This window comes from Camellia sinensis, chromosome 3, assembly GCF_055761805.1.
Source record: "Camellia sinensis isolate YWXY chromosome 3, ASM5576180v1, whole genome shotgun sequence".
Lineage (NCBI taxonomy): Eukaryota > Viridiplantae > Streptophyta > Magnoliopsida > Ericales > Theaceae > Camellia > Camellia sinensis.
Genome location: NC_138963.1, coordinates 180899330 through 181043508, shown reverse-complemented (window position 1 = coordinate 181043508; position 144179 = coordinate 180899330). Strand labels below are relative to the sequence as shown.

General features: G+C 38.0%; 1 protein-coding gene, 2 long non-coding RNA genes and 2 pseudogenes across 5 annotated transcripts; 4 read left to right on the top strand and 1 right to left on the bottom strand.

The window, feature by feature from the left end:
• Positions 1-59442: 59442 nt before the first annotated feature.
• LOC145822071 (MDIS1-interacting receptor like kinase 2-like) lies at positions 59443-62721 on the top strand (annotated as a pseudogene).
• Positions 62722-64168: 1447 nt separating this feature from the next.
• On the top strand, positions 64169-73036 carry LOC145822955 (uncharacterized). 2 transcript variants are annotated; one of them, XR_014364842.1, is made up of 6 exons: positions 64170-64437; positions 69651-69722; positions 70895-70936; positions 71029-71212; positions 71295-72428; positions 72831-73036. It is a non-coding gene; the product is annotated as an uncharacterized LOC145822955 (long non-coding RNA). The 2 variants fall into 2 exon arrangements; XR_014364841.1 differs by having other exon boundaries at positions 64169-64437; positions 71295-73036.
• Positions 73037-73465: 429 nt separating this feature from the next.
• LOC145822956 (uncharacterized) lies at positions 73466-124847 on the bottom strand. Of its 2 annotated transcripts, XR_014364844.1 has the most exons (4): positions 124748-124847; positions 106299-106533; positions 101012-101135; positions 73466-73977 (listed from the first exon to the last, which is right to left on the bottom strand). It is a non-coding gene; the product is annotated as an uncharacterized LOC145822956 (long non-coding RNA). The 2 variants fall into 2 exon arrangements; XR_014364843.1 differs by lacking the exon at positions 73466-73977 and having other exon boundaries at positions 100823-101135.
• Positions 97869-99690, top strand: LOC114273188 (MDIS1-interacting receptor like kinase 2-like). Its single transcript, XM_082917368.1, has 4 exons — positions 97869-98032; positions 98126-98387; positions 98514-99304; positions 99393-99690. The coding sequence occupies exons 1-4, from the start codon at positions 97869-97871 to the stop codon at positions 99688-99690; spliced, it is 1515 nt and encodes a 504-aa protein (XP_082773494.1).
• LOC114273187 (MDIS1-interacting receptor like kinase 2 pseudogene) lies at positions 120175-121133 on the top strand (annotated as a pseudogene).
• Positions 124848-144179: the final 19332 nt, after the last annotated feature.

Genomic DNA, 144179 nt, shown 5'->3' with positions numbered 1-144179 from the left:
CTTGATTTTAGTGAGACGTGGGAAAGGCACTTGCCCTTGGTGGAGTTTGCCTACAACAACAGTTTGTAGTCTAGTATCGGTATGGCACCGTTTGAGGCCTTGTATGGCCGACCGTGTATGTCTCCAGTTTGTTGGGCCGAGGTAGGAGATGTACTTTGTTGGGTCCGAAGTTGGTTAGGGAGATGACGGAGAAAGTTGAGCTTATCCGTAGGAGGCTTGTTACAGCCCAGAGTCGCCAAAAGAGTTATGCCGACCGTAGGAGGAGGCCTTTGGCGTTTGAGATAGATGATCATGTTTTCTTGAAAATATCACCTAGGCGAGGTTTGATGAGGTTTGGGAAGAGTGGGAAGTTATCCCCTCGGTTTATCGGTCCCTTTGAGATCCTTGAGAGGATTGGGGAAGTTGCTTATCGTTTGGCTTTGCCACCGCAGTTGTCTAGGGTGCATGATGTGTTTCATGTGAGTATGCTTTGGAAGTATGAGCCGGATCCGTCCCATGTGTTAGATTGGACAGACTTAGAGGTAGATTAGGATGCCTCGTATGAGGAGAGACCGGTTCGGGTCTTGGATAGGCGGGATCAAGTCTTGCGAGGCAAGACCATTCCCTTGGTAGAAGTTTTGTGGAAGCATCACGGAGTGCAGGAAGCCACTTGGGAACGTGAGTTGGAAGTCCTTGAAAAGTATCCAGACATGTTTGTTGATGTGTAATCATGTAATGAAATTTTGTAATAATATTGAACTTTAAGAACATTATATATGTCTTAAGTTGTAAAACATTGTAAATGTTTTGGTAAATGGAAGTGGTGTTAACGTTGTGCAAGTTGAGTGTATTGTGAAAATGCAAGCATGATATTAATGTTGCATGTGTTAAGGAATTGTGGAAAATGAGTTGAAATGGGTGAATTTCAAAGGAATGCATGTTGATAATGCAGGTTGTTATGTATAATGTGAAATGCCTCTTGAAAAGAGATGGGATTGGCCGATAACGGGTCGGATTGTTTAACATTATATTGTAATATTGTTGGGAATGGAGAAAACTTGTTTTTCAAAAAACTTGTATTTAATTTCGGGGACGAAATTCTTTAAGGGGAGAAGGTTATAGCAATTCCAATATTCCCTTTACTGTTCAGTTGCATTCCGGACTCGGTTCCGTGGAGTTGGTAGTTGTGTCTACCTTGTTGTCGTCCTTTAATTCCATTTGATTGAGTTTTAGGATGTGTTGGGCATGTTTCGAGCAGGTGGGTTGAGCCTTGGTCAAATTTCTTGTTGCCAGGTTTTTGGTCGTTCCGCTCGAGCGGGTCGTCTAGCGCTCGAGCGAAGATTGCACACTCCCAATATTTTCGTGCTCTGTAAAACTTCTGCTGGTGTGATTTCTACGCTTGAGTGGATTTCCTACGCTCGAACGGGTCGCGCTCGAGCGGGCTTGTTGGCGCTCGAGCGGGTAGTACTTTTTTGTGTAAGCTCTGGGAGGGGAAAATCTACGCTCGAGCGGACTGGTTTTCACGCTCAAGCGGATGTACTTTATTCTTGTATCTTGGAGCTCGAGCGGGACTTTTTGCGCTCAAGCGAACTCAGTACTTTGTTCTTGACGCTCGAGCGTTGTGTTTTACGCTAAAGCGGACCTGTCGTATATCAGAAGGCTGTTGGGCATTTTCAAGTCACTTTTTACATCCTCACTCCCTCTCTTACTTTTCAAAAACGCAATTTGAGAGCTTATGTCTCTAAAACCTCCACTTCTCTCTAAGTATTGATCTAGTAGGAGTTGTTTCCTCACCTTTGGCCTTTACAAAAAGGTTGTTGATCGTCGAGGGCTATCTTTTGATCCGAGAAATTTGTGATTTGGAGCATCTTCATTTTCGTCATCTCCTTCGTTGGGTTTCATCTTTTGAGGTAGGGATTCCTACTCACTCTTATGGGTTTTGACCTAGATTTTTGGGCACTATGTTAAATGGTTTGGTTTTGAGATCTAGGGTTTCAAAATGTATAAAAGGGGGTTTTTTTATTTTGATTCTAAAATGTGTATTTTGGGTTTCAAAATAATGATATTGTTGTTGGTTGTTGATATTTGGACTCTTGGGTCTATATTGGGAAATGGAGTAGAAAACCCTAATCTGTTGTATAAATTAATTGGTATAATTAATTTGGAAAAATTGTTGTTATTTGGAATTGAGTTGGAAATAATGAAATTGGCTCATTATATTGTAGAATGGTAGAGTTGGATTTATTAATCACTCACTCTTGAAAACATTTATATTTTATGTATTGGAGCTTTTATTATCTGTTTAGAAATTATTGCTTTGGGCTACCGGTGAATGGTAGTTTTGATTGTTGTAGACAATGCATGATGATTAGGTAAACTAAAACTAATCAAGTGGATGTGTCATAGAGTATGACGGTTGATAGAATACATTAACGTTATGTATTGATTGATTGTGTATATGACCTTGGTGTATATACGTTGTGTGTATGGGAGGAGATAGGGGATGTACTCCATGGTTTAGGGGATGGACCTCTAAAGCGGATGTTGTTTGGGAGAAGATAGGGGATGGACTCCACTGATACAGCTCATATGCTTGTCGGTTAGTGTGTTGATATGGCTCATATGCTTATCTGTGGAGGTGTTGATACAGCTTGTATGCTTATCTATTGCGAACTTGGAAACATTTAATATGAATTATTATTTCGTTTAGAGTGTGTGGCCAGGTTCTGAGCCATGGGTATGAATTTGGGAATTGGATAAGAAATGGAAAATGAAATGAAACATAGACACAGTGGTCATGTAATGGAAATGGTTTTATGAATTGATTTATGGGAGTTAAGTATTTATCAATTGCTAATGTCTTAGTTACTGCTTATATTGTGTTTAGCGTATCTCTACTGGGCGTTGGCTCATCCTATGTGGGACATTATTTTTCAGGTACAGGTAGCATGCCACCTCCAACGACATAGCTTGGATAGTTATGGGAGTTGAAGACTCTTTTTGATTAATTTTGTTTGTGTTATATGTATATCAAGCCAAGGGCTTATTTTGTATAGAGTTAGTACTCTTCTTTTGTGTAACCAGGTGTTGACTTGGAAAGCTGTAAGCCCGTAGGGCACTTGCTTTTGTTGTTAACATGTAATACTGTTGTAAGAACTACTCTGATGAATGGAAAGGCGTTGATTTTCTTATATTAGTGCATGTCTGAATGATGGGTATTATGTATATTTTTTAGGGCGTTACACACATACTCCTCTCGTGTAAGACTCGTTTGGATCTCAATTTCACATACTCCTCTCGCGTAAGACACGTTTAGATCTCAAGTTCACTTTCCTCTTCTCGCGGACGAAGCGTTTGGATCTCATATTCACTACATCCAACATTTATGCTTTCATTCAGTGTCACATCATTGTCTTGATTGCATTTCATTGCATGATCATAAGTTATGTTTTGCATTTCATTGCATGATCATAAGTTATGTTTTGCATTTCATTGCATGATCATAAGTTATGTTTTACATATCATTCTGCATCTTGCGCCTAAACTACGCAGGTTTGATTCCTTGCAAACGAGATACATAGACAACCTTCTAGTTCAACCACTTGCATTTGCACATTTGTTTGTTTGCGCAAGTCTTACGGCCTTGTCAAAAGGGTCGTCTTCGGGCTTTGACATTCACTCATGTCATGAAATGACTTCGAGCTTTGTCAAAGAGAGGCAACTGTAGACACCCTAATTTTGACCGGCCCTAAGACTTGGACACTTTCTTTTAATTACCCAATGATGACAATTAGAATGTGTTTCTCACAGAATCCTCAGTAAGAGATTTGTAATTTGAACTTTAATTCCAACCTTCACCATTATGGCCAAATTATTTTAAAATACTAAATATTTCATTCGTTTAGTATTTTTGTAATTTTGCATAATTTTATGTGTTTGTTCATATTTTTGGTGTTTTTATATAAATTGGTATAAATTATATATTTTATATATATAAAATAAAAATAAAAATAAAAAAAATATGTTATTATATTATATGTTTAATATTATTATATTATATGTTTAGTATTTTATATAGTTATATTATTATATTTATATATGTTATATATTATATTATAAAAATCTTTTCATGTCGGTCAACCCTCGACTGCCGACATCCAGATCAAACAACATAAGTTATATATATACTAGTGTTAGGCACGGTGCAAATAATGATGAGATCAAAATGTAATTAAATATAAACTTATTCGGTTAAAAGGTAATTTATCCCATTTGTTGCTAAAAATTTGAAGTCAAAATATGAATGAGGGTCTGGTTAGTTTTGAAAATATTTTTTATTAAAAAAAGTTGAAAATATTTTTAGTAGTATATTTTGAAAATAAACAATTCCCAATCAATTATTTAAAGTACGGCAAGTAACGCAATCATAAACATTTCATTTTTATTAAAAAAATTTATGACTCTAAAGTATAAACTTCATATCAATGCAAACATTAAAAATAAAAGCACCCCTGCTAAGCAAGTTAATAAAAAATTGTAAACACAAACCAAAACATACAAACCAAGGTATTGTACATTTGTTAACACTCTATAATCCAAAAAAAATTACACCAAACAATGCACACCAGCCAATATTCTGCAATTCAAAAAAAAAAAACAAATTAAAATTAAATACCAACCAACGCACACCAGCTATTGCTCTGCAATCTAAGAAAATTAAAATTGAAATGTACATCAACCAGTGTTCTACAATCTAAAAAAATTAATTTAAATACCAAGCAATGTACACCTGCTGGTGCTACTGCTGCAAATCACATTGTAATATTTCTTTGCAAATTATAAACCTGAAACTACGTGAGAAAAATATAGGAAAAATAATAATAATTTAACTTGCCTACAAACAATGTGACATGAGAAAAATGTACTCCCAACACAATCTGACATCAACCAAAAACCTACAAATGTTATGCAAACTTTCAGATATAACTAATTAAGCTGAGAAACAACTAATATACATAGACAGTTCAATATAAAGCTAGACATTGGCTCATTGAGCAATCAACAATATTTTTTTATTAATACTAAATCACTTGTACATTTTTGAGCAATACTAAATCACTTGTACATCCATGAAATTACTAAATCACTTGTACATTCATGAAAAATACTAAATCACTTGTACGAAAAATAGCAACCTTACAAAAAGTAGCAACCATACATAGCAGTCAAATGTTTTTTTCCAAATCACTTGTACATCTTTTGAGAATTTAAAACGAATAGCAAAAAGTCAACTCGTCTCTCCACTTTTCGAAGTAAAACCATTGATAGCAAAATCGATAATAAAATCTAAAAATTAATAGGAAAATTGAAAATCAATAGTAAAGCTTATCAACTTTAATAATTTAAGTGATAAAGTTTCCCATGATTTTGCAAATTTTTTTGGTCTTACCACTGATTTGCAATTTTTTCAAAATTAATTCCAATAATTAAGTGTCACAGATAGAAAATACTTAATGGGTTACAATCAAGATGTGAAGAAATAAAAATATAAAAAAAATGACGTACCCTGCAATTTTCGTAAGCAATCTTGGTGAAAATTCTACAAAGATACTAAGATCTTTTTATCCCCAATCAAGCACGAGTCATTCGCTATTTCAATTCATTTTCATATGAGACAATTAGCGAATGCCTTGTGCCTAAAAACATTCCTAAAGGAAAGAAGAAAAAAATATATCTAAGCATGCTTTCTATCAATTCTTGCATATCGTATCTCATGAATTGTTTATATGATTTCAAATAAATATATCAAATGGGTTATGAGTTCGAAAATAGTTTTGATTAAAAATTAATACTGTAATTGCTAAAAAAAGGCAATCAATAGACTATGCTAAATCAAGCGATCCTAAACAAAAACAGTAATTTTCATTTGATCACTCAAACACAAAATCGATAAAAAAATCTTATCAACAAATAAAAGCCGATAAAAAATGAGATTAGAAGAAAATTAAAAAGTTAATTGGAAAGTAATTTGAAAATTCAATATTACTCATTTTTCCTTTCAAAATGACACCAAAATTAAAATTGGGCAATTCCATCAGCCAGACTCCTCTTGGTTAAAGTAGATAGCATAATAATAAGAAAACAAACAAAAAATCAATAACTACGAACCTCTAAAAAAATTAAATAAATAACTATGAATTAAAAAATATGAACAAAAAAAATTAAAGTCGCTCTTTCTGTTTAGGTCAAAAATCTGTCATAGTGTTAAGCTTTTCTCTCATTCTACCTTTAAAACCCACCAAAGAAAACATTGAAATCAATTATTTCACAAAACTGTCAACATATATGCACCAAAAGTCACAGATAATCACATACCCATAAATTGAGTCCTGAAACAATAAATGAGCTACACATACCTATAATAAAAAAAACTACAAATGAACCCTCAAGATCAAACCTAGATCATACCCACATGTCAAGAGAAAATGAATGGGATAAAATGCAGATGGTTAAAGAGATAAGAGATGGATAAAGGTTTGTGGAGTGAGCTTTGAAGTGAAGCAAGTTACAAAAAATTGAGAGATCTTTAAAGGTGGAATTTATCAACAAACATGACACATTTGAGAGGGAATTTAAAGATGAAAAAACAATCTCTCACCATTTAATCTTAGAAAGAAATAATCAGTCTTACCAAAATATTCAAGATACTTTAAAAAAGCTGCCTTCTTGATCTTAGTTGTATGAGATCTGACAAAATGTTTAAACTTGATCTTGACCATCTAAAATGATACATGAGACAACTGTCCAATCTCTCTACTTGGACAATGATACAAAGTACAGAACAATGTAATAACAATGATTCCTAAATTTTCGAAATTCACAAAGCTTCACAATTCAAGTGATGACAAAACAGAGTTATAATCTTCATCCAAGTACATCATCACTTATGGTTATCTATTCAAGGCTCTAAAGCTCTAAGCAACATGATCATGATTATCACCATCTTGCTCTTGCTTCCGCTGGCTTGTGAGAAATTAATGCAAATTGTGAAAGTTAGGTTTGTAACTTGGTAGACATAAAGTAGCATGCTACATAAAAGAGAATTGATATGATACATGATTCAATGTTGAGATATCCACAACGCAATACAATAACTTCAAACTCTCTTGTAAATGCCAACATCACTGTTTAAAGCAATGCAGCTATTATGGTCAATTGAAACCTGTCATTCCATGTTCAAGTGAATAGACATCCGTCTGCACTATTAAAGTAGATAAATGAATAGAAAGAAAACAATAGCATAGAGAGTGAAATTGAGAATGACAACAAATCATACAAACCTCCAAACTGTAGCTACCTAAAAACCTATTGTAGTGAAAACATCATGTTTGATACAATAAGAAAAAGAAAACAACCAAACAAAAAGCAAAATTCAATACTAAAACCATGATATAAAACAAAATTCAATTGATAGTGGAAGACAACCTTGTAAGAGAAAAATAATCCAAGTACCTATTAATCTGTGTATTTTTTCCCAATGCAAGAGTCTAGGCTATTCCTACACTCTTCTAACTCATTGGGAGTATTGTTCAATGGAAACCCAAAAAAGGAATGTGAGACATGTATTTCATAGAAAAGAAAAGTTACATGACTGATCAAATATTAAAAAAAAAGGTTATAATTTTACCTTATTTATTTTTATGCCTACACATCATGACTAAACAATGGATAAGAATTTTTGAAGATTGTAAACCGACAAATAATTAAATTCAAATTTATAAAATGAGTATGAAAAAAAATCAAAAAGCAATTAAAGTTTACCTTGTGTTTAATATTCATTTTTGGATGAATATGTTGCTTTGAGTTCCCATCAAGAAAACAAACCAGTTGGAAACAATGTTAATTATAAAGGTTAAAAAATACAAAATAAAAATAAAAGAGAGACGAAGGACAATATAATATTTTAATTGAGATCCAAAAATATACATGATCCTCTAGCCAGAAAATTCAAATCATATTAAATAAACCCTCCAACGAAGCTTAACAAATCATGAATTTACCTTTATAACTATAACTCATGCCTCAATTTGGAAGTGCTCACACTGGTAAATAAAATATTACAAACTTTAAACTATTGTGAATTTTTCCAAAGAAAATGAGCATCAAAACTAACATATTCCTATAGATTCATATCCAACCAACAGTGGTAGAGTATTTAGAATGAGTAAGGAAGAAGATTAAAAAAGAAAGATTACTTTAGGAACATGACATATTTCAAAAAATTATTTAGGGACATAAAGTCTAGATAGGAGTATTTAGGAACATGACATATTTTCATAGTACATATCGTGGAAAAAAGTAGAAAATTTAAAATTTACTTGGCAAAAGTGTCACCCTTCAAAAATATATAAAAACAACACCCAAATAGTACACATTAAAATCCATGTAGACTATTAAGATAACTATGGAACATAAAATTTTATAATATTCATGTGAGTTTACCACTTGGATGCTATTTAGGATAAAGATGAAAGAGAAATGTGCCTATTTTGGGAAATGGGCACTAAAGGTAAATGCACTTATTTCTCAACTTTCAATTTTTATGTTCAATTTTTTTAAACTTATTTAATTTATTTATGTTTTATAAATAGAAATTGCAACAAAATACTCTCAAGTCTAGCATAAATTTTCAAAATAAAAAAGGAAAAATTATAAGTAGCCTTTTAGAAAATACTACATTTTTATATTCAACTAAGACAGAAAAAAAAATGAAAGACTTTTTTATTTTTAATGAACCTTTTAGAAGATTTTTTTTCAATTTTTTGTTTTATTTTGTTTTTTAGATCTAGTAGATTGACTTGAAAAGTAAATTTTTTCTACACAATTTTTTTTTTAAACAAAAAATTCTAAAAGGAAAAACTCTATTTTTATTTTTATTTTTTGGCTAGTCCCAAACTCACCAAAAATGGATCTACATTTTGCCTCACACCTTTTGGATAACTACATTTAGAGAGTTCTAAAAGCTAGGCAAACTAATTTCATGAGTAGCAATTGTTGTTGGAGTACACATATTAGGTAAAGTTGTGAGATAAAATTAAAAAGTAAAATTATTTTATATATACTTTTGTTAATTGAAATGCAGTGTTAGAGTTACTCTAAAAAGTAAAAAACTTTGTTGACTTACATACCAAATCAGAACTAAACCACATCACATTCAAGCAATTTCTTCCAAAACGAGAAACAGAGATGTAATGTGAGATGTATATAAGGCAAGTAAAAGGGAGTGAGTGAGTGCTTACCATCACGATGTGGTTGAAGAGGAGGAAGAGCTGCGGAAGCATAGATGCTGTAGAGAGGGAAGATTAACAAAACAGAGCATAGAGAGAGAAACAGAGGCATTTGATGATGCTGTAGTGTAGCTGTGTATTGAAATGAGGAAAGAGAAGAGAGTGAGCTATATCTATATATATTAGTGTATGCCTGTGCCTAATGTTAGGATTAAAACATAATTGTAATTTATATGTATCATGTTAAAATGTGTAAAATTTATGTCATTTTTTGATAAAGATACTAAAAAAATATATATATTGAAATTTTGTATAGTTTGTGTCATTTTTTCCACTTTCTTAATTCTAGTGGTAATAGAAGGCTCCTCAAAAGGGCAAAAAAATTCTATCAGTTAATTCTGGAAATACATGATTGCGTGCTTCACTTGTTAACTACTCTTAATTTCTAAGCCAAGGTAATCCCCACAGAATTTCACTATTTCATTTAGAACAATATACATCATCATGAAGGGGACCAAACTAAAATCTAGTATCCGTTGATCACTTCTATGTACTAGTTTATTTTGGACAAATAGAATTTGTTTCCAAATTAGGGAGAGATCTTTTGTGCACCTTAGAAATTGTAAATCAGTGTTTATTTTATCACAATCATTTACTGGCTTCCAAATAAGCAGTTCATGTGTACACACACAAACATGTTTTGTCCACAGTTCTACTTCATTATATTATATGTTACAATGCTATGCTTGCTAGCATTCGTTTAAAGAACAAACGATCCTTATATTATTGAAAGCTTCTCTATTCCTACATCAAAGATAAAATTTCATTTCCATGTGGATCACCCAAATATATTACTAAATTAATCCTTCGTAGGAGCGAACTTATACTAACATGCCTTGAACCATTTTCAGTTCAGACAACATTGCTTTTTCCTTTGGATGTTGTGTTACCCTTCTTGTTCAATTGATGAATGTAGGAAATTGTGATGTAACTGAAACATTCTTCATCAAAGTCCTAACTTTCTCAAATCTTCATACCAACAATGTCAAAAACATTTAACATGAGCCATTTATCATATCTTTTCAAACAAATTGAACAAAGTATGCACAAATTGTTGCTCACACGAGATTGCCACTCTTTCAACACCCATCAATCAAAGAAGTGCACGTTTAGTTTACACATCTCTAGCAATATTTTAACTCCCACAACAATAAATACAAAATCCTTAGAGAGATAAGAAAAACTTAAGCTTAAAAAAGTGTAGACCTGTCAAGCTCCATTATCCCTTGTCCAAAATTTGCCTACTGTTTATTATTAAAAATAACATCCAATTCCCACTGTTTGTATCACCGATTTGAATATACCTCTATTTTTGCTAAACCTTACCACCATACACTACATTTACTTGGCCTGTTATAATAAATTCACTCACTATTTTAACAACCAAAAAAGTAGAATTATATAAGCAGCTAGCATTAAAAATTAAACTATTTTAATTGAGGCATTTTATCAAACATGGTATATGCATGAAGACACACAAAATATAGAGGGGTAAAAAGACAGATTTTAATTGAGGCAATATAAATGAGAAACAAATCACATAATATAAATGAGAAACACAATCAAACCCAAATGAGAAACAAATGACATAAAAATTTAGACACCCAACGAAAACCCAATTAAAAATTTTGAGGCATTTTGGAGACCCATTTTAGAACAATATTTCAGAGACCTATGTGCGGCATTTTACAAAACATAGTGAATGCATACAAAGAGACACACATAAAACAAAAACAAAACAAAAAAAGCCGAAAAAGAACAATCAACAAAAAAAAAATTTGAACCGAGAAACCCTAGATATGCCTAGAAAAAGGGAGGAAAAATTTGAAGAGGATACCGATCTCTTTCTCACTGGTTGCATCAACCGATCTACCTTGCATTTGATCAAACACTGCAGTCGAATCTCAACCAAGTTGCCATAGGTAAAGCCAAGAAGGAAGAGTGGGCAGAAGAGAGAGAGAGAGAGAGAGAGAGAAGGAGATTAAAATTTGAAATGAGGATAAAAGAGAGAGAGAGGAGGACGTCTGTGAGAGAGAGATAGGGAGGTGTGTTTGGTACTCATTAGCAGGAATCCAAAAGGCAGACAATGGTATGTATTTGGCCCTTAGATTTTGATTAGGATTGATCTAAACCGCTGGTTATAAATGTATCTCTAAAACAATTTCTTGCCACGTAGGACAAATTCAAAAACCTTATTTCCATATTACGTGCCTATTTAAAAAACCTTGGTCTGAATTGGGCCTAGGCTTTTGTAAGCTATTTAAGTGCCTATTTTTGAATAGCTGAAACAAAAATTAAGGGTTGATAGTGAAACCACCTTCTTCTTCACTTATGAGGTACCATTATGCATAATTATCCAATTAAAAGTATAAAGCAGGTTTAAACTGCTTCAAGCATAAAGTAAGTTTATGCCATCACTCATTACTCCAAGATGATTAACTAATAACATAGATAGTCTACTGAATTAATGTAGTTCCAAAACCAAATATTTGAAGAAAAATCAAAATGGCCAATTGGCTTAAAACTGACTTTTGTTACTCTAGACCTCTTTACTGTTTTTTTTTTTTTTTTACAAATTCTTTCTAGACCTCATTGAGCCAATCTCAGCATTGTTTAACTGGCAAAGCTGAAAGCATAATTTGTTTTATTTTTTATCAGAACTTACAATCCTCACTCTGAAAGTAAAATAAAAAATGAGAGGAAAAAAAGAAAGAAAGAAAGAAAGAAAGAAAGAAAGAAAGAAAGAAAGGAAATAATAGGCTTAGGTCCTGTAAAAAAATAATAGACGATTTTCACCCAATGAAACAAAAATATATTGAGTTAAGAGTCACAGGAGTAAAGGAAAGAAGAAGAAGAAAATTGACTCTAACCCCTCCAATCAAAAATTTAATTTATTATAACCACATTTTTTTGTCACATCTATTTTAAAATGAATATACAATTGTGCCTACAGTGTTTAAGTTTTAAAATGAAAATTTTAATTGATTATAAGCACTGGTAGAGTTATAGGGAGTGAAAAAAGTAATAGGCAAAGTTATTCTATTGAATAAATATAATCTAAATTTCTCTTTTACCCCCAAAATCACCTATCAAGAAGAAAAATTCCAATAAAAAGAAACTCAATAAATAAACTTCTAAAATTGTGAAGAAAAAAAAAGGCTCACTTGTTACATGGGCCGTTGTGCCATTACTCTCCATTTCTTGAAACATTCACTAATAGACCCACACAACACTTCCATTCATTGTCTGACTTGAATTTTTCAAGTCTAATCAAAACAAACTAAAACATCTTGTTTTTGAAAAACAATAAAATCAAACATAAAGGCATTCTAAACAATGCTAATTTTTAAAATTACAATAAAAATTATCACAATGATTATCATCAAAATAGTATGAAATTCAAAAATTAAAATAGAAGACCCAAATTATTAGCATAAAAAAATCAAGTACTCACTCTTCTTGGTTTTTGTTTCTCTACCATCTCTGAACAAAAAACATAAAGTGCATCTAGCTAAAAATCCAGAAGATAGCCTACATATAAAATGAAGCCTATCTAGTAAAAATTTAAGATTCTTAATTTTCACAACATGTAAAATGAAGCCAAGTTAAACAATAGAATAGCAACAAATTATTGACAAATCCATCAATGGAAGGCAAACCAATTACCTAATCAACCATTGTAGCAAACAAAGCCATAACAACTTTTTATGAGCTAATCAAACACACCTTCAAGCCAAGGCATATGTACCTGAAGCAAAAGGAAGAATAAAAAATATAAGCAAGCAAGCTCCATTCTCCATTATCTAAAATCAACTCCCTAAAAATTGCCCATTGTTTATTATTAAAAATAAGATCCAACTCCCATTGATTGATTCACCAATTTGAATATACATATATTTTTGTCAATCTTACCAAATATCCAAGGCATGTGTGATTCACTATTTGGGGGGAATGTAGGATAAACTATGATGGATTCACTCACTAACTTTTTAGTGTGTGTGTTGGGGGGGGGGGGAGGGAATGTAGAATAAACTATAAGATAACTTTCATCAATTACGACATTCACATTAGCAGCACTTAGTGCATTCAAGCATGGTTAATCAAACTCTCTGTAGGAAAGGTTGTTTAGTCATTTACTTGGCTTGATAGATTTACTCACTATTTGAACAACAAAAAGTATAATTACATAAGAAAGTAAAATATTTTAGTTAAGGCATTTTACAGAACATCCAAAATTTGACCATCAAAAACAACCGCCACAACTTTCTAGCAAAATTTGCAATTAGTTACCTGACCAAAGGTAATGTTGAAGAAGATAACCAATAATTCTATAGCAAAATTGAATGCTTATGTGTCATGAAAATTTTATAGGTGTTAGAAAAGTGAATCTGAGAGGTATAGAATTTAGAAAAGTGAATCTAAAAGGTTCAGCTAAATGCAAGTAAAGAAATCATGTCTATTCCTAACAAATAAAAAATATACACAACATCATTGTAATAACAGAACCCACATAGAAAAATCGCAAAAAAATAACAGAACACAGACCCAGAAGTAGAAATCAAGAGAAGAATAATATTGGTAGTTGGATGATTCCCATTATCCAAAAGCAAGTTAAAAAATTACTGGGATGATTCCCATTTCTCCACAAAATCAAACCGGAAGCAAAAATATGGGAAAGGATACCATCAACTGGATTTGTTGTGTGTAAATTCCATTGAAACATTTTATCAAACACTTAATAAGTAAGGAATATAGAATGGTTATCGAACATTTTGTAACAACCAAATGATAGTAATGGCACAACAACCATTCAATAGAGTAACTCAATACAATAGTTGATCAAATTCCTACTAAATCAAAGTAAATGGGTTTCGTGAAACCCAACCAACTCTTCATAAAAGTGTAAGAAAAATCAAATTCTTGTATATTATCTGTATAAGAAAAATCAACAACACTTAGTTTGATTTTGGGAATCGTTCTTTCTCTACTCCACTAATGATCAATTGATGATCTCTATGGCTTCAAAGAAAAAAAACAAAAAAAATCTGTAATCAATATATATACACACAAAGAAAACCTTACTAACCTGGCTGCTAAGAAAAACCTTACTAATCACCCATAAAGAGAGAGAAAAATTGACTTAAGGTCGGTTTCATTGAAAACAAAGGGCTGGTATGTGAAACGCCAAAAAATTTTGGAGAACCTCATGAGGAATGAACAAATATAGTCAAGATTTTGGAGAACCTCACCGATTTGTTGCCGCGATGTCACCGATTTGCTATGTATTAAGAGTGAGCTTTGAGAGCGAGAGATGAGGGAGACAACTCAATTTTAAATTTTGAATGAGAGAGAGAGAGAGAGAGAGAGAGAGAGAGAGAGATGGATAGAAGGGAAGAAGAAACCCCATTGTAAACCCATCGTAGGATTGAATGAGAAAATGTATTTGTCTCTTGGACACCGTAGGATTGAATCACCATTGTAAATCCACCATTGAAATATAATTTGTTTCTTGGACATTTTTTAGCTATTGGATTGAATCAATCAAACGGTTCACATTTTGACAAAGAGACAACAGTCCCATCAAAATTCAAAAACCACTCTCCCTAGTGTATGCATGTGCCTAAAGGCACGGTATAGATATTGTTAAGATCAAAATGCAGTTGTAATTTATATGTATTATGTTAAAATTTATGGAATCTGTAACATTTTTTGATAAAAATACTGAAAAATATAAAGAAATATTATTCTTCTTATGGATTAAAATATAATTTATTTAATTTGTTGAACAAAAAAAATTTGAGGTCAAATTATATTCAAATAAATTTTATAATTAGAGTGGGTGACGAACAATAAAATTCATGCACCCAAGAGCCCCACACATAAAATAAAATAAAATAAAAAAATAAGCCTAAAACTCTGCACCACTCACCCACAGTCCTTTCTCGCTCTCCCATTTTCTCAAATTGCAAATTTTAAAACACACACTCATTCTGTCTCTCTCCTCTCAAAACACACTTTGCTACTCCAAGAAGAGGAGGGAAAATCTATAAAGACCAAAAAAATTTAAGACTTTCAAGTCAAATTTCTTTTTTCTTGATTTTCAAAGCGACATTAGGTTTAGGTAGGGTTCTTATAGCTTTCTACTTGTCCATGCAGCCTTCATGTGGACTTGAATGCACCCTTGCGCTTTTGGTGAAATATTTTTCTTATCTGAAGAAGGCTCAAACACCTCTCATAATCACACATGCTTTCCAAGTTCAAAACATACCTAAGTTTTTGAAGAATTTATGGGGTGAATAAATGTCAATCTACAGAGGCAAACATAAAGGCTAGGCTGGGCGAACAGTATGCTCGCCTGAACTTAAGCAGTTTAATCCATGATTATTTAGATTGGTAAGGGACCATTTTGTAGGCTCAGGTGCATTGGCATAGCCTAAAGGGCCTATCAATGCACACCAAGCTATAGATACTTAAATAGATTCCTAACTCGTAATTGTGATCGACGGTAAAAATAAATAAATTGCATGATCACAGAGGTTATTCTCAAAACAAAGTTCTTGCCCTTGAAGCTTAAATTTTGAAATGCATTAAACTACACATGATATTTAATGACTGATAAACCTTGGCCAACCTACACTAACTAAAAGTTCATATATACAAAACTTTGAACCTGAATCCTGTACTACACACACCCTGACCATGATGTAGTTTAAGGGAGTGGGCACCAAAGAAAAATGAAAACGTTAAGTGCCGCCAAAGCTATGTATTCAAGAACAAATGTCCAACAAACATTCCACACTAACAATTATAGAGAATTTATTAAGGTTGTGTTGCGTTCGCTGGAATGATTTTAGGCAAGAATTGAATGGCTATTCTCCTAAATTGGTGAATGATGATTTCATTTCCCATGTAAATTCTTTTTTTTTTTTACTTAACCAAACATGAGAACGGATATTCCGATGGAATGAACCAAACTAAACAGGTACATAAAAGACCATATCCTTATTCAGGCCATAACCAAGAGTTGAATAGGTCAATAAAGCTCAAACCCATCTCCCATAACTCAAAAAATCACAAACTTTAATACACCAAAAAAATAATAATCATACAATTACATAAAATCATATTCATGCCCTTACCTTCTATTTGAGTCTTAGATTTCTCTTTGCAAGAACTGAATGCTCCAAAACAACTCATCTCTTTCACTCACAAACACTTCCAATAGGGGCTAAAAAAGCTTAGCTTGCAATCACATCTTCTCTTCAATCCAACACCTACCCAATTTTCCAACCACACAAACACTTATCTAATTAGTCACCAAAACACACATCATTGACAATAACACCAAAACCCACATCGGTCAAATCAAATCAAGACCAAACCTGTGTTTTTCAGAATAGAAGATTGAGGCAAGTAACAAAACCCAGATGGGTTTGGTTGATTAAGAATTTGAGAGCGATTGAACAAATAGAAGAATTGGAAAAGACCCATTGGGTGGCTCATCACCATCTTCGGAACATCCTCCCTCTTGATTGGGTTTCTAACCCACAACAGGGAGGATAGCTTTCTACCTTAGAGCTGCGTAGAGAGAGAGGAGGCAGAGATTGAGGCAGATGGTAGAAATCACCACCGGGGCTATATTCCGAAAATCACCATAGGAGATCAAACTTGTAGAGAGAGAAAGCATGGTGGAAAGAGGAAGATGTGTGGTGGGAAGAGGAAGGAGAAGAGGAAGAGGTATGAGAGAGAATGGAGTTTCAAATTTTGAAATCAAAATTAGAGAGCAAAACTATCACGACCCCATTCCACCCCTAGTAGAATGGTGCTGTGATGGCCAGTAATCCGAGATTACCAAAGGCCAACTTACAAAGATTCACACACAATCAGAGTATACATATGGGGCCTACATGTGCGGAAGCAATATATTTAAATCTAAGTAGTCCATAAGAGCAGTGCATAGATCAAATGAAATGTCATACATAATGTGGCTTTACAACTTGAGTACAATTAAAATAAATACATATTACATCTTGATCAAAAGGCTTCTCAAGCCGACATATACAAAACAGATAACTACAAGCCAGGAAGCATAATCTTCAAGATGCTACAAAACATGAATCCAAAAACATCTTGCAAGCAATCATCTAGGCGTCGCCGCCATCCTGCTCGTCACATGCATATATATAGAGAGGGTGAGCTTGGATACTCAGTGAATGATACCAGTAATAAAGGTTTTGCATGAATGATATCCGAGATCTTTTCCAAAACAATACATATCATAACTTTACAAATCAAGGGGATGAATCAAGTTTATCTATCAAATCTTTCAAAGCTTCTTGGATGTTAATATCATCTACATAATACCAAAGGATGACATTCCGGACAAACAAACCCACGCGAAAAACCATCAATGGCCAAACAAGGGTGTAGTTGCATTATAGTCCCCTGGCACTAAGGACTTCCAAAACAAAGGTGCAGTTGCATTATAGTCCCTTGGCACTAAGGACTTTCCCAGAATGTCATCAAAACGAATATAATGCTAGATACAAAACTAGGGACAATCATTAATGCTTGATCAAATACTTTTCCAAAACAAAGTAAAGCAAAGCTTTCATCAAAACATTATAACATAGCTTTATTAAAAATACCACTCACATAGTTCTTCAAACGTCGGGGTTAAAGCAAGGGTCCAAGTCCTACAAACACATAATAAGGTCAACTGAATGCACTTCAAGAAGACAAGAAGAGATGTCCAAAGATGTGTAGCAACCCTCACTTTATCCTAGTCATGCTTACGTACATTCTTGCATGATCCTTGTATTGATTAAGCTTGCATTTTTGCAGATTTTGATTAGTTTCGTTTAAGTGTTGCTTGCATGTTTTGTTCCTTGCTTGGTGTGAGTTTAGCCGAGGTCATCTTAAGCCTAGGTTACACCTTTGAACTTCTTACACCTAGGACCATCTTGGAACCACTTTGGTTGACCTCCACCCTTACCCTGACATGTTGGTTGAGATGTCATTATCTAGGCCGAGGTGTTCATCACCAAGGGCAAGATGTGTATTATCTAGGCCGAGATGTTATACCAAAGTGATCTTGTCCCTGGACTGGTACGACCTAGACCGAGGTGTGGCACATCTAGGCCAAGGTGTGGCATAGCTAGGCCAAGTGTTGTCCTTCCTAGCCGAGATCATTGAGACCTTACTTGCCGAAGCCTTTCCTAGCCAAGATCATTACTGCCGGAGTGCCCTTGTTACCTTGCTTGTCATACACACTTTGTCATAGCCTTGTCTTGTCTTTCTATCACCTTTTGAGGAAGTCCAATCCGGTAGTGCCATGTGTCCCAGCAGAGGGTTTAGTCAGTCGGCAGAGTTAGAAACATATCATTTTGTCATACCTTTTGCTTTGTAGAGAGAGAAGCTCTAGGAAGTGGAAGGAGGAGTTCTTAAGGGAAGAGTAGATTTCAAAGCTCGATCCTTAGAGTTTAAGCCGTTGGACCCGTGTCTTGAGGTTAGAATCTTAATCTACTCTGATTGTTCTTATTGTTCATCTAGCTGCATTGCATGATCTAGCATGATTCATGAGCCATGCATTGATTTGAAGTTTGTTTTAGATAGAGAAAATGGTGTTCATGTGTTCTTGAAGAAAAACCATGTTTTGATCCGAAAGTTTGTAACAAGATCCATGTTTTTGTGTTTGTTTTCATAAGATCTTCAAGTATGGGTACCCAGGTCCATGTTTTCGAACTCATCTCATGAAATCTCAAATTTTGAAATAAAAGTTATGAATTTAGCATTCATGATCTTCATGTTCTTCAAGAGGGAAACCTAGATTTTCCCAGACTTCATTTCCTTGAATGTGGTCGTCGGGAACACACCTCGGCCAAGAGGTGTGGGACCTCAGCCTAGACCTGGTTAGTACCCAGCATGTTTTCCCGAGGTAAAAAGGCAGTGTTGTAACGCCCTCAAAATAATAACATTAAACCCAACAATTAAGACATGCCTTGATATACAAAAGTTCCACATTCTTTCATTCATGAGAGTTCCATTACATAAGTATTACATGTTAACAACAAAAGCGAAATGCCCTACGGGCTTACAGCTTTCCAAGTTAACACTTGGTTACAACAAAAAGAGTACTAACTCATACACCTTAAGCCCTTGGCTTGAATTTACATGTAATACATCAAAAGAACAAAATAACAAAAGTCCGCCTGCCTCTAGCCTCCCAAGCTACGTCCTTGGAGGTGGCATGCTACCTGTACCTGAAAATGATATTCCCATATAGGGTGAGCCACAGCCCAGTAGAAATACACTAAACCAACCATGAACAATGACTACAAGATTAGCAATTGATAGATGGCCAACACTGATACATTCACATAAATCACATATTTATGTCATATGACTTACGAGTCCAAGTTACTTTTCATTTTCCCTTTTTCAACAGATAGACATATAAGCTCTATCTACATTCTCAACAGATATGTATAAAAACAATATCCCATATTCACAGATAAGCATATAAGCTATATCCACACTTCACAAAGATAAGCATATAAGCTCTATCTTCACTTCTCTAGACAAGCATATGAGTTGTATCTACGGAGTTCATCCCCTATCTTCTCCCAACACTATCCGGTTTAGAGGTACATCCCCTATCTTCCCATAAACCGCGGAGTACATCCCCCATCTCCTCCTCTACACATAACGTATATAAACACATCGGTTCTATATACAATCACTCAATACATACAGTTAATGTATTCTATCAACCGTCAAGTTCCATGACACATTCCATTGATTAGTTTTCGTTTGCCTAATCATCATGCATTGTCTACAACAATCACGACTATCCTCCACCGATAGCCCAAAGCAGTTATTTCTAAACAGAAAATAAATGCACAATGGATATTCAATCAACATTTCATTTACTCATTCCTCACAATTAATTATCTCAATTAATTAAACAATGTAATTAGGTCAATTCCCATAATTAATATTTCAACCCTTAGGTCCCATTTTCATCAATGATTTAACATATATTCCATTTCTCTATGCCAAACATGCATCTAGGTTTATTATGAATAAAATCCCAACTTTTGTAAAATTACACAAAAGCCCCAAACTTCCACAAAATTACCAAACCAACCCCAACATCTCAAAATGCCAAAATTTAAAGACAAAACCCATAGAGAGGAGTAGGATATCCCTACCTCGAAGTTTGAGCCAAAAAGGAGATGAAGACTCGAAGATCAACGTGCTCCAAATCCAAACCTTTTCAGATTAAAGCGAAGCTCTCAACGCCCTCTATCTTTTTAACAAAAGCCCTAGGTTAGATTCACACTCTAGGGAGATCAATTCTTAGAGAGAGAGTAAGTTTGGAGAGTGAGGGTCTCAGATCTAGGTTTTGAAAGAAAAAGGAAATGAAAAAGTGATGTTCAAAAACGCTACTGTCCGCTGATATAAAACACGCTCGCTCGAGCGAAGCCTTGGTCGCTCGAGCGACCAGACACAGAAAACTCTCGCTCGAGCCAAGAAGCCCTTGCTCGAGCCAAAAACTCAAAAGTGCGCTCGAGCGAAAGAATGCTCGCTCGAGCCAACAACTCAACCCTACAGGTCTGCAACCAGAAGCACGCTCGAGCGACCAACTCCTCGCTCGAGCGAAGAACAAACCAGACCGCTCGAGCCAAGAAAAGCTCGCTCGAGCCAAGCAACACAACTCTCAGGTCCAAAACCAGATGCAAGCTCTCGCTCGAGCGAAGCCACTCTGGCTCGACCCACCAGACACGAACTCGACTCTCGCTCGAGCGACCAACTCCTCGCTCGAGCGAAGGTCTAAAAATCTGGACAGTAACACTAGGCTCCCAAACACAACCAACCTGAAACAAACCTGCCCAACACATCCTATAACTCAATATACAAAGTGAAGAGGATGCAAACAAGATAATAAACAACTACCAACATCCACGGACACATGTCCGGATCACTATACAACAAGGGTAAACCCGGGATCGCTATATAACTCTCAGCATGTTTTGCTTTGTTTTGACTTGATTTTGAAAGAAATGCCGAGATCCTTTCTTGTCATGTAAAGCTTGTTTTAAGGATGCATTTCATATCCATCTTTGAGCATCTCTTCTTGTCTTCTTGAAATGCATTCAATGGAATTTATTATGTGCTTGTAGGCCTTGGATCCTTGCTTGTAATTCCTACACCTGAAGAACTATGTGAGTGGTATTTTAATAAAGCTATGTTATAATGTTTTGATGAAAGCTTTGCTTTGCTTTGTTTTGGAAAAGTATTTGATCAAGCATGAACGATTATTCCTAGTTTTTGGTATCAAGTATTATATTTATTTTGATGACATTCTGGGAAAGTCCTTAGTGTCAGGGGACTATAATGCAACTGCACCCTTGTTTTGAAAGTCCTTAGTATCGGGGGACTATAATGCAACTGCACCCTTGTTTTGAAAGTCCTTAGTGCCAGGGGACTATAATGCAACTGCACCCTTGTTTTGCCACTGACGGTTTTCCGCGTGGGCTTGTTTGTCCGGAATGTCATCCCTTGTATTATATTGATGCTAGTAAGCATCCCCTAAAGATTTAAAAGACTTGATAGATGGACTTAGTTCATCCCTTGATTTTATAAAAGTTATGCTATATATTGTTTAGAAAAGAGATCTTGAATATCATTCATGCAAAACCTTTATTACTGGTATTATTCACTGAGTATCCAAGCTCACCCTCTCTATACATATATAGGTGACGAGCAAGAAGGCGGTGACAAGCAGGAAGGCGGTGATGCCTAGATGATTGTTTGCAAGAGGTTTTTGGATTCATGTTTCGTAGCATCGTGAAGATTATGCTTCTTGGCTTGTAGTTATTTCTTTTGTATATGTCGGCTTGAGAAGCCTTTTGACCAAGATGTATTTTGTACTTTATTTTATTGTATCCAAGTTGTAAACTATATTAAGATGTATGTCATTTCATTTGATCTATGCACCGCTCTTATGGACTACTTAGATTTAAATATATTGCTTCCGCACATGTAAGCCCCATATGTGTACTCTGATTGTGTGTGAACCTTTGTAAGTTGGCCTTTGGTAATCTCGGATTACTGGCCATCACGGCACCATTCTACTAGGGGCGGAATGGGGTCGTGACAAGATGGGTATGAAATGCATCCTTAAAACAAGCTTTACATGACAGGAAAGGATCTCAACATTTCTTCAAAACTATGTCAAGTCGAAGCAAAACATGCCGGAGGTTAAAACACTATTTTTCATCTCGGGAAAAACATGTTGGGTATCAACCAGGTCTTGGCCGAGGTCCCACGCCCCTTGGCCGAGGTATGGTCCCAACGACCACATTCGAGGAAATGAAGTCGGGAAAAACCTGGGTTTCCCTTTGAAGAACATGAATGCTAAAATCATAACTCCTTTATTCAAAATCTGGGATTTCATGAAATGAGTTCGAAAACATGGACCTGGGTACCCATACTTGAAGATCTTATGAAAACAAACACAAAAACATGGATCTTGTTACAACCTTTCGGATCAAAGCATGGTTTTTGTTCACGAACACAAGAACACCATTTTTTCTTTCTAACACAACTTTAAACCAATGCATGGCTCATGAATCATGCTAGATCATGCAATGCGATCGAATAAACATAAATAATAACAAGGGTAAATCAAGATTCTAACCTCAAAACACGGATTCAACAGCTCAAACTCTAAAGATCAAGCTTGGGATCTAGCTCTCTCACTCCAACTTCTCTCCTCTTCCTAGAGCTTCTCTCTCTACTATGCAAGAGATATGACACAAAATGATATATTTCTAACCCTACCGGCTGACTTAACCCTCTGCCGGGACACGTGGCAACGGCTGATTGGATCTCCTCAAAATGGTGATAGATTGATAAGACAAGAGCATGACAAAGTGTAAGCAACAAGTAAGGTGACAGGGGCACTTCGGCGGGTAATGATCTCGGCTAGGACAAAGCTTCGGCAAGTAAGGTCTCAATGATCTCGGCTAGGAAGGACAACACTTGGCCTAGCTGTGCCACACCCTGGCCTAGATGTGCCACACCTCGGTCTAGGTCGTACCAGTCCAGGGACAAGATCACTTTGGTATAACATCTCGGCCTAGATAATACACATCTCGGCCAACATGTCAGGGTGAGGGTGGAGGTCAACCAAAGTGGTTCGAAGATGATCCTAGGTGTAAGAAGTTCAAAGGTGTAGCCTAGGCTTAAGATGACCTCGGCTTAACTCACACCAAACATGGAACAAGGCATGCAAGTAACACTTATGCGAAACAAATCAAGGTTTGCAAATGCAACTTAGTAAGACAAGATCATGTAAATACATGCAAGCATGACTAGAGTAAAGTGAGGGTTGTTACATCCTACCCTCCTTAAAGAAGTTTGGTCCCCAAACTTAAGTTACCTTACCCCAAAAACAACTCCGGATGTCAGATTTTCATTTCTTCTTCCATTTCCCATGTGGCACCCTTACCACAATGCTCTTTCCATTCGACGTGTACCATCGGTATCAACTTGTTCCTCAACTGTTTCACTTGCCTATCAAGAATCCGTATCGGCTTCTCCTCATACCCTAACTCTTCGTTAATCCCAATCCCGAAATGGTCAATCACATGCAGGGGATCCCGAATATACTTCCTCAACATCGAAATATGGAACACATTGTGAACTTGACTTAGTTCTGGTGGCAAAGCAAGTCTATAAGCAACTGGGTTAACCCTCTCAAGAATTTCAAATGGCTCAATGTAACGAGGTGCTAACTTACCTTTCTTCCCAAATCTTGAAACTCCTTTCATTGGCGAAACCTTCAGGAATACGTGATCCCCAACTTCAAATTCCAGCTCCCTTCTTCTCTGGTCGGCATAGCTCTTCTGTCAAGTCTGAGCAGTTTTGATCCTTTGTCAAATGAGCTTAATCTTCTCGGTTGCAACTTGAACTAGCTCGAGACCAATCAAAGCTTTATCTCCTTCTTCAGTTCAACATATTGGCGATCTGCACTTCCTCCCATACAAAGCTTCGTACGGCGCCATGCCAATGCTAGCTTGATAACTGTTGTTGTAAGCGAATTCTACTAATGGTAGATGCACTTCCCAACTTCCCTTGAAATCCAACACACATAGTCTGAGCATATCTTCGAGTGTCTGAATCGTTATTTCTGTTTGCCCATCGGTCTGGGGGTGAAAAGTTATGCTAAACTTCAACTCTGTTCCCAAGGCCCTTTGTAAACTCTGCCAAAATCTAGAAACAAACTTCGGATCTCGGTCTGATACAATGGACGTCGGCACTCCATGAAGTCTAACAATCTCATTCATATACAGTACAGCAAGTCAGTCAGTATTGAAAGTAGTCTGGACAAGCAAGAAGTGTGCTGACTTAGTTAATTTGTCAATGATAACCCAAATCAAGTCCATACCTTTCTGCGTCTTCGGCAAACTAACCACAAAATCCATGGAGATATGTTCCCATTTCCATTCAGGAGCTGACAAAGGTTGAAGAAGTCCTGCTGGTCTCTGATGTTCTGCTTTCACTTGCTGGCAATACACACACTGAGATACAAACTCTGCTACCTCTCTCTTTATGTTTGGCCACCAAAAGGTCTGCTTCATGTCTTGGTACATCTTGGTGCTCCCTGGATAAACAGAAAACTTGGAACCATGGGCTTCCTGCAAAATCTTCTTTTTCAACTCTGGACGTCGGCCACGCACAATCTTCCTTTAAACTTGAGTTCCTGATTTTCAACGGTATACCCTGACCTCGGCTTGGTAACAAACTCCTCGATCACTTTCCTGAAGAATCCGTCTTCCATCTGCCTGGTCTTCACTTCTTCAATGATAGTCGACTCTACTGAAATCATTGACAAATAAGCTGAACTCCCAACTAACTTCCTACTCAGCGCTTCAGCTACTGAGTTTGCTTTACCTGGATGATATTGAATCTGCATATCGTAATCTTTCAATAATTCAAGCCATCTTCTCTGCCTCATATTCAGTTCTTTCTGAGTGAACAAGTACTTCAAACTCTTGTGATCTGTAAAAACTTGGCAAGAAGCTCCATACAAGTAATGACGCCAAATCTTCAAAGCAAATACTACGGCTGCTAATTCTAGATCATGGGTGGGATAGTTCTTCTCATGAGGTTTCAATTGACGAGATGCATATGCTATAACTTTACCTCCTTGCATTAACACACATCCCAAACCCTTATAAGAAGCATCACTATAAATCTGGAATTCCTCATTACCTGTCGGCAGTGCAAGAACTGGTGCTGTGACTAACCTCGTCTTTAGCTCCTAGAAGGCTGATTCCGTATCCTCGGTCCATTCATACGCCACTCCTTTCCGAGTTAGTTGTGTCAAAGGTATTGCAATCTTCGTAAAGTCCCTCACAAACTTTCTGTAATAACCGGCCAAACCCAGAAAACTACGAACCTCGGACACATTGGTCAGTGTTGGCCAATTCACAACGGTTTCAATCTTACTTGGATCAACGAAGATACCCTCTTCATTAATCACATGCCCCAAAAATGAAATGATGGAAAGCCAAAACTCACACTTGCTAAGCTTGGCATATAATCTTTTATCTCTCAGAATCTGTAGGGCAAGTCTCAGGTGCTTCTCATGCTCAGCTTCACCCTTGGAATAGATCAATATATCGTCGATGAAAACAACCATGAACTCGTCTAGGTACGGCTTGAAGACCCTATTCATCAAATCCATGAATGCTGCAGGAGCATTAGTTACTCCGAAGGGCATAACCAAAAATTCGTAGTGGCCATACCTTGTTCGAAAAATAGTCTTCTCAACATCCTCGGCTTTAACCTTGAGCTGGTGGTAGCCCGACCTGAGATCGATCTTAAAAAAGACTCGTGCTCCCTGTAGTTGATCAAGTAAATCATCGATCCTTGGCAATGGGTACTTGTTCTTAATGGTTACCTTGTTCAGTTCTCGGTAGTCAATACAAAGGCGAAGTGTACCATCATTTTTCTTAACAAATAGAACTGGGGCTCCCCAGGGTGAAGTGCTCGGCCTAATAAAACCCTTGTCTAACAACTCTTGTAATTGCACCTTCAACTCCCTAAGTTCGGCTGGGGCCATTCTATAAGGTGTTTTAGAGATAGGCTGGGTTCCTAACATAACGTCAACAATAAATTCTATTTCCCTATCGACCAAGTGACCAGACAAATCATTTGGAAAGACGTCGGGGAACTCTCTAACAATTGGGATGTCGGCTAACTCAACGCTTCCATTCGAATCATTTAGTATACTACACAGATAACCTTGACACCCCTTTTTGATCAACTTATAAGCTCTCATGGATGAGATCAAGTAAGGTGGAGATACTATCCCTTTTCCCTGAAATGTAACCTCGGCTTGGTTCAGGGGTTTCAACGTGATACTTTTGGAAACACAATTTATAGATGCATGATTCGCTACTAACCAGTCCATCCCCAATATAACATCAAAATGAGTCAGGCTTAACGGCATCAAATCAACTAACAATTTTACGTCCTCAATCACAACATCACACGCCCTATAAATGGATGCAACAATCATAGTTCTCCCAGATGGAGCAGATACAGATAACACATAACCAAGGGGTTCTAGTTTCCTATTCAACTTCTCGGCAAACTTAGTAGATACAAATGAATGCGTAGATCCCGAATCAATCAATATGTATGCATCTTGAGAACAAATTGGGAGGGTACCTGACACTACTGTCTCAGCGCTCTGGGTGTCACCTGGCACTAGAGCAAAAACCCTACCCTGCCTCATCTGTGCCTTTTCGACATTGCTTCTCTGTGCAGAGCCCGAGGTACTCCTATTCTTCTTACCATTATCGACCTTTGCCTTCAGATAGTCTTTCACTCGGGGACCCATCTCGCCACATTCAAAGCAACCTTCAGACGCCCAACGACAAACTCCAAAATATGGCTTCCCGCAACTTGAACACATCGGCTTAGTATCACCCTCTTGATTCGAGTTGTTGGAGCTGCCCACATTCGTCTTCTTCTTGGCGTTAAACGGAACTCGGCGATTGTCATAATTCCTCCTCTTCCTCTGGCTCTCTCCTGAACTCTGGTATCGGTTCAAGTTAGCTTCTGCCAGGATGGCCTTGTCTAATACCCCGGCATAGATCGGCATGTTGAGCATATTCACTCGGTCCTGTATCGGTCCACGCAACCCACTTTCAAACTTCCTAGCCTTTCGATATTCGTCGTCAACAATGTGAGGCGCATATCTTGCCAACTCAGTGAAAGCACGGTCGTATTTCGCCACTGTCTTGTTGCCTTGTGTCAGAGTCTGGAACTTTGTGGTCTTGAGGTCTCGGACACTAAGGGAAAAATGCTTGTCGTAAAACAACTCCAAAAATCTGGCCCAAATCAAACCCGAATTACCTTCTCGGACCATCATCCACCATCTTCGTGCGTCATCATCTAACGTGAATGATGCCAATGACACCTTCTGAGCATCGGTAGTGGGAAAAATCTCAAACAACTTCTCCATTTCCAAGACCCACGCTTCGGCTTTCATCGGCTCTATACCCCCTTGGAATCACGGCGGGTTCATCTTCTTGAACTCTTTGATCAAGGTTATCGTGTCGTCCCCATATAAAGCTTGCTGTGGAGGCACTTGCGGCACTGGAGGAGGTGGAGGTGGAGGCGGAGCTGCATGTCGGCCGTTTGTCTGCTCGGCCTGAGTAGAGGTGGTGCTAGTGTCTTGTAGCCTAGGTTGTCGTAACTCATGGACCAAACCTTTGACCAACCTTTCTAATCTGTCCAATCTGTCCTCGGGATGATCTCGGCCAACTGGAGGTCTACCCCTTCTCATGATGCTAAGAGTATGCGAAATATGAATTTAAAACGAAATGAGCAAATAGACATGTATGCAAGTAGCAAATAATCATGTCGAGATGATGCACATCTTATCAAGTAGCAAGCAATATGATGCAGTCTTAATATCATTCTAAGGGAAATCCAATGCTCCTTAGGACTAAAAGTGTGTGAATAACGTACAATAAGGAACTCGTGCTCTGATACCAATCTGTCACGACCCCATTCCGCCCCTAGTAGAATGGTGCCGTGATGGCCAGTAATCCGAGATTACCAAAGGCCAACTTACAAAGATTCACACACAATCAGAGTATACATATGGGGCCTACATGTGCGGAAGCAATATATTTAAATCTAAGTAGTCCATAAGAGCAGTGCATAGATCAAATGAAATGTCATACATAACGTGGCTTTATAACTTAAGTACAATTAAAATAAATACATATTACATCTTGATCAAAAGGCTTCTCAAGCCGACATATACAAAAGAGATAACTACAAGCCAAGAAGCATAATCTTCAAGATGCTACAAAACATGAATCCAAAAACATCTTGCAAGCAATCATCTAGGGTCGCCGCCTTCCTGCTCGTCACCTACATATATATAGAGAGGGTGAGCTTGGATACTTAGTGAATGATACCAGTAATAAAGGTTTTTCATGAATGATATCCGAGATCTTTTCCAAAACAATACATATCATAACTTTACAAATCAAGGGGATGAACCAAGTTCATCTATCAAATCTTTTAAAGCTTCTTGGATGTTAATATCATCTACATAATACCAAAGGATGACATTCCGGACAAACAAACCCACGCGGAAAACCGTCAGTGGCAAAACAAGGGTGCAGTTGCATTATAGTCCCCCTGCACTAAGGACTTCCAAAACAAGGGTGCAGTTGCATTATAGTCTCCTGGCACTAAGGACTTTCCAAAACAAGGGTGCAGTTGCATTATAGTCCCTTGGCACTAAGGACTTTCCCAAAATGTCATCAAAACAAATATAATGCTAGATACAAAACTAGAGACAATCATTCATGCTTGATCAAATACTTTTCCAAAACAAAGTAAAGCAAAGCTTTCATCAAAACATTATAACATAGCTTTATTAAAAATACCACTCACATAGTTCTTCAAACGTCGGGGTTAAAGCAAGGGTCCAAGTCCTACAAACACATAATAAGGTATACTGAATACACTTCAAGAAGACAAGAAGAGATGTCCAAAGATGGGTATGAAATGCATCCTTAAAACAAGCTTTACATGACAGGAAAGGATCTTGGCATTTCTTCAAAACTATGTCAAGTCGAAACAAAACATGCTGGAGGTTAAAACACTATTTTGCATCTCGGGAAAAACATGCTGGGTACTAACCAGGTCTTGGCTGAGGTCCCACGCCCCTTGGCCGAGGTATGGTCGCAACGACCACATTCGAGGAAATGAAGTCGGGAAAAACCTGGGTTTCCCTTTGAAGAACATGAATGTTAAAATCATAACTCCTTTATTCAAAATCTGAGATTTCATGAGATGAGTTCGAAAACATGGACCTGGGTACCCATACTTGAAGATCTTATGAAAACAAACACAAAAACATGGATCTTGTTACAACCTTTCGGATCAAAACATGGTTTTTGTTCACCAACACAAGAACACCATTTTTTCTTTCTAACACAACTTTAAACCAATGCATGGCTCATGAATCATGCTAGATCATGCAATGCGATCGAATAAACATAAATAATAACAAAGGTAAATCAAGATTCTAACCTCAAAACATGGATTAAACAGCTCAAACTCTAAAGATCAAGCTTGGATCTAGCTCTCTCACTCCAACTTCTCTCCTCTTCCTAGAGCTTCTCTCTCTACTATGCAAGAGATATGACACAAAATAATATATTTCTAACCCTACCAGCTGACTTAACCCTCTGCCAGGACACATGGCAACAGCTGATTGGATCTCCTCAAAATGGTGATAGATTGATAAGACAAGCGCACGACAAAGTGTAAGCAACAAGTAAGGTGACAGGGGCACTTCGGCGGGTAATGATCTCGGCTAGGACAAAGCTTCGGCAAGTAAGGTCTCAATGATCTCGTCTAGGAAGGACAACACTTGGCCTAGCTGTGCCACACCCTGGCCTAGATGTGCCACACCTCGGTCTAGGTCATACCAATCCAGGGACAAGATCACTTTGGTATAACATCTCGGCCTAGATAATACACATCTCGGCCAACATGTCAGGGTGAGGGTGGAGGTCAACCAAAGTGGTTTGAAGATGGTCCTAGGTGTAAGAAGTTCAAAGTTGTAACCTAGGCTTAAGATGACCTCGGCTAAACTCACACCAAGCAAGGAACAAGGCATGCAAGTAACACTTATGCGAAACAAATCAAGGTTTGCAAATGCAACTTAGTAAGACAAGATCATGTAAATACATGCAAGCATGACTAGAGTAAAGTGAGGGTTGTTACAGAAACAATGAAGACGTCTGTGTGATTCAATTCTGAGGGTGAGAAAAAAGGAGAGAGATAGAGAGGGAGAGGGAGAGAGAGAGAGAGGGAGACATTTTCACCCAAATGATCTCAGAAATACCAAACTAATCTCAAGCATTGATATTTACCCAAAAAAATCTGAATCGTTGAAATGTCCAAAGGAGAGTGAGACATTTTCAACCATTGGATTGAATCAATCTAATGGTGTATATTTTGACAAATAGACAAAAGTCCTATCAAGATTGAAAAACCTTTCTCCCTTATTATATAGATTAAATTATATGTTTGTTTTGTTGCTTATATAAAGCAATGGAGGCTCAGCAAAGGGTGGAGGAGGCGAATCTGAAAAGTCTGAGAGAATTAGATTAGGGGATCAGAGAGAGAAAAATGAAGTGGTGCGAGAGAGTTTGAGAGAAAAAGAATCAAAAAGAAAGAAAATTAGTTTTTTTTTAGAGCGGGAGAGGGAAAATAAAATATTTTCTTTGATATTTTTATTTTCATTTCATCAAATACACGATTCAAAAACCAACCACTAAAGCTTTAACTCCAAATTTGGGACTCTAAATTGAGAACACATTCCACAGACTTGAGAGTAATCGGAAGAAAGTTTGTGACTTAGAAAATTCATCATTTCTCCAAAAAGTGAGTTTTCGCAAATTTTCATTTAATTTAAAAATATGATATAATTTGTTTAAATACTTTATTTACTTCTTTTCATAACTGTTTTTTTTTTATCGCTTTAATGGAAAGGCTACACCACCCACATATCTGCCGTAATTTAAATATTGTATATAAACTATTGTAATTTATTACTTTAAATAATTTATCCCACCGGATGAATAGTACCTCAGGCGGTGAATAGTACCTCCGGCGATGAATAGTAAAAGTGGTAGGTTTCTCTCGAATTCTTTTGGGGCTGTTTTTTAACATCTAAACTATGTGATTTGAAGTTGTAAAAGTAGAGGGGTTAGCCACCCTTCCTTCTACTTGTTTACTAATTTGGTCCTATTTAATTTTGCTCGCTTTCTATAGCTTAATTTCATCACTATTGTATGCTATTTAGGGGGCTGTTTAATTTATTTCAACGATTTATGTTTTAAATATCAAGTTTTTTTGTACTAACCAATTAATCAACTTCGCATAATCATTTCCGCAACCTCCCTCCATTCTTTGCTTATTTCGATTAAAAAGTTGTGAAAAATTAAGATTGCGGTTCAAGTATAAGAAAGGACTCTTCCATGCTTAATGGTTTAATCTCTTCGGAGGTTCATTACCAAAGGTGTAAAACGCTCTATGCTTAATGGTTTAATCTCTTTGGAGATTCACTACCAAAGGCAAAAAACGTTTTATGCTTAGGAGGTTCATTACCAAAGGTATAAAACGTTATATACTTAATGGTTTAATCTCTTTGGAGATTCACTACAAAAGGCATAAAACGTTTCATGCTTAGGAGATTCATTACCAAAAGTATACAACGCTCTATGCTTAATGGTTTAATCTCTTTGGAGATTCACTACCAAAGCCATAAAACATTTTATACTTAGGAGGTTCATTACCAAAGGTATAAAACGTTCTATACTTAATGGCTTAATCTCTTTGGAGATTCACTACCAAAGGCATAAAACGTTTCATGCTTAGGAAATTCATTACCAAAAGTATACAACGTTCTATGCTTACTGATTTAATCTCTTAGGAGATTTACTACCAAAAGCATAAAACGCTTTATACTTAACGGTTTAAATTCTTTGGAGGTTCACTACCCCAAATGTATACATGTTCTTATATTAAAGCACAATCTTTTATTTTTCATTTCTCTTTATTCATTAGTGTGTTTACTTTTAAGGGACTAATTGACCCTTGGAAATCACCAAGGAAAGTGTCATTATCACTTATTATCAAGTTTGGATTTCAAGTCATTATCACTCAAGTTTGGGTTTTTCTAAGTCATTATCACTCTTTTGAGTTTAACTAGTCCTTGTTGCACATCTTGAGTTTGACTTGGAATCCCTTATCGCTTGTAAATAAGTTTGACTCTTCCTTTGTAATTTCCCCTGAAGAAAATAAGATTTGTTTCTCGGGTTAAGTTGATGCTTGTTTCTCTTTATTGCGTTTTGGACTTAGTGGACGTAAATATCACTTTTGCACAAACAGGAGAAAAGATAAAGAAATGGAAAGGTAATAAAAAATGGTAATAAAATTGGTTAAAATTGGATTACAACCGACATAAAGAACCAATGTGATTAATTGAATTCGGTCGGACATTATACCGAGTTTATTGTGTCAAGGCTTATTGTAATAAATTAGACAGCCCCTTTCATTTATTATTCATTTGGCTTTGTAATAACTATTTATGCTAACATTTGGACATTTGGACCTTCCTTCGTGAGGACAAATATGTAATAAGTTGTATGTCTTCCAACCCCCATTCTTTCTCTCTTTTATTTCACTACTTACGATGGTTAGATTAGGGACATCATGTTTAAATAGCATTTTCCATGATTTGCATCCATTCGTTTACATGCATAAAAGTTCGGCTCATCATATTATTCAAATGTCAAATTCAAACTCCTTACTTGCATACATGCGCTATCACATGCCTTGAATTGACTCACATGTCATACTAGTAGCCGAACCTTAATTGCACGTTGCTTGTGTTGCATTAGTCATTAAATTAGGATCATACATTTTTTCTAACTATTTACTTTCTTTTTGGACTCGCCTTCAGACATTAAGGTAAGTTTTTTTTGCTTTAGAATATTGCATAAGTGTGAATGTTGTCATATCAAACTTGCTACCATGAGGCTAACTGCTTATTTGATATACCTGTTTGAATGCATGTGGATGAAGGCTAATCACTTGAATTGGGATACTTTGATTCATGTATAAATGATATCACCATTTTAAGTGATACATATTCAAAACACTTTGTTTTCAAAACAAACATGAAATCAAACATTCCAACTTTTCATGAAATTAGTCTATACTTGCATGTTACATATAGAACAAGAGCATATACTATACGTAAAAACCACATCATGATTAGTTGAGGCTAATCTTTGATCGGGTGAGTGGGGTGTTCAATTATTGACCTTCCCCTCTCATACCTAAGTTTCTGAACCAAGACACTTTGGTAACGACGGACTAATGGCCTTTGGCATGAGACATGGGTTTCCTAAATTTCCCAAAATAAATATTTAGGTGGCGACTCTGAAATCTGGCAAAGCAGTCCATTTTTGGCATTTGATTCAAACATCGATTTTTCAAAAGAAATTGCCGGATTTGGACTCTTTTTGTGTTTCCACTGTTTCACATTGCACTTGTGAAATCAGATTCAGAACCAACACACAAGTGGAGTCCGAACTGTAAAGGCTATTCATTCTTCCAAAAGGGAGCGCGAAAAGCCGAGCTACACATAGTTTAATATGTTAATTACCTAGTTAATTTGAATTGATTGTTGCAGTAATTAAGTAGCTTAACTTATCTATTTCTTTATCTTGTTTTGTAATAATTAGTCTAATTAGTTTAATTAGATTAGTTTGATTAGCTTAGCTTAGTTTAGATTAGCTTAGATTATCTTAGCGTATTCATTCGGACCTTCCTTCGCGAGGGCGCAATGTTGCAATAAGTGTGCGTGCGTGTGTGCATGTCTTCCAACCCCACGTCTTTCTCACCTTTATTTAACCGCTTTCTATGGTTAGATTAGGGACATTTTCAGTTAGCATACCTTATACTCACATGTTTGTATCCATTCATTTGTCTTGCATGTACTGAGGCTCGGCGCATCATTCAAACTGCATTGTCAATTTCAATACACTTCTTTGAATACGTGTTTCAAAGAATGTTATCAAATTGAATCATATACCATGATTAGGTAGCCGAGCCTATTAATTGCATTATTGCATGTATTGCATTAAGCATCTTAACATGGTTAGGATCATGCATTTTCCTAACTAGTTTTTGTCTTGGCTTGGAGTACTCGGTAAGCTTTTATGCTTTAGCATATTGCATGAGTGTGATCGCTATGTTGCCATGTTTTGCATGCTTACCATGAGGCTATGTGCTTATTTGCTAAATCGCATGAATGCCTGTGAATGAAGGCTTTGTTGCTTGAATTGGAACAATTTAACAAATGTGAGTTTTAAGCCCACTTTGCGAAGTGGCAAATCATGTTTTAAGCCCACTTGAGATGGTAAATCCACATTTTAGCCCACTTGAGGGTGGAAAATTCAAACCATTTTTGAAAGTAAACATGAGTTGAAATGTTCCAACTCTTGCGACTTAGTCTATACTTGCTTGTGTGCGTCACATAGTAAAGTTAGCTAATAATCAGAATAAGAACACATAAGGTTTATAAAGCAACATATCATGATAGTAGAGGCCAATCTTTGATCCGTCGAGTGAGGGTGCCCATTTCAAGACTTTTCCCTTTCGTACCCAAGTTCCCGAGCTTAGGCAACTTTGGTGATGATTGACACGTGGCCTTTGGCACGAGTCAGGGTTTCCTAAATTTCCCAAAAACAAAATATTTAGGTGGTGACTCTGTAATCTAGCAAAGCAGTCTAGTTTTGGCATTATTTGATCTAAAATCAATTTTCCAAAATGGTTTGCCGGATTGGACTCTTTTGTGTTTACCAGTTTTTACATTGCACTTTGTGAGACTAGATTCCGAATCGTGACAGGAGTCTGAACTGTAGGACTGTAGACGTGCCCGCGAGGGACCCCGCTACAGTTCGGACTCGATTTGTGTCGGTTCTTAATCTAAACCAAAGAGTCCAAATCTGGCAAATCGTTTGTGAGAAAGCGGATTTTTTTGAAAAAAAGTGCCAAACATGGACTGCTTTGCCAGATACAGAGTCGCCACCTAAATATTTTTTATGGGGGAATTTAGGAAACCCTGACTCGGTGCCGAAGGCCACATGTCCGTCATCACCAAAGTTGTCTCGGCTCGGGAGCTAGGGTACGATTGGGGAAGGTCAGCTATAAGCACCCCCTCTCGCCCGATCCGAAGATCGGCCTCTACTAACCGTGATATCCGATTTTGAAAACGTTATGTGTTCTTATTCCGGTTATTAGCCTAGAATTACTATGTTATGCGTACAACAAACAAGTATAGACTAGATTGCCTAATTTGGAAACAAGCATTGCATATCCGTTTGTTTTGAAAAAAATGTTTTGGAATTTGTTACTCGAAAGTAGGCTAAAATACGGATTTCAACGAGTTTTTCCAACTCAAACAATCCAACCTTCACCCACAGGCATTCAAACAGTTTATCTCATATAAGCATTTAGCCACATGGTAAGCATACTCTCATGGCCACATTCACACGCATGCAATGTGCTAAAGCGGAAAACACTCACATCGTACTCCGTGCCAAAACAATAAACTAGTTAGCAAACATGCGTGTCCTAGTTCATGTTAAGTTGACTAATGCAACACATGCAAGATGCAATTAGAGTAGGCTCGGCTAACCTAGACATGGCATGTGAAATGCAACCAATTGATGCACGTATTCGATTTGGAATTGAAATACAAATGCAGTTAGCGTGATGTACCGAGCCCGGTGCATGCAAGACAAATGTGTGAATGCACGCATGCATTGCATAAGGTATGCTAATTTTAAATATGCCCTAGTCTACCATCTTAAGCAGGTAAATAAAAGGGAAGAAAGACGTGGGGTTGGAAGACATACACCCACTCACGCACACTTATTACACAATTGCCCTCACTCGGAGGGTACAAATAAATATTACAGTCCGAATAACAAATACATTAATTATTACAAAATTTCTAATTAATTAATAGAAAGAATGCAAAAAAAAGGAGAAAGGTGGCCACAGCCTCCGCCTCGGGATACGCAAATGATGCATGCTCGAAATCTGGCTCGCCCGGAAAGCCCGTACCATACCACTGCCGCCTCTGTTTATACTGCCCTGTCTCTCTGAAAATTTCCAAAGTCCTGGGACAGGTTCCTTGCATACTGCAGAGTACCACCGGCTGGGGGAAATTCCCACCGATAGTGCATAATTTCCATCGACTGCTTCTGGATTTATCGGCCATTCACCAATGGCCGGTCAACACTGAATTCTGCCGGTCGGCAGAAACTTTCTGCAGGAGACAGTTTTGACAGCAACAGAGAACAGGCAGTATATGGCATGGGATTTCAGGCACATGTGAGCATGGTCATGTTTCCCATCATGTGTTGAACTCAGGGGAACATGGCCCTCGATACTCGAGCCATCAATGGTGCATGATAGCCCAAGAGATCGAGCTTTCCATTTGATAAAAAAAATGCATGCAACACACAAATGAGGACCAAGGCCTTATCATGTCGAAGTCAAAGGCCCCGGTGACCGAGAGTTAAGGCACGTTACGTCACTTATAGTATGAACGCCCCTTTACTCTCACACTTGGTTCGACACCCCAAACCAAGTAATGCAATGCATGTTATGCAAACATGGATCAAAATGCAACAGGATATCGAGATGCAAGGCATGTCAAATGCCATGCAAGTACTATGACAAGTATGCAATGCTAGGCATGCGAGATACAAATGCAACGCAAACATGGACAATTTAAGCAATAGGGTCATCATGCTACAACACCTAATGAAGTAACCATGCAACAAACATGAAACAAGCATGCAATGGTGGCTTAAAATGGTAAAGGGGCAGACCTTAATCCACCTCAAAACAGTGGCTAAAAGTGTCCAAAAAGGTAGACAAACACTCATGCCAACATGCAAGCCAATGGACCTAAGGCTAAGGCACCAAAAGAGGCATTTTACTTCCACCAATATGACCAATCATGGCATGAAATAGACAAGTAAAAAAGGGAATTTTTACATGCAAAAAAGGGACTCCAAAACCTCCTAATATGGCAGTTAAAGTGGCTCCAAAGAGATGTATGCACTAAAGCTCATATCTAGACAAAAAAGGGCACACCCTCAAGGCATGAAAGAGGTCACACATGCACACATATAAACATGATTCATGGACTGAAATATGGTCCTAAATGATGCCAAATCATGAGGATGGTCATAGCTATGCATGCTAGAGGTCAATATGCTCAAAGCTTACAAACCAAAACACAAAGAGATGACATCAAACAAGGCAAGCATGACTGAAATGGATGACTAACAGACCTTAAACATGGTAAAATAATGCCAACACCTTCATGGAACTAAGCCAACACATGCAAGAATCATGGCCTAAGCATGAGACACATTTCTAGGCCAAATAGAGGAATGTAAAGCAAGTATATTAAGCATGCAAAGGGGCACAAATCCGACCAAAAACAGAGATTACATATGACCTAAAAACACCCAAAAACCTCTGAAAAAGGGCAAAAACCAATCAAGCATGCATGTCACCCTTTAAGCCAAAATGCAAGGAAATAAGACAATGAAGGGAGAGGGGTGTCCCTCCCCTATGCAAGACTTCAAACCACCTTCCTCACCACTGAAAATCCACTGGTTTTCAGTGGTCAGAAGACCAGAACACTTAAGCAAACAAGGTCTTAACAAAGAGGCAACAAAAAGGCCAAATAAGGCCTAAGAGGGTGAGTTTGAACTCAAACCACAAAGGACCCTTAATGAAAGTTCTTAAGCATGAAAATATAAGCCTTTTTTATGTTATGCACAAAAACTAAATCAGCAAGCAAGATAGGTAAAAGACTAGTGCAAGTTTGGAGAAACTAAAGTAAAATGCTCACCCTTGAAGCACACCTCAAGAACAGCCAATGCAGCCCTCCTCTTTTGATCAAAAACAGCCCAAAAACTCAAGAATCAACCCTCAAAGTCCCTCAATCTCAGAGCAAGGTGTAATAGTGTGTGTATTAGTGCAAAAGTAAGGTAAAATCACACTTTTAGGCCAAGAAACACACACAAGGGAGGAGAGAGAGGGAAATATAGAGATAGGGTGTATCTATATGTGTAAGCTCTAGTTTTGCCTTTAAAGTCTCTAACCTAGAGCAAGGAGAAGGCCTCTCCTCTTATAGAAGTCTCTCTTGCAAAGCTTATACAACAAGCTTGCTTAGAGGGAAATCCCTCCATACACGTGTATGGAGGGAAGCAGAGTTGGTGCCAGCTATCACAGCTGGCACAAAATATCTACATAAAGTAGATGAACAGTGGTCGGCTGCCCAAAAATGTCATTTTGACAAAATTTAGTGCCGACCGGCAACAAATAGTGCCGATGGAAGCAAAAACCAGCCGGTGACCTCTAGCCACTGCCGGTGGTGTGTGGGGATGCCTCACAAGGCATTCCCTGCCCCTCCAAGGCAAAACACAAGTGTTTGGTGCAAAACCAGACACAAAACGGTCAAGTTCGGAGATCCTGAGGCAGGGCGCGTAGCCGAGACCTCCGGGAACTCCAAACGAACACAAACAAGGGTAATCACCAAGTGTTCCAATGGTGACGTCCAAGTCTTGAGGATGGTCAAAAATGGGGTGTCTACAAGGACCATTCGAGCTCTCTGAAAGGGAGCGCGGAAAAATTGAGTCTACAATAACATGCTAGCAAAATAAGCTAAAGCATGGCACCAACTAGGCTAGCAAACAAAACACAAGGAGAGAAGGGTAACCCCTCCAAATTTGGACTTCAAAACTTTATTTTTACCACTGAAAATACTCTGAAATTCAATGGTGAAAAAAGATAGTTTGAAAGTGAGAAACACTGTAACGCCCTCAAAATAATAACATTAAACCCATCAGATAAGACATGCATTTACATATAAACTAACCGCATTCCTTTCATTCATTAGAATTCCAAGACATAAGTATTACATGTTAACCTCATAACAAAATGCCCTACGGGCTTACAGCTTTCCAAGTTAACACTTGGTTACAACAAAGAGTTCTAACTCGTTTACACATTAAGCCCTTGGCTTGAAATTAAATGTAATACATCAAAAGTAAAACGACAAAACTATGCCCGCCACTAGCCTCCCAGCTATGTCCTTGGAGGTGGCATGCTTCCTGCACCTGAAAATGATATTCCCATATAGGGTGAGCCACAGCCCAGTAGAAATGCACTAAACCAACCATGGACAGTGACTAAAACATTAGCAATTGATAGTTGGTCAACACTGATACAATCACATAAATTATATATTTATGTCAACGACTTACAAGTCCCAATTACTTTTCATTTTCCCTTTTTCAACAGATAAGCATGCTAGCTCTATCATCATTTCCACAGATATGTATAAAAACTATATCTCACATTCAGATAAGCATAAAAGCTATATCCACATTCTCAACAGATATGTACATCAACAATATCCACAGATAAGCATACAAGCTGTATCCACACTCTACAACAGATATGTATATCAACAATATCCACAGATAAGCATACAAGCTGTATCCACACTTCACTTCACAAAGATAAGCATATGAGCTCTATCTTCACTTCTCTAGACAAGCATATGAGCTCTGTCTACGGAGTACATCCCCTATCTCCTCCAAATACCTATCCGGTTTAGAGGTACATCCCCTATCTTCCCCTAAACCGCGGAGTACATCCCCTATCTCCTCCTCTACACATAACGTATATAAACACATTGGTTCTATATACAATCACACAATACAAACAATTAATGTATTCTAGCAACTGTCAAGTTCCATAACACATTCCATTGATTAGTTTCAGTTTGCCTAATCAACATACATTGTCTACAACAATCACGACTATCCTCCACCGATAGCCCAAAGCAGTTATTTCTAAAACAGAAAATAAATGCACAAATGGATATTCAATCAACATTTCATTTCTCATCAATTAATTATCCCAATTAATTAAACAATGCAATTAGACCATTTTCCATAATTACCATTTCAACCCTTAGGTCCCATTTTCTTCAATGATTCAGCAATCATTCCATTTTTTCATGCTAAACATGCATCTAGGTTTATTATGAATAAAACCCCAACTTTTGTATAATTGCACAAAAGCCCCAAACTTTCACAAAATTACCAAACCAAGCCCAACATCTCAAAATACCAAAATTTAAAGACAAAACCCATAGAGAGGAGTAGGATATCCCTACCTCAAAGTTTAAGCCAAAAAGGAGATGAAGACTCCAAGATCAACTTGCTCCAAATCCAAACTTTTTCAGATTAAATCGAAGCTCTCAACGCCCTCTATCTTTTTAACAAAGGCCTTAGGCTAGATTCACAACCTAGGGAGATCAAATCTTAGAGAGAGTGCAAGTTTAGAGAGAGAGGGTGTCGGATTTAGGGTTTAATCAAAGAAAAGGACTGAAAAAGTGATGTTTTAGACGCTGCTGTCCGCTGATATAAAACACGCTCGCTCGAGCGAAGGATTGGTCGCTCGAGCGACCAGACACAGAAAGCTCTCGCTCGAGCCAAGAAGTTCTCGATCGAGCGAAGAAAAACCCAGACCGCTCGAGCCACGAAAAGCTCGCTCGAGCCAGAAACTACAACTCTCAGGTCCAGAACCGGGGCAACACTACTCTCGCTCGAGCAACAGACTCCTCGCTCGAGCGAAGGACCAAAAATCTGGGCAGCAACACTAGGCTCCCAAACACAACCAACCTGTAACAAACCTGCCCAACACATCCCATACTCAATATACAAAGTAAAAAGGATGCAAACAAGATAATAAACAACATCCAACATCCACGGACACATGTCCGGATCACTGTACAACAAGGGTAAACCCGGGATCGCTATAAACACAAGTGGGAAAGCCTTACAAACAAGGTACAACAAATGGTGAATCAGCCCTACCTTAAAATGGCTTCAAACCACAAATTTCAGCCCACTTTAACAGAGTTTTTATAGCCCAAAAACAACTCGAAAATAGTGGGAAAAAGATAGGAAAATAAATATACAAAGTAAGCTAACAAGGCAAATATTATATATCTTGAAGAGAAGAGTGATTCTAGGCAATAAGTCAAGCCAAAGCCAACTTTAAAAGCTCCAAGAAGACCTCAAGGAACCTCAGCTAAAAGGTGATCGAGTTTTGTTAAGGAAGTTTAGGCAAGAGTGTAGTTTAAGTAGGCAAAAGTGTAGAGAATTTGTAGAGAGAGAGAGAGAGAGAGAGAGAGAGAGAGAGAGAGAATTGTAGAGAGGAAAATTTTGAGTCTAAAATTTTTTAACCTCAAAACATGAGAGAGGGCTTATATATAGAAAACATGAAATCTATGCAAGGAGATCCAGCCCTTCACGTGTGGACAGATGCAAGCATCTGTGCCAACAGTTGGCACAGTTGGCATAAAATATCTGCAGAAAACACCGGTGGCTAGCCAGCCATCAATGATAGCCGGCAAGGCATCATTGATGGCCAGCAAGGCACATCAATGGCCGGCAGCCTCCAGAGATGGCTGGCAGGCCACTAGAGATTGCAGGATGGAAAGACCAAGGCATGGTCCAAAAATGAGACAAAATGGATGCAGGGTTTGAAAGGCTCAAAGTTGTGGTGTTCTGCTGAGGACTTCGAGCGCTTGGCAAGCAGACAGACTCATCATCGGGTGTACTTGCAAGAACATCCAAGTCTTGAAGAGTCGTCAAAAATAAGGTGTCTATAGTAGAATGAGGGGTTAATTTGTAAAAAAAGTCAAATTTTTTTGCCGTTGGAAATTGACGGTCATTTGACCGTTTGAATATTATTATTATTATTATTTTGAATTGATCGTTAGTGTGGTACAGAGACGTTGGGAGAGTGGGTCGCGGGTTGGACCGGGTCACCTACTAGGCGAATTTTTTTTTGTGCCGGGTTACGCCAACGGACCAAACCGGGTTTCAAAATGACAACCCAGGCCCAAGTCCAGGGCCCTAGATTGGGCTCGAGTCTAGGCCTAATTGGATTGGGCCCACTCGGGCCGCTGTTGGGCTTCGGGCCGCCAACGGGACACAGACCATTTTTACACCCCTAGCAGCACCTTCTAGCTCTGTTACAACCGTCGTTGGAAAGATTAAACATTTGCAGGGAATTTCAAACAATAACTTTCACAAATTATTTTTATTTAGGGAAAATTACACTTTTGGTTACTTTCATATTTCAGCATTTAAAGTTTTTCTTTTCTTTTTTTTTTTCATTTTGACCCTTCATGTTTGAAGTTTTTCTTAATTCACTCCTAAAGGTATCTTCTATTCAAAATTAGACAGAAAATGCCACAATAACTGTCACATGACATAAAAAATATATTATTATAATAGAATTTAGAGAAAATTAGTCTAAGGTCCTTATCTCATTTTTAGTAATGGATAAGGTCCACAATATTATTTTGTAATGTCTAAGGTCCCTTAACCTTGACACCCATTTATCATAGAGAAATTTAATTCTCTCAAATCAAACCAACCTCACCCTTTATTCCTCTCTCTTTGCTATTTTCTCCACCTCCACTAAACTAATCTCTCGTTTCGCAAACTCAATTCTCTCTCTCTCTCTCTTGTACGAGAGAGAGAGAGAGAGAGAGAGAGAGAGAGATAAACGAAACAAATGCTCCTGGGATGTGAATCCAGATAAGTACAAATTGGTACGTACTTTTTCTAGATGATTGTGATCTGGTTGTTTTGGGTCATTCAAAAATTGAATTATATGTGTTTTATTAGCATATACAAGGTATTTGACTTAAAAAACAACAGGATATTGTACTCCATATCAGACAAAAATGTGTAAGAGATTAAGATCAGGTAATCTTTCTAATATGTGCTTCCATAGATAGACACCTGAACAGTGTAGATGATACATGTTTGTAGTATTGTATCATGCATGTGTAGCTTACTGTAGACACCCCATTTTTTGACCGCCCGCAAGACTTGGGCGCTTTGTCCTATGCACTCGATAATGAAAATTACATTGTGTATGATTCGAATTCTCAACGGACGAATTTAAGCTCAAGCTCTGAAACAATCCCAAAGCCTTCATGTTTACATTATTCTTACCTCAGAGGTCTCTTTTTAAACATTGTGCCACCCTACACTAAGCCTGAAACAAAGGAACAAGGGAGCACATTGGGGCCTAGCCATGCCTTATTGGGAGCTAGTTGTGGCCATTTGGGGCTTGCCGTGCCTTTTTGGAGAGAAACACTCTACTGGGCGAGAATCAGCCAACTGTCTATTTTTGAAGATATTTGTGACCTATTTTGCTCAAATTCTATGAATACAAATTGATGCCTCAGTGTTGGGGGTTAAAAAAATTTCAAAATGAGCAAAATAGTGACACCCTAATTATTTAATTAATACCATAATCAATAATAATAATAATAATAATAATAATAATAATAATAATAATAATAATAATAATAATAAATAATGTAATAACCTTAACTTATGAGCCAAGGTTAAGTTTCGCTAGCACCTAGAACATAGGTTGGCCACATGGAGGTAAAAGGGAGATAATTAGTAGACCATAGGTTGTCCACGTGGAGGTTAGGGAGAGCTAATCAAAAGATGGCAATTTGATGAAGGCACCACGTGGAATGGGTGGGTGACGCACCTGTAGTTAGCTTAAGTATAAGTAGCGAAGTGAACATTAGCAATCGAAACAAGAACAAAGAAAATGAGAAAGTTAGTAAGCGAAGATAAGGGAAACAGAAATCGGGAAGGAAGAAAAAAAGGGGGGATTCGATATTAACGTGAGTTATATTATAGTTTGAGCTACCATAACATGTTTTAAATATGTCTTGAATTACCATAATATATTTTACGAATGTTTTGAGTTACCACAATTTATTTATATAATTTATATTTTATGGTTACATTAATGTTTCAATTACGTAAATTATTTTCTGAACTCTATTTACTTAAATTGAAACCTATGGATATGTCTGTTTAACTTTTAATAATTATTTGATGATGATTTTGTAAATAACTATTTTCTATAAGTACCACCACGGGAGTCCTATGCCTTGGAGGACTTAAATAGCCCTTAGCCCCTGTTTGGCCACTTTGTGGTCCTTTGTTTGCCATGGATCCATTGACCCCTGTCCTGATTGTCACTCCAGTGACCCATGTTCTGTTCTGTTCTATACCGTAGTTATAGTTGTTTACGTAATTTTTATTTTAGTTTCTGCAACTTAAATAATTTATTTATGCAGCTTAAATTATGTTAATGTTTTAGTTTAAATAACTATCCATGGTTATTTTGTAACCCTATACTCACAGTATAATATTTCTCACTCTGCCATGTGCTTATAGTTGTTACCCCTTTCAGGTGACGAGACTTAGTAGGATCAAGATGGGGGATAAACCACAGTGTTCTCTTTTTTCTTTTTCTTTTTTTCCTTTTTTGTACTATCTATATTTCTAATTGGGCACCTAGAATAAAATAAAAGCCCAAATGACTATGTTTGTTTCCTTTTAATAAACATTTGGTATCCAATTATTTTATTTTAATTTATTTAATTTATCCGCTTACGCTACGACTACAAAATTATTTGAATTATTTTATTTTTATCTTGTTGCGACGTCGAGCCTTTGGGTACTAGGTTTGGGTCATGACAAAAGTGGTATCAGAGCTTTTACAAAAAAAAAAAAAAAAAAAAAAAACTGAGTGTCTATTAACAAATATATATATATATATATATATTGTCATAAAATAAAAATAAATAAATGCTATATTTTGTCCAACATCATAATTGTTTAATTATACACACACACACACACACACACACATATATATATATATATATATATATATATATTGTCATAATTTAAAATAAATAAATGAAATATTGTGTCCAACATAATTCAAATAAATATTGGGTAGGCTAAGTTTTCCTGTGTTGTAGGACATGGCACGTCAAGAAGAATTGATTTGGTTTGAGCCCCAGGAAGCGCATCTGGCCCCTAACTTATTGGAGGGATGGGGGGATTTAGAAAGCACTATCGGACAGACCCACCCCGACCTTCACCAACTCATGGGGAGGCCAGTATATTTGCAGACTGACACTGACGAGAACTACCTGTTTTGGAGGCTTAGCCGGGCTAGCACCCCAGAGAGATACATTGGGCCGACGCACATCGTGGGATTGGTATATCCGCATTTCTTGGTTGCTCCTATATCCCCAAGCTTTGCTGAGAGGAGAGGGAATATATACCCTAGCAGCCACATTCGCACTACTACACCTTATCCACAGCACATTGTCCAGACCCTAGCTGTGGACTACACTGACAGTACCACATATTTAGAGATGCCTGTGCGGCTCACTAGGCAGCAGTTTTGGGGATATGACCACGATGTACCGGTTTATATAGTCCAGGTAGTTTGGTGCTGTTTTGGGATTGACCTCAGTGGATGGGAGTTTGAGTCTCTCATGCAACAGGAGTTCCCATGATTGTTCCACGGCCCAGTCTTCTAGAGCCAGTTTTCGTGGAGGTTCAGTGACCTATTCTAGAAGCATGACCGAGAGATGTCGTTGATCTTTTTTTTTTTTTTGGAGCTGACAATGACTAGTCTAATCCTTTTGCTTTTGTATTAATAGGATTAGACACTAATTCTTGACTATATTTTAAATACGTTGTACTAATATGTTTCTTTTGCATAAGTAAATAATTTTGTAGTCGTAGCGCAAACGGATAAATTAAATAAATTAAAATAAAATAATTGGGTACCAAATGTTTATTAAAAGGAAACAAACATAGTCATTTGGGCTTTTATTTTATTTCAGGTGTCCAATTAGAAATATATATAGCGCAAAAAAGGAAAAAAAGAAAAGAAAAGAAAACACTGAGTGTCTATTTATATATATATATATATATATATATTGTCATAAAATAAAAAATAAATAAATACTATATTTTGTCCAAAATCATAATTGTTTAATTATACATATATATATATATTGTCATAATATAAAATAAATAAATGAAGGGCAAATTACACTAATAATCCCTTTAGTTTGGGACTTGTGTTACTTTAGTCTCTGACTTTTCAATTGTGACACATTTGACCCTGAATTTTGAATCTTGTTTCAAATAAGGACAATTGAACATACCATTGCGTAATTTCAAGGGCAAAATCGTCAATTTTGATAAAATATAAACTAATTTGACAAAAATAAATATCAAAATAATATTTTAAAAGTATTTCTACCCAACAAAAATAAAATTATGTAAAATTGATAAAAATTAATAAAAATTACATGTTTAATTTTTGAAAATTAATTTTACATGATCATCATCCAAATACATAATAAAAATTAATTTGGTAAAAAAAAATAAATGTCTAAAAGATTTAACAATTTTATATAATTTTATCTTTAGTAGCTAGAAATAATTTTTAAAAATTCAAAGTAATTTTTGACATTTGTTTTTGTCAAATTAATTTATATTTTATCAAATTGACGATTTTGCCCTTGAAAAATCCAATAGTATTTACAATTGTCCTTATTTGGAACAACATTCAAAATTCAGGATCAAATGTGTCACAATTGAAAAGTCAAGAATCAAAATGACACAAGCCCCAAACTATAGGGACCATTAGTGCAATTTACCCATAAATGAAATATTGTGTCCAACATAATTCAAATAAATATTGGGTAGGCTAAGTTTTATTGTGTTGTAGGACATGGCACACTAGAAATAATTGATTTGGTTTGAGCCCCAGGGAGCACATTTGGCCCCTAACTTATTGGAGGGATGGGGGGACTCAGAAAGCACTATCAGACTGACTCACCCCAACCTTGATCGACTCATGGGAAGGCCAGTATATTTGCAGGCTGACCCTAACAAGGACTACCTATTTTGGAGGCTTAGCCGGGCTGGCACCCAAGAGAGATACATTGGGCCGACGCACGTCGTCGGATTGGTACATCTGCATTTCTTGGTTGCTCCCTTACCCCTAGGCTTTGCCGAGAGGAGAGGGAATATATACCCTAGCATCCATATTCGCACTCCACAGCACATTGTCCAGACGCCAGCCGTGGACTACACTGACAGTACCACATACTCAGAGATGCATGTGCGGCAATTTTGGGGATATGACCACAGTGTACCGGTCTACATGGTCCAAGTAGTTTGGCACTGTTTTGGGATTGAGCACAGTGGATGGGAGTTTGAGTCTCTCGTGCAGCAGGAGTTCCCATGGCTGTTCCACAACCCAGTCTTCCAGAGGTAATTTTCGTGGGGGCTCAGTGACCTATTCTAGGAGCATGATCGAGAGGTGTCGCTGATCTTTTTTTTTTTTTTTTTTTTGGAGCTGACAATGACTAGTCTAATCCTTCTGTTTTTGTATTAATAGGAGTAGACACTAATTCTTGACTCTATTTTAAGTACGCTGTACTAATATGTTTCTTTTGCATAAGTAAAAAATGATATATGTACTGTTATAGTAACTTGAACTGTTATAGTATCTTGTGAATCATAGATAATTAAACGTATACTAAGTAGTTCAAAAGAAAATAGGAGGAGTTCACTAACTGTTTTCACCTTGTAGTAATAGCTAATGATGGAAATGGAACCGGATCATCGGCCAGTGCTACTGATTCAATGGAGCAAATCATGGAAAGAGTAGCTACTAGTCTTCTGCGAGCCCTACAAACCAACACTAATAGTGGATTACCTGAACGACGAGAAGAACCAACTACAATAAAACAGTTCCAGGACTTGAAACCTACCATATTCACTAGCAGTACAAACCCACTGGTGGCAAAAGCTTGGGTTAGAGATATGGAGAAAATTTTTCGCACACTACCTTGCACAAAAAGGCAGAAGGTGACTTTCACCACATTCACCTTCAAAGACGATGCACAAGAATGGTGGCTGCTTACCCTGGAGAAAGAAGATATTGTGACTTGGGCCAGATTCTTGAATGTATTCTATGAAAAATACTTTCCAGATTCGCTGTAGGAACAAAAGGCATCGGAATTCATACATCTAAGGAAAGGAACCATGACAGTGGCCGAATACGAGAGCAAGTTCACGCAACTGGCTCGATTTACGACATACGTCATCCCCACCGAAGCTCGAAAAGCCAGGAAGTTTGGCATAAGATTGGATGCTGAAATCAAGGACAGGCTGGAGGTTTTGAAACTACCAACCTATGCGACGGTGGTAGATTGAGCATACATTATGGAAAAAGGGATTAAAGCCTTGCGCTCCGGGAAACCAAGCCAAATAAAGCGATTTTGGGAAAGAGATAACAAAAGACCCGATGTCGCGCTTCCTAAAAAGGTAAATACGGGTACAACCAGTTCAAGCAATCAAGGTCCTACGAATCCTAGAGGTGGTGCCATTCCAACTTGCTTTACCTGTGGAAGGACTCATTAGGGACAATGCCGTCGAGACACGGGAGCATGCTTTAGATGCGGCCAAGTTGGCCACTTGCTGAGAGATTGTCCCAAGCTTGCCAGTCCTACAGCCGGCCCCTTTGAACCAGTTCGAAAACCCGCGGTACTTGGAGGAGTGAGGAAGGACAAAAAACGCAAGGGAAGAACCTTTGCCCTGGTGCCTGGAAACCTGGAAGTTACTGAGAATGTTGTGTTAGGTACACTTTCTGTTTGTGGTCACTTAGCCGATGTTCTCTTTGACTCTAGTTCAACTAATTCTTTTGTTACACCACACTTTGCTACCTAGTTGGCATTAACACCCAAACCCTTAGGATATATACTATCTGTGTCTTTTCCTTCTGGAAACTCTGCCCTTAGTGCTGATGTGTATAAATCTTGTATTGTATCCTTAAAGGGTGAAACCTTACACGTAGACTTGATTCCCTTCTGCATTAGTACCTTTGATGTGATCTTAGGAATGGATTGGTTAGCTGACAACCATGTCTTTATTGATTGTGAAGCCAAAAAGGTCTTCCTCCAGTCGCCAAACCAACTTGAACTTGTCTTTGATGGAACTGGAATTTTTTCCCCTCCATGTGTTATATCCTTCATGATAGCCCAACGGCTTCTAAGAAAGGGTTGTTATAGTTATATCTGTTATGTGATCGATACGCAACAAGAAGCTCCCATACTTGATACAATCTCTGTGGTTCGAGAATTCTCGGATGTATTTCCTGAAGACCTACCTGGCACCCCAATTGGCCGAGAAATTGAATTCACCATTAAAACCCAACCTGGTACACAACCAATCTCAAAAGCCCCTTACCGCATGTCCATGACAGAATTAAAAGAGCTAAAGACTCAACTCCAGGATCTATTGGACAAAGGTTTCATTCGACCAAATACCTCTGTAGACGTCCCCGAATGTCCCGGGAGGGAATCCCGTTCTGTTCATTTGGACTCACTACAGTTCGGACTCAAATTGTCACGGTTCTTAATTTGATCTCGTAAAGTGCAATGCAAGATTGATAAATCACCAAAGAGTCCAAGTCCGGCAAATCGTTTTTTGGAAAACAGATTTTTAGAAAAGAAGTGCCAAACATGGACTGCTTTGCCAGATACAGAGTCACCACCTAAATATTTTATTTTGGGGAATTTAGAAAACCCTGACTCATTTGCCTAAGGCCACGTGTCCGTCATCACCAAAGTTGCCTCGGCTGGAGAACTTGGGTACGATTGGGGAAGGTCAGCTATGAGCACCCCCGCTCGCCCAATCCGAAGATCGGCCTATACTAAGCATGATATTTTGTTTTGAAAACATATGTGTTCTTATTCCAGTTAATTAGCTAGAATTTACTATGTGATGCGCACAACACACAAGTATAAACTTGGTTGCCTAATTTGGAACAAAGCATCGCATATCTGTTTTGTTTGGAAAATGGTTCAAGGTTTGCTACTCACAAGTAGGCTAAAACATGGGTTTCAACCTTCACCCACAGGCATTCAGGCAGTAAATTAACTAAGCAATTAGCCTCATGGCAAGCATGCTTTCATGTTAACACTCACATGCATGCAATATGCTAAAGCATAAACACTCACAGTGTACTCCGAGCCAAAATGAAGAACATGTTAGCAATCAATGTATGATCCAAGTCCATGTTAAAATGGCTAATGCATTGCATACAAAATATCACTAGAATAGGCTCGGCTAATCTAAGGATGGCATGTGAAATACAACAACTCGATGCACGTATTCAAATTGGAATTGAAATACTATGCGGTTAGTATGATGCGCCGAGCCCGATACATGCAATATAGATGAATGAACGCACGCATGCATAGCATAAGGTATGCTAAATCAAACATGCCCTAATACTAACCATCAAAAGCAGGTAAGTAAAAGGGAGAAAGAAGTGGGGGTTGGAAGACATGCATCACACACCCGCACGCTTATTACACAATTGTGCCCTCTCTCCAGGGGACCGAAAGAATAATACAAATTAATTAACTAACAAGCTAATTAAATATTACAGACCCGTAATGAATTAAACAAATTAATCAAATTACTGAAAGCAGTAAAACAACCTCGGGAAGAAGGATGAATGCATGCACGCTCGGCTCCACTCGGAAATCCACCGCCATGTCACATGTTGCCTTTGTTTACTCTGCTCTGCACCTCTGAGGACTGTACAAGTCTCAAGGTTACTTCTAGACTACTCCCTGAGCACTGTGGGAGGTCACCGACCAAGGGGAAACACCACCGACCATGGAGAACTGGTCATCGACTAAAAACTGTACCACCGGCTAGGTTTCGATAGTCGACCGGCACTGAAAGTTACCGGCCGGCCATTTCTTCCTGCAGGAGACTGGTTTGTTGCAACAGAGGACAGGCAAGACATGGCAATGCATTTTCAAAGCAATTTATGCACCACCACCCTTCTCAGCATGTTTGAGACTTAGAGGAACATGGTTCTCGACCCTCGGACCATCAATCGTGCATCTCAATGCGTGATGGCCAAATAAGTCGAGTATGCAACTTCAATATTAAATGCACAAAACACAAAACATACCAAGGGACCCCCAACCTCAATCATGGTTGATCAAGAGGCAAGGGATGCATGCTCAATGCTATGCAATCCTAAACATGCAATCACACTAGTGCAACATGGGCATGCCAACAAGCAATGTATAATAAACATGCCAAATGTAATGCAACCTAAACTAATATGCAAACATGCAAGGCATGTGACAATATTCATGGTTAGGCAAACATGAAACAACATGTGAGGGACAAACTCATGCAAATATGCAAAGCAATTTAACACAAGATGCATGCCAAATGCAACACCACTTAAACATGCGACAACATGTCAATGGGCCAAGTATGCAACAACATACAAGGCAAGCATGCAATAATATGCGGGATTGGTCTTAAACCAATTTGGGCAGCTCTCAAATAAGCCCAAATTAGTGGCCAAAATGCTAAGAACATGAAGGCAAATTTACATACAAACATGCATGCATACATGGTCCAATACTTAAGCATAAAGAAGCAACTTTAAGTACACTTAAAAGGGATGAACATGGACATATGGCAAGCATTGATAAACTCTGAAATCATGTTAAGGATGGTGCCAACCAACCAAACCATGCAAATAAGGCATGCAACAAGGTCCAAAACTCAAAGCTAGCCAAGGGGCTCAAGTTTGCATCATCTTCTTCTTTGGTCTATCCATTTCGAGGTAAGGATACCTTACTCCATCTTATGAGTTTTGTCATAAATTTTGGTCATTTTGATTAGTTGGTGTTGTTGGGTAATTTTGGGAAAAGTTAGGATTTGATTCGTAATTTATAAAAAGGGAGTTTTCAAAATGTTAAATCCCATGGGTATATGAGACCTTGGAAAATGAAATTATTGTTGTTATATTGATGAAATTGAACCTTAGGGTTGATATTGAGAATTTGGGGAAAATTCCCTAGCTATGTGATAAATTAATTTGAATAATTAATGTGTGGGAATATGAAATTAAGTTGGAAATTATGAAATTGGAGAGTTATAAAGTTGAATGGTGGAGTTGGATAAATTAATCACTCACCTATGAAAATGTTGATATTATATCTGTATAATGCATTTATTTTCGGTTTAGAAATAACTGCTTTGGGCTATCGGTGGAGGATAGTCTTGATTGTTGTAGATACTGTATGTTGATTAGGGAAAACTGAAACTAATCATATTGAATATGACGATTGGAATAATACATCAAATATGTGTATTGATTGATTCTTGTATATGATGAGTGTTTATATACTTGGAATATGTGTATTGTGTGGAAGGAGATAGGGGATGTACTCCATGGTTTGAGGGAAGATAGGGGATGGACTCTCAAACCTGTTTGGAAGGAGATACGGGATAGACTTCATTAATACAACAAATATGTGTATTAAATTGAAGTATTGATGCAGCAAATATGTGTATCATTTGAAGTGTGGAAATGTTTTTAGTATGAGTTGTAATCTCATGTAAATTGTGAAGTATGGAAGTGTCTTTATATGAGTTATAGTCTCATCGAATTGTTTGGCCAGGTTCTGAGCCATGTTTATAAAATGATTTGGATAAGTAAAGGAAAGTGGAATGTAACATGGACATGATTGTCATGGAACTGTATTGTGATATAAATTGATTTATAAGTGTTAATAATCTATCAAATGCTATTGTTTTAGTCATTGCTCATATTTGGTTTAGTATATCTCTACTGGGCTGTGGCTCACCCTATGTGGGACATCATTTTCAGGTTCATGTGACATGCTACCTCCAAAGACATAGCTTGGAAGGTTTTGGGAGTTGAAGACTCTTTTGGTTGTTTTATTATTTTGATATTACATGTAGACTCAACCTGAGGGCTTAATGTGTATGAGTTAGAACTCTCTTTTTGTAACCAAGTGTTGACTTGGAAAGTTGTAAGCCCATAGGGCATTTACTTTTGTTGTCAACATGTGATACTTTTGTAATGAATACTCTGATAAATAGAAATATGCTTTATTCTCTTATGTCTATGCATGTCAAGAATGTGGGTTTATATGTATTATTTTGAGGGCGTTACAAACATAAAAAAGAATGTTTAGAATTGGTTGGATTTGGCCGGACGTTATGCTAACTCCATCGCTTTAAGAATTGTCACTTATCAATTCATGATATTTTGATGAGACTTGAAGCGTATCTACCTTCCTCTTTGAGCTAAATTCACGATGAGAGGAAGGGGTGGCCATCTTCATTGCATTTATCAATTGTTTTGTCCAAATTGTGTTCGAAATCATCAAGCCATCAACTTGTGTCTATTGATGGTTTCGGACTTGAATTCACTATTCTCTTGAGTTTCATGATAAAGGAGAGCAGAAGAGACAAACATGGCTTAAAGTTGCTCTGTTTGTATTGTTTTCACCCTAGGGCACAAAAAACAGATTGTTGCAAAAAATTAACGCACAACTGGCCTTATTTGGACCCGACCGGGCCTTATTAGGGGCCGGCCGGGCTCCAATGTTTGGTAAACAAGGTATTTTGGCAGAAATATTGGGCAGTGGCTGAGGGTGAAACAAGACAGATTCCCAAGAAGGCAAACAAAGTAGCTTCTACAGACTGTCCGCATGAGCATGCATTCAGTTCTTATGCATTATTAATGTCGTTCATGTTATTGTTACACATAATCTTGTTGCAATCTCATTGTTATAATTATTGTTGTTGTAATTCCTATCACAATGCCTTTGTAATAAATTAGGTAGTTAGTTATTTATTATTCATTCCAAATTTTGTAATAAGTAATTAGTTTAGCTAATTCATTATTCATTTGGATTTATAATAGTTAGTTTAATTCGGACACTTGGACGCTCATTCGAACCCTTAGACACTCATTTGGACCGTCTTACATGAGGGCAAAACATGTAATAATGTGGTGTATGTCTTCCAACTCCCACTTCTTTCTCTTTTTTATTTACTCGCTTACAATGGTAGCATAGAGCATTATGTTTACTTAGAATTGTTCCACAACTTGCATTCATTCGTCTTGCATACATAAGGGTTTGACTCATCCTTCTAACCAATGTCAAAATCACATTTTTTTTTTTTTTGGTGCTCAAATACATGCTTTATCCCATGTCTTGGATTGAATCAAATGCCATGTTAGTAGCCGAACTTGTTAGTTGCATCTTCGTGTGTGTCGTAATAGTCATATTGTATTGTTTAGGAGCATGCATGTTTCCTAATTATTTTTCTTTGTATGGCTTGCCTTGGAGTACTAGGTGAGAACTTATTGCTTTAGCATGTCTCGTGTGTGATTATTGCCATATCAAGCTTATTCCTTGAGGCTAAGTGTTTAAGTGATATACTTGTTTGAATGTCTGTGGATGATGGCCTTTTTACTTAAGTTGGAATAATTTGATTAAATGTAAATAAGAGCTCGCTTTTTTGAGTGACACGTATCCAAAACACCTTTTTCAAAAACAAACATAAAATCAAAGCATTCCAAATTTTGTTAATTGGTCTATACTTGTGTGCATCACATCGTAAAATTAGCCTAATAATCAGAACAAGAGCATATAATGTAAATAAGAATCACATCATGATCAGTAAAGGCCGATCTTTGATCGGGTGAGTGGGGTGCTCAATCCACGACCTTTCCCTCTCATACCTAAGTTCCCGAGTCGAGACATTTTGGTGATGACGGATAAGTGGCTTTTGGCACGAGCCATGGATTTCCTAAATTTTCCAAAAATAGTTAGGTGGCGACTCTAAAATCTGGCAAAATAGTCTATTTTTGGCATTGTCAGATTTGGACTCATTTGTGTTTATCTATTTTACATTTGCACTTGTGAAATCAGATTCAGAACCACGGGAGTCCAAATTGTAGGGCTATCATATCCGAAAGGAGTACGAAAAGCAAGCTACAGTTACCCTTTGTTTTTGGTTTCTAAAAAACAGTCCAGGCATCATGTTGTTGATTTTTACCAAAGCTAGTGGCCATGTTCCTCTTAAGATTCTTTCAATAGAGGATGGTACAGTTCTCAAAACTTTCAAACATCTCCTTCATCAGAATAAGAAGGTGGATTTCATTGAATTGTTCAACGAGAAGCTACTCGTCAAGCAAGAAAATGAGAATCTTTAGATTCTTGATGTAAGGATCTTTCTTGTGGTTTTGAAATAATTTATTTTAATCTACGTTTAATATTTGATATTTGTTATTTGCAGGTTCGCAATTCTGAACTAACAGAAGTTAGCAGAATTGAATTTATGACTCCATCTGCATTTATATTTCTATATGAGAACCACTTGTTCTTGACATTCAAAAAGAGGATGGTGGTTGTTTGGAACTTTCGTGGGGAGCTCATAACTTCATTTGTGGATCACCTCTTGTGGCATCCTACTGCAACACAAACAACATATCTATCATAAGTGATCAGGATCTTATAATTTCCTACTACAAAGTTGATTCAGATGATCCATTATAAGAAGGAATGGTAAATCACTATCACCTGATAATTACTATATTCAAATGAGCAATTCATTGAGAAAAGTACCAAAGCTATGTTATCTGAAACACCTTGTTTGGATGATTGTGATTTGGTTGTTTTGGGCCATTTCATTAAAAGATATGAATTCATATGTTAAAATTTACAGTTTGGATTAGTGATGACTACACTTTCGATATTATTTCATAATTTATCTCACAATACAAGTAAAATGATTTGGCATTTTGTTTGGTTCTTGGGAAAAATGTGCAAGTATAGACAAACGAAAAATTTCGAAACAGAAATTGGGCTTCAAAAAATTATTATTTTTTGACGTAATTGCTCTTCATGATTTGGATATTTATTTTCTTTTGTTGGGGTTTGCCCTATTTTTCTTGGCAACCAAACAAACTTTATCCCATATGATTCACTTGAAATCTAGAGAAATTCTCCAGAAATCCTGAGAAAATCTCTAGACTGGAATGTAGAGAAGTCCAGAGAAATTCTCTGGGAAGGTTAACTTTTGCTTTTTTTTTGTGTGCATTGTGTGTTGAATTTGATGGAATTAGGAAATTTGATGCAAGTTTAGTTTTTGTGTTTGTTTGTAATTGTGGATAGTTTTAATTAATTTTGTAGTTCAGATTGCTAAAAGGCAAGCTGTGATCAATTCTGAGAACACCTATTTTCTCATTCTCTCTCATTTTCTCATCTCTCTCTCTCTCTCTCTTATTAGGGCAAATTTCTCTAGTTTGGTTAAAACAATTTTCTCTGGTTTAAAATTGTGAACAAACACAGAGAAATTTGTACTAAAATTTCTCTAGTTTGGTTAAAATAATTTTCTTTGGTTTAAAATCATTGTGCTAAAATTTCTCTAATTTGGTTAAAACAATTTTCTCTGGTGATCTTATGTATCTTGGTATGTGCACGTTATGTATTTGTATAAATGTTTACTTTTCTATTCAGGCCTCGTTTGGCAAGTGATGATTTTAGCCAAAAAGCCAAATAGTCACTAAAAAAAAAACCAGAAAGCCAAAAACCTATACTAAAAAGTCAAAGATTCACCTTTTTCTCTACTTTTGCCACATCTTTTCGTAAAAAACTAAAAAGTCATTCCAAACATACTAGGTTTTTTTTTTACATCATATTTTAGCCAAATGAGGCCTTAGTTAGTATTGTTTTCATTGATTTTAAAGTAACTCTTTTTGGTTTGTAAATGATCTTATGTAATAGTATCTACTTGGTGATCTATATGGAATGATAAACAAATATTAGAATGAAACTGAATTCTAATTTGGATTGTTCATAGAAGTGCATTTCACCTCATTTACGTACTAAAGGAAATAATTTTCTCTGGCTGGTGATGATGGTATTAGAGCTTAAGATTGTGAAGAATTTTGAGAAAGAGGTGTTTTTCTCCGGGAAGAAATTCTCTTGGAAAAAATTCCAAGAATTTCTCTGGGAAATTTAGAATTTCTTTAGAGAGTGGGAAGTCTAGAATTTCTCTAGAGAGAATTTCTCTGGGAAGTCTAGAGAAATTCTTTGGATCGATGTTGAGGAACCTTAAATATTATGAAAATATTAGATGTCCTTTATGCTATAAAATCTCAATACCAGTGACCCTAAAAAAAGATCCCCTGGAATTTAAGTTTGTGTTAGAGGTGTGAGTCATATATAATAAAATATTTTTATATTACGTGACTGTCAATGTATCATTTTCTGTCTAATTTTTAACAAAAATTAACTATAGGAGTAAAGTGAAAAAAACATAAAACAGGGTCATAGTGAGAAAAATAAATTTTAAGGGCCAAAGTAAGAAAGTGACTGAACATAAAAGGAGCAAAGTGTTATTTACCCTTTTATTTATTGATGTGATATTTATTATATCATTTTTATTAATTGATTTTAAATATTTGAATTTTATCATTAGTAAAAAGATGCTACAATGATTTGTTTTGATTTTTAACATATGATTAACTAAATATATTGGTGAGAAGTTTAAATCATTATATAAAAAAATTTATTTTTATTTTTTATCCTTGTACTTTTTTTAATTTTTATTTTTTTTCTCTATTCTCACATACTAATATCAATCGCCTCCCATTATCACTACCAGTGTCAAAAAGTGGCCAATTTGCCAATGTTGAAAAAGTCATCAGTGGCAACAACAAACAAACAAGTGGACAAATAAACAGATAAATAAATTATTATTCTTTTTATAGACAAAAAAGAATAAAATTTTTGACAATTATCTAAAAAAATTTAAATTTAGATTTATAGGCCCAATGCCTTGAAATGAAAACAAAAGTTGTAGTGAACATTAAGTACAAACTCCCAAAATAGAATAAAAAAAACATTATAAGCACCCATAAATTATAGAAGAAATATCATTTTGTACTCTAAATTTTCACGCATTTTTCAATTTGACCTCAGACTTCATATAATATCAATGTATCCCCTAAACTTTTGAAATTTTGATTAATTTGGCTCCTACCGTCACATTCCTTCTACAATCAAATTTGACTTATGGACATGGAACCAAATTTCATTTTACCCCCAAACTATACCTTAAAAATCAATAAGCCCCCCAAATATTAAAAAAAAAAAATTAATATTTAATTAATAATTTTTTTATCTCAAAAATGAAAATTTTAAATTTTAAATTTTAAATAAAAAAATTTGTTGAGTATTCTTTAAACAATAATTGAAATAAAAAAAAATTTCTCACTCAATTTTGAAATTACTATTAGTCGATCAACTCTCTTAAAATTAATTTGGGGAATAAACTAGTTACAATTGTACACGAGCAACACATACAGTAGCCAAGAAATTTTTGGCTCAATAAGTTTCGCCAAGATCGGCTGGAGATAATTTAGGACCTATGAAGCACATGTACGGGTATGCGTACTAGTACTGGTATGATAAAGATTTGTTAATATAGTGAAATCGAAAAAAAGTAGGGTACGGATACGACTTGATACAAATTTATGTAACCACATTAAATTACTCATATCAGTAGTTCTGGATATTAATAAGTGGGTAAACATTAAATTTTCATTCCTTTTAGGCCTCTTTTGGCAATTACATGTTTTAGCTAAAAGTCAAAAAGTCACTATAAGTTGTCACATCACTCTCTCTACTATTCTCTATATCTTTTCGTAAAAAGCCAAAAAAATTACTAAAATAGCTTGTTCCCAAACGAGGCCTTAGTGACGCTTTTAGAAGATATAATACTTTTTTATTGGTGATTGTATGAAGGCCCACCACAGATTCCGTTTCGATAATCTGAACCGTTCAATATGTAGAAATTATCGAATACTATACATCTATAAAAAATCACGTTGATCAGATATCGATAGCTACGTGATCAAATCAGTTTTGTATAAAACAGATAGATGGTGAAAAAATAAATGGTTGACAGAAATCTGATCCGATGAGATAGTTATCGATATCCGATCAACGTGATTTTTTACAGGCATATAGTAATCGACAAGTTTTATATATTGAACGGTTCGAATTATTGAAATGGGACCTGTAGTGAGCCTCCACGGGCCCCAACAGTACCCTCCAGTCCAATCACGAACTAGAGGGAAGCCCAACCCTATATTAGAAGGTATAATACTTTTTTATTGGTGATTGTAGTCCACAAGTATATATATTAACTTTGTGTTGATTGTTTGGTTACCATTTTTGTCCACGTTTGTTTTTTTAGTTTTTTTTTTTTTAATTATAGTTATCTATTTAAAATACTATTTACATTTTGTATTTTTATACAACTTTTGAGGTTAAAAATCTCACAGGGGAAATATCATTGGAAATCACAAATTTGCAAAGTTTGGAGAATTTAAACCTCTCCCTCAATAATCTCTCTAGTCTCATTCTAAAGGGTTTTGAAGATATGCATGGCTAGGCATTTATTGATATATCATACAATCAGTTGCAAGGTCTTATTCCCATGAGCAACGCCTTCATGAATGCATCAATAGAAGCACTGCAAGGAACAAAGGTTTGTGTGGAAATGTCAAAGGCCTGCAGCCTTGGAAAGTTCCTTCTGCATTGCACAAACACACTCTAGAAAAAAGGACACATGTTCTTGTAATCGTGCTCCCTTTTGGTGGAGTACTCTTACTTCTAAGTGCATTCATTAGACTTCTCATCATGTTCAATTCAAGAAAGACAAAGTCACAAGTTAAAGAGGGTGACACCCAACCCCCGAAAGAAGATTTGTTATCGATATCAATAGTCGATGGAAGAGCAATGTACAATGACATTGTAAAAGCTACCCATGATTTCGATGCCACATAATGCATTGGAAAAGGAGGATTTGTCTACAAAGCGAAGTTACCATCAGCTAATATAGTAGTGAAGAAACTTCATCCGTTATCTGAGAGGGTTGATAGGAAAGATTTCTTAAATGAGGTAAGAGCATTGACATAAATTAAGCATTGAAACATAGTGAAGCTTTTTGGGTATTGTTCACATGCTCAGCGTTCTTTTCTAGTTTATGAGTACCTCGAAAGAGGTAGTTTGGCTACAATTTTTAACAAAGATAAAGAAGCTAAAGAAATGGATTGGCCTAAGAGGGTGAATATTATTAAGGGTGTGGCATGCCCTTTGTCATACATGCACCATGATTGCACCCCGCCTATTGTTCACTGAGACATTTCTAGCAACAATGTTCTGATTGATGACGAGTACAAGGCTCGTGTTTTGGACTTTGGCACTACCAAGCCTTTGAAGCTAGATTCCTCTAACTAGAGTGCATTTGCAGACACATACGGATATTTTGCACCAGGTAAACATAGTTTTATGCTCTCCTAAATTGACAGAGAATCTGAAGCATAACAAAACAAGTGCATTACCATGTCTCTCTTTTTTTGCAGAGCTTGCTTACACAATGAAGGTAACTGAAAAGTGTGATGTCTATAGCTTTGGTGTGTTGGCACTGGAAGTGATCAAAGGAAAGCATCTGGGAGACTTCATAATGTCCTTGTTGACCTCAGCTGTTGAGAACATACAGCTAAAGGATGTGTTGGACCAACGCCTTTCACCTTCCTCCCCTAAAGTTGACGAGGTAATGATGTGTAGTGTAAAATTGGCAATCGCATGTTTGCATGTCAATCCACAATCTAGGCCAACCATGCACATTGTTTCTCAATTGTTATCCACCAAAAAAATTCCGTAAAGCCTCACCTATGTGCACAGAATTGCTGCCCATGAAAATGCGCAGAATTGATCCCTATCTATTCTGTATATTTTTCCGTGCACTAATTTTGTGCACTGAGCAAAACTTGAGCCTTGAGGACAGTGCAAAGCTATTTTGTTTAGTAAGGATATTCTAGATATTAGATAAAACCCAATCTTCTCTATTACCTACTGAAAGATACTTTTCATCTAGGGATTTTTATTGTAAGAATAAATATTGAAGAGTCAAAATCAATAAAAAGAGAGATGTACCCTTAGGGCTTTTCTGGGCCATGTATGTATGGTAGTAACCGAACCACACATGTATGGTGTGGCTTCTCTCTTTATTGTCATCTTATTTATTTTATTTTGTGTTGCTTTTATTTTTATTTTTCTAAAAATTGTTGGCTTCTTTTATATTGATTTGAAAGAACAATTTGCCGGTATAAATTACCAAAATCGTTCAAATTTGATGTTGGTGGTGATGAGTTTGTGGTGGTGATTTTGGGTTTGATGGTGATTTGAGATTTGGTGAATAGGGAGGGAGGTGGTGGTTAGCGAGGAAGGAGGCAGTGGTTTATGATAGAAGCTGTAAAAGAGAGGTGAGAGAGAAAGAGATTAACATGTTAGGGAGAGTCCATGAAAAGCTTGATTCACTTTTTCTATTACAAATAACATCATAAATTTTATCAAATGATGTACTGCAAATTTGTCATTATAAATTTAAATCTTTGTTTTTATTTGTTTTTGTTTTGTTTTGGATTGTGAATCTAAATTTGAGTTTAGTAAATGAATTCTAACAAATTGTAATGAGATTTGTAGAAATAGCTATAGCAATACACAAATATTCTTATATCATCTTTTAAAAGGAATTGGATATTATTCTTTTCAAAGGAAATTGGATATTATTCTTTTCCATTTATAAGGGATCTAAAAAATCTGGATACCATTTATTCAACAAGTACAAATTATGGAAAATGCTATGGTACACACCTATGTATCATATGCATCTTATAACTTAAGAAGAAAATAAGGGATCTAAAAAAATCTGGATACCATTTATTCAACAAGTATAAATTATGGAAAACACTATGGTGCACACCTATGTATCATATGCATCTTATAACTTTATACTTTTTGACTCATAACTAAAAAAATAAAAGAAAAATGTCATAACCAAACACAACACGAGGCATAATTAAAAAATTCATGAGTCATAACTAAAATAATATCATAACTAAAGAAAAAAATTAGTTATAACTAAAGAATAAAATGTCATATTTAGGGGTGCATATGATGCACCCGTTCGAAGAGTGTGTATGTTAGAATTTTCCATAAATTACACATCTACAAAAACTGTAAATTTAATAATCTCAAATTTTTTAAAATAAGGATAACCAAATGATAATTTCAAACATATAGAGCTTTATCACAAGAATATTATTGTTACTACCTGCTATAAGGTTGAGATTCTAAACGTGGTTTGGGCGATTTCATCCAAAGAGTCAAAACGACGTCGTCATTATAGTAAATTGGTGAGCTTCTCTCTTGCAGCGTGGTAGCTTCTGGGCACATGTTCTGCAAATGTTACCAACATTTGGAGATGATCCAAATGCATAAATTAATAACTTTTGTAAATTATTTTTTATGTATTAATGTGATATTTATTATATTATTATAATTAATTTTATTTTAAATATTTGAATTTTATCATTATATGTTTAGAAGTGAGTTAAAAAAAAAATGATCCCTCTTTATTTTAAAGATATGATTAACTAAATATATTAGTGTGAAGTATAAATCATTTGTTAATTTTTTTATCTGTACTTTCCTTCTCTATTTTCATACGGTACACTTTGCTTGGTTAGAGTTTTTTAAAAATATTTTTCAAAAAATTATGCTTTCTTGTTTTCTGTGTTTTTTGTTTTTACTGAATTTTTTTAATATTTTAAGCAATTTTTTTTTTAATTTTTAGATATACCTAACATAAATATACCTACAAAGAAAAAAATTGTGAAAAAAACCTTTTAAAAATTCACTAAATATCAAAAATACAAAAAAAAAATACAAGAATTTAGTACATTTTTTATATTTTTATGTATAAATATTTTTTTAAAAATATTTTTTTACAAATTTTTTACTTTTTAGATACATCTAAATAAGATGTATCTAAAAAAGTAAAAAAAAAAATATTTACTAAAAACAAAAAAACACAAAAACTAAAAATTTAGGCTCTGTTTGATTGTGTTCTAGAAATGTGATTCCAGGTGTGTTTTTGAGTTGGGTGTTTGTTTACGGTTTTTAAAAATCAATTCCACGCTTTGTTTTGCAAACTCTGTCACCTGGATGTCCCCCTGGTCAACCCCCCGGATGTCCCACAGGACATCTCAGCCAGTGAATTTTTTTTTTTTTTTTTTGAATTGACACATGTTATGTTTTATACATTAAATAAAAAATATTTTTCGAATTATTTAAATTTTTTTTATGAGTTTTGTATATAATTTTGAGTTGTATATTTGGTCATGAGTTGTTAGTTTTTGTATCAAATATCACATGTCACATAAAAAGTTTCCCACTCAATTTAAAATTCTTTTCAAAACTCTTTTTAAAATATATAACAAAATAAATTTTCTACACTCAAATTATAATTTCAAAATTTACAAATTCAAAACTCTACCAAACGCAATCTTAATTTTTAAAAAATTTAATTTAAAAAATTATCCTTCAATTTTTTGTAATCAAAGATGTTTTGTCTGTACGTATATATGTGCTTGGACAGGTGTTGATGTGGGTTGTTTTGGGGGTAAATTACACTGACCTCTTTTAAGATTTGTCTTAATTATAGATAATTCTCTGGTAATTTTAAAAATGACACAGATTTTTTTTTGCTTTGAAAATAATAATCAAAATTTTCTTTTCCGTTAAAAGAGTGTTATCGATATTAATTTAACAGTACAATTAACCATAATACCCTTCAGCTATATTGTAAAAAGACATAATTGACCTTTATGGTAAAAAACCCCTCTCTCTCTCTCTCTCCAGATCTACTTTCTCTCTCTACCTCTACTTCTCTCTCTCTCTCTCTCTCTCTTCAAACCCCCAACCTCCGCCGTCTCCATTGAGGAAGAGAGCACATTGTGAGTTGACTCAGTGGGGGAAGTGCGAGTCAGAGATCGGGGTGTAATCATAGCCATAAAATGAGGATGAGTAAAGAAGGAGAGAAAAGACTAGTGTGGCGATGGCAATGCCGACGAGGACGAAAATGAGTCACTGCTCTCAAAGCATGTAGCGAATCGAATGAATCACAAAGGCCCATGGCTTGTGCAACTTCGACGAGTACGTATCGGACGTGGGTTGGGTCTCGTGACCCCTGAAATCAACTCCGACCCCATTTCTCTCTCTAGATATGTATGTATGTATGTATATATGGGGGTTCAATCGACGATTAGGGCTTACAAAGACGAAGTTAGAAGTAGCGGCGGTGGCGATTTGATGAATCTGTGATCTGTGATCTGTGATCGACGGGGAGAGAAGAATGGTGGTGGTGCATTTGGGATGAATCTGTGATCGACGGGAAGAAAAGAACCCACTTGAGATATCACAAACCCTAACCTCAAACAGAGAAGATGAAGATGATAGAGAAGATGAAAAGAGAGAAAGTGGTGTTATTCGTTCACATAGTAGATCTCATATTTTCTTTTTCTTTTTCTTTTTCTTTTTATTCGTACAGATAGAGGGGGGGAGAGCAAACGTTATGTTGTTGTAAGATAAATTGATCGAGAAAGAGAATAAATTGTGTATATATTGATTGATATCTGTTTTGATGTATTGTATGTACATTATATAGGAGATGGAGATGTGAAGTGGAGGTGGAGTGGTGGAGTAGGTGAAGTGGAGGTGGAGTGGTGTAGTGGGTTAGGTTTAGTGGAGTAGGTTTAGGTGTACATTAACAGCCCCCCTCAAACTCAAGGAGGATAGGAACTAACCAACTTGAGTTTGAAGAGAGTAACAAAACAGGAAAGTAAACTGATAAATAAAATAAAACAGGATAGAAGACACGGTATGGTCGTGTCAGACCGATGTAGCAGACAGTTTATGGGGTCATGTCGGACCGTTGTAGCAGACAGTTTACGGGGTCATGTCGGACCGTTGTAGCAGACACTGTGTGGTCGTGTCAGACCGATGTAGAAGACAGTTTATGGGGTCATGTCGGACCGATGTAGAAGACAGTTTACGGGGTCATGTCGGACCGTTGTAGCAGACACTGTGTGGTCGTGTCAAACCGATGTAGAAGACAGTTTACGGGGTCATGTCGGACCGTTGTAGAAGACAGTTTACGGGGTCATGTCGGACCGTTGTAGCAGACACTGTGTGGTCGTGTCAGACGATGTAGAAGACAGTTTACGGGGTCATGTCGGACCGTTGTAGCAGATTGTGGTGGTGCACCAAGGGGGCGACTTAGGGAGTGCGCCATGAGCGACTTATACATGATACTGTGTATAACCCCCCCTCAAACTCAAATAGGTGTGAAGATAGAAACCTATTTGAGGTTGAAACAAAGGGATTGATAAAGCTGACCGGTGTAGAAGACACTGTATGAGTGTGTATATAGGCTGCTCAAAAGATATACATGGATATAGATATCGAGCCCTCAAAAGTCGTGCCCTCAAAAGGTGTGTCCAATCTTTCAAAAGGCGTGCCATCAAAAGGCGTGCCCAATCCATAAAAAGGCGTGCCATCAAAAGGCGCACCCATGTTGTCGTCTAGCGCCGAGCGGCGCATGATGCGCGTGTCTGCCTCTTCATCATGGTCTTTATAAACCGAAGCGGAGGCTGAGGCTTGGAATCATAACAAACCAGTTGAAACCTCTTCGTTCTCTGAGAGCTTGTCGCTAAGAGCTGCAAATCTTGAAACACTCTGTAAACATTCTGTAACCAACCCTTCTCTGAAACACTTAGCAACCCATAACATGGCCTCTTCTTCTCGTCCAGCTACCCAGAACATGGCATCATCTTCCCGTGGTCTGCTCACGCTCTTTCCAGAACTAAACGAGTCCACAAGAGAAATAACTGGGGTGGTGGCCAGTGAACCGCAACCAAACACCTCTGGTTTTGCTCCGTTGAACTTTCTGATGCGGTCTGTGGAGCAAAAAATGGCGGTGCAAACGGATATTGAAGCCAATCAGTATACATTGAAGTCATGTGTGGAAACCATGACTGCGGTCACAAACTTGTCGCACCGGCTGCAGAGTAGGACAAATGAGGTGCAGCAGTTAAACGCCCAACTGGCTCTGCTCCAGCGTATGTATAAGGATGCGCGAGCAGAGATAAGTGTGCTAAAGGCGGAAAACAAGGAACTGAAGCGGAAGGCCACCGTGATGTTCCGATTTGGAGGTCCGCCATATGCTGCAGTGGAGGAGTACGGGGGAGTGAACGTGCTCGGTGGACTAGGAAGCACTGAGGCAACACCGTCAAGGGCCGCCCAGGATGGAGGCAAGAAGAAAAGACCGGCGGAAGAGGCGAAGAAGTGAGGTCGGTGGGTGGCCGTCTGCAAAAAAAAAGAAAACAAATCTTTGGTTGTTGTGATGGGGGTCTTGGTTTTTTTTTTTTTTTTTTTTTTTTTTGGTTGTGGTGTAAAATGGTGATCGGGGTTGATCCCGGAGATGAATAAAATATGAGTTGTTGTGCAAATTTGAATTGTTGTTTTTTTTTTTTTTTTTTGATGAGCACAGTGATGATGAATAGATAATGATGAATAAAAATAATAAATTTGGGAGTGGGGAACAGGGCGAATCAAGAGCACCAATTAAGCTTGATAATAAAAAAATAAAGTTATAATAAAAAATAAAGTTTGAGCGGCGGATGGTTTTTTTTTTTTTTTTTTTTTGGGAAGAGTAATAAGAATAATAAAAATAATAAAAAGGTATTGAAAGTATGTGCGCTGATGAGTGGAATAAATGAAGGCACATGATGGATATGATGAAAGTGGGTCTGATGGAGAGGAAAAGGGACCAGAGAGAGAGGGTCGAAAAATGGGAGTGAGCTCTGTTAGAGAGAGAGAGAGAGCTGGGTTTGGTCTTCTGTGTGTGTCGGTTTTTCAGCTTCAACAAGATGCCTACACCGAAAGAGAGAGAGAGGTTGATGTGTGTGTGATGACAGTCGGTGGTGTGGTGTGCGATGGCAGCGGTGGTGTGGTGTGTGATGGCTGCGGTGGTGTGGTTTGAGTGTCTTCTCTCTCCCAACCGAGAGTGAGAGAGAGAGAGAGAGAGAGAGAAAGTCAAAGCCCTCCATTTCAACCCATGGCTGTGTTTGTAGCTCAAGTCGTGCCTATGTGTGTGTAGCTCCAATGGTGTATCTGTGTCTCCTTCTCCCTAACCCAAACTGCCGAGAGAGAGAGAGGTTGGTTCAGTCATTCCGAGAGCAAGCTCGAGTGGGTGTGTTGGGTGTAATGCTCTCTCTCTCTAAACCGTGTGTGTGAATGGTGTTGTGCAGTATCTTGTTCACAGGTGCAGTGCACTGATTTTGTGAAGGAGCAGATTCAGATGACACCTCAATATGTGCATCTAATGGAGGATGTGGAAAAGCACAAGAGGGAGAGGTCGGTGAGGAGACTAAGCTCCGGTGAGAGGTAGCTGGCGATGTCAGCGTGGGTGAGATCGATGCCGGCGACAACCCGTTGAGAAGGATCGGAGGGAGAAGGGGGACAGAACACTAGACGAAGTCGTTCTTGCACTTGTGACCGACCACGGGTTTCAATGGAGACCCGTTTGTTGCAGTGATAGCACCAGTACTGTAACGGATCAGGATCCGAACCCGATTGGGTTGTCTTTAACAACAACAACATTTGGCTGAAGGTGTTGGGGCCATTGAAAGAAAAACTCAGAAAAATTTGAAAGGAAATCTCAAACTCTGTTCTGGGGTCAGTGAGTAGAGATCTGAAATGAAGATTTTCTTGGAGATTCTCGAGAAAATTCACGATTCAATTTCAGAATCTTCTGGATTTTGAGAGAGATTAGAAGATGTAGTGGAGTGGCGAGAAAGGACGCAGCAGCGGGATAGGTTGAGGTCTGGTGAGCAGTCAAGACAAGGTATGTGTTGGAGGTTTCAATTGGTTGAGGTCCGGCGGGCAGTCAAGTCAAGGTTGCCGCCCGCCGGAAGGCGAAGAACACCAAGATCTTTAACCTATAGCTCTGATACCATGTAAGATAAATTGATAGAGAAAGAGAATAAATTGTGTATATATTGATTGATATCTGTTTTGATGTATTGTATGTACATTATATAGGAGATGGAGATGTGAAGTGGAGGTGGAGTGGTGGAGTAGGTGAAGTGGAGTGTATAGTGGAGTAGGTGAAGTGGAGGTGGAGTGGTGTAGTGGGTTAGGTTTAGTGGAGTAGGTTTAGGTGTACATTAACAGTTGTGTTGTGGATCTATTATTGTTTGATTTTCATGCCTTAAGTGTCTGGAAATTTGATTCAATGAGCGAGATTGGCGCTGTCGCTGTCGCTGTCGCTGTCGCAGGCGAGGAAACAGCGAGAGAGGTCTACGTTTTCCGGTAGGACTTGAGGTTCGTTGTCGGGGGGAGAGAGAGAGAGAGCACAGAGAGAGGCAGAGCACAGCGAGTGAGAGGAAAGGGTGATGGAATGTATGTGTTTATATATATATATATATATAGGTAAATTACATTTATCTCTCTTCTGTATTGGAATTTGAAAAATAATTATGGATGATGAACAGTGATACATCCCTCTAAATTAAAGAGCTGTAATGAGCTCTAATGAGAAAAAAAAAAAACACAAAATATCACTATTGCAGTGGGATTTATACTCCATTAGAGCTCTTTTATTAGAGCTCTAAAACATTTTTGTATGGATGATATCGGCATAAGCTATTTGAATTTGGATGGATGGGTAATAGAAGGGGGTCTTTGTATATTAGTTTCAAAAGTAAGGGAGGTATGTGTTATTTTTAAAATCATAGGGGAGGTACCTATAATTAAGGCAAAACTCAGGGAGGTCAGTGTAATTTATCCTTGTTTTTATATTTGCTTTACTTTATCAGGACGAGTTGTTCATGGCATAGAGATAATGGTTTAGTTCGCTAGGTATGGGCCGAATGTTGAGAAAATGTGAGTCATCTATTGTGATTAGTGTTATGTTTCATTTTATGTTTGTAGTGGAATGGGTAATTGACTGTCAATTTGTTGCTTATTGATTTATGAGTCATCACGGGCTGAGTTGATATGCAAATGCTATGCCTTTGTTACTTCAAGGTTTAAGCATTTTGAATTTAGAATAAACGTGTGTTTCAATTTGGTCATGGTAGTGATAAATTTCAATTGTATATGTTGGCTTCATTAACAGGTCCACAGAGGACCCTGCTACTTGCGCACTATTTATTCTAGCTCTATATGTTATGAAATATGGCGAAGTTTCTTCTATAGTACTTTATTTGTTCGACTTAGATTTTATTGAAATGGTAGTTTTATTGGAGTACATATGTTTTCTCTGTTGAAACTGTTTGACCAAGTTACATGGTTTGGGTTTTCAGTCAGAAAGGGAGGATAGTAGAATCAGCATCAAGGTCAAAAGGCAGCTCAAGAAGTCAGAGTCCTTGACCAAGGTATGCATACTGTTTCTTCTCTTTCCTTTTCTTTTTTATTTTTTGAGAATGATATAGGAAATGAAGTGGTCCTCTTCAAAAATAGTCCCATGTAGAATTTTATATGGCATTTGGGTCAAAGAAGTTGGCGAACATTTGGGAGATGTGGAAATTGATTATTCTCATTTATGTGGCTATATCTAATTTAGTATACGTGATTTTATTTTGTTAGAATATTTGTCTTTTGAGCAACTATGACACCCATGTGTCTGCTCATCTATGATAATTTACCACCACCACCACCTCCACTATTTTACATCCACATTATTGAGGGTGTAGGTATGGCAACTGATTGTGTTTTGCATACTATTTTACATCTATATTATTTGACGACTAGGAAACTGATCATGTTTTGCATGGAGTTGTGCTCTTCCAACCTCTTCCAATACAGAGCTGCCCCTCTCCAAACTTGTCTTGAAGTTGTCATAGGGTGGGGCGGCGGAAGATTACAGAAGAGTTGGGTTGGGACAGATATCCCAACAGGTTGTGAGGAGTCCTAAACTGGGATGGAAGTGTATGACGATACATCTTATACATAACTGGTGTTAGCAGTTAAAATACGGCTTAATTTACATCCACACTATTGAGGAAAAATAATTTTCATTCCACATGGCAAACAACCTTGGACAGCACAGCAACAGTTGTCTACTTAAATCCTTAATAGCAGGAAACTCCTAGCTCCTGCTTCTGCCCTTGCTCCCACTCCCGCTCTCAATCTGAAACTTTTTATTTATATAATATATACTATATATATTTATGCTCAAACTCCCATAATGGGCACTAATCGGGTGTTGTTTTTAGGGGTAACCATTGGTTCAGTGGTTAAAATCTTGGCCTATTAACTTTGAGATTATGGGTTCAAGTCTTAGGGAATCCTTTACGTGGTGTCTTCTACATCTTAATAAATCATGAATTATTATAATTAAGAAGTTAGAACATTTCTTGAGAGGGGACTTGTTTCACTTGTGAGTTATTATTTTTTATGCCTTAAATTTTCAATCTTGTTTGGTTTCTGTCTTTTCTCTCCACTCTCTTCTTTGACATCCCCAATAAAAGATTCAGGAGTATATTTCTATGTTATTCTATTGACTGTTTAATTGCATGTTTGTTTGTTATTTTTTGTTTAATTGCAGATATGATGATGAGAGGCGTAGTCGGAGCCGTTCTTATGAAAGGTATTTAGTGTTCTCTCTCTCTCTCTCCATATTGCTCTACATTGAATTGTGCTTTTGGACATTTTATCTGATGCCATATGGATATTTTGAAGTGTCTCCCCTGCTCGTCGTACCCCTAACCCTCGGAGGAGGCCCTCTCCTCGCAGGACACCTCCATCTAGGGGTGGGAGTCCTGATGGACACAATCACAAAGAATGCTCACCTACTCTAAAAAGTGTTTCTCTGTGTGGTAGACCTGCTGATTCTCAAAGCCCTTCCCGACATTCCAATGCTGATGTAAGTAATATTCCTCAAATCTAAGGTTGATTGCATCCAGACTTTTGTGGCTTAACTGGATATTGGGATTTCTGTTTTGTAGGAATAGGGAGTGATATATTATGTGATGAATCTTCAGCTCTTATTTTACTCGTCATACTGTGTGTAGTTGAAACTGCTCTGGGGGAGGACATCTTGAGGTTTTCAATGTTATTATCAGATCATTGAATGCTAGAATTGATTTCTCAGGGCTGATATATAAGGTTGACTATTTTGTTGTAGTTGATGCATCCTTAAGTTTTGATGGTACTGTTGCACTCCAGTTGTCATGGGTTGGCTGCATTTTTAATATTTCTCTGTTCTTTTACCTTGTTTTTAAATCATATTTAATTTTGTTTGCATCTTTGTTAATATCTTTTCAGATAACTGAGCTTTTTTACTTGTGATGGACCATGTACTGGCCTTCTATATTGTGTCTGGGAAAAGTGAATGTGGCTGACTTGCTGATGATGTAGCAGCTGTTGATGCTGTGTTTATTTTGCGATTGGTTGATATCATTCTTGCTGCTTGCGAAGTACATTGTTTTTTACAAATTTTCTCTGATGATGTCATCATTGGTAAGGTTTAAAACTTGCATGCTACTGGAGTCCCATTGGACTCTTGACTTTTGACCTGACCGTCCTTACTTTTGCTGACTTTAAATCTTGGGTCTGGAAGGCAGTTTAGCTGATGCAGTTAAACTGTTGGACCAGATATATCATAGTGCCGATTTTAATATGAACCTGCTTGAGCTGGATATTGTAGCATGAGGTTGGACATGGTGACATAGTTACATACTTTTTACCAATCTTACTTTTTACCAATGTTTGGTTAAACTTCCCCTCATTTATTCTTGGCTATTAGACTCTTACCAATTGATGTGGCATGTATCAATGTGTTTTGGTACATGCACCGGTGAATATGGTTTTGAGCTGATAACAGTTGCATAGTGTGACAGCACATGAGGTCGTGAATGTATATGTGAAGTGATAGCCGATATCTTCATACATCGGTTGTTGCTGCACTTCTTGCTGATAGCTTTTGAACCTGGTCTTTCCATTTTTCGTGTTGATGAGTGATGCTTGGTTTGGTAGCTGTGGTGCTCCAGTACTGTGCTCTGTTTCATTGCCTTCTAGTACATCTTGCTGATGCTGAATTTTAAGTTTTGGTTTCTTAGTCCATTGCATTGCTCTTGAAGGTATTTTTTTTGCAGTCATCCAATATTTTGTCATCTTTGTTGCCTGTTTCATGCATATTTGGATTATGTATCTGTTTATTTTTTAATTGCATTTTGTTGAATCTGATAACACTTCAATTTGTGTGGACGGTTTTTAGCTATGGCAATTTTATATCATTACAATAATGATTGACTTATCCAATAAATATTCAGCAAGGCTCATGGTTGCCTTTGTAGTGAAGGTTGAAATGTTTAAGTTTTTCACTGGGTTAAACCTTAACAACTCTCTGTAGCCATTGTTTTATTGGCTTTTGGGCTAGCATTATTGTCTGTGCTTTCCTCTCCTTTCATCCTAGTAGCTATTGACATGAAAACTGGTGTTCAATTATGTTATTATTTTTCACTTGGGTAATACTGTTGCAGGGGAAATCATTTCCGCGGGAGAAATCACCAAAAAATGTTTGTGTTTACGTGAGGAACTCCTATTAAGGGGGAGGGAAAGGGTTCTGACCATTAATGAGTGAATTTACTAAAATAGCTTTGTGGACTTCTATCAACCAGCTGTCTATTTGGCCAGTCATCTATCAATATTTTGTAGTGCAAAATTAACTGTTCATCTCTGTTTTTGTATTGCTGCTTGAGGAAAATATGCGAAGCCTCTTCTCAAATGAAAGGTTGTGATGAGAACCGATACCAATCTCATCTCTCTTCACAGGTAAGATGAGGAGCAAAGCAGAAATAAGCCATTCAACTAAGGCTGCAAACGAACCGAGCCGAGCGAGCTTTGCTGAGCTCGAGCTCGGCTCGTTTACTTATCGAGCTCGTTTATTGAGCTCGAGCTCGGCTCGATAAGGAATTAGGCTTGAGCTCGGCTCGGTTCGTTAATTTTAATGAAACTCAAGCTCGGCTCGATAATTTTTTTTTAATATTATTTATATTATTTAAATATAAATATTTAAATAAAAAATATTATTTATATTATTTAATATATAAAAAATGTATTTATATTATTATATATATTTATATATTTTTAATATATAAATAATGTATTCATATATATTTATATATTATTTAATATATAAATAATATATTTATTATATAATTTAAATAAAGATAAACGAGTCGAGCTTAACAAGCCGAGCTCATGTGAGCTCGAGCTCAGCTCGTTTACTAAACGAGCCAAATATTTGAGCTCGAGCTCGGCTCGTTTATTAAACGAGCCAAACCCTTAGCAAGTCGAGCTGAGCTTGTTCATGAACAGCTCGGTTCAGTTGCAGCCCTACATTCAACAGGGTTGCAATTTCTTCTCTTTATTCAAATTTTATTTTATTGTACCTGTCTGAGATCCAAGTTGGAAGGTCACTCATTGAACTGCCTTTTTCTAGGAGCAAATATTCTAGGGTCCATTTCTGCTCTGTATTGCTTGTGAAATCCTAGTCTTTTCTACACCTTCAGAACAATATATCTGTGATGTTCTTGATCTTGAAGCAATTGGATTTGACAAGCAGTAGGCTTTTTGTCAAAAACCTTGCTGAACTGCAATGGTCCCAAAACCACCAACTGGTTTCACCTGAAACACAATAGAAAACTTTAACTTGTTTGAGGAGTCAATTTTATGAGAATCTATTGTCTAGGTTTATCCTCTCTTCGTTCTTTTTTATTATTTATTTTTAAATCAAAATCTAATTCTGCTTGTGTGATTAAGCTCTCTTATCAGAAATCTGATCAGTCCTTGCCAACTTGATTTATCGAGCAATCCTTTGGGTGATGCCATCTCTGCCTTTTAGTCTATTTAGGTATCTTGAATCTTTATTTTAGTTAAATTGACTTGTTGAGTGAGCCTAATGTACATGTTTTCTTTTTGTTCTCTTTTGTACTGTTGCTTTTCTATGATGCAGTGTTATTTATTTTTATTAGCCAACTCCCCCCCCCCCATGTCATGTAAGTAATTTTCCAAACCCATCAAATAAAAATTAAAGCAGACCTATGAGATTTGTGTAATGTAAGACTTGTACTAAGTTTCTTTATGGCTTTAATTATAGTTGTTGTGACAGTCAAAGCCCTATTGACTGTTTGAAACTTGAATTTGGTGAGATTTATGGAAAGAAATTAAAAAAAAAAAAGGTAGCTTGTAGAAAATTTACATTTTCCCTCTATTTTGTTTTGCCATCTCAATTTTTTATTTATTTTTTATTTTTTTGCAATTTCAAGATTTAGACCGGCTGAAGTTTTTATAAAATTTGCGGACTTGAATTGATCTGGTGAAATTTGAATAATCCAAGTAAATTTTAGGTAAAGTTGGGGGTGAACTCTTTGAACTTTTTGTGTCTTAAGATAGTTGTGGTGATTGGAAAGGGTTGACATTGAAATGTTGGCTAAAATTACAAGAAAATATTTTTAAAAATATTTTGCATCTTTTTGGGTATTTGGTATGACAAATGTTTTTTTGTGATAAATGGAAAACAAGCTCATTAAGAAAGAAAATGTTTCAATTTTTAGAAGTGAAAAATGTTTTGCAGACTAAAGTTTTTTTACCACCACCACCACAACCTCTATGATTCAACCATCGCTAGTATTGTCATTACCATCCTGTCATCTCCACTATCCGACCGTTATCACATTATCATCACTACTACCACAACCACACTTGTACTATCACTACTACAGTGATAGTACGTTCATAAGAAAATGTTTGGCACTACTTGACCATTATCATATTATCATCACTATTACCACCACTATAACCACACTAATACTACCACTACTTTAGTTGTAGTACGTTCATAAGGAAATGTTATGAAAAATGTTTTTAGGGTGCGAAGTGCAGATTTACTGTGCTCTAAATCTGTTGCTCCCTCTGTCCCAAAATAATAGTCCCTTTTGGAGAATCTAATTTTTTTTGGTAGTACAATTATTGCACTTTAAAAAGGTTGATTTTTCAAAATTACCCTTTTGATAGTACATTTTTTGGGAATATCAATGTCATAATTGTACTTTTTATATTGTTTATTAATTTAAAATAAGGGTAAAATAGGAAATTTATATTATTTTTGTACTTGATTTTTGAAGATGGACTAATATTTTGGAACAATGAAAAATGGAATAAGGGACTAATATTTTGGGACGGAGGGAGTATTAAAATATTCATTGAATATGTTAATAATATAATATTTTTTAAAAATAAAAATCATACACATTCTTTTTGTTTTGAAGTAAAATGTTTTTATCAAAAATATTTTATTCATTTTTCATTGTTTAGTTGAACAAAAAATAAGAAATATTTTTGAAGGAAAATATTTTTGCATCCTTTTTTCAAAAATAACTTGCTTTTAAAAAATTTATTAGTCAATTTTTTATAAAGTGGACTCTCACTTATTCCATTTTCAACATATTTAGTATTTTTAAATAAATATCTTAACTCATTAACAAGTCATAAATAATAATTATTAAATTAAAATATCTTATTTAGGCAATAAAATATTTTTTATTTCAAGTGTCTTTTGTGTAAAATCAATTTATAAGAAAAATATTACCATATTTATTTTTGAAAAACTCAATAATAGTAGTTGTGGAGGGAAAAAATATGAGCCCTGGCCTAAATCCAATTATGCTAGCCTAAGTCAAAAAGTGGTAAGTCCAAATCCATCCCTTAGAACCCAGGAAGGACAGTTGACAACAATTTAGCATCCAATCAAGGCGAGCGAGGAGACAAGCAAATATAAAAGATAATATTCTAGAAGGCAAATATATAAAATAAAAGAGAGGCGCCAGATTAAGCATCATCCAACGGTGACGAGTATAGAATAGACAAGACTAAAACATAGGTTAGATCTAGTAAGAGACAGTGTCATTCGATCAATTTAATCCTACGAACGTAATGCTCGACGAATTGGCCACTAAAATCTAACATCATTCAAGCCGTCCATGCACCAAAGATCCAACGATCAAGGACAAGGCACACTTGGCAAGTTACCCGACCAAAGCCAGGTATGGGCAGAACCCTTCAATCAAAACAGGATTCGATGAATAAGATTTGAGCCAGAATAGCTATAAACGGGTAAGCTAACAAAGTACAAAGGAATGAGTAATGAATCCAATCTAATCCAATTAGGGTTGTGCAAAATACTGCCCAATCTACTAAAACTACACCGATCTGCATCAATCTGCACCGCTCTATTCACTAACCGCGGATTAAATTTTAAAATTGATAATCCATGTTCTAAACCGCTCCGCTCCATTATAGTTAATACGTATATATATATATATATATGTATATATATATATATATATATATATTTAACCTCTAATAGTAGTTATATATATGAAATATATTATGTAAAATTACTTTGCGTTGTATGCATAAAAAATATTATGCAAATTAGTATTATATATTATGCAAATGTTTGATAATTGGTTAGAATATTTTTCAATCCGTCAATCCATCCAAAACCGCCCAAACCGTGATTTGTCAAATTGTTAATCTGCCAATCCGCCACTCGGTTTGTAATTTTACTCTCAAACCACCCAACCGCAATGCGCACACTACTAAACCCAATCATGCTCAATCTTAATCAATTTCTACTTCAGAAATATTTCATTTCTTATATTTATATGCTATGGTCGATCAGTATACTGACTTGATCATCAGAGGGTTCTTTCGACCAATCCTGGTCAGGAGTGATCACTAAGGTTTGATTTCTCTTTACAAAATGCAAAGGATTAGACGTATTATCTCACTTTCTTTGTGAAAATAATTTCACCTTCCACATTGGTGAAGGAGGACTCATTAATACCATGTTTACTGATGTGGTCATAGTCGGTTGGGACAATCAAGGGCCTCACTAACAGATTAACAAAATCGCCCAGGGGACTCGGTATTAGCAAAGGAAGCCGTTGGGATTATAGAGTAAATGATGATGTTATCTTCTTGTTTTACACTCAGCTCATGGTTTGAATCTCAGTACTGAAAAATTTCTACTAGTTTATATAAATGTTTTAGTTGAAATTGCAGGTTTATGTCACTGTTTCTAATTAATGGAATTTGCATCAAGTAATTCATCATATTTCGGAGCTTCAATATATATATATATATATATTAAAATTTTCCACTCGAATCGTGATGAATCATGAAACATGTGTCAACATAATCTTTTTAATTGGAGTGGAAAACATGGGTCAACACAATCTTTTAATTATGGTGGAAGTTGACAACCTGCTAGTGATGAAAGCAGTGACGGAGTCAGGAATTTAATGTAGGGGTACTAATTAATTATAATCTCAAAATTTGGTCTCGATCATTAGTATTATAGTCCATAATCCGAGGTCGTAGTCCTAGATCTGCAGGAAGGTCTACTAAGGATGATCTAAATAAGTGCACTTTTTGACTTTTTATGAAATATGGGTTGGATTTTGGTTGGGTTTGAAGTGATGTGTTAGAGAGGTGGTGTGGCTTAAATAAAATGATGTGACTTAAATAGAATAGTGACTTTTTAACTTTTTTGAAACTTGCCAAACCAGCCCTAAGTTAATTTATATGCGAGTTTGTTTTGTAGAAAAATAATTATAATCTTCTTCTTAAGGAAGAGATGATTCTAACTTTGATTTTCTTTTGAAATATTTCTCCACGACTGTTTTAAAAAATAAAAATCAAAATAAAAATTCATAATCAAAATCACAAACCCCCACAAATCAAAATCTCCAATTTTTATATAAATCAAAAAATTTAAATTTAGCACAAATCACAACAAAGAAAATTTCTAATATACTAATATTATAACAAATGAAAGTCCCTAATTTAAATAACATATACTATAAATTAATATTTTTAATTGTAGAACAAATCAAATCCCTAATTTTAGCACAAACAACAACAAATCAAAATCCCTTACTTTTAATATAAATCACCACCAATCAAGATTCATAATTGTAACATATCAAAATATCTTATTTTAACATAAATAATAACAAATTAAAATTTTTTACAATTCAAAACTTAACAAATAACTATAAATTGATATTCATAATTTTTGTTTAAAAATAAAAAATTATAAATAAAGTAACATGTAAATAATGAAGAGAAGATAACAAGGTTATAGTGTGATCCCAAATTTGTATTGTGTGATCCTAATCTGATGAATCACGAGTTGATAAATTACAAAATAATAAAGAGAGATAAAATATATATATATATATATATATATATATTGCAGCCGTTTTTCCATGAATCAAAAAAAAAAAATTTAATTGAATTGAATTGAAGGTGTGTCAGTGTGTTTGGGTGCATGTGTTAGTGTGTTTGGAAATTTGGTGCATGTGTGCGTGTGTTCAAGTGGGCCGCTGTGTATTACGTGGGCACTGCGTGTAAGCTCAAACAAAACTAAAAAAAAAAAAAAAAAAAAATTGAATAGTCAGGGGGACACGTGACCCCTGGCCCCACATCCCTCCGCCCCTGGATGAAAGTTTGATGGCTTTATTTGGGTGTTTAGAGTTTACTTTCTTATTGACTTATTTTTAGTTTTAGTAAATATTTTTTAAAAAAATTTAAATTTTTAAAACTAACTCAAGAATTTAAAAAAAAAAATTAAAAAGACAAAAAATAAGCTAATAATAGTAACTATTTTGGCGTTTATAATTTCTTTAATAAAAATTTTTAAATTTTTTTTTAAACTTTTTAAATTCGCCTACACAAAATACTAAGTAAACTTCCATTTTTTTTTCTTTCTTTTTTTTAATTGAAGTCCTCTCTCTCTCTAGTGGAGGTTTTTTTCTTACTTTGTGCAAGTTTCTTTTCTTACCATAGGAGGTTTGTGGTGGTGTTTGTGGAACAATGACAGATTCTCTTCTTCATCTTGCTCGTAATTTATCTCTCACTTCAGAGGAGGATGCTGTTGTTCGTATTGGAGAGGACTCTACACGACTGATAACGGGACGTTCGGATCTGTGCCTTGTTGGGACGCTACTCACTCGCAGGCCGTTTAATGTTGATGCTATGAAGAGTTGTATGCTCTCTGTTTGGCAACCCACCAAAGGAATGCAAGTGCGAGTCATTGATGATAACTTGTTTGTTTTTTCGTTTGGCCATGTTGTGGATAAACGGCAAGTTTTATTGCATGGCCCTTGGACATTTGATAAGCACCTCTTAATGTTGGGCGAGATGGACCCAAAAGTTCAACCGTCTGATACACGGTTGGTATCTGTGCAATTCTGGGTACATGTTTATAATCTTCCTCTGCTTCTTATGAATACAGAGGTTGGTACAATTGTTGGAAACACTATTGGTGAATTTGTTGATATGGACTTTGTGGATGGTGGTCTTGCTTGGGGACGATCAATGCGAATTCGGGTAGCTCTTGACATTCGGAAACCTTTACGTCGGAAGGTATCTTTGTTCTCTACTGACCCTCTCTGGGTGGACTTCAAATATGAGCGCCTCCCAATATTTTGTCACTTCTGTGGAATGTTAGGCCATAGTGAGCGTGAATGTGATGCCAAGCTCTCTGCCGTTGTAGCCCCTATTGATGTGCCACAGTATGGGCCATGGCTGCGAATGGATAATTTCCGATCTAAGGGGGTTCGTAGATCAGGATCAATGCACGGGGCGGTGCGAATAGGCATTCTTCTGGTGCTCCGACGGGTGTGGTGGCTGACCAGAATCGTGATCGTAATCGGGATTGGCAAGGAAATGTCGGGGAAAATCTTTTGCCCATGATTACTGGCGTCATCCACAAAGATGATTTGAATGTGGCTACAAATAAGGGATCTTCCATATCTTCACCGATACATCCTCCTTTTGAATTATCAATTAGGCGAGAGATTGAGGAGGATGGGTGTAATAGGCTTGATCCATCTTGTGGTAAGGTGGGCCTCGGCGTGCTTCAGTCCAATCTGGGTAAGTTGAATAAGGTGATGGGGTCTGTGGCCCAACTTGATCCCAAGCCTCCTACTGCTATTTTGGAGGATGCAGTTAGCCCAACGGGTGGTTCACAGGTGTTTACGAAGAAGTGGAAGCGGGCGGCCCGTCATAACATGGGGCTGAAGACTGATGGACCATTTGACACTGGGTCTAAACGAGCTTTTGAGGAGGAGGTGATGCCGGGTGGGCCACCGAGTGATGAGACTAGCTCTGCGGCTATTAGAAAACGTTTGTGTGTGCATGGGGGTAGTGTCTTCCACCAAACTCCCAACCTTTCAACGGTAGAGGCTGATGATCAGCCCTGCCGATCACCATGAATGTGCTATGTTGGAACTGCCATGGGCTTGGGAACCCTCGGACAGCTCGGTCGCTTCAGTTTTTACTGAAGACGGAAGCTCCAGGGCTGGTTTTTCTTATGGAGACCAAGCTCGATTCGAAACATATGGATGGGATTCGGAGAAAACTTGGACTGGTAGGTGGTTTTTATGTCAATTGGTAGGATTGGCGGGTGGCCTTGCTTTGCTATGGCCTGCGGGAATCCAAGTTCGTGTGCAAAGCTATTCGGTTGGCCATATTGACGCATTTGTGGAAGCTGGATTGGGTGATCAAACATGGAGATTTACGGGGTTTTATGGAAATCCGGACACGTCGCTAAGGAAGGATTCATGGGCCTTATTGCGATGGTTGGCGGGGTGCTTCCAGATGCCTTGGCTTTGTGTGGGTGATTTTAATGAAATTTTGTTCTGTCGAGAGAAGCTTGGAGTGCTGGGTCGAAGTCAAATTCAGTTGGACAACTTTCGACATGCTCTCGAAGATACCCACCTTGTTGATATGGGTTTTGCTGGGCCATTATTCACTTGGTTAAATAACCGAGTTGGTGCAGCTTTGGTTCGGGAGAGGCTAGACCGTGGGTTAGCAAATGATGCTTCGCAAGGAATATTTCACCATGCAAAGGTCTATCCTTTAGCTTGCACATCCTCAGATCATTTACCTCTCTATATTGACCTTTGTGGGGATAAGGCTCAATGTGAGATTCGTCGGGATACACATCGCATTTATCGTTTTGAGGCTATGTGGTTACAGAATGCAAATTGTGAGCAAGTGGTCACTGAAAATTGGGGGCCTTCTACTACTACGGATGTTCAGGGTTTGGTTTCTAATATTTCCCGAGTGAGCTTTTCGTTGCTGAAAAATCTAGAAATCCCCTAGATGTTGATTTGTGATTATGTATCAATTTTAAGCAGAATATAACAATCCCAATCAAACAATCAAGACAAAGAGACACAACGATTTTACGTGGAAAAAAATCACAATTGGACACCTCCAACTGTGATAAAAAAACCACGAGCAACAGCCACAAAACAATCCACTAAGAAGATTTAAAGGAATTACACAGGTATACTCTCAATTACCTAGCGAATCCACGCCTAATTGAACCAACCTCTATGTGCCTCTTCCAACCAGTCTTCACCTTGGAATTGTCTTTACGATGAGCCACCCTGGAATCCACCAAAGCTTCAGGCTCGAATTCTTCAGAATCCACCGAAGAACAACTCTCTCTCTCTCTTGTGTATAGCAAACCAAACCTTTGATGTACTCTCTTTAAACCATGAGTAGAATACTCAATAAAACATCAAAAGAAAAACTAACAAAATATCCCCAGATGTAAATCTTAAGAACCAAAAAGAAGATCTGGAGGACTTCAGAAGTAGTCTAGTTTTTGGGAGAAAACCAACTACTTATAGAAAAACAAAAAGTAATCCTAGATTTAGAAGAAAACCCAATCCTTATTGAAATCCGGAAAACTGTGTTCGCGCGGTCCGCTCGAGCGCCCAATATCCCGCTCGAGCGTCTCCAGTAAAATCTGTGCGTGATATAACAGAGGTCCGCTCGAGCGCTAGAGAACCCGCTCGAGCGCAAAATTACACATCTCAGTACTTTTATAGGCGACCAAAACTGCTGGAACCAGGAATTCTCCGCTCGAGCGCGGGTATGTCCGCTCAAGCGGACAGGAAATTTTGAATGCATTTTTGCATTTTGCTTCGGGGGCGCTGCCCCTCGACCCCGCCGTGGCGCTGCCCCGGACGCGCCAAGGGGTGCTGCCCCCTGGACCCCCGCGAGCTGACCGGGCAGCTCGATCCCCGTCATAATCAGCGAAGTGGCAATCTTGAAAGCATTATCATCACAAACTTCACTGAAAGGCTTGATTCGGGTTGGATTCGCATCTAACAACTCATAGTCTCACTGAAATAAAAATGCGAATAAAATTACAACTCAAAGGAGTTTTGTCAAACGGGATTGCCAAGAAATAAAACCTAACAATCTCCCCCTTTGGCAATGTCGTGACAAAACACACCTAACAAATAAAATCCTAAACACCCCAACCCATTACAGCCAACAAAAGCCAACTTCTTTCTCAAGGTCTTGATCTGCAAAATAGTTATTAGTGCCACAATCTCCAAAACAACTATTAGTCCCACAAGAGTATAAGAAAAAAACAATAAACATAGGTCAAGATTATCTTGAAACATGAGATGGAAAACATGAATAGATGAAAACTAAGACTCATGAACAACAACTCTCAAACAACAAAAGCAAGATCATAAACCACACAAGCAATGATATGACGATGTAAATACCAGGAACATACAAGAAGGGCAAATAGTGCATAGCAACGTGCAAAACATATAGCCAATCTCCCTTACCAAACATATCAAAGTGTTCATGCTAAACAACTCTTGTAATGAAAAACCAAACTCCCTTACCAACCTAAATCAAGATGAACCAAACTACCCCTCACTAAAAGCAACCACAAACACTGAAAACAGTGAACAAGAAGAAAACGATAAAAATAATATGGTGGATCAAGTAAGGAATTTCAGATTAGTACCTTAAAACACACAAGATTATCCAAGAAGCACAATTACTAGTAAACACAATGTGCACAGTCTGTAGAAAATTCCTCATGAAAGAAAGTGATGCATTATGTGAAAAGCATAGATCCCATGAGAAAAGTGTATGTGTGACTCTTGGAGTTCGACAAATACTAGATTCAATCCTAGTAGTGATATGAAAGCTGGACCTCCGACAAAAGAATCTTAAGCACGACAAAGGAAAGTCAAACCACTAAGAATCAAGGGGTATTTGGTGAGTAAAGGTGGAGGCTCCCCCTCAATCAATGAATCTTTTTTTTTTTTTTCTTTTGCATATTTTGTCTTCTTCTCTTTCTTTTTCTTTTTTCTTTTTCTTTTGCACAATCATTGGTGGCTGACATGCTCAAGAGTATGGAAACTGAACCAGAGAAGCATGGAAATAATAAGGATGGCCTGGTTGGTGACTCTGAGGTAGCCTTTTCCTCATGGCTAGACTGCAAAGAATTAAAGGGAAAGCCATGGAGATGCAAAAGGATGGTAGGTGGTTAAGAGACTCAACATCACCCAAGATATGCTAGTATAGGTCAATTCCTCTAGAAACGCAAAAGACCAATGTCAGAAGTCCATAAAAAAAATCACTAAGGCGGAAGACTCCAAAATTTGCTAATCCAAGAGTGTGTACAGAATGAGACATACTAATCAAAAAATACACACTCCAAAATGAGTAATGACCACAGAAAGCACACATATATTAACATGTAATGGATATTCTCATCAAATCCAATATGCACCAAGGACCACTCAAAAATTTCAACCTTGCAAAACCATACTAAGAAAATCTTTTTGGGATTTTTTTTTTTTTCAAAAATAAAGTAAGACAAAAAAAAAATGAACAAGCACACATTTTTTTTTTTTTTCATTAAAAACAACACACAAAAACACAAAAGCTAAAACAAATAAACAAATTAACACAAGTCAAGTTTTCTCACCCAAACTGCTTTAGTACGAACAAAGTTGTGAGAATTGCAGTTCTTGGGTGGTGTCTTGACGTTGTGGTTCCTTTCCCCTGCAATAGGAACCCGTCTCGACATGGTTTCCAACTTCCTATTCCTAGGTCTAGGCAAATACACTCTCCCATGCAACTTATAACAATAAGGGCGAATATGACCATGCATACCACAATAATGACAAATAAAAACAGGGTGTACCTTCTTTTCTTTTACCTTACCAACTCTAGGAAGTTTGAGAAGTCCATCCTTTTGTTAAATTTTTTGTTCTCCCTTTCCTTGAGTTCTTGTATCATGAGATGTTGAAGCACTCTGTTTTTGCTCTTTCTTACCACCAAAGCCAATGCCACTCTTGTCACAACTCATTTGTTGAGACCCAATGATATCCTCCAAAGTCTTTGATCCTTTGTTCCAAAGACCAATGGTAGCCATAGCACACTTGAGCTCTTCCTCTTTCTTGATCATTAGTTCTTCCAAAGCAACTTGTGACATTTCGAGAGATTCAATCTTTTTTTCATACATGGCATGGGTTTGCAGTAGCTCATTCCTCTCTGTCTCACAAGTCAACAGTTTTGCACAAAGAACTTGTCGATCATCAGCTACCTTGATGGCATTAATCCTGGCCTCGAAAATCTCCTCCTTAAGTTTGACATTCTCACTTTCACATGCTTTGAGTTTCTTTGTGAGTTTGTCATTCAATTTGAATAAGTTAAGAGATTCCTTATACAACGTTTCATAAGCTTGCTCAAGCTCTTTGTAACGCCCTCAAAATAACAACATTAAACCCATCAGACAAGACATGCATTTACATATAAACTAACCACATTCTTTTATTCATTAGAGTTCCATTACATAGGTATTACATGTTAACATCAAAACAAAATGCCCTACGGGCTTACAGCTTTCCAAGTTAATACTTTGTTACATCAAAAGAGTACTAACTCGTTTACACATTAAGCCCTTGGCTTGAAGTTACATGTAATACATCAAAGTTAAGCGACAAAACTATGTCCGCCTCTAGCCTCCCAGCTATGTCCTTGGAGGTGGCATGCTACCTGCACCTGAAAATGATATTCCCATATAGGGTGAGCCACAGCCCAGTAGAAATATACTAAACCAACCATGAACAATGACTAAAACATTAGCAATTGATAGATGGCCAACACTGATACAATCACATAAATCACATATTTATGTCAACCGACTTATAAGTCCAAGTTACTTTTCATTTTCCCTTTTTCAACAGATAGGCATATAAGTTCTATCCACATTCTCATCAAATATGTATAACAACAATATCCACATTCACAGATAAGCATATAAGCTATATCCACATTTTACAACAGATATATATAACCACAATATCCACAGATAAGCATAAAAGCTATATCCACATTTTACAACAGATATGTATAACCACAATATCCACAGATAAGCATAAAAGCTATATCCACACATCACAAAGATAAGCATATAAGCTCTATCTTCACTTCTCTGGACAAGCATATGAGCTGTATCTACGGAGTTCATCCCCTATCTTCTCCCAACACTATCCGGTTTAGAGGTACATCCCCTATCTTCCCCTAAACCGCAGAGTACATCCCCCATCTCCTCCTCTACACATAACGTATACAAACACAAAGGTTCTATATACAAGCATTCAATACATAAGGTTAATGTATTCTATCAACCGTCAAATTCCATGACACGTTCCATTGATTAGTTTCAGTTTGCCTAATCATCATGCATTGTCTACAACAATCACGACTATCCTCCACCGATAGCCCAAAACAGTTATTTCTAAACAGAAAATAAATGCACAAATGGATATTCAATCAACATTTCATTTCTTCATTTCTCAGAATTAATTATCCCAATTAATTAAACAATGTAATTAGGTCAATTCCCATAATTAACATTTCAACCCTTAGGTCCCATTTTCATCAATGACTTAACATTTATTCCATTTCTCTATGCCAAATATGCATTCAGGTTTATTATGAATAAAACCCCAACTTTTGTAAAATTGCACAAAAGTCTCAAACTTTCACAAAATTACCAAACCAACCCCAACATCTCAAACTACCAAAATTTAAAGACAAAATCCATAGAGAGGAGTAGGATATCCCTACCTCGAAGTCTTAGCCAAAAAGGAGATGAAGGCTCGAAGATCAACGTGCTCCAAATCCAAACTTTTTCAGATTAAATCGAAGCTCTCAACACCCTCTATCTTTTTAACAAAGGCCCTAGGCTAGATTCACACCCTAGGGAGATCAAATCTTAGAGAGAGTGCAAGTGTAGAGAGAGAGGGTCTCGGATTTAGGTTTTGGATCAAAAAGAAAGTGAAAAAGTGATGTTTAAAATCGCTACTGTCCGCTGATATAAAACACGCTCGCTCGAGCGAAGACTTCGTCGCTCGAGCGACCAGACACAGAAACTCTCGCTCGAGCCAAGAAGTTCTCGATCGAGCGAAGAAAAACCCAGACCGCTCGAGCCAAGAAAAGCTCGCTCGAGCCAAGAAACACAACTCTCAGGTCCAGAACCAGGTGCAACCGCTCGCTCGAGCGAGCCACTCTGGCTCGACCCACCAGACATGAACCCCACTCTCGCTCGAGCGACCAACTCCTCGCTCGAGCGAAGGTCCAAAATTCTGGGCAGCAACACTAGGCTCCCGAACACAACCAACCTGTAACAAACCTGCCTAACACATCCTATAACTCAAATATGAAGAAAAAGGAATGTAAACACGATAATAACCAACTACCAACATCCGTGGACACATGTCCGGATCACTGTACAACAAGGGTAAACCCGGGATCGCTATACTCTTCATGATCAATCTCCGAGGATTCATCATCAGTGATATTCTCAACTGACATCTTCGGAGAATCTGTTTGTCCTTCAGCTTCGGAAGCCGCCATGAAAGCAAGGAATTGTTTATGTCCCTCTTCGCCTTGATCTTCGTTGTCACTTTCATCTTCATCAGATTCTGATTCATCATCCCAAGTGATGGCGAGGGCTTTCTTCTTCCTCAAACGAGTAGGGCATTCTGAAGCAAAGTGGCCAAATCCTTGGCGTTCATAGCATTGGAGTCTTTCAGAGTTTCCTTATATCTTTGCTTTCTCCTTCTTGGCTATAGAATTAATTTTGAGTTTATCTTTGCCTTTAGATTTATGAGGATGAGTAGATTCCAAAAGATTAGGATTCTTTTTCAAAAAAGATTTTTTAAATTGTTTAACAAAAGCAGCTGTAATCTTGGAATCTATCTCACAATCCTCATCAGAATCCTCTCCAACTCTATGAGCACTACTAAAAGCAATATCTTTTTGTTTCTTTTTGAAATTCCTATGTGCCTCACAAGTTTGGAGATTTCCAACCAACTGATCTAGCTTGAGGTTGTCAACATCTTGAGCCTCCTCAATAGCCGTAACTTTTGGTTGGAATCGATCGGGCAAGGATCTCAAAATTTTTCCCACAACTTTGGATTCTGGAATTTTTTCACCTAAATTGAAGCTGGAATTTACAATGTCACTCAACTTCGCATAAAATTCATCAAAGGTCTCACTATCTTTCATTGAAAGGTTTTCGAAACTAGATGTGAGCCTTTGAAGTTTTGAGCGTTTAACAGAAGGAGTGCCCTCATGAATAGTTTGTAAGATATCCCAAGCCTCTTTTGCGACTTCACAATTACAAATACGACTAAATTCTTCAGGTGTGACAGCACAAAAGAGAGAATTGATGGCTTTACTATTCCAGCTACTATTTTGGTAATCAATTGTGTCTCACTTATCAATTGGTTTGGGGATTGTAACTCCATCAACAGTAATTGTTGGTTCGGTCCACCCATTCATGACGGATTGCCAAACTTTTTCATCAATAGATTTTTAAAAAGATCTCATCCGAGCTTTCCAAAAAGAATAATTGGATCCATCAAGTAGGGGTGGTCGAACCATAGAATTTCCTTCACGAATTGTATCCATTATCACAATCAAACAAGATCTTGTTCTGAAGGATTTTTTTAAAAAAAAAATAGAACAACCCGCTCTGATACCAATTGAAAAATCTAGAAATCCCCTAGATGTTGATTTGTGATTATGTATCAATTTTAAGCAGAATATAACAATCCCAATCAAACAATCAAGACAAAGAGACACAACGATTTTACGTGGAAAAAAACCACAATTGGACACCTCAACTGTGATAAAAAAACCACGGGCAACAGCCACAAAACAATCCACTAAGAAGATTTAAAGGAATTACACAGGTATACTCTCAATTACCTAGCGAATCCACGCCTAATTGAACCAACCTCTATGTGCCTCTTCCAACCCGTCTTCACCTCGGAATTGTCTTTACGATGAGCCACCCTGGAATCCACCAAAGCTTCAGGCTCGAATTCTTCAGAATCCACCAAAGAACAACTCTCTCTCTCTCTTTTGTGTATAGCAAACAAAACATTTGATGTACTCTCTTTAAACCATGAGTTGAATACTCAATAAAACATCAAAAGAAAAACTAACAAAATATCCCCAGATATAAATCTTAAGAACCAAAAAGAAGATCTGGAGGACTTCAGAAGTAGTCTAGTTTTTGGGAGAAAACCAACTACTTATAGAAAAACAAAAAGTAATCCTAGATTTAGAAGAAAACCCAATCCTTATTGAAATCCGGAAAACTGTGTTCGCGCGGTCTGCTCGAGCGCCCAACATCCCGCTCGAGCGTCTCCAGTAAAATCTGTGCGTGATATAACAGAGGTCTGCTCGAGCGCTAGAGAACCCGCTCGAGCGCAAAATTACGCATCTCAGTACTTTTACAGGCGACCAAAACTGCTGGAACCAGGAATTCTCCGCTCGAGCGCGGGTATGTCCGCTTGAGCGGACAGGCAATTTTGAATGCATTTTTGCATTTTGCTTCAGGGGCGCTGCCCCTCGACCCCGCCGTGGCGCTGTCCCGGACGCGCCAAGGGGTGCTGCCCCCTGGACCCCCGCGAGCTGACCGGGCAGCTCGATCCCCGTCATAATCAGCGAAGTGGCAATCTTGAAAGCATTATCATCACAAACTTCACTGAAAGGCTTGATTCGGGTTGGATTCGCATCTAACAACTCATAGCCTTACTGAAATAAAAATGCGAATAAAATTACAACTCAAAGGAGTTTTGTCAAACGGGATTGCCAAGAAATAAAACCTAACAGTTGCGACGTTGGGACCGAAATGTGTTTGGGTGTGTAAAGAAGTAGTTAAAGGAAAAAACCAACCACCTCCACCGGTTGCTTACAAGGTGTGGCATTTCTTTGGCTGAAGCAGAAGAAAAGCGTACGTTGCGGTGTGAAATTGATGAGCTTTTAGAATGAGAATCTATTTTTTGGGGACAGCGTGCTCGAGCTAATTGGTTAAAGGATGGTGACCGTAATCCTTTTTTCTTCCATTCTAAGGCCACCCAAAGACATAAAAAGAAGAAGATTGACGGCATAGTCGATTCTTATGGGATCTGGCAAGCGGAGCACAGTGTGATGGAGGACAATTTCGTGACTTATTTTAAAGAGTTATTTTCAGCAGTCTGTAGACGCGCCCGCGTAAGGCCCTCGCTACAGTTCAGACTCGATTTGTGTCACGGTTCTTAATCTGAACCAAAGAGTCCAAATCCGGCAAATCGTTTTGAGAAACAGATTTTTAAAAAGAAGTGCCAAACATGGACTGCTTTGCCAGATATAGAGTCGCCACCTAAATATTTTTATGGGGGAATTTAGAAAACCCTGACTCGGTGCCAAAGGCCACGTGTCCGTCATCACCAAAGTTGCCTCGGCTCGGGAGCTTGGGTACGATTAGGGAAGGTCAGCTATGAGCACCCCCCTCTCGCCCGATCCGAAGATCGGCCTCTACTAACCGTGATATCCCTTTTTTGAAAACGTTATGTGTTCTTATTCCGGTTATTAGCCTAGAATTACTATGTTATGCGCACAGCAAACAAGTATAGACCAAATCGCCTAAATTGGAACAAAACATTTCATGCTTGTTTTGAAAATGGTTTGCTACTCGCAAGTAGGCTAAAATGCAGGTTTTGCCACTCTCGAGTGGGCTTTTAGAAAAGATGGTTTTGCCACTATCTAGTGGGCTTAAAATTCACAGTTTTAATGCGTTATCCCAATTTAAGCAATTCGACCTCCATCCACAGGCATTCAAGCAGTTATATCACATAAACAGCTAGCCTCATGGTAATCATGCTATTATGGCAACACTCACACGCATGCGGTATGCCAAAGCATAAATACTTACATCGTACTTCGTGCCAAAACAAGGAACTCGTTAGCAATCAATGCATAATCCAAGTCCATGTTTAAATGTCTAATGCAACGCATACGGAATGTCACTAGAGTAGGCTCGGCTAGTCTATGAATGGCATGTGAAAATGCACAAGTAGTATGTATTCAAGTTAGATTTGAATTACTAATGCAGTTAGCATGATGCGTCGAGCCCGGTGCATGCAATACTGATGAATGATGCACGCATGCATAGCATAAAATATGCTAAATTAAACATGACCTATTACTAACCATCAAAGCAGGTAAGTAAAAGGGAGAAAGAAGTGGGGGTTGGAAGACATGCACACACTCACCCACACTTATTACAAATTCGCCCTCGCTCGGAGGGACCGAAAGAATAGTACAAATTAACTAACTCGCAAGCTAATTAATTATTACAAATTACCTAATTAATTAACAAATTAACTAAGCTTAGAAAAGCAAAAAAAAGGGCCTCGGGAAGAGGGCTCAATGCACGCATGCTTAGGTCTTGCTCGGAAGTCCACTGCCATGCGTAGGCTGCCTCTGTTTTCCCTGCTCTGCCTCCCTGAAGACTGCCAAAGTCTAAGGATGTGCTCACTAGATGGTGGGGAATGCTACCGGCTGGAGGGAATTATCATCGGCTGTGATTTGGTGGTCATCGGCCACAAATGAAGCTATCGGCCACCGATGGATTGCCGGTCGGCACTCTGTGCAGTTGATCGGCAAAAAGTTCCTACAGAATCTGTTTGACAGCAGCAGAGGACAGAGCTTTGCATGGCAATGCAATTCAAGCAATGTATGCACCAACCATATTCCTTATCATGTTTATGACTCAAAGAGACATGGTCCTTGGTTCTCGGACCACCAATTGTGCATTTCCACGCATGATGGCCCAAGAGACCAATTTATGCATGTTGATTTCAAATGCAATGCAAACCAACAAACAAAGGCCCAACTCCCATCACTAAATCAAGGAGCAAGGCATGCATGCTAGATGGAGTGCAACCTAGGCATGTGGACTAGCATGCAACATGGGCATACAAGGCATTTATACAAGTATGCAAGCAAATATGCAAGGTAAGCATGCAAACAAGCAAAGGATGGCCTTAAGCACGGTTTATGCAGCCCTTACTAGGCCTAAAACAGTGGCCAAGGTGCTCAAAAATGAAGGACTAATAGGCCTACAAACATTCATGCAAATGATCTCCAACACTTCAAGCAATGAAGAGCAATTCTCAAGCGCACTCAAGAGGATGCAAACATGGACATATAGCATGCATTAAACTCTAAAATCATGTTATAAGATGATGCCAAATCAATTTAAACAAGACAAGCAAAACATGCCACAATGGCCTAAGTGCTCAAGACAAGCCAAGGAGGCTTAAACCAAGGTCAAGTCCACCAAACCTCACAAGGCTAAGGGGACTTAAAACAAGTCAAATGCAGACTTAAACAAAGCCAAGGGTGCACTTAGATGGCATCTAAGTGGTTTAAAAGTGCAAGCATACTCCGAGTTCTAAACAAGGGGCATAAGGTAACAACCTTTAAACACATTGAAGGAGGATTAAATGCAAGCACATAGGCATGCCACAAGGACTGAAATAACATGACAAGTGGTTCTAAACCACTGAAATGATGCAAGGATAGCATGCTAGAGGGGTCAATGCTCAAGGTATACAAGAGTGTTTGCATGGTAGCTATACAAAGCAAAGCATGGGTGACTCAAATGACTAAAAACAGTCCCTTAGCATACTAAAACAAGCATAAAAGCCTCACAAAGCTAGGCCAAAATACATGAGCATGGTAGTCTAAATGCTAGGCATATGTTGAGGCAAATCATGGCATTACAAGGCATGTATGCTAAGCAAGCATGGTGTACCAAAACCAACTCAAAACAATGCTATTTCATGGAAAAATAAGCATAAATAACAGCTAAGGCATGGTCAACAAGAGCCTAAGCTAGGTGCTCCCTTAAGAAGCAAAAATGGTCATTTTCAAGGACAACAAGGAGAGGGGGTGGCCCTCTCCTTCTTGGGACCTCAAGGCACCATCTTCACCTCTGAAATCCCTCAATATTTCAGTGGTGAGGAGGCCCAAACACCAAGGTCTCGGAGCTCACTCAAAATGGCACAAAATGGAGCCTTACAAGGCTTAAGAGGGGTCAAACAACCCCAAAGCTTGAAGCAACCTCAAACAACTATTTAGAGGGCCTAAAAACAGAAATTTTTTATGTTATACACAAAGCTCAAAAACAGTTTCAAGATGGGCTAAAAAGCTATGCAAGAATGGGCTAAAAAGGGACAAAAGTCTTACCCTTGTAGACCCTCTTCACAAATGATGATCTTGTTGCCTCCTTAAGCTCAAATCAAGTCAAGAACACCAAGAACAACCCTCTGGTCCCTCAACAACCAAGAGAATGTGTAACACTATGTGTTTGTGTGCAATAGTATGGACAAACACACACTAGACACACACAAGAGGGAGATATAGAGATAGGGAATATGAATCAACCCTAACCCTAATCCAAGACTCCCTCTGAAATTTTTTGTAACCCTAATGCCAAGAGAGGAGCCCTCTTCTTATAGGCAACTCCCTCTTGTAAGGCTTCCAAAACAAGCCATTCAAGAGGGAAATCCCTCCATACACGTGTATGGAGGGGAGCAGAGTGGGTGCCAGCTATCATAGCTGGCACAAAATATCTACTAAAAGTAGATGAACAATGATTGGCCATTCAAAATTGCCATTTTGGCAAAATAAATGGCCGACCGGCAACAAAGAGTGCCGACCGGCAATATACATTGCCGATGGCATAAAATCACTGGCCGGTGGCCTCAAGCCATGGCCGGTGATGTGTGGGGATGCCTCACAAGGCATTCCCTGCCCCTCCAAGGAAAAACACAAGTGTTTGGTGCAAAACCAGACACAACACGGTCGAGTCGAGAGATCCTGAGGCAAGGCGCGCAATCGAGACCTCTGGGAACTCAAGACGAACACAAATAAGGGTAATCACCAAGTGTTCCAATGGTGACGTCCAAGTCTTGAGGACGGTCAAAAATGGGGTGTCTACACAGGCGTGGGGTTGACAATGGACCCGGTGTTACAATTGGTTCAAAGGAGAGTTTCAGTTCGTAGTTCATAGTGCTGCTACTCTAAGTCGCCTTTTCTCTGCACTTGAAGTACACTATGCGCTTCTCCAAATGCATCCAATGAAGGCTCCTGGGCCTGATGGTAAGCCTGCTTTATTCTTTCAAAAATTTTGGCACGTGGTGGGTCCTAGTTTGAGTAATGCTGTGCTTGGGGTTTTGAATGGGGTAGATGATATTTCACAGTTTAATCATACCTTTATTGTGCTTATCCCTAAAGTTAAAAAGCCCCAGCATATGTCAGAATTTCAGCCAATCAGTCTGTGTAATGTTGTCTACAAGATTATTGCCAAGGTGTTGGCCAATCGCCTTAAAGAGGTTTTGCCATCAGTAATTTCTGACACTCAGAGTGCTTTTATACCAGGCCGATTGATCACAGATAATGCGCTACTGGCTTTCGAAGTTTTTCATTTTCTTAAGAATAAGCGGGCTGGAAAAGAAGGATTTCTTGCACTGAAACTAGATATGAGTAAAGCTTATGACAGAGTGGAATGGCCATTTATTCATCAAGTGATGCACCGGGTGGGTTTTTCGCAGCGTTTTGTGCAACTCCTCATAACTTGTGTGTCGACGGTATCATTTTTGGTTCTTCTTAATGGAAAGCCTTCAAGATTGTTTCGTCCAACACGGGGGCTCTGACAGGGGATCCCCTTTCGCCATACTTGTTCACTATTTGTGCGGAAGGGATGTCGGCGCTTCTCACACATGCTATGGCAAATAACCAGTTGTCGGGGATTTCTCTTTGTCGCAGTAGCCCACGATTATCGCATTTGTTTTTTGCTGATGATAGTCTTCTGTTTGCGGCTGCCACTGAAGATGAAGCGGGGGTGTTGCGAGATGTCCTTCAAATATATGAGCAAGCATCGGGGCAGAAAATTAATTTCCAAAAATCTACTGTTTGTTTCAGCAAAAATACGGACTTGGTTACCCAGCAGGTCACATCAATTCTTGGGGTGGGTTCTATGGCGACGTACGGGAAGTACTTGGGGTTACCGTATTGTGTGGGCCACTCTAAACGATCCGTTTTGGGGTTTGTCAAAGAGCGAGTATGGCATCGTTTGAATGGGTGGAAGGAGAAATTACTATCCGTTGTGGGTCGCGAGGTCCTTATTAAGTCTGTTGCTCAAGCACTCCCTACTTACATTATGTCCTGTTTTTGACTACCTGCTAGTTTGTGCCATGAAATTGACTCAATGGTGTTCAATTATTGGTGGGGACAAAAGGAGGAAGCCCGTAAAATTCACTGGACTAACTGGAAGCATTTGTGCAAATCTAAATTGAGTGGGGGAATAGGGTTTCGCTGCCTTAATGAATTTAATACCGCTATATTGGCCAAACAATGTTGGCGAATTGTGCAACGGCCTCACTCGTTGATTGCAAGGGTGTTAAAAGCCAAGTATTTTCCTCACACTTCGTTTCTTGATGTGTTGCTTGGAAACAGCCCATCCTTCACCTGGAGGAGTATAGCGGGTGCTCGACATTTGCTTAATGCTGGGATGAGATGGCGAGTTGGAAACAGGAGAGCATTTTGGTTAAGTCCGATAAATGGGTTCCACGGCCTCATACTTTATTTTGCCACCTTCCACTCTCCCGGACAATGCAAAGGTTAGTGATTTGATTGATTCCCAGCTTGGTACCTGGAACTCTGAGATAAACAAAGATAAACAAAGACCGTTGCCCAAGTTTATACGCCAGAGACAAAGACCGTTGCCCAAGCTTATACGCCAGATTTTTAGTGTGCAATTCGGGCAGGTTGGATCAAATTGATAGGTTGTCTAACTTAACTCAAATTATGTTGAGAGTTGTTCAAGTTTATTCATGCACAACTCAAACAATTTTTCTTATATGTTCCATGTTTGTAGTTTTTGAGAATTTTTTGTCACCTTTCTTATTTTTAAAAAGTGCAATGAATTTGTTAAAGACAACTCAATACACAACACAATAAATTATTTTGTGTTAAGTTCAAGCAACCTGAGCTAGAGTTAAAATTTTGAAATAAACTCAATGTTCAGGCTTGGATAAGGGAATTAATAAAGGTCAGACTCGAGCCAGACTAGAGCAAATCGATCTGCACTTGGGTACGGGCTTGTACAAACCTTTAATCCGACAAATATCCCTAGCACAACGAAGAAAAACACTTCAACCAAAGTTCACATATAACAAAATACAAAATGCCTTATTTGCAATAGAACATTCATGTCTTGTACTAGCTACTTTAACCATTAGCATTTATTCCCAGAAAGCATCAGAATCTAGTGGAGTTAAGTCCAGTCAAGTAGAATATTGCAATTAAAAGCAACAATTTGTAGAGCACTTCCCCAAAGCTAGTGATGGAATGGAAGAGAAGGAAAACTTTGTCTTCAGTAAATAGGAGCAATAGACTTCCCAAAACAGCTTAATGAAAAAAAAAAAAAAACAGATAAAGAAGACGAATAAGAAAAAGAAACATAAAACAAAGGACTGACCTCCTAACTCTAGAACAGCCTTTTGCGCTAAGAAATAACCCAAAACCTGCTTGTTTAGAGAATCAAACTGTTATTATCTGGTTTTTCTGTTTTTAATTTTATGACTGATAGAAATGGAAACTCTTAACATTCTACACAAAAACTGCTTTCAAAAAAATTCAAATTGCTATTGAGAAGAACTGAACCAAGAACCATGTGTAAGCTATGCATGTACTGAAGCCACAATGCCAAAATGCTTCTTATTATTACATATGCTCTTTTTAAAACTTATTCTATTGTACATCTGAACAAAAAGACTTCCATTTTCAAAGTCTACTACGACAATAGACCAGTGGAAAAATGTGTATATAAATTAGAGCCTTGATTACCCATTAGTTCATCAAAGGGAAAAACAATGGGACTGTTAGAGAAACAACTCTGCCTTGTTTCCTTAGTCCTGTTTGTGACACTCTTTTCTTCAACCATTAATGTTACTTCTACTTCTGTTAAAGAAGCTAATGCTCTCATCACATGGAAAGCCACCCTGCAAAGCACAAACCATTCCCTGCTAACTTCATGGGTCCTTCCACCTCATGATAACATCTCAACAAGTGCCGGCCCATGCAGCTGGTTTGGAGTTTCTTGCAACTTCGATGGAAGCGTCAATAGGTTGAACCTCACAAATTCAAGTCTAAATGGTACGCTCGACAACTTTACGTTTTCATCATTTCCTAATCTTGCATATATCGATCTTAGCATGAATAACCTCTTTGGTGTCATCCCACCTCTAATTGGCTCCCTCTCCAAACTCATCTATCTTGATTTGTCCATCAACCAGTTCTCAGGAAACATCCCACCAGAAATCGGCCTGTTAACAAATCTTGACACTCTCCACCTAGTCGAAAATCAATTGAATGGCTCAATTCCTCAAGAGATAGGCCAGTTAAAGTCTCTTACTGAGCTTGCTTTGTACACCAACAGTCTTTCTGGACCCATTCCCGCTTCTTTAGGAAATTTGAGAAACTTGGTTCATCTATATCTCTATGATAATGATCTTTCTGGTCCCATCCCTCCCGCAATGGGAAACCTTGTCAATCTTGTCGAGCTTTACATGGATAGCAACAATTTCACAGGCCTCATCCCTTCCACTCTTGGAAACTTGACTAAGCTAACTGCGTTGCACCTGTTCAACAATTACCTATCCGGTTCCATTCCACAAGAGATAGGAAAGTTGAAATCACTCCAGGACCTAAGCTTTGAAACCAACAATCTTAATGGCTCAATTCCAACATCTTTTGGTGATTTGAGCTCCGTAACACTCCTACATCTTTGGAATAATCAACTCTCTGGTTCAATTCCTAAAGAACTAGGAAATTTGAAGTTCCTCAATGATCTGGAATTGAGCGAAAATCAACTCAATGGTCCTATTCCTGCTTCATTAGGCAATTTGTCTATGTTAGAAACTTTTTTCCTTCGTTCCAACCAACTTTCCGGTCCCATTCCACATGAATTAGGCAATTTGAAAAACTTGCTTATACTAGAAATGGATAACAACCAGTTTTCTGGTAATCTCCCAGAGCTTTGCCAAGGTGGTAAACTTACAAACTTCACTGTGAACCACAACCATCTCATAGGCACAATTCCCCAAAGTTTGAAAAACTGTTCAAGCTTAGCCAGAGCTCGCTTTGATGAAAACCAATTCATTGGAAATATATCAGAAGATTTGGGTGCTTATCCAAACCTGGTCTACATGGATTTGAGTTAGAACAATTTTTCTGGTGAATTATCAGAAATTTGGGGAATGTTTCCAAATTTGACACTCCTAAACTTGGCAAGGAACAACATCACCGGTAGCATTCCACCGGGGCTTGGAAATTCAATACAACTACATCAACTTGATCTGTCTTCAAATCGTTTAGTTGGGAAAATTCCGAAGGAATTCGGGAAGTTGACTTCTCTAGAGAAGTTGGTTTTATTTGATAACTAGCTTTCGAGTAGTATACCTCAAGAACTAGAATCACTAACTGGGCTTTCATATCTTAATTTGTCCACAAATAGATTCAATGGGTCAATACCGGATATTCTGGGCAACTATCTTAAGCTGTTTTACTTGAATTTGATCAACAACATGTTCAGCCAGAAAATTCCAATACGGATTGGTAAGTTATTTCAACTGACTGAGATGGATCTAAGTAGTAATAATCTCACAGGGGAAATACCATTGGAAATCACAAATTTGCAGAGTTTGGAGAATTTAAACCTCCCCCACAATAATCTCTACCGTCTCATTCCAAAGGGTTTTGAAAATATGCATGGCTTGGCATTTATTGATATATCATATAATCAGTTACAAGGTCCAATTCCCATGAGCAGTGCCTTCATGAATGCATCAATAGAAGCACTGCAAGGGAACAAAGGTCTATGTGGAAATGTCAAAGGCCTGTAGCCTTGCAAAATTCCTTCTGCATTGCCCAAACACACTCTAGCAAAGAGGACACTTGTTCTTATAATCGTGCTCCCTCTTGGCGGAGCACTTTTACTTCTAGGTGCATTCACCGGACTTCTCATTCTCTTCGATCCAAGAAAGAGAAAGTCACAAGTTGAAGAGGGTGACACCCAACCCCCGAATGAAGATCTGTTATCAATATCAATATTTGATGGAAGAGCAATGTACAATGACATTGTCAAAGCTACCAAGGATTTCGATGCCACATATTGCATTGGAAAGGGAGGATATGGAGCTGTCTACAAGGCGAAGCTACCATCGGCTAATATAGTAGCTGTGAAGAAACTTCATCCATTTTCCGATAAGGCTGATAGGAAAGGTTTCTTAAATGAGGTAAGGGCATTGACAGAAATTAGGCATCGAAACACAGTGAAGCTTTTCGGGTTCTGTTCGTATGCTCGGCACTCTTTTCTAGTTTATGAGTTCCTCGAAAGGGGTAGCTTGGCTACAATTTTCAGCAGAGATGAAGAAGCTAAAAAGTTGGATTGGCGTATACGGGTCAAAATTATTAAGGGTACTGCAAGCGCTTTGTCATACATGCACCATGATTGCACACCGCCAATTGTTCACCGAGACATTTCTAACAGCAATGTTTTGATTGATGAGGAGTACAAGCCTCGTATTTCAGACTTTGGCGCCGCCAAGCTTTTGAAGCTAGATTCCTCTAACTGGATTGCACTTGCAGGCACATACGGATATGTTGCACCAGGTAAACACAATTTTATGCACTCGTAAATTGATGTAGAATCTAAAATGTAAGAAAACAAGTGCTTGATGGGGTTTTTTTTTTTTTTTGTGTGTGTGTGCGTTTGTGTGCAGAGAGCTTGCTTGCACAATGAAGGTAACTGAAAAGTGTGACGTTTATTGCTTTGGTGTGTTGGCATTGGAGGTGATCAAAGGAAAGCATCCGGGAGACTTCATCACCTCTCTGTCGACCTCTGCTATCGAGAAAATAGAGTTAAAGGATGTGTTGGACCAACGCCTTTCACCTCCCTCCCCTGAAGTTGAGGAGGTAGTGATGTGTAGTGTAAAATTGGCAATTGCATGTTTGCATGACAATCCACAATCTAGGCCAACCATGCACATTGTTTCTCAATTGTTATCCACCCGAATGTAGAGCCTCACCTATGTGCACAGAATTGTTGCCCATGAAAATGCACAGAATTGATCCCTTTCTATTCTACATATTTTTATGTGCACTAATTTTGTGCACTTGGCAAAACTCGAGCCTTAAAGACAGTGCAAAGCTATTTTGTTTAGTAAGGATATGTTAGATGTTAGGTAAAACCCAATTGTCTCTATTACCTACAGAAATATACTTTTCATATAGGGATTTTTATTGTAAGAATAAATATTGAAGATTGAAAATCAATAAAAGGACAAATGTACCCTTGGGGCTTTTGTGTGCCATGTGTGTAAGGTAGTAGCCGAACCACACACATATGGTGTGGCTTCTCTCTTTATTGTCATCTTATTAATTTTATTTTGTGTTGCTTCTATTTTTATTTTTCTCGAATATATGCCTACCTTGTAGCACCAAAAATTGTTGGCTTCTTTTCTATTGATTTGAAAGAGCAATGTTGATGGGATGCTATTTTCCATTGAATAATTACATATGAATCACCAAAATGGTTCAAATTTGATGTTGGTGACGGAGATGAGTTTGTGGCGGTGATTCTAGATTTGATGGTGATTTGAGATTTGGTGGTGGTGGTGGTGGTGGTGGTTGGCGGGGAAGGAGGTGGTGGTTTATAATGGAAGCTGTAAAAGAGGGGAGAAGGAAGAGATTAAAATGTTAGGAAGGGTTCATGAAAAACTTGATTCTCCTTTTCTATTACAAATAACATCATAAATTTCATTGAATGATGTATTGCAAATTTGTCATTATAAATCTAAATCTTTGTTTTTATTTGTTTTTGTTTTGTTTTGTTTTGGATGGTGAATCTAAATCTTAGTTTTAGTAAATGAATTTTAACAAATTGTACTTTAAAAAAATGATATACAAACTCACTTTCTAAACCCATTTTTTAGACCTAATGATGTGTAAGTTATATAATTGGTTGATGATTAGAAAATGTATGAAAGAGAGTGTTGCCTTTAATATCCTAATTAATTGCCACATAACTAGACTTGAAAATTAAGTTTAATTTTTGATTTTGAATAGCAATACTGTTAATATAAAGATTGAAGATTGTAATAAGATTATTAGAAACAGCTACAGTAATACACAAGTATTCTTATATCATCTGTTAAAAGGAAATTTAACATTCTTCTTTTCCATTTATAAGGCATCTCAAAAATCTAAATACCATTTATTTTACAAGTATAAATTACCCATCTATAAAAACTGTAAATTTAATAATCTCAAGTCTTTTTATAGTAGGGATAGCCAAATGATAATTTCAAACATGTAGAGATTTATCACAAGAATATTATACCTGGCTACAAGGTTGAGATTGTGAACGTGGTTTGGGCAATTTCATTCAAAGAGTCAAAAAGACGTCGTGATCATAATAAATTGGTGAGCTTCTCTTGTAGCGTGGTAGCTTTTGGGCACACATTCTACAAATGGAGGATCCAAATGCATAAATTAATAACTGTCATAAATTATTTTTTATGTATTAATGTGATATTTATTATATTATTATAATTAATTTTATTTTAAATATTTGAATTTGATCATTATATGTTTGGTAGTGAGTAAAAAACAAAAGACAATGCTTTGTTTTGATTTTAAAGATATGGTTCACTAAATATATTGGTGAGAAGTATAAATTATTGTTTTAATTTTTTAATTTTTAATTTTTTATCTCTACCTTCCTTCTCTATTCTCATACGCTAATATCAATTGTTCCCCATCTCCACCGCTACCAATGGTGCCTAAAAGTCGCCAAAAAATTGCCAGCGCTGGAAAAGTCACCGACGATTAGTGGCAACCACAAACAGACATAGATAGGTGAACATTGATAGAGAAGGCACTCCAGATAATCACAAGAATAGAGTCATAGCCTAGACTATGGTATACTATGCTACATAGGATCATAAACCATAACAGAGTTAGAGTTAGTTAGTTAGGTAGTTACGCATGGCTTCTGATATGTATATGTACAGTTGTAAATGCACTCAATGGAATTAATCAAGAATATACTTTCGCAATATATCTTCATGGTATTAGAGTTGTGAAGCTCCGATAAGCATATCTTCAATGGCATCTCCGATGGCAATTCCATCATCTTCTTCTGCAATCCCTTCGAATCTCAACAAGCTGATTTCTAATCTGAGTTCTCTTGTGACTGTAAAACTGGAAAATACAAACTACATCATCTGGAGCAGTCAAATGAAGAACATTCTTTGTGCCACCGATTTGCTAAAATTCGTTGATGGATATTATTCATGTCCAGCAGATTGTATCCGAAATTCCTCTGGTTTGGAAGTGAACAATCCCAAAGCACTTCAATGGAGACTGATTGATGCACCTTTGATAAGTTGCATCACAGCCGCTCTCTCCTCTGCTATCTTCATCTTCGGACTAGTTCAGAAATTTGGCTTGCATTGGACAAACGATTTACAACTTTATCAAGATCACATATCCATCAATTTAAGAACAAGTTAACCTCCATCTCAAAGAATTCTAACTCAATGGAGGTATATCTCAGCAACATTATCTCTTGTTGATCAACTTAGCATTGCTTCCTCGTTCATTGAAGATGAAGACATTGTTCTTATCACTTTGAATGGATTACCTGCGGAATATGATTCCTTCAAAACTGCAATTTGAGCAAGATCCGAGAAAATATCCATGGATGATCTTTTGTCCTCACTTTGTTCGGAAGAAATTCATATTGAAGGAAAAATCAAGCGGTCCTCTGCTCTTACTGTTGCATATGCAGCAATGAAGGAATCTCCATCATCCAAAGGTTTCAATTCTTATCACAATAATCGAGGTTCTTCTCGACATGAATCAAGAGGTACTTATCGAGGTTCATACCGATCTGGTTCTGGCAGATCTTCACATTTCAGAGGTAGATCTCCAAATCATGGCAGGACAGGCAGATCTCATTTTGATTCTGTTTGCCAAATCTGTGGAAAACCTAACCACTCTGCCTTCGACTGTTGGCATCGACTGGATTTTGAATTTCAGCCTCAGTCATCCTCTCAGCCTCCTCCTCATTCTCATTCCAAAGTTTATGTTGCCTCTATGACTGATGATTATGCATCTCCGAACTCTACTCCTTGGTTTCTGGATTCCGCTGCCTCTGATCATGTCACCAATGATCTTCATCATCTGAACTCCTATCAACCTTACTCTGGTCCTGACCAAGTTACTATTGGCAATGGTGAATCTCTCCCCATTCACCACACTGGGAAAGGTATTTTGCCTACTCCACATCATTCTTTCAAATTTAATAAAGGTCTTCATGTTCCTACTATTTCATCTAATCTTCTTTCTGTACAGCAATTAGCCAAAGACAACAATTGTTCTATTATTTTTTACCACTCTTCATTTGCCATTCAGGACAAAGCTTCTAAAGCTATTCTTCACAAAGGATATCATGCCAATGGTTTATATCATTTTACTTCTTCACCTCATGCTTTGCCCTTGACTCCATCCACCACTGCTGCATTTTCTACTGGTTCATCACCATCTGCTGAACTTTGGCATAAATCCATCTTTTTCGAAGCTTCAAACACTAAAGTCTCATTTGTCTATTAGTTTACATAAAGATCCCTTGAGTTTTATTGATTGCTCAGTTTCCAAATGTCATAGGCTTCCATTTAAACTTTCAAACTCCACTGTTAATAATCCATTGTCCTTGATCCCTTGAGTTTTTATGTGTTGTTTGTTGATGATTTTAGTAGATTCACATGGATTTATCCTCCTTTTAATAAAAGTGAGGTGTTTTCCAAGTTTATGATTTTTAAAGCCTTTGTTGAAAAACAATTTGGCTTTCCCCTTCAAATTTTTCCAACTGATGGTGGAGGTGAATTTGTCAACAATTCCATGCTTAATTTTATGAATCTCCATGGCATCCTTCATCAACACTCTTGTCCTCATACTCCTCAAAATGGAGTTGCAGAAAGGAAGCATTTGCACATTACCAAGACAGCTATCTCTCTTATTCATCACTCTTCTTTACCTCTTACCTACTGGTTTGATGCTATAGCAACTGCTATATACCTCATTAACCGACTTCCCAGTGCTTCTCTCTCTCTCACTGCTCTCCTTTTGAACTTCTTTTTAAAATCAAACCTGACTATACCCATCTTAAAGTCTTTGGATGCTTGTGTTTTCCTTCGTTAAAACCATACTCTCCTCATAAATTAGCTCCCAAATCCACTCCTTGCATTTTTCTTGGCTATCAACAGATGTCTCAATCCTCAAACAGGTAAGATTTCAGGAACATCATTTTCCCTTTGCTGCTTCTTCCACTCAGCCTACTTCCCCTCCTTCTTTATCTGTCTTACAAACCTTTTTCTGGCATCCTTCCCCTGTTGCTTCCCGGTCTGCTGCTGCTGTTACTCAGTCTGCAGCTCGACCTGCCGCCCCTCAGTCTGCTCCTAGGTCTGCTGCCCCACCAGATCTTCTTCCTACACCTCAGTCTATATCATCTTCTTCTATTCCTATTGGTTCTATCGAGGTTGTTTTTGACCCCCCCCCCCCCCCCCCCCTCTTCCAATGCACACCCTATGCAGACTCGGTCCAAGTCTAGACCTGTTTGTTATACTGCACACCATCCCATCCCCTCAGATGTTGAGCCATCTTCTTACTCCTTGGCTCTTACCTCTCCCGTTTGGTTTCAAGCTATGTTGGATAGGCACTCCAGATAATCACAAGAATAGAGTCATAGCCTAGACTATGGTATACTATGCTACATAGGATCATAAACCATAACAGACTTAGTTAGAGTTAGTTAGTTAGTTAGGTTGTTAAGCATGGCTTCCGAAATGTATATATACAGTTGTAAATGCACTCAATGGAATTAATCAAGAATATACTTTCTCAATATTTCTTCGAACATATAGACAAATAAATGAATAATATAATTATTCAAATTATTATTCTTCTTATAGACAAAAAAGAAAAAAATTTGGAATAATTACCCTAAAAGTTTCAAATTTAGACTTATAGCTCCAGTGCCTTAAAATGTAAACAAAAATTTCACTGAACATTTAGTACAAACCCTTAAAATAGAATTTAAAAAAAAAAATAAAAAAACAAGCATTATAAGCACCCATAAATTGCACCAAACAAAACATGTATCAAGGTCAAGTACTCAAATATAGGATACACAAGAAGATGGGGTTTGTATAGAGTAGAATAATTACGTATAAAATAATGGGATGGTTATTAAACTTTTAGTATCATAACCCAGCTCTGTTTATGTTTTAATGATCGATTAAATTCGTCTAATAGTAAAGAGCTGCATGGTATTTAAGTTAAAACTAATCAACAGGAATGGAATATATTATAGTCTGTTGACTAACTGATCACATTTTTCATGGTGACCAAGTGATCACTAATGGGGTTCAATATAATTCTTTCTTTTTGTGTGTGCAAGTGGTAGGTAGGATATTAATTACAAATATAAGAAAAATTATATCAAACTGGTCAAGACATAGCTAGAAACCCATCAGCCATCAAGCCCAACAATCACTATAAGAAACAGCCAAAACTTAAAAAGAAATAAACTACATACAACTCTCTTAATTGGAGAGAAAATATAATTAATCTTTGTCATTGACTAGGATGGACTCCCTCGACATTGGGGTGTGACTCAATGGTCTAGTAGCCACACCTTAAGGTGCGGTGAGTGAGAGGCCAGGGTTTAAAACTAATGGAGCAGCGACAAATCCTTTAGTTGTAATCTAAAGGTACTAACATATTAACAAAAATACTAATATTAAGGTGTGGTGAGTGAGAGGCCAGGGTTTAAAACTGATGGAGCAACGACAAATCCTTTAGTTGTAATCTAAAGGTACTAACATACTAACGTTATCTTTGACCCAAAACAAAAATACTAAGATTGACAGCCCTTGTTGTCATGAATAGAAGTATACCAAAGTGGGCAATTGAGCTATCACAATTAGTTAAAATTCTACAACCCATTTGTACCAAAAAAATAAATACTATAGTTCTGGCTTTTTTTCGTAACTTTTTATTTATTTTTATAAAGTGAATACCTAGTGTGTTTGACTTTTTAATGACCTTTTAGCAATTTTTTTAGTTTATTGACTTTTTAGCCAAAAAACTTAGGGTAAATTACAACAGTGGTCCTTATAGTTTATCCTTTTGTGTCAATTTAGTCCATCTACTTTCATTTGCATTAATTGGATTAATTACACTTTTCACCGTTATAGTTTGATTTAACATTTCACTTTGTTCCCCATAGTTTCAATTTGAACAATTGGGTCCTTCACTTAAGTCTAATTTCAATTAAGTCTTTCCGTTTAATTGAAAGTTAAAATTAACAATTTTTGGACACTTGTCACTTTAAGTCTAGTTTCTATTTGGTCAGTCCATTTAAATTGAAAGTTAAAATTAACAATTGTAGGATACTTGTCAATTTTCTAAGGTGTATACGTAGACAAAATTAACAAAAATTTAAACGAAAGAACCAAATTGAAACCAGAGTTTTAAGTGTAGAGATCAAATCATTCAAATTGAAACTATAGGCATTAAAATGAAATTAGGGTCAAATTACATGAGTGAAAAGTACAATTAACCTGCGTTAATTTTACCCTTGAACTTTGGTTGTTGCTTGTAAGTAGTATAATTGATAATTGGTTGCATTTTTTGACCCTGGATTTGTTCTTCTAAGTTCTTCACAGCAATTCCACACCTTTGCATATTGTTCTTGATGACTGCATCTGTGCTTTCCTCTTGGCTCTATAAAGTTGACTCCTCAACACCCTAACTTTGTGATCCATCTGCTTAACTCCTTTATCATAGTAGGATTAACTATCAATGAAACATGGAAGTCAAAAGTATATAATTTAAAAACTTGATAAAAGACAGTTTTAATCTTTAAAGTACAAATTTCATTGCCATTTTAGTCCGTTAATTTTAATTTTATCATTTTGGTTCTCAAAAGTTGTCAATTTGAATTAGATTGGTCCAATTCCAAACGGTTGTTTGAATCGTTAATGAAATAACTATAAATTTCAACTTGGGTCACTAAAGTATATGTTGTGTCATTTTAGTCCCTAAAGTATCAATTTTGTCAATTTCGTCCTTCAATATTGTAAGGTTATATTTCATTTTCTTCATCAATGTTTCAAGACCAAATTGACAAACCAAAGTACACAAAACACATACTTTAAGAATCATGTGTGCATTTTATTACTAACTATTTAGATGGTCCGTTTATAATTGGACCAAATTGACTCAAATTTAAAATTTTAAGGGCGGAATTGACAAAATTGAAACTTGAAGGACCGAAATAACAAGAAATGCATATTTTAAGGACTATAAATGTATTTTATCCTTACAAAGATTGGACAAACTACGAAAAAGAAATTAGTTTTCACAATGAGTCTCAATAACAAGCCCTTGCCTGCAAAGAAAAAAAATTAAGTGGGGGAAAAATTAGCATGTTACTTTTTTTTTTTTTTTTGAACGGAGAGTTAGCAAATTACTTGATCACACTTATTAAAAAAAATATTGCTTGGGGTTCAAATGCCAATTTTTATCATGGAAAATGCTAATCATATTCATTTATGAAACATCACAAGAATAATGTGACAAAGCTATTTTGATAAATAAATGCCATTTTTGCTGGTGTTTTGTTTTAAAGTAAATGGTTTATCCTGAGCCCCATCATCAAAATTATGTATAGAAATTATCTATGAATTTTTTGTTTGTAAATCATTACTCTTCTAACATAAATGTTTTTAATTATATGAAGAGCGTCTATAAATTGTAAGTTTTAGCGAAAATTTATAAAAATCAAGATAAAAACAAACGTCACTAATTGTTAAGTTTTAGCAGCACATGCAAAAAATAGCCACAAAAAATTATTTTTAGCGATGATTTTACAAAGACAAACATTCAATAGGACTTAATAAGAATTAAGTCTAACTATTAGGACCTATTGGTAGTTTACCCAATTCATTTTCCTTATTTTTTGAGATAACAAAGTATTAATTAAATAACCAAACCAAGCCAAGCCTTAAATCCCATCGAATGGGGTCGGCTGCATGAATCCTTCTTCTCCACTTGACTCTATCTAAAACTATTTCGTTAGTCAAATTAAGGAGATTCATATCTCTATTTAATTTTTCTAATATATTCAGGGGTCTAATTGATATTAGGAGATAGTTTAGGAGGGGAAATAAAATTTTAGATAAAGTTTCGATGCCACGTTAGTGAATTCCATCTGATTTAGATGGCAGCTTGTAGTGACCCTCATTCCTCACCTTAGCCTCGGGCATGAGCATTTGTATAATCTTGTTTTGCTAAGTTGCGGTAGTGAATTTTCTTGACTTGTATTAACTAGAATAAGATTTTGTCTTGGTTTGTACTTATGTGAAATTTACTTGTTGAGTCTTGTTCTTTCTGGTGAGGCTAGCCGAGGTCACCTTAAAGCCAGAACCACCTTGAAACCACTTTGGTTGACCTCTACCTTCGTCCTGGCATATTGGCCGAGATGTCATTTTCTAGGCTGAGGTGTATCATCAAGGCCGAAAGGTGTATCATCTGGGTCGAGATGTTACCCTTGAACCCAAGCGATCTTGTTCCGGATTGGTGCGACCTAGACCGAGGTGTGGCACAGCTAGGCCAAGTGTTGTCCGTCCTAGCCGGGATCATAGACACCTCACCTACCGGAGCCGGTGTTTTCACCCGATGTCAGTACCTTGTCAGAATGCCATACCGTTTTACTTGTTAAACACCCTTTCGCCATACTTTGTCTGGTTTGTCAGCCACCTTTTCGGGGAGAACCAACCAGCCGTCACCACGTGTCCGAGCTGAGTGTTAAATCAGCCGGCAGTGAGTAGGACCTATCATTTTGTATCATATCTTTGCCTTGAGAGAGAGAAGCTCTAAAGGGAAGAAGGAGTTTTAGAGTGAAAGAGTGGGTCTTCGAGCTTGATTCTTAGAGATCTAACCGTTAGATTCGTGTATTAAGGACTTGGACTCTCGCTTGACCCCGACGTTGAAAAACTAGGTGAGTGGTATTTTTGATAAAGCTACGTTATAAAGTTTTGATGAAGTTTTGCTTTGTTTTGAAAAGTATTTGCTAAGCATGAATGGCTATCCCTATTTGTGTATCAAGTATTAGCTTTGATCTTGAAAATCTTGAAAGTCCGTACGTGCTAGGGGACTATAAGCATTTGTAGCACAATCTTGAAAGTCCGTACGTGCTAGGGGACTATAAGCATTTGTAGCACAATCTTGAAAGTCCGTACGTGCTAGGGGACTCTAAGCATTTGTAGCACAATCTTAAAAGTCCGTACGTGCTAGGGGACTATAAGCATTTGTAGACTATAAGCATTTGTAGCACAATCTTGAAAGTCCGTACGTGCTAGGGGACTCTAAGCATTTGTAGCACAATCTTAAAAGTCCGTACGTGCTAGGGGACTATAAGCATTTGTAGCACAATCTTGAAAGTCCGTACGTGCTAAAGGACTATAAGCATTTGTAGCACAATCTTGAAAGTCCGTACGTGCTAGGGGACTATAAGCATTTGTAGCACAATCTTGAAAGTCCGTACGTGCTAGGGGACTATAAGCATTTGTAGCACAATCTTGAAAGTCCGTACGTGCTAGGGGACTATAAGCATTTGTAGCACAATCTTAAAAGTCCGTACGTGCTAGGGGACTATAAGCATTTGTAGAACAATCTTGAAAGTCCGTACGTGCTAGGGGACTATAAGCATTTGTAGCACAATCTTGAAAGTCCACACGTGCTAAGGGACTATAAGCATTTGTAGCACAATCTTTGTTAATGTCACCCATGAAACTTGAAAAACTTTGATTGCTGAAGCTCGATAGATTTGTTAGATGGACTCGATTTATTCCACGTTTGTCATAAGCTATGATTATGCACGGTTTTGTTAAAGATCTCGGATGTCATACATGCAACCCCTTTATTACTTGTACCATTCACTGAGTATCCAAGCTCACCCTCTCTATATATATATGTAGGTGATGAGTAGGAAGGCGGTGACGCCTAGGTGTGACTCGCAAGCTTGTTTTGGGTTTTGTTATGTCGACCTAACTTGTATTCATGTCGGCAATCTTGAAAATTATGCTTCTCGACTTATAATGCTTGTAATTCACATATGTCGGCTAGAGAAGCCTTTTGATCAAGATGTAAAATGTATTTTGTACCTTATTGTATTTGTACCCAAGTTGTCATATTATGTAAAGTTGTATGCCATTCCATGTAACTTACGCACTGCTCTTATGGACTAATTAAATTTGTATATTTTGCTTCCGCACGTTTGAGCCCCCTATGCTTATACTCTGATTGTGTTGAATTTTGAAAGTTGGCCTTCGGTAATCTCGGATTACTGGCCATCACGGCACTAAACTACTAGGGTGGTTTGGGGTCGTGACAGTTTGGTATCAGAGCCCAAATTTCTTATAGTACGTTATCCACACACCTTGAGTCCTAAAGAGCATAGGATTTCCCTTAGAAAGATGTTAGGATTGCATCATGTTGCTTGCTACTTGACGAAGTGTGCATCATCTCGGCTTGACTGTTTGTTACTTGCATACATGTCTATTTGATTGTTTTGTTTTAAAGTCACGTTTTGCATACTCTTAGCATCATGAGAAGGGGTAGACCACCGGTTGGCCGAGATCATCCCGAAGATAGATTAGACAGATTAGAGAGGTTGGTCGAAGGTTTGGTCCGTGAGTTACGACAACCTAGGCCACAAGACACTAGTACCACTTCTACCCAGGCCGAGCAGACAAACGGCCGACATGCAGTTCCACCTCTACCCTCTCCAGTGCCGCAAGTGCCTCCACAGCAAGCTTTATATGGGGATGGCACCATAGCCTTGATCAGAGAGTTCAAAAAGATGAAACCGCCGAGGTTCTCTGGGGGTATTGAACCGATGAAGGCCGAAGCGTGGTCTTAGAAATGGAGAAGCTGTTTGAGATCTTTCCCAGCACCGACGCCCAGAAGGTGTCATTGGCAACATTCACACTAGACGACGATGCACGAAGATGGTGGATGATGACCCGAGAAAGCAACCCAGGTCTGACTTGGGCTAGATTTTTAGAATTATTTTACAACAAGCATTTCCCCCTTACTGTTCGGGACCGTAAGACCACAGAGTTTCAGGCTTTGACACAAGGCAACAAGACAGTGGCGGAATATGACCGTACCTTTACCGAGTTGGCGAGATACGTGCCTCACATGGTCGATGATGAATACAGAAAGGCCAGGAAGTTCGAAAGTGGATTACGTGGACCAATTCAGGATCGAGTTAACATGCTCAACATGCCGACTTATGCCGGAGTGCTGGACAAGGCCATCCTTGCAGAAGCTAACCTAAACCGGTATCAGAATTCAGGAGAGAACCAGAGGAAGAGGCAAAACAATGATAGCTACCGAGTTCCGTTTTACGCCAAGAAAAAGACGAATGTGGGTAGCTCCAGCAACTCGAACCAGGAAAGTAGCGCTAAGCCGACATGTGCAAGTTGTGGGAAGCCGCATTCTGGAGTTTGCCGTTGGGCATCAGGAGCCTGTTTTGAATGTGGTGAAATGGGTCATCGCGTGAAAGACTGTCCGAAGACAAGAACTGACGATGGTAAGAAAGATGGGAGCACCTCGGGCTCTGCGCAAAGAAATAACGTCGGGAGGGCCCAAATGGGACAGGGCAGAGTTTTTGCATTGGTACCAGGAGACACTATGAATGCTGAGACAGTGGTGTCAGGTATACTCTCAATTTGCTCTCAAGATGCATACATATTAATTGATTCAGGATTAACACATTCATTCATATCTGTTAAGTTTGCTGAGAAATTAAATAGAAAACAAGAACCCCTTGATTATATGTTACATGTGGCTACTCCATCTGGGAGAACCATGATTGTTGCATCCATTTATAGGGCGTGTATTGTTGTGATTGAGGGTGTAGAATTATTCGTTGATTTGATGCCGTTAAGCATGACCCACTTTGATGTCATATTGGGGATGGACTGTTTAGTAGCGAATCACGCATCTATTAATTGTGTTTCAAAGAATGTCACGTTGAAACCCCCAAATCAAGCTGAGGTTACTTTCCAGGGTAAAGGAGTAGTAACCCCACCTCACTTAATCTCATCTATGAAAGCCTATAAATTGATCCAAAAAGGGTGTCGAGGTTACCTGTGTAGTATACTAAGTAATCTGAATGGAAGCGTTGAGCTAGCCGACATCCCAGTTGTCAAGGAGTTCCCCGACGTCTTTCCAAATGACTTGCCTGGCTGCCTTGTCGATAGAGAAATAGAATTTACGGTTGATATTACGCTGGGAACCCAACCTATCTCCAAAACACCCTACAGAATGGCCCCAGCCGAACTTAAAGAACTGAAACTGCAATTACAAGAATTGTTGGGTAAGGGATTTATTAGGCCGAGTACTTCACCATGGGGAGCACCCGTTTTGTTTGTTAAGAAAAAGGATGGCACACTTCATCTTTGTATCGACTACCGAGAACTGAACAAGGTGACCATTAAGAACAAGTATCCGTTGCCGAGGATCGATGATTTGCTTGACCAACTACAAGGGGCATGAGTCTTTTCTAAGATTGACCTCAGGTCGAGCTACCACCAGCTGAAGGTTAAGGCCGAGGATGTCGAGAAGACTGCTTTCCGGACAAGGTATGGCCACTACGAATTTTTGGTAATGCCTTTCGGTGTGACCAATGCTCCTGCAGCATTCATGGATTTAATGAATAGGGTCTTCAAGCCGTACCTAGACGAGTTCGTGGTTGTTTTCATCAACGACATATTGATCTATTCCAAGAATGAAGTTGAGCATGAGAAGCACTTGGGGCTAGCCTTACAAGTCCTAAGAGACAAGAAATTATATGCCAAGCTTAGCAAGTGTGAATTTTGGCTCTCCAGTATCTCGTTCTTAGGGCATTTGATTAACAAAGAAGGTATTTCAGTCGATCCAAGTAACATTGAAGCCGTTGTGAATTGGCCGACACCGACTAATGTATCCGAGATTCGTAGTTTTCTGGGTTTGGCCGGCTATTACAGGAAATTTGTGAAGGATTTTTCAAGGATTGCAGTACCGCTGACACAACTAACTCAGAAAAGAGTGGCGTACAAATGGACCGAGGATAGGGAGTCCGCCTTCCAAGAGTTAAAGACGAGGTTGGTTACAGTGCCAATACTTGCTTTACCGTCAGACAAGGAAGAATATCAGATTTACAGTGATGCTTCACATAAGGGATTGGGTTGTGTGTTAATGCAAGGAGGTAAGGTTATAGCATACGCATCTCATCAGTTAAAACCCAATGAAAAGAATTATCCTACCCATGATTTGGAACTGGCAGCCGTGGTCTTTGCTTTAAAGATATGGCGTCATTACTTGTATGGAACTTCTTGCCAAGTTTTCACAGACCACAAAAGTCTGAAGTAGTTGTTCACTCAAAAGGAATTGAATATGAGACAGAGAAGATGGCTTGAACTATTAAAGGACTACGACATGCAGATTCAGTACCATCCGGGTAAGGCAAACTCCGTAGCCAACGCATTGAGCAGGAACTTAGTTGGAAGATTGGCGTGCCTGGCAATGATTTCAGTAGAGCCGACCATAATTGAGGAAGTGAAGACCAGACAGATGGAGGATGAGTTCCTCAAGAAGGTAATTGATGAATTCGTCACCAAGCCAAGGCCAGGGTACACCATTGAAAATCGAGTGCTTAAGTTTGAAGGGAGATTGTGCGTGGTCGACGTCCCAGAGTTAAAAAGAAAAATTTTGCAAGAAGCTCATAGCTCCAAATTTGCCGTTCATCCGGGAAGCACCAAGATGTACCAAGATGTGAAGCGGACTTTCTGGTGGTCAAATATGAAAAGAGAAATAGCCGAGTTTGTATCCCAGTGTCTATGTTGTCAGCAAGTGAAAGCAGAGCACCAGAGGCCAGCAGGACTTCTTCAACCCTTGTCAATCCCTGAGTGGAAATGGGAACATATCTCCATGGATTTTGTGATTGGTTTGCCGAGGACGCAAAAAGGTATGAACTCAATTTGGGTTATAGTTGACAGATTTACTAAGTCAGCGCACTTTTTGCCTGTCAAGACTACATTCAATGCCGACCAGCTTGCTGGACTGTATATGAATGAGATTGTAAAGCTTCATAGAGTGCCGATGTCCATAGTGTCAGACCGAGATTCGAAGTTTGTTTCTAGATTTTGGCAGAGTTTACAAAGGGCTTTGGGAACCGAGTTGAAGTTTAGCACAGCATTTCATCCCCAGACCGATGGACAAACAGAAAGAACGATTCAGACACTCGAAGATATGCTCAGACTATGTGTGTTAGATTTCAAGGGAAATTGGGAAGTATACCTACCGTTAGTAGAATTCGCCAACAACAACAGTTATCAAGCCAGCATTGGCATGGCACCGTACGAAGCCTTGTATGGAAGGAAGTGCAGGTCGCCGATATGTTGGATTGAAGTGGGAGATAAAGCCCTGATTGGTCCCGAACTGGTTCGAGTTACAACCAAGAAGATTAACCTCATTCAACAAAGGATTAAAACCGCGTAGAGCCGGAAGAAGAGTTATGCCGACCAGAGAAGGAGGGAATTAGAATTTGAGACTGGAGATCATGTATTTTTGAAGATTTCGCCGACGACAGGGGTTTCAAGATTTGGGAAGAAGGGTAAATTAGCACCTCGATATGTTGGGCCATTTGAAATTCTCGAGAAGATCAACCCTGTTGCCTATAGGCTTGCCCTACCGCCAAAATTAAGCCAAGTCCACAACGTGTTTCATGTTTCGATGTTGAGGAAATATATCCGTGATCCACTGCATGTGATTGATTATTCTGAGATTCTGGTTAATGAAGATTTAGGCTACGAGGAAAAGCCGCTGAGAATTATTGACAGGCAAGAACGGCAGTTGAGAAACAAATCGATACCAATGGTAAAGATCGAATGGGAGGGACATTATGGCAAGGAGGCTACATGGGAAAAGGAAGAGGAAATAAAAATCCGTTATCCGGAGTTATTTGTAGAGCAAGATAACTGAAGTTTGGAGACCAAACTTCTCTAAGGAGGGTAGACTGTAGTGACCCTCATTCCTCACCTTAGCCTCGGGCATGAGCATTTGTATAATCTTGTTTTGCTAAGTTGCGGTAATGAATTTTCTTGACTTGTCTTAACTAGAATAAGATTTTGTCTTGGTTTGTACTTATGTAAAATTTACTTGTTGAGTCTTGTTCTTTCTGGTGAGTCTAGCTGAGGTCACCTTAAAGCCAGAACCACTTCGAAACCACTTTGGTTGACCTCTACCTTCGTCCTGGCATATTGGCCGAGATGTCATTTTCTAGGCCGAGGTGTATCATCAAGGTCGAAAGGTGTATCATCTGGGTCGAGATGTTACCCTTGAACCCAAGCGATCTTGTTCCGGATTGGTGCGACCTAGACCGAGGTGTGGCACATCTAGGCCGAGGTGTGGTACATCTAGGCCAAGTGTTGTCCGTCCTAGCCGGGATCATAGACACCTCACCTACCGGAGCCGGTGTTTTCACCCGATGTCAGTACCTTGTCAGAATGCCATACTGTTTTACTTGTTAAACACCCTTTCGCCATACTTTGTCTGGTTTGTCAGCCACCTTTTCGGGAAGAACCAACCAGCCATCGCCACGTGTCCGAGCTGAGTGTTAAATCAGCCGGCAGTGAGTAGGACCTATCATTTTGTATCATATCTTTGCCTTGAGAGAGAGAAGCTCTAGAGGGAAGAAGGAGTTTTAGAGTGAAGGAGTGGGTCTTCCAGCTTGATTCTTAGAGATCTAACCGTTAGATTCGTGTATTAAGGACTTGGACTCTCGCTTGACCCCGACGTTGAAGAACTAGGTGAGTGGTATTTTTGATAAAGCTACGTTATAAAGTTTTGATGAAGTTTTGCTTTGTTTTGAAAAGTATTTGCTAAGCATGAATGACTATCCCTATTTGTGTATCAAGTATTAGCTTTGATCTTGAAATCTTGAAAGTCCGTACGTGCTAGGGGACTATAAGCATTTGTAGCACAATCTTGAAAGTCCGTACGTGTTAGGGGACTATAAGCATTTGTAGCACAATCTTGAAAGTCCGTACATGCTAGGGGACTATAAGCATTTGTAGCACAATCTTAAAAGTCTGTACGTGCTAGGGACTATAAGCATTTGTAGCACAATCTTGAAAGTCCGTACGTGCTAGGGGACTATAAGCATTTGTAGCACAATCTTGAAAGTCCGCACGTGCTAGGGGACTATAAGCATTTGTAGCACAATCTTTGTTAATGTCACCCATCAAACTTGAAAAACTTTGATTGCTGAAGCTCGATAGATTTGTTAGATGGACTCGATTTATTCCACGTTTGTCATAAGCTATGATTATGTACGGTTTTGTTAAAGATCTCGGATGTCATACATGCAACCCCTTTATTACTTGTACCATTCACTGAGTATCCAAGCTCACCCTCTCTATATATATATGTAGGTGATGAGCAGGAAGGTGGTGACGCCTAGGTGTGACTCGCAAGCTTGTTTTGGGTTTTGTTATGTCGGCCTAACTTGTATTCATGTCGGCAGTCTTGAAAATTATGCTTCTCGGCTTATAATGCTTGTAATTCACATATGTCGGCTGGAGAAGCTTTTTGATCAAGATGTAAAATGTATTTTGTACCTTATTGTATTTGTATCCAAGTTGTAATATTATGTAAAGTTGTATGCCATTCCATGTAACTTACGCACTGCTCTTATGGACTAATTAAATTTGTATATTTTGCTTCCGTACGTTTGAGCCCCCTATGTTTATACTCTGATTGTGTTGAATTTTGAAAGTTGGCCTTCAGTAATCTAGGATTACTGGCCATCACGGCACTAAACTACTAGGGGCGGTTTGGGGTCGTGACACAGCTAAAGGTAGAGGTCAAATTGATCTAAAATTGAATAGTTTAGGTGTAAAATTAATATAATTAAAAGGACATTAGTTAAATTGATTATTAAGTGATAGTTTGAGCAAAATGAAATTTCTTTAAAACTTCAACAAAACAACCAAAAAAAAAAGTGTCTAAAGTAGTTATTTCTAGATTTCGACACCGACTTTTTTTTTCTATTTTTCAGTATAATATTTGGTCTGTTCAACATTCATGTAGCTAGGTTCTTTCCAAAAACTTCCCCAAAGCTAAAGATCAAAGATAAGGGGATTAGTTTTTCTTCACTAATTAAGACACAAAGAACTTAACCTCAGCGTGTGGAACGGACTCAAGTCGACCATCATTTTACCTTAAAAAAAATTACATATATGGGACCTAATTACGAAGACTTCCAAGTTCAAAGTCTATATAGCATGAATAATATGGGAACCAGTAGAAAAATTGTGTATAAATTAGAGCCTTTAACACCCATTAGTCAAAAGAAAAAAAGAAAAAAAAGAAAAAAGAAAGGCAATGGGACCTTTAGAGAAACTATTCTGCCTTTTTTCCTTAGTCCTGTTTGTTGCACTCTTTTCTTCAACCATTAATGTTGCTTCTGCTTCTGCTGAAGAAGCTAATGCTATCCTCACAAGGAAAGCCAGCCTGCAAAGTGCAGATGATTCCCTGCTAACTTCATGGGTCCTTCCAGTCCATGATAGTGGCTCAACAAATGCCAGTCCCTGCAATTGGTTTGGAGTTTCTTTCAACCTTGATAGAAGCGTCCTTAGATTGAACCTCACAAGTTCAAGTGTAAATGGTACGCCTAACAACTTTTCATTTTCATTGTTTCCCAATCTTGCATATATTGAGCTTAGCATCAATAAATTCTTTGGTGTTCTCCAAACTCATCTATCTTGATTTATCCACCAACCAATTCTTAAGAAACATCCCCTCGAAAATCTGCCTGCTAACAAATCTTGAAACTCTCCACTTGTTCGATAATCAGTTGAACGGCTCAATTCCTCAAATGAGCTTGTTTTGTACACCAATAGTCTTTTAGGTCCCATTCCTACTTCTTTATCCAATTTGAGAAACTTGACTCGTCCATATCTCTATGGAAATGATCTTTATGGTTCCATTCCTCCTGAAATGGGAAACCTAGTCAATCTTGTTAAGCTCTACACGGATGGCAACAATCTCACAGGTCTTATTCCTTCCACATTGGAAAACTTGAATAACCTAACTGTGTTGCACTTCTTCAACAATTCCCTATCTGGTTCCATTCCCCAAAAGATAGGACAGTTGAAATCACTCCAGAGCCTAACCTTTCAAACCAACAATCTTACTGGCTCAATCCCAACATCTTTAGGTGATTTGAGCTCCCTAGCTCGACTATACCTCTGGAATAATCAACTCTTTGGTCCAATTCCTAAAGAATTACGGAACTTGAAGTCCATCATTTATCTGGAATTGAGTTCAAATCAACTTAGTGGTCCCATTCAAGCTTCCTTAAGTGATTTGACCAATTTAGAAATTCTAAACCTCCATTCCAACCGATTATCCAACCGCATTCCATAGGAATTTGACAATTTGAAAAGATTGGTTGGGCTGGTAATGGATGAAAATCAATTTTCTGGCAATCTTCCAGAGCTTTGCCAAGGTGGTAAACTTCATTACTTCACAATGCACCACAATCAGCACACAAGTACAATCCCTAAAAGTCTGAGAAATGCTCAAGCTTAGCCACGGCTCGCTTTGAGGGAAACCAACTTATTGGAAATATATTTGAAGATTTTGGCACTAGTCCAAACCTAGTCTACCTAGATCTGAGTAACAATAATTTTTGTGGTGAATTCTCAGAAAATTGGGGAATATTTCCAAATTTGACACTCATAAAAATAGCAAGAAATAACATCACTGGTGGTATTCCACTAGGGTTTGGAAAGTTAACACGGCTAGAACAACTTGATTTATCTTCAAATCGTTTCATTGGGGAGATCCCAAAGGAATTTGGAAAGTTGACTTCTTTGGAGTGGCTAATTTTGGCTGAAAATCAGCTGTCGGGTTGGATACCTCAAAAACTCAAATCACTAACTAAGTTGTCAAAACTTGATCTATCCACAAACAAATTTAGTGGGCCAATACTAGGTATTTTGGAGAACCATTGAAATATGTTTTACTTGAATCTGAGCAACAACATGTTCAACCAAAAAATTCCATTATAGATTGGTAAGTTATTTCAACTAACCGAGATGGATCTAAGTAGTAACATTCTCGTAGAGGAAATACCATCGAAAATCACAAATTTGCAGAGCTTGGAGAAGTTGAACCACTCCTACAATATTCCAAAGAGTTTTGAAGATATGCGTGGCTTGGCGCTATGAAGCACGAACACGGACATGGACATGCGGACACGCAAAATTTTAAAAAACAGGAGACACGACACGTTGGGGACACGTTTAATATATATAATTTAATTTATTTATATAACACTTAAAAAAAATTTAAAAAATATACATTTCACTACTTCAACATCAACTGCCATATTAAAGAATAAAAAATTTCCTATGAAATTACAATAGCAATATAATTAATGAACACATTGAATCAAATAATAAAATTAATAAACACATTCAATAAATTAATTTTTCTAACAAATAAAAGTAAGTAGTTCTATATATATGTTCAACATTAAACAAACAAGAATATCCCAAAAAATAGAAAAAATAGAAAGAAAAAAAAGGGAAAAAAGAGGGGTTAAGATATAAATAAATAAATAAAGATTTTTTTTTAAAAAAAAAAGAAGTTTTAATCTCTCGTAAGAGAGAAGAAAAAGAAATAAAAAATAAAAAGAATTTTTAATCTCTCAAAAAGAGAATAAAATATATATATATATATAAACACAAATCATATATATATATGAACACAGATTAGAAACATAGAAAACAGAGGGAAAGAGAGACGAAAACAGAGAGAGATAGAGTGACGAGCTGCGAAACAGCGAGAGAGCGAGAGAGAGAGAGAAAGAGCCGAAAGACACAGGTAGAGAGATGAACTGCGAATTGCAAAAGACACATAGCTCGATCTGTTCTTCAACTAGTTCTTCACCAGTTCAGGTTCTTCTTCACCCTCTTTCGCTTCTCTCTCTGTCCTCTCTTCTCTGTTCTTCTCTTCTCCTTCGATTCTCTTCTCTCTTCGTTTTCTGTTTTTGTTTTTTATAGTTTGGCCCCATTTGGAAGTTTCAGAAATTAGGTTTTGTACCCCGCAGTGTCCGAAACGTGTCCGAGCGTGTCCAAAACATGTCCGGCTGCAAAAAAATTCAAAAAAAAAGGACACCTTAGGGAGAGTGTTGGACACGTGTCTACAGCATGTCCGACGCGTGTCCGACACTGATACGCAAGCCCTGGAGAGGTGTCCGTGCTTCATAGGCTTGGCGTATGTTGGTATATCATACAATGAGTTGCAAGGTTCTATTCTCATGAGCAACACTTTCATGAATGCATCAATAGAAGCACTGTAAGGGAACAAAGATCTATGTGGAAATGTCACAGGCTTGTAGCCTTGCAAAATTCCTTCTGCATTGGATACACACACTCTAGACAAAAGGGCACTTGTTCTTATAATTGTGCTCCCTCTGGGTGGAGTGCTCTTTCTTCTAGGTGCATTCATCGGACTTCTCGTCGTCTTATATCACAAGTTAAAGAGGGTCACACCCAACCCTCGAGTGAAGATTTGTTATTGATATCAATATTCGATGGAAGAGCAATACCAAGAATTTCAATGCTAAATATTGCATTGGAAAAGGAGGATATGGAACTGTCTACAAAGCGAAGTTACCGTCAGCTAGCTGTGAAGAAACTTCATCCGTTATCCGAGAGGGCTGATTGGAAAGATTTCTTAAATGAGGTAAGAACATTGACAGAAATTAAGTATCGAAACATAGTGAAGCTTTTTGGGTTTTGTTCACATGTTCGACACTTTTTTCCAGTTTATGAGTACCTTGAAAGAGGTAGTTTGGCTGCAATTTTCAACAAAGATGACGAAGCTAAAGAATTGGATTTGCCTAAGAGGGTGAATATTATTAAGGGTGTAGCAAGCGCTTTGTCATACATGCACCATGATTGCACACTGGCCATTGTTCGCCGAGACATTTCCAGCAACAATGTCTTGATTGATGAGGAGTACGAGGCTCGTGTTTCAGACTTTGGCACTATCAAGCTTTTGAAGCTAGATTCCTCTAACTGGAGTGCATTTGCAAGCACATACAGCTATGTTGCAGAAGGTAAACAAAGTTTTAAGATCTCCTAAATTGATATAGAATCTGAAGTGTAACAAAACAAGTGCATGATCATGCCTTTTTTTTTTTTTTTTTGCAAAGCTTGCTTGCACAATGAATGAAGGTAACTCAAAAGTGTGACGTTTATAGCTTTGGTGTGTTGGCACTGAGAGTGATCAAAGGAAAGCATCCAGGAGACTTTTTGATAAATAAATAAAATTTATTGAAAAAGTATAAAGATGATGCAAAGAATATAAAAATCCCAAATATGGGGAAGCTAAAACTCCTGACTAAGAACCTTATCCAAAAAATCTATGAAAATAAATAAACCCAGATCCACTCTTTTCTCCAACCAACTACACAAAGTAAGCAACAATCAATTCTCAAGCCATGACACTGAATGGCCAATCTCTTAAAATGTGCGCCAATTCCTCTCCAACCAAACCAACCACCTCAAACAAAACGGCACCACCAACCAATTTCGCCGATGTCGACGCCCAACCCGAGCACCCCACCAACTCCACAACAGCTCCAACACCCCCCATTGGCTGCACCCAAACAATCCCAAACAAAGACCAAACCAACCCCTAGAGCCGTGATGCTACATCACAATGAAGAAGCAAATGATCCACTGACTCTGCATCTGCACAACACATACAATATCGATTCACTAGGACATGTCCTCAACAAACCAAGTTGTCAATAGTCATGTTCTTTCCCAAGGTAACCGTCCACAAAAAGAACACTACCTTAGACGGAATACCTAGCACCCAAATGCTCCTCCAAGGAAATACCCTGTCACCGCCCCCACCAAACTCGGATAAAAGGACAAAACAAAAAATTGTCCTTTAATACCAGACACCTCCCACACAACCACATCCTCCCCTCTACCCACTGGGCCCAACCCATATAAGAACCCCAACATCTCCTCCAATTGAGCAACTTCCCAATCCTGAACTGGTCACTGCAATTGAATATTGTGGGTATCTATACTATACTTGGCACGTGGAGAGCCCTACGGGTGTCACGTCAACACCACTACACATCCACGTGGTAGACCTCTGAGGCACCACGATGAGTCGAGACTGTATGCCTAGCCTAAGCGGGGGCATACACACCACTAAGTATGAAATAAGGCCACATGGAGCCGGCTCACTTAGAACTCGTCATGGCCCTTCATAGCCCTTCATAACTCAAGAAATATATTCTTTACCCACTCACCCCAACTCCATAGCAACATAGCCGGACTCTTGGCCCACTTATGTTCGGCTCACCTATGTTTACTTAGCTACTGAGATGAGCCCTTGGCTCACCCATGCATTCACCCTCTTGACTGCCTAGGTCGGGAGCAGGACCTAGGCACTCCAGCTTGGGATCATTGGAGGATTGTGGATTAGAGGCTAAGATCTCAGGATCGTCAAGGTCGTGTAAGTATCTCCCTGTAGTGATAGCTCCCCCTTTGACCTGGCTTAGAAAAAGAGACGTTGACCTTACACTTACATCTATGCACATATGATATGCCTCTCAAGATATCATACCTACCCCTGCAGTTCCTATGATGCAACCTTCCCGAGGACTTGAATCATAAGACACAGCTAATAGGGCTGATATCACCCTCCTATCGAGTTGAGGAGAACTTGCCACCTGTCTTGAGGTTGCTTGGGCTCCAATACTCCTGGAGTCTATATAACGGCATCATAAGTGCAGCCACAAACACACAGCAAGAGCGATAAGAATCACATAACATACATTAAGTGTTCAAGGTCTCTCACTACCACCTCTTTCCTCTCTAAGCTTGCCTTGGTCTTCTCCTCTTCTGTCTTCGGTGATCTCAAGTTATTGAAGTGCCTACCATCTACCCAGAGGTCAACGACCAATCGCCTCTAATCTTTATCACTCACAAATATCCCAGACCACCACCTCTCCATTCCCTAAACAATCCGCAACAATCAACTCCTGATCCGCCGCAATCCTGAAAAGCAATGGAAAAGTACCTCCAACATCACATCCCCACACCGCCTATCCTTCCAAAATATAATCCTCTCCCCATTCTGAGAGACTTCATGACCTCCTTGTTAACCCCAACTATTGGGAACATACAGTTAAAGGATGTGTTGGATCAACACCTTTCGCCTCCCTTCCCTGAAGTTGAAGAGGTAGTGATGTGCAGTGTAAAATATGCAATTGCATGTTTGTATGTCAATCCACAATCTAGGCCAACCATGCACATTGTTTCTCAATTGTTATCCACCCGAAAAATTCCGTAGAGCCTCACCTATGTGCACAGAATTGCTGCCCATAAAATGCACATAATTGATCGCTTTCTATTCTGCATATTTTTCTGTGCACTAATTTTGTGCACTTGGCAAAACTCAACTGATAGTGCAAAGCTATTTTGTTTGGTTAGGATATGTTAGATATTAGATAAAATCTATGCAGCACGGACATGTCCTTGGACGTTGCGTATAGGTGTCATACACATGTCGGACACACGCCGAACACGCTCCGAACATGTGTCGGACACACTGGAAAGAGTTGGATACGCTGGGACACTTCGGACACGCTACAAACACGTTGGGGCACGGTGACGACACGCTAGGGACACTCTAAGGACACGCTGAGCACTATTTTTTTTTTTAAATTACAATTTTAATTTTTTTTTAATAAAATAGCATACCTAAGGTTGATAAATTTGGTAAAATTAAATATTTGACATAAAATACATATCAAATATTTAAAAATATATATATATAATAAAAATATAAAAAATTATGTTTTGAACGTGTCCCCAAAGTGTCATGTCCTACATATTTTTAAAAATTACGTGTCCGCATGGCCGTGTCATGTCACGTGCCCGTGGTGCTTCTTAGGATAAAATCCAATCCTCTCTAGTATCTACTAAATATACATTTTATATAGAGGTTTTTATTGTAAAAATAAATATTGAGTGAAAATTAATGAAAAGAGAGATGCAGCATTGGGGCTTTTGTGTGCTGTGGGTGTATGGTAGTAGCGAAACCACACACACATGATGTGGCTTCTCTCTTTATTGTCATCTTATTTATTTTATTTTGCTTTGTTTTATTTTATTTTTCTTGAATATAAACCTTGTAGAACCAAAAATTGTTGGATTCTTTTATATTGATTTGAAAAGGCAATGTTGCTAGGATGCTATTTTCCATTGAATAAATTACCAAAATGGTTCAAATTTGATGTTGGTGGTGGTGAGTTTGGGGTGGTGATTCTGGTTTTGATGGTTATTTGAGATTTGGTAAATAGGAAGGGAGGTGGTTGTTGGTGGAGAAAGAGGCAGTGGTTTATGAGGGAAGCTGTAAAAGAAAGGGGAGAGGGAAAGAAATCAACATGTTACAAATAACATCATAAATTTCATCTGATGACATACTGCAAATTTGTTAAACTAGACACATATCTAAATCGCTAGTACATGGTATGGTTTATGAGTGATTACTAATATATTTGTCCTAAGCCTCCAGTATGGTCACTATAAATCTAAATCTCTATTTTTTATTTGTTTTTGTTTTGTTTCGGATTGTGAATCTTTAGTAAATGAATTTTAACAAATTGTATTTAATATAAAGATTGAAGATTGTAATGAGCTTAATAGTAGAAACAGCTATAACAATACACAAGTATTCTTATATCATCTTCTAAAAGGAAATTTGATATTCTTCTTTTCCATTTATGAGGGATCTCAAAAATCAATTGTAAAATTAATCTCAAAGCTTTTGACAGTAAACCCTAAAATTGGGAGAACCAAATGATTAATTTCAAACAGGTAGAGATTTATCACAAGAATCATGTTGTTGTTACCTAGCAATGAGGTTGAGATTCTGAAAGTCGGCTCCGTAATTGATGAATTGTTGACAAGCAGCTCATTAGAGTTCCTCAGGATTAGGTGAACGAATCAATGAATATTAATGATGTATGTGAGTGTTCTCTCTCTTCTACGGCTAAGAGCATCCCAAAAATAGTACCCTATTAGGGCGTCCACAATGGGATGGCTAAAAAAGTGTATTAATGTGTGTGTTATATGACAAAAAGTAATAAAAGTGAGGCTCAAAAATATTTGTTAAGATGTGTTAAGAGTTTGTTAATTTTAGAGAGTGAGTGGTGGTGCAATGGATGTATTAAGGTGTGTGTTAAATATATATATATATATATATATATATATATATATATATGTGTGTGTGTATATAATAAATAAAATAAATAAATAATTTAGTTTAATCAAAAATTTCAAGTCCAAAATTAAATTTCAAGTCCAAAAAAAAAAATCCCAACAAGTATAAAAAAAAAAAAAAAATTTGCCATTGACTGGTCAACCGGCCGGACATCCGGCAGGTCAACCGGTAACACAAACAAACGCACTCCTTCACTAGCTAAAACGCTAGCTGCAGATAACAAACAAATTAACACACACCACTAACACACACGCTAACAGCTCTATTGCAGCCCCAAACAATACCCTCAGTTAGTCAAAATTTAGCACCTGACACTAACACACTGGTTAGTGTGTTCATTGTGGATGCTTTTATCAATTTTTAGCTATTTTAAGGGGTGAAAATTCAAAAATTCATTCCCAGCAGCCTTTTCTTTTTTCTTTTTTTTTTTTGGAAGGTGGGTGAAAAGTGAATTTTTAGTTTTTTAATCTATTTTAAGTCATATCATTTCTCAAATTTTTTATTTCCCAAAACACACTTTCCTAATGTTCATTCCCTAAACATATAACCCTTTTTTCTCTTTACTCTCTCTAATCTAATACTATGATGTAACAACATCTTTGCCAGCTTACTTATATTTTATTCTAAAATATTATTAAAAAAATTATTTTTTATTTTATGAATAACTTTTTCATCTATTTCCCCTAACAGATTTCATGTTTTTTTTTTCTCTATTCTAATAAAATATTATTTTTAATTATTTTATATTTTTTAAGATGGAGATGCATAAGAACCAATGATGGTTGAATAAAAAATAATTTTATATTTTTGGGTGGTGAACAGTTGCTCCCTACATTTGGGGCGCATCTGTAGCATTTCTTATATAGGAAGTTATTTTAGGGGAGCTGATGGGGTTGATTTTATGAAGAAAGACTCCTTAAAATAGGTAAGAGATGGATTTAGGGGATTCAATGGGGATGCTCTAACATTCTAAAAAACAAAAATTTGTTAGTTTTTTTTTTTCGTTTTGAAATGTAACATTCTAATATAACATTCCAACAAACAATAACAATTAAGGAAAGTATAATATCAAATGAGTCATTATATATCTAAAATGACTAAATAGATCACAAAAAAAAAAATGAAATTATATGGATCACAAGTCCAAAATATGAGATTTGTTGATCAATCTCTCGAAAATAAGTTTAATTGAATAAAAATAATTAAATAATAATTAAAAAAAAATAAGACGTATTGTTAAAGAAAGTAATTAAAAAAGTGATCACTTAAAATAGGGAATGCACAATTTGAAGAAAATATAGGTAACATTGTTTTTTGGATAAATTACACTAACACCTCTTGAGATTTCTGTTTAATACAGATCTCTCTCACATTTGAAAAATTACATTTCTCTCCCTGAGATTTGTAATCTCATTACAAATTGCTCTATGAATTACTGAAATCATACTCCAAAATTTTCTAAATGACCATCTTATCATTTTTCCTATCATTTCTTCTTCCTATCATCATGACTACATTTTATAACTTTTTATTATTAAATTCTACCTGAAAATATTCTTATTGAATGATGATAAACATAAATTTTATATAGAATTTTTAAACACAATGATATAGTTTAATGGTGACATTTCACTTTAAAACAAAATACTCATAAACATGATTTATATTTACAACAATATCACTATTACTTCATTTTTATGATTTTTTTGTATAATTTTTTATATATGAATATAATTTTTCATTCTTATTTCCAACATTATATCTAGATTATATAATTAAAAAGTATAAAATTTGTACAAAAAACTTTTAAAAAATATTGAGTACAACAAAATAAGATAATATATTGAATTTTTGTATTTTTTTTTTTTTGTATTTGGTGAATTTAAAAAAAAAAACTACAAAATATTATACTTCTTAAAAATATCTAGATTAGGTGTATCTAAAAACTAACAAAAAATTGTTTAAAATATTTTTCAAAATTCAATAAAAATAAAAAATAAAAAAAAATTAATTTTTTGTATGAGTTAAACCAAAGAAAATGATTACTATTTCCCTCGAAATGACATGAGCAGAATATCTATATTATTTTATTATTTTATAAAGGCTAAGGGGCAAATATGTCATTTTAATCTAACAAGGGATAAGTGTAATTTTTCAAATGTGAAAGGGGGCCCTATATTAAACAGAAACCTCAGGGGGTGTCAATGTAATTTACCTTGCTCTTTTTAGATTGAGATATAGGTAATATAATTGGAGATGCTCTAAATCGGTGGTGCGAAATTCTGTTAAATACTCTTTCATTTAAACTAACAGCATCGTTTGGGAGATTTCATCCAAAGCGACAAAACAACATCATTATTGGACTAAATTGGGGTGAGCTTCTCTTTGTAGCGCAATATGTAAATATGGCTCGGCCTGGGTCGGCCCATGATGGGCGTGTGGGCTCTTGCTTTCTTTCTTTTTTTTCGAGTTGGGCTGCGGCTAAAAAGTGGGTCCCAGGCCCACTTAGATTAAGGCCTTGGGCCTAGGCTCAGGGGTCGGGCCTTTTTTTTTTGCTAAAAATAAACGTTAAATATATTATGTATATAGATTATTTATGAGGGATAAAAAATAAAAGAAAAATTATACTAGAGTATTTTAGTCAAGATTAATGAGATGTTTGATTATGTTTCATGTATGGTGGTATTTAAATTTAATTATGTATGACTTTTTTTTTTTTGGTTATGAACTTATGACTAAAAAAGTATAAAATTATGTAATTTTCATCTTCTGAAATGAATAATTTTATATATATCAAAATGAAACTTTCAATATTACAATCATTAAATTAAATAGATAACATTTATTGAATAAATAATTTTTATTTCAAAATGAAATAAAATATTACAAAAATTTATATCATTAAATAAAATAAATGTAGATTATTGATTATGATAGAACAATTGCATCACTATAGATCAAGGACATCCCAACTAGTTTAGCACCTACTAGCCTACCAATCATTTGCAATGTATTACACCTCAATAATCTAATACAAAAAAATAACGAAATGAAATAGTAAAAAACAAATTGTTGATAATTCATCAGAGGAAGCAGATAATTCACTTGCGTTGCCCGAGGATATGTCATCTAAACCACTTTGAATTCTCTCATTTTTACTATAATGTTGTCTTCTTGTAAGTGCATGCATATGATCTCTGGATATGATCAGTGTCTCAATCATTTGGGGTGAAAGCTTGTTACGATAATCGTTCAGCACTTGTCCACCTGCATTAAAAGGTGTTTATGAAGCAACTGTAGAAATAGGAACAGTTAGTATATCACGGGCCATCTGTGAAAATACAAGCCATATAGTTTCATTTTGTTTCCAACAATCCAAAATGTCAAAATTTTCGAAATCATCCACTGTTAGGCTTTCCAAATAACGTTGTAGTTCATAACTACTTATGCTTGTATGTTGAGTTATTCTTCTACTTTTTATTACTTAAAAAATACTTAATCTTTCACCTCGAGACGAAGCTACTGGTGTAGTGTGTATTGGTGTATTTGCAGATGCAGCTGCTCTGTATTATTCAAATAATGTTTTGCATGTTTGCATAATAAGGGCAAATTGTTTTTGATCAGCGAAAATGCATTCTAAAAATTCTTGTAAACCAATTTTTTTATACTTATGATCAATTATTATGACTAAACCTAAAAGATGAGGCAATGGAATAAAATATTTATCAAATTTTTCTTTCATTGCAGCAATAATGGTTACAAAATATTCATTACCCATATATTTTACGAAAACTTTCATTATTTCTACTAACATATGTAAAACAAATGGTGAAGTAGGAACATATATATAAGAGAATAATTTTGTTGTAGTATCAAAAATTTTAGAAAATCTTTATATAAGATTATTTGGCGCAAATTAAGTTCTGTGGGAGTCAGTACTCCTCCTATTAATGTTGTTGCAAAAAATAAATCTATTATTTTTCTTTGTTTACAAGCTCTTTTTAACATATTATACATTGAATTCCACTTGCTATCTATATCTAAAATTAAAATTTTAAATTACATACTTTCTTATTGACAATTTTCTTGAATTCCGAAATTCGACTAGCGGAAGACATAATAGTAACAACCACATTTTTTATTACCAATATAGAAGTCTCATATACATGCATAACTTTTTTAACAATCAAATTTAAAATATGGGCATAACAATGAGCATGAAATAAATCACCACCAATAAGTAATTGCAAAGTTGATTTCAAATGGGTTACAGTCAGATTGTAATCTGTTACATTATCTAGACTAATGGTAAATATTTTATTTACAAAGCCCACTCAGATAATGCATTTCTTATTTCTACAGTAAGTGAATGAGCAGTGTATGGAAGTTCAACTAATCTAAATAAAATAATTCTTTTATTTAATTTCTAACCATTATCAATAAAATGTGCAATGATACATTGATATTCTAAACAATTATTTGACCACAAATCAGATGTTAAAAAAACTCTTCCATTCAAATTTTTGAAGATGCCTAACATGTAACGCCCTCAAAATAATAACATTAAACCCAACAATTAAGACATGCCTTGATATACAAAAGTTCCACATTCTTTCATTCATGAGAGTTTCATTACATAGGTATTACATGTTAACAACAAAAGCGAAATGCCCTACGGGCTTACAGCTTTCCAAGTTAACACTTGGTTACAACAAAAAGAGTACTAACTCATACACCTTAAGCCCTTGGCTTGAATTTACATGTAATACATCAAAAGAACAAAATAACAAAAGTCCGCCTGCCTCTAGCCTCCCAAGCTACGTCCTTGGAGGTGGCATGCTACCTGTACCTGAAAATGATATTCCCATATAGGGTGAGCCACAGCCCAGTAGAAATATACTAAACCAACCATGAACAATGACTAAAATATTAGCAATTGATATTTGGCCAACACCGATACATTCACATAAATCACACATTTATGTCATACGACTTATGAGTCCAAATTACTTTTCATTTTCCCCTTTTCAACAGATAGGCATATAAGCACTACCCACATTCTCATCAGATATGAATAACAACAATATCCACAGATAAGCATATAAGCTATGTCCACATTCTACAACAGATATGTATAACCACAATATCCACAGATAAGCATATAAGCTATATCCACACTTCACAAAGATAAGCATATAAGCTATATCCACACTTCACAAATGTAACGCCCTCAAAATAATAACATTAAACCCATTAAATAAGACATGCGTTAATATACAAACGTTCCACATTTATTCATTCATTAGAATTCCATTACATAAGTATTACATGTTAACATCATAACAAAATGCCCTACAGGCTTACAGCTTTCCAAGTTAACACTTGGTTACAACAAAAGAGTACTAACTCGTTTACACCTTAAGCCCTTGGCTTGAAGTTACATGTAATACATCAAAAGTTAAGCAATAAAAGTATGCCCGCCACTAGCCTCCCAGCTATGTCCTTGGAGGTGGCATGCTACCTGCACCTGAAAATGATATTCCCATATAGGGTGAGCCACAGCCCAGTAGAAATATACTAAACCAACCATGAACAATGACTAAAACATTAGCAATTGATAGATGGCCAACACTGATACATTCACATAAATTTAATATTTATGTCATACGACTTATGAGTCCAAGTTTCCTTTCATTTTCCCTTTTTCAACGGATAGGCATATAAGCACTAACCACATTCTCAACCGATATGTATAACAACGATATCCACATTCTCAGATAAGCAAATAAGCTATATCCACATTCTACAACAGATATGTATAACAACAATATCCATAGATAAGCATAAAAGCTATATCCACACATCACCAAGATAAGCATATAAGCTCTATCTTCACTTCTAGACAAGCATATGAGCTGTATCTACGGAGTTCATCCCCTATCTTCTCCCAACACTAATCGGTTTAGAGGTACATCCCCTATCTTCCCCTAAACCGCGGAGTACATCCCCTATCTCCTCCTCTACACATAACGTATACAAACACATTGGTTCTATATACAAACACCCAATACATACAATTAATGTATTCTATCAACCGTCAAGTTCCATGACACACTTCATTGATTAGTTTCAGTTTGCCTAATCATCATGCATTGTCTACAATAATCACGACTATCCTCCACCGATAGCCCAAAGCAGTTATTTCTAAACAGAAAATAAATGCACAATGGATATTTAATCAACATTTCATTTCCTCACTCTTCTCAATTAATTATCCCAATTAATTAAACAAGGTAATTAGGTCAATTCCCATAATTAACATTTCAACCCTTAGGTCCCATTTTCATCAATGATTCAACAATCATTCCATTTTTCTGTGCCAAACATGCATTTAGGTTTATTATGAACAAAACCCCAACTTTTGTAAAATTACACAAAAGCCCCCAAACTTTCACAAAATTACCAAACCAAGCCCAACATCTCAAAATGCCAAAATTTAAAGACAAAACCCATAGAGAGGAGTAGGATATCCCTACCTCAAATTCGGAGCCCCAAAGGAGAAGATGATAAAACCCAATGTGCTCCAAAACCCAAAATTTTTAGATTAAAATGAAGCCCTCGACGATCAACAACTCTTTTGTAAAGGCCAAAGGTGAGCAAACCACTCTTACTAGATCAAAACCTAGAGAGAAGGTTAGAGTGAGAGGCTCAACAATGGAGTTTTTGGAAAAGTAGGAGAGAGAAGAGAAAGTGAAAAAGTGATCCAAAAGTCGGATCTCGGATTTATATAAAAGTCGCCCCGCTCTAGCGTCAAAACCCCCGCTCGAGCGTAACTCACAGACTCCCTCTCGAGCGACCAAACTCCAGCTCGAGCGCCGGATACTCACTCCCAGAACTTTTACAGAACCAGGTCTCCGCTCGAGCGCCAACTCCCCCGTTCGAGCGTCACATACAACACTCCCGCTCGAGCGGTCAATCCCACGCTCGAGCGTCCAACACTGCACAGGAAATACTGGAAGGGTGTATTCCCCGCTCGAGCGCCAACACCCCCGCTCGAGCGTACAGGCCAAAACCTGGGCAACTAGTTTTGGTTTCTAAACTCAACCAACCTGTAACAAACCTGCCCAACACATCCTATAACTCAATCACAAAGTAAAATGGATGTAAACAAAATATTAAACAACTACCAACATCCACGGACACATGTCCGGATCACTGTACAACAAGGGTAAACCTGGGATCGCTATAACCTCCCCCCCTTAAAGAATTTCGTCTCCGAAATTAAGCACAAGTTTTCAAAAACAAGTTTTCTCCAATTAAACAATGTTACACTTTAGCATCCAATAATTCGACCCATTACCGGTCACCTCATCCCTTTAACAAGAGACATTTCACAATATGCAAACAACATATGTACTTCCAACATGCATCAACATTATGCACTATCTTTCCGATTTCAACAATATATTCAACATATACCATGTTACAGTCAACTTCCATATGAGGCAAGTTCCAAAACATACTTCCAATAAACCAAAACATTTTCAATGTTTCACAACTTAAGACATATATAAAAGCTCTTAAGTTCAGCAATAGTTCAAATTCTAAATACAAGATTACACATCAACAAACAAGTCCGGATAGTTTTCACGGACTTCCAACTCACGTTCCCAAGTGGCTTCCTCCACTCCGTGATGTTTCCACAAGACTTTCACCAAAGGAATGGTCTTGCCACGCAGGACCTGATCCCGCCTATCCAAGACCCGAACCGGTCTCTCCTCATACGAGGCATCCTCATCTACCTCTAAATCGGTCCAATCCAACACATGTGATGGATCTGGCTCATACTTCCGAAGCATACTCACATGAAACACGTCATGCACTCCGGACAACTGCGGCGGTAAGGCTAACCGATAAGCAACCTCACCAATCCTCTCAAGGATCTCAAAAGGACCAATAAACCGAGGGGATAACTTCCCACTCTTCCCAAACCTCATCAAGCCTCGCCTAGGTGATATCTTCAAAAAGACATGATCACCTACCTCAAACGCCAAAGGCCTCCTCCTACGGTCAGCATAAGATTTCTGCCGACTCTGGGCTGTAACAAGCCTCCTACGGATAAGCTCAACTTTCTCCGTCGTCTCCCTAACCAACTTCGGACCCAACAAAGGTGCATCACCCACCTCGGCCCAACAAACTGGAGACCTACACGGTCGGCCATACAAGGCCTCAAACGGTGCCATACCGATGCTAGACTGAAAACTGTTGTTGTAGGCAAACTCTACCAATGGCAAGTGCCTCTCCCACGTCCCGCTAAAGTCAAGGACACAACCCCGAAGCATATCCTCGAGGATCTGGATAGTACGCTCGGACTGCCCGTCAGTCTGAGGATGATAAGCCGTACTAAAGGTCAACTTAGTGCCCAAGGCACTCTGCAAACTCTGCCACAACCTAGCAGTAAAACGAGGATCTCTATCTGAGATGATCGTCACTGGGATCCCGTGCAATCTCACTATGCCCCGAATATACAAGTCGGCAAGATGATCCACCGAGTCTCTCACGCGCATAGGAATAAAGTGCGCCGACTTAGTCAACCGGTCTACAACCACCCAAATAGCATCACTACCCCGCTGAGTCCTCGGAAGACCTACAACGAAGTCCATAGTGACATGCTCCCACTTCCACTCGGCAATAGGCAAGGGTTGCAACAAACCCGCTGGCCTCTGATGCTCGGCCTTCACTTGCTGGCAAGTAAGGCACTTCGATACGAAAACCGCCACATCTCTCTTCATACCCCGCCACCAAAACTGGCGACCCAAATCCTGATACATCTTAGTACCTCCCGGATGCACCGCAAGGCGCGAATGGTGAAATTCTCGGAGTACTTCCTCTCGGCAAGACTCCGGTACAAACAAACGATCTCGGTATCTCACACTCTGGTCGGGATACACCGTCAAACCCTTCTCAACTTTCCCACTGGAGATCTTCTCTCGGAGGGATTCTACCTCAAGGTCATCTCTCTGTGCCTCTAACACTTTAGTCACAAGTGTAGGCTGCGCAACAACAGAAAACAAGGCCGCAGCCCCAACAGATTCGCTCAGTAGCAAATCAAACTCACCAAGTGCTCCCAACATCTCCCATTCCCGGATGGCTATACAAGCTACATCACTAATGGTCTTCCTACTAAGGGCATCGGCCACAACATTGGCCTTTCCCGGATGATAGTGCAACTCAAAATCATAATCCTCGATGAACTCCATCCATCTCCTCTGCCTCAAATTCAAGTCTCTCTGTGTAAACAGATACTTCAAACTCTTATGATCCGAGAATACCTCGAACCTCTCACCATAAAGGTAGTGCCTCCAAATTTTCAAGGCAAAGATCACAGCCGCTAACTCTAGGTCGTGTGTAGGGTAATTCTTCTCGTGTATTTTCAACTGACGTGAGCCATAAGCTACCACTTTCCCCTCTTGTATCAACACACAACCCAAACCCTCCCGTGAGGCATCACAATAAACCGCATAACCCAACCCTCTCTCCAGAATAATCAACACCGGAGCGGTGGTCAATCTAACTTTCAACTCTTGGAACGACTTTTCACAAGTCTCACTCCACACAAACTTGACTCCCTTCCGAGTCAGTCTAGTCAACAGTGACGCTAACCTGGAAAAATCTTTCACAAACCGACGGTAATACCCAGCCAATCACAGAAAACTGCGGATCTCAAACACACTCTTAGGCTGTGCCCAATCTTGCACTGCCTCAACCTTGGATGTATCAACAGACACTCCTTCCCCGGATACCACGTGGCCTAAGAATTTGACTTCCCTCAGCCAAAACTCACACTTCCCAAACATGGCATACAACCTATGGGCTCTAAGTAACTCAAGCACCACTCTCAAGTGTGCCTCGTGCTCCTCCTCTGAAGTCGAATAGATAAGGATGTCGTCCACGAAGACGACTACAAATCGGTCTAGGAACTCCCAGAAAATCCGGTTCATCAAGTCCATAAAGACTGCCGGTGCATTGGTAAGCCCAAATGGCATCACCAGAAACTCGTAATGGCCATACCGCGTACGGAATGCCGTCTTCGTAATATCCTCTTCTCTGACCCTCAACTGGTGGTAACCCGATCTCAAGTCTATCTTAGAGAAATAACGGGAACCCTTCAACTGGTCAAACAAATCATCTATACGGGGCATAGGATACTTATTCTTAACCGTAGCCCGATTTAACTTCCGGTAGTCAATACACAATCTCAAGGCACCATCTTTCTTTTTAACAAAGAGGGCCGGTGCTCCCCACGGCGAAACACTAGGGCGAACAAAACCCTTATCGAGCAATTCCTGGAGCTGAATTTTCAACTCAACCAACTCTGCTGGAGCAAAACGGTAAGGTGCCATAGAAATCGGCGCCGTGCCGGGCACTAAATCAATAGAGAACTCTATCTCCCGGTGAGGTGGCAAACTAACAAGATCTTCGGGAAAGACATCCGAATACTCACAAACCACCCTCGGCAACACATTCTGAGTCTCAACACACTCACTACTCTCAAAGCTAGCAAGTAAACCACTAAGCTCACTTCGCCCTCGCGAATCATACCCCGGTGGCAAAACACTACCAACCCGGTCTCCCAAGAAATGGAACCACTCCCCGCTCAAGGTACATAACGTAACCCTCTGGCGGTAGCAATCGATAACAGCCCGGTATGACGATAGCCAGTCCATACCCAAAATAACATCAAAACCCTTCATGGTCATGACAACAAACGGAAAAGGAAGCCTATAATCGGCGACCTCAATGTCACATCCTCTAACACCCTGTTTCCGGATCAATTCACCACCCAAAGGCGATACCACACAAATAGGAGATGCTAACTGTGCTAACTCCAATTCCAAAACAGATGCAAATGCAGCAGATACAAAAGAATGAGATGCACTCGTGTCTATCAACACACTAGCAACCGAGTTGCAAAACAGAAAAGTACCTCTCACTACTGATGGAGCCGGCACTAAATCCTGCGCGGTAACAGCATACACGCGCCCCGTAGGCCCCTGGTCTACCTGTTCACCTCTCGGAGCAAAAGACTGCTGCACAGACTGGGATGACGAAGCTCCCGGATTGGCCCTCGAGGCCTGCACAGACTGAGCTGGCTGAAAACTCTGCGTCTGCCTAGAACCAGATGCTCCCGAAGTGGCAGTCAACTGCGGGCAAAACCTCTTCAGGTGCCCAGGCTGTCCACACTGATAACAAGTCAAGGGCTGCCCCCTGCCCAAACTCTGACTCTGCGGTCTAGCTGAAGAAGAAGCAGCTCTCTGACCCCCACCCTTCTGCGGGCAAACTGAAACCTTGTGACCCAACTGGCCACACTTGTAACAAGTGAAATCCCCCTGACCACCTCTCCCGGAGCATACACTCGGCACTGGGAAGGTCGATCTAGTAACACCACCCTGCGACTGCTGAGGGTTAGGACCCCTCTGCCTCCTGCCATCACCCTGGCCATCTTGGCTCCTCTTGGAGCCTCTCTGCCCCTCATCCTCCTCCTGCATCATGAGCTCCATATGAGCTGCAGCATCTACCAAGTGCCTATACTCTCGGATATAAGACCCACCAACTCTCAACTTGAGGCCCCGCCTCAACTTCCGCTCAAACTCATAGCAACGGCGTTCCTCAGACGCCACTAGTTCAGGTGCAAACCTGGACAGACTGGTAAAAGTAGCCTCAAACTCGGCCACTGACAAGCCCTGCTGATTAAGCCGGCTAAACTGATCCCTCAGCTTCTCCCTAGCTGCTGCAGACAAAAACCTCTCCTGAAAAGCATTCACAAATGCTTCCCAAGTACCACCAACACGAGCCTTCTCGTACTTCCACCATTGACCCGCATCTCCCTTCAGTTGGAAGGATGCCAAGGTCACTTTCAGTGCTCCGTCCTCAATGCCAAGCATCTCGAACGTCTTACTCATCTATTCTAACCACTCATCAGCCTTCAGTGGCTCCTTCGGATCCCCGATAAACTCATCCGGATTAGACCGGAAGAACTCCCTCTTCAAGAAAGAAGGCCCTGCCTCAGATGCCTGATTCCCAGCTCTAAGAATACCCAAAGCTCCTGCTATCTCTCTGGCCAAGGCACCCATAGCCTGCTGACCCACTGGCTCAGCCACATTGGCCTGACCAACCCCCTCCTGCACTGCCGGAATCTCACCCTGTAACGGTGCTTCCTGCCTCGCAGGTCTACCACGCCTAGCACCTCTTCCTCGTCCTGACATCCTAATAAAGGTAACACAGAACATTAGCACATTCACAAATGTGCCGAAACTAAACACTCACGTCCTAATGCATGAACAACTGTAATTCACTCCACGTAAGCACATAAACACATAAGCACTTACGAATTTTCATTTCCGGATAATGATAGTCCCGAGGCGGTACTAGAGTTCCGGTTAGAAACAGCATTGATCAAGTGCTTTTCCAACAAGACTCCCAGAAACCCAAGGATCCAATCAACATCCTAGAAATTAAATCCCATACCCACATAGTCACATAAGCATGTTATCAAGTAGACACATAGCATATGATACTACATCTAAGTCTCTATCAAGCGAGACAAACCCATTGTGATACTAATCACTTCCCACGTACCCAAAGTATTCGAACCCGGTACGCTCTGATACCAAGTTGTAACGCCCTCAACATAATAACATTAAACCCATTAAATAAGACATGCGTTAATATACAAACGTTCCACATTTATTCATTCATTAGAATTCCATTACATAAGTATTACATGTTAACATCATAACAAAATGCCCTACAGGCTTACAGCTTTCCAAGTTAACACTTGGTTACAACAAAAGAGTACTAACTCGTTTACACCTTAAGCCCTTGGCTTGAAGTTACATGTAATACATCAAAAGTTAAGCAATAAAAGTATGCCCGCCACTAGCCTCCCAGCTATGTCCTTGGAGGTGGCATGCTACCTGCACCTGAAAATGATATTCCCATATAGGGTGAGCCACAGCCCAGTAGAAATACACTAAACCAACCATGAACAATGACTAAAACATTAGCAATTGATAGATGGCCAACACTGATACATTCACATAAATTTAATATTTATGTCATACGACTTATGAGTCCAAGTTTCCTTTCATTTTCCCTTTTTCAACGGATAGGCATATAAGCACTAACCACATTCTCAACCGATATGTATAACAACGATATCCACATTCTCAGATAAGCAAATAAGCTATATCCACATTCTACAACAAATATGTATAACAACAATATCCACAGATAAGCATAAAAGCTATATCCACACATCACCAAGATAAGCATATAAGCTCTATCTTCACTTCTAGACAAGCATATGAGCTGTATCTACGGAGTTCATCCCCTATCTTCTCCCAACACTAACCGGTTTAGAGGTACATCCCCTATCTTCCCCTAAACCGCGGAGTACATCCCCTATCTCCTCCTCTACACATAACGTATACAAACACATTGGTTCTATATACAAACACCCAATACATACAATTAATGTATTCTATCAACCGTCAAGTTCCATGACACACTTCATTGATTAGTTTCAGTTTGCATAATCATCATGCATTGTCTACAACAATCACGACTATCCTCCACCGATAGCCCAAAGCAGTTATTTCTAAACAGAAAATAAATGCACAATGAATATTTAATCAACATTTCATTTCCTCACTCTTCTCAATTAATTATCCCAATTAATTAAACAAGGTAATTAGGTCAATTCCCATAATGAACATTTCAACCCTTAGGTCCCATTTTCATCAATGATTCAACAATCATTCCATTTTTCTGTGCCAAACATGCATTTAGGTTTATTATGAACAAAACCCCAACTTTCACAAAATTACACAAAAGCCCCCAAACTTTCACAAAATTACCAAACCAAGCCCAACATCTCAAAATGCCAAAATTTAAAGACAAAACCCATAGAGAGGAGTAGGATATCCCTACCTCAAATTCGGAGCCCCAAAGGAGAAGATGATAAAACCCAATATGCTCCAAAACCCAAAATTTTCAGATTAAAATGAAGCCCTCGACGATCAACAACTCTTTTGTAAAGGCCAAAGGTGAGCAAACCACTCTTACTAGATCAAAACCTAGAGAGAAGGTAGTATCTAGAGTGAGAGGCTCAACAATGGAGTTTTTGGAAAAGTAGGAGAGAGAAGAGAAAGTGAAAAAGTGATCCAAAAGTCGGATCTTGGATTTATATAAAAGTCGCCCCGCTCGAGCGTCAAAACCCCCGCTCGAGCGTAACTCACAGACTCCCGCTCGAGCGACCAAACTCCAGCTCGAGCGCCGGATACTCACTCCCAGAACTTTTACAGAACCAGGTCTCCGCTCGAGCGCCAACTCCCCCGTTCGAGCGTCACACACAACACTCCCGCTCGAGCGGTCAATCCCACGCTCGAGCGTCCAACACTGCACAGGAAATACTGGAAGGGTGTATTCCCCGCTCGAGCGCCAACACCCCCGCTCGAGCGTACAGGCCAAAACCTGGGCAACTAGTTTTGGTTTCTAAACTCAACCAACCTGTAACAAACCTGCCTAACACATCCTATAACTCAATCACAAAGTAAAAAGGATGTAAACAAAATATTAAACAACTACCAACATCCACGGACACATGTCCGGATCACTGTACAACAAGGGTAAACCCGAGATCGCTATAACAAAGATAAGCATATAAGCTCTATCTTCACTTCTCTAGACAAGCATATGAGCTGTATCTACGGAGTTCATCCCCTATCTTCTCCAACACTATCCGGTTTAGAGGTACATCCCCTATCTTCCCCTAAACCGCGGAGTACATCCCCCATCTCCTCCTCTACACATAACGTATACAAACACATTGGTTCTATATACATTCACACAATACATATAGTTAATGTATTCTATCAACCGTCAAATTCCATGACACATTCCATTGATTAGTTTCCGTTTGCCTAATCATCATGCATTGTCTACAACAATCACGACTATCCTCCACCGATAGCCCAAAGCAGTTATTTCTAAACAGAAAATAAATGCACAATGGATATTCAATCAACATTTCATTTTCCTCATTCATCACAATTAATTATCCCAATTAATTAAACAATGTAATTATGTCAATTCTCATAATTAACATTTCAACCCTTAGGTCCCATTTTCATCAATGACTTAACATTTATTCCATTTCTCTATGCCAAACATGCATTCAGGTGTATTATGAATAAAACCCCAACTTTTGTAAAATTACACAAGAGCCCCCAAACTTTCACAAAATTACCAAACCAACCCCAACATCTCAAAATGCCAAAATTTAAAGACAAAACCCATAGAGAGGAGTAGGATATCCCTACCTCGAAGTTTGAGCCAAAAAGGAGATGAAGACTCGAAGATCAACGTACTCCAAATCCCAACTTTTTCAGATTAAATCAAAGCCCTCAACGCCCTCTATCTTTTTAACAAAAGCCCTAGGCTAGATTTATACTCTAGAGAGATCAATTCTTAGAGAGAATATAAGTTTAGAGAGAGAGGGTCTCGGATCTAGGGTTTGATCAAAAAAAGAGAGTGAAAAGTGATGTTCAAAAACGCTACTGTCCGCTGATATAAAACACGCTCGCTCGAGCGAAGCCTTGGTCGCTCGAGCGACCAGACACAGAAAACTCTCGCTCGAGCCAAGAAGCCCTCGCTCGAGCCAAAAACTCAAAAGTGCGCTCGAGCGAAAGAATGCTCGCTCGAGCCAACAACTCAAACCTTCAGGTCTGCAACCAGAAGCACGCTCGAGCGACAGACCTCTCGCTCGAGCGAAGAACAAACCAGACCGCTCGAGCCAAGAAAATCTCGCTCGAGCCAAGAAATACAACTCTCAGGTCCAGAACCAGATGCAAGCTCTCGCTCGAGCGAAGCCACTCTGGCTCGACCCACCAGACACGAACTCAACTCTCGCTCGAGCGACCAACTCCTCGCTCGAGCGAAGGTCTAAAAATCTGGGCAGCAACACTAGGCTCCCAAACACAACCAACCTGTAACAAACCTGCCCAACACATCCTATAACTCAATACACAAAGTAGAGAGGATGCAAACAAAATAATAAACAACTACCAACATCCACGGACACATGTCCGGATCACTGTTCAACAAGGGTAAACCCGGGATCGCTATAACCTCCCCCCCTTAAAGAATTTCTTCCCCGAAATTAAGCACAAGTTTTCAAAAACAAGTTTTCTCCATTTTAAACAATGTTACACTTTAACATTTAACACTTCGACCCATTACCGGTCATCCCATCCCTTTGACAAGAGACATTTCACAATATGTAAACCACATATGTACTTTCAACATGCATTAACATTACGCATTATCTTTCCAATTTAACAATACATTCAACACATATAATGTTACATTCAACTTCCATATGAGGCAAGTTCCAAAACATACTTCCAATAAACCAAACATTTGCAATGTTTCACAACTTAAGACACATATAAAAGCTCTTAAGTTCACAATAGTTCAAAATTTAAACACAAAATTACATATCAACAAACAAGTCCGGATATTTCTCGCGGACTTCCAACTCACGTTCCCAAGTGGCCTCCTCCACTCCGTGATGTTTCCACAAGACTTTCACCAAAGGAATGGTCTTGCCACGCAGGACCTGATCCCGCCTATCCAAGACCCGAACCGGTCTCTCCTCATACGAGGCATCCTCATCTACCTCTAAATCGGTCCAATCCAACACATGTGATGGATCTGGCTCATACTTCCGAAGCATACTCACATGAAACACGTCATGCACTCCGGACAACTGCGGCGGTAAGGCTAACCGATAAGCAACCTCGCCAATCCTCTCAAGGATCTCAAAAGGACCAATAAACCGAGGGGATAACTTCCCACTCTTCCCAAATCTCATCAAGCCTCGCCTAGGTGATATCTTCAGAAAGACATGATCACCTACCTCAAACGCCAAAGGCCTCCTCCTACGGTCAGCATAAGATTTCTGCCGACTCTGGGCTGTAACAAGCCTCCTACGGATAAGCTCAACTTTCTCCGTCGTTTCCCTAACCAACTCCGGACCCAACAAAGGTGCATCGCCCACCTCGGCCCAACAAACTGGAGACCTACACGGTCGGCCATACAAGGCCTCAAACGGTGCCATACCGATGCTAGACTGAAAATTGTTGTTGTAGGCAAACTCTACCAAGGGCAAGTGCCTCTCCCACGTCCTACTGAAGTCCAGGACACAACCCCGAAGCATATCCTCGAGGGTCTGAATAGTACGCTCGGACTGCCCGTCAGTCTGAGAATGATAGGCCGTACTAAAGGTCAACTTAGTGCCCAAGGCACTCTGCAAACTCTGCCACAACCTAGCAGTAAAACGAGGATCTCTATCTGAGATGATCGTCACTGGGACCCCGTGCAATCTCACTACATCCCGAATATACAAGTCGGCAAGATGATCCACTGAATCTCTCACGCGCATAGGAATAAAGTGCGCCGAATTAGTCAACCGGTCTACAACCACCCAAATAGCATCACTACCCCGCTGAGTCCTCGGAAGACCTACAACGAAGTCCATAGTGACATGCTCCCACTTCCACTCGGCAATAGGCAAGGGTTGCAACAAACCCGCTGGCCTCTGATGCTCGGCCTTCACTTGCTGGCAAGTAAGGCACTTCGATACGAAAACAGCCACATCTCTCTTCATACCCCGCCACCAAAACTGGCGACCCAAATCCTGATATATCTTAGTACCTCCCGGATACACCGCAAGGCGCGAATGGTGAAACTCTCGGAGTACTTCCTCTCGGCAAGACTCCGGTACAAACAAACGGTCTCGGTATCTCACACTCAGGTCGGGATACACTGTCAAACCCTTCTCAACTTTCCCACTGGAGATCTTCTCTCGGAGGGATTCTACCTCAAGGTCACCTCTCTGTGCCTCTAACACTCTAGTCACAAGTGTAGGCTGCGCAACAACAGAAAACAAGGCCGCAGCCTCAACAGATTCGCTCAGTAGCAAATCAAACTCACCAAGTGCACCCAACATCTCCCATTCCCGGATGGCTATACAAGCTATATCACTAATAGATTTCCTACTAAGGGCATCGGCCACAACGTTGGCCTTTCCCGGATGATAGTGCAACTCAAAATCATAATCCTCGATGAACTCCATCCATCTCCTCTGCCTCAAATTCAAGTCTTTCTGTGTAAACAGATACTTCAAACTCTTGTGGTCCAAGAACACCTCGAACTTCTCACCATAAAGGTAGTGCCTCCAGATTTTCAAGGCAAAGATCACAGCCGCTAACTCTAGGTCGTGTGTGGGGTAATTCTTCTCGTGTATTTTCAACTGACGTGAGCCATAAGCTACCACTTTCCCTTCTTGCATCAACACACAACCCAAACCCTCTCGTGAGGCATCACAATAAACCGCATAACCCAATCCTCTCTCCGGAATAATCAACACCGTAGCGGTGGTCAATCTAACTTTCAGCTCTTGGAACGACTTTTCACAAGTCTCACTCCACACAAACTTGACTCCCTTCTGAGTCAGTCTAGTCAACGGTGACGCTAACCTGGAGAAATCTTTCACAAACCGACGGTAATACCCAGCTAATCCCAGAAAACTGCGGATCTCAAACACACTCTTAGGCTGTGCCCAATCTTGCACTGCCTCAACCTTGGATGTATCAACAGACACCCCTTCCCCGGATACCACGTGGCCTAAGAATTTGACTTCCCTCAGCCAGAACTCACACTTCCCAAACTTGGCGTACAGCCTATGGGCTCTAAGCAACTCAAGCACCACTCTCAAGTGTTCCTCGTGCTCCTCCTCTGAAGGCGAATAGATAAGGATGTCGTCCACGAAGACGACCACAAATCGGTCTAAGAACTCCCGGAAAATCTGGTTCATCAAGTCCATAAAGACTGCCGGTGCATTGGTAAGCCCAAATGGCATTACCAGAAACTCATAATGGCCATACCGCGTACGGAATGCCGTTTTCGGAATATCCTCATCCCTGACCCTCAACTGG

What these genes read in the sequence shown, in the direction of transcription:
- LOC114273188 (XM_082917368.1), top strand. Translation starts at nt 97,869, where the DNA reads ATGTTTCCAAATTTGACACTCCTAAACTTGGCAAGGAACAACATCACC. An exon ending in TTGAAAATATGCATGGCTTG is followed by an intron (nt 98,388 to 98,513) that starts GCATTTATTGAT and finishes AAAGGCCTGTAG; the next exon opens with CCTTGCAAAATTCCTTCTGC. An exon ending in AAACACAATTTTATGCACTC is followed by an intron (nt 99,305 to 99,392) that starts GTAAATTGATGT and finishes GTTTGTGTGCAG; the next exon opens with AGAGCTTGCTTGCACAATGA.